At 48.3% G+C, this 127,148-nt stretch overlaps 2 pseudogenes across 2 annotated transcripts; one reads left to right on the top strand and one right to left on the bottom strand.

The window, feature by feature from the left end:
* Positions 1-19,276: 19,276 nt before the first annotated feature.
* Positions 19,277-39,810, bottom strand: LOC306652250 (alpha-1,6-mannosylglycoprotein 6-beta-N-acetylglucosaminyltransferase B-like; annotated as a pseudogene). Its single transcript has 11 exons — positions 39,802-39,810; positions 39,277-39,446; positions 29,213-29,337; positions 27,856-27,989; positions 26,784-26,839; positions 26,100-26,255; positions 25,242-25,387; positions 24,986-25,101; positions 20,891-20,964; positions 20,292-20,548; positions 19,277-19,892 (listed from the first exon to the last, which is right to left on the bottom strand). The product of its transcript is annotated as an alpha-1,6-mannosylglycoprotein 6-beta-N-acetylglucosaminyltransferase B-like (transcript).
* Positions 39,811-40,085: 275 nt separating this feature from the next.
* On the top strand, positions 40,086-98,316 carry LOC306652249 (putative RNA-binding protein 19; annotated as a pseudogene). Its single transcript has 12 exons — positions 40,086-40,152; positions 68,764-68,862; positions 69,741-69,811; positions 70,577-70,622; positions 70,665-70,868; positions 72,340-72,471; positions 72,958-73,072; positions 73,465-73,561; positions 74,509-74,619; positions 75,117-75,317; positions 77,072-77,201; positions 98,171-98,316. The product of its transcript is annotated as a putative RNA-binding protein 19 (transcript).
* The last annotated feature ends 28,832 nt before the right edge of the window (positions 98,317-127,148 follow it).

Genomic DNA, 127,148 nt, shown 5'->3' with positions numbered 1-127,148 from the left:
AGTAAAGGAAAGTTATTTTTCAAAGACTTAAGGGAGCCTTCTTACTACCCAGATCCTCACTAGTGCTCTAAAGGTGGTTCTTCAGGAAGAAGAGAAATGATCCAAGAAGGAAGCTCTGAGAGGTAAAAAAGACTGCTAAGCTTAGGGTTGGCTAAATGAGCAACTGCTCACTAACATGATGTCTATTTTGTGGGATTTTTTAAAAAATGGAATAATACTGGACAGGGAGAGATTCTTACAGTGGGGCTGCCCTATTTGACATTTCAGAATTGTGGAGAAATGGGTTTTCATGGAACTCAATGCTGGTTATTGTGAAGGCAGCTCAGGATGCAAAGACTGAAGAAGCAGTACAGGTGTTTGGGGGCTGTTGCTTTGGGAATTTAATTCCCATGAGAGCGGACAATTTTATGTGGCACTCTAAAACTTAGTAAGGGAAAGGTGCTCATATCTACGTTGTGGATGTTGAGTTATCTGGGCTCTCTGGTCACATGAGGCACATTGTTATACCCCTCTCTAGTGGTCTAGGTGTCCAGTGTAGCTGGAAATAATGTGAGATGGAAATAACACCAGGATATAGTGTCCTCTGGAAGTCACTTCAAGTCTTACACCATTCCTGGACTGTAGGAGCTTCTGGGCAAAGCAGGGAGGGTAGGAGGCTCCCCTCACTCATCCTAACAAGACACACAGGTGATATTGAAAGCAGCAATTGCAGGAGTAGGTGGGGGACTTTCCTAATACTGGACTCTTCTTCTTCTTGGAGGGAAAGTCTACCAATTAGGGCAACCAGAGGCTTGACCATGCAGCCCAGTGGAATAAAATTGGGCATATGAAATGGGGAGAGAAAATCTTCATCCCTTGCCTTTGACATCTTGGCGTCCAGGGCTGCTATGGATGGAATTGTGTTTCAACCACATTCTTACCTTGAAACCCCACTGTCCTCCCACCTTGTGGCTGTATCTGGAGACAGAGTCTGTGAGATATTATTAAGGATAAAAGAGCACCTGAGGGGTGGGCCAAAACCCAGTAGCAACGAGGCTTTATGAGCAGGGAAAGATATCTCTCTCTCACCTACCCTCTCTCTCTCTCCCTCCCTCTGTCTCTCCCCGTCCCTCTCTCCCTCCCTCTCTTTGTCTCCTTCTCTGCCATATGAGGGCACAATGAGAAGGTACCAGTCTGAAAGCCAGAACCATCCCTCACCATGAACCCCACCTTGCTGACTTCCTGATCTTGGACACCCAGTCTCCAGAACTGTCATCTCTATTATTTATTTGTTGTTCCTTTGGTGGTGCTGAGGATGGAACCCAGGGCCTTGTGCATGCTAGGCAAGCACCCTGCCAACTGAGCTGCACCCCAGCCCCAGCCTCCAGAACCATGAGCAGACATATTGCTCTTGTTTAAGCCACCTTCTGTATGTCATTATGTTACTGCAGCCCCAGAAGGCTGATATGAGGATGTTGGTAGCCTCCATTTGCCACTTGATGGAGACTGGATGAAGGTCACACACTGTGCAAGGCTCTCTGTTCTTTTTCCTGGCCTCCATGCTGCAGGCTGGGGCAGCTGATCCTAGGCTCCTACAGGGCATCTGTCGTGGCCCTCCCTTTCTGGTGGTTATCTTGGAAACTCTAGATAATGTACTATATTGCTAGTTCTTTATTTTTCAGTAGTTGCCATTGGCTTCCCTTTGTGGAGAAGGAGAGGGCAGCTCTGTCCCCATTCACCGCCACCTCCCCTGCCTCTCCACAGTGGTGCTGGATCCCTTTTAACTCTAAGGCATAGTGTCTCTCTGTGGCAAGGCTATGTGCACACCCACCCTTTACCCAGCACATTTCTAATCTGATTCCACATTGTCAAAATTCCTCACCTTTATATCTGCTCCTGAGCTCCAAGCCATTCTGTTTTTTCCACAACTTGATTCTAAAAGTTAAAAGGAATAAGTGACATTTATATTTTTATGCCCTGGCAAATATTTTTTTGCCATGGGGCCAAGTACTATACTCAGAATATACACTTTGGGTTCAATGTCTAACAACTGTGGATCAATCATGGGTGATTAATTATAACATCAAGGACAAATAGATTCTCTTTCCTTATATGGAACCAATAGCTTCAAATCATGCAGCATTTAATCTCTTTGCAGTTCAGGTTATAATTTTCTTACATAATTGCTTGCTTTTCCTGGATTCTCTTTTTCTTTTTGCATTACATACTTTAATTGTATCTCCATAGAACTATAAATTCTAAAGGACACATGTTACCCCAGAAAGTCTCCCTCCTAAAATCTTTATTCTTCTTGTTCCAATTTTTACTGGTTGGTATCTAAGCTCAGGATGGCCAACTATCCTAGATTTCCCAGGATGGAAGGGTTTCCCCAAGAAACAAGACTTCCAGGTCTGAACATGACAAGTCCCAGGACAATTGGAATGAGTTGGTCAAGCTAGCCCAGGCCTGAGAGAACCTGTGCAGTGGGAGCTTCTCTTGACTCCTCCTCTAGACTGGATTCCATTTTCTGGCTCTTCCTCTCTTGTTTATTCCCTGGTTTCTATTTGAACATCCTCAAGTGACTTTAAAAGTGTGTTCACGTGCCAATATCAAACCATCCCACTGAACACAACTCTTGTCGATTACACCTCAGTAAAGCTGGGGAACAAATTTAAAGCGGTGCATTGAGGATACACTTTGTCCTCACTTGCTTGAAACACCATTACTCTGCCCTCAGACTTACTGATAAATAGTCAGCTAGTTATAGAATTCCAGGCTCAGAAAATGACTCCCCCATAATTCAGGCCCTTTGTGCTTCCCCAGACCGCAGTGTGGGGTTGGGCTGCTCTCCTTTCTGTTCAGCATCTGCTTCTCTTCTCTCCCCATTTCTCCTCTGTTCCCTCTAGCTATGCATTTTGAGATCATTTATTTTCCAGTCCTTCTAATGAACTTTTAACTGTAGCAAGCCTATCTGTTAATCTCAAGTGCTCCTTGGTTGTTCTCTGATTTCTTTTCCTAATAAAACTGAGTAATTGTTTTTTTTTTTTGTTTTTTGTTCTTTGTTTTTGTGTGTGTATGTGTGTGTGTAATCTCTCTAAATATATTCACTAAAGCATTTAGAGGCTACCTTCAGTCCCATGAACCATTTCTTCTTCCTCTGGGCCAGCATTTTTTTATCTTCCAGATGACTACCCTTTTGCTCGTGATCCCATCCCCAAACTTGGGATCCTTGAAGACTCATTCATGGGTAAGAGTGAAGGCCTGGGTGACAGGGTGTTCTTTTCTCTGCCATTGTGTAAATTAACCTCCAAATCTGCTCCTGTGTCAGGGGGCTAGGGCTAAGGTTAGGGCAGGGTTAGGGCTAGGGCTAGGGTTAGGGTTAGGATTAGGGCTAAGGTTCAGGTTAGGTTTGGGTTTAGGGCAGGGTTAGGGTTAAGGTTAGGGTTAGGCTTTGGACAGGGCTAGTGTTAGGGTTAGGGTAAGGGCTAGGGTAAGGCAGGCTTCATGGTAGAGTGAGCTACCAGGGCCCCTCCCCAGATCCTGATTATGGAGAGGTGTTTGCTCTGGGACATCACCCACTTCCCAGGTGCCATGGTTGTACTTGGTGACTTGCATAGCACTGGACTTTCCCTGGCTGTTAGTCCTTAGCAAGGAGTCTTCAATGGGGTGGTGGTAGGAAGGGTGAGCAGCACTTGTTGGATAAGCAAACATCACACATCTCCTCTGACCTTGGCAACTTGGCTCTTGGGCTCTGTGGTATCTGTTGATTCTAAGTCCAGGGGCTGTGGGGCTTCTGGCTGCCTGGTCTCTGTGTCCCTCCCGGCAATCCCATCACAGTGTCTCGTTGGCTGCCATGTTCTCCACCTCTGTAGCCCAGTACGCCCTCCAATCTGTGGACTCCCTTCCAGGTGTGGGTGACCCCTGACCTTTTAGCTCCCATTTTATGTTGTGTGTTCCTTTGGTGCTTACCCTTTTTCATTTCAGTGAGCTTGGAAGACACTTGGTCTGCTTTCTGCCTATGTAACAGAATACCACAGACTAGGTAGATTATATATAATGGAATCTTATTTGGCTCATGGTTCTGGAGGCTGGGAAGCCCAAGATAGCAGGACTGCATCTGGTTGGAGCCTTCTTGCTGTGTCACAGTGTGGCAGAAGGCATCATATTGCAAGGAGAGAGAGAGAGAGAGAGAGAGAGGAGAGAGAGAGAGAGAGAGATATGAGTGCAGGGTGGGAACTGAAATTATCCTTCTGAAAATATCCTTCAATCAGGAGCCCTCTCTGCTGACAATTAAACTTCTTTTGTGATAATGACAATAATATAATCCTGCCACCACCTAGAGGTCCCCCTTCTCAACACCGTTGGAATGACGACTCAAGTCCTGCATGAGTCTTGGGGGCACGTTCAGAACATAGCCCACTCCTGTGTGCAGCCCTCCTCGTGTAAACCTCACCCAAGATGGATGTGAGGCCTGGCAGGAACTAGAAGCTCTCCTAACACAAACAAAAGGGACAGTCACTGGCCCTGGTGACAGGCCAGCCTCTGTGACTCGCACTTTTTACCACACTTGTTTCTTGGCGTTATTATCCCCACATTAAAACTCAGACACGTAAACATTCAGACACTTGCTCCAAATCGCAGAGCTAGAGAAAAAAGGAGGCAGAACCCATGGGAAGGCCAGTGCGAACCACCCTGTGGCCTCTCGGTGGCCCTTCAGAACTTCCCCCTGTGGAGCACAGTGACCCCAGCCTTCAGAATCAGCAAAGTCCACACCAGGCAGCGGGGAATTGTTCCCTCAGGCCTAGACCTGATTTTCCGGATCCCCAACCATATTTGTGTTACTGGAAAATTGCAAACCCCAGGCATCCTCAGGAGCCTTGCTGACCCAGAGGGGCCATCAGGCTGCTGCAGGGCTATGACCTGCCCTCGTCTCTCCTCCATATTGTTAATGGACCTCAATTAGAGCCCCCTAGAGTGTCCTGCTCTGAATGTTGTGGGAGGAAGGAGCTGAGACCTCCTTCATAGGGCGGTGCCTGGGTGGGCCCTGGACACCTGAGCCTACGACAGAGCTGCTCCTTTTCCCTCACCTGGGTAGCAGGTGACCCCACCCAATGAGTACTTGGAGTTAGAGGGACTACACTGAAGACCTGCCATGGTCAGATACAAGATCCTGAATTTTCCGAAAGTCCTCTCTACTAGGGATTATCATCCCCATTCTTCTGACAAAAAAAACTGAGACTCAGAAGTTAAGTTGAGACCATGCAGTGGCTCAAAACAGAGTGCCCTACAACACCCACCTCCATCACAGCCTGGCACTACAGCCTGGCACCAAAGCCTGAGCTCAGGGCCCAAGGCCTGTAGACTCACCTAGGAAGATCAGCGGCATAGTTGTAAGTTAGTGTGTTAATCAGCGTTTCATCCCTGTAACCAAAGTGCTCAAGAAGAACAACCTAGACAAGGAAAGTTTATTTGGCGCTCACAACTTCAGAGATTCAGTCCATGGTCAGCCAACTCCACTGCTCTGGGCCTGAGGGGAGGGGGAACCTCATGGTGGCAGGGTGTGGTGGCGGACAGCTGCTCAGCCAGTGGCAGACAGGAAGCAGACAGTGAGAGAAGCCAGCACAAAAGAGACACCCAGTGACATGCCTCCTCCTGTCATACCCCCCTCAGCACCCAGTCTGTCCATTCAAATTCATAATCCATCAAATGGATTAATCCACTGCTGTCTGCAGCCCCCATGATCTCACCATTGCCCAAGAGCCCCACCTCTGAGCCTCACTGTATTGGGGTCCACACTTTCAAAACAGGAGCCTTTCTAGGGACATTGAAGTTCCAATCCATAACAGGCAGGATTCTGGGTTGAGATCCTGGCCTGCCTGGCCCCAGGGCACTGCCTGACCCCGTGCTGTGGTCCCTAGCCAGGACCGCAGCCCCTGAGGGGGCTCCATGTGGCCAGCAGGGCTGGATTCAGCATGTGATCATGTCCACAGTGACTTGCAGAGCAGAACCCTTGGGAGTGCAGCCAGATGTCAGATGGGAAGAGCCAGGGAGCCCAGCCAGAGGGCCAGCTCGTTGGAAGGAGGGGAAAGGAACAGCAGGTGACTTCTAACTTTCCAGGGGACTTGTCACCCAAAGGAAGGCCCAAGGGAAAACTTCTGCAAAAGCATCTGGCTCTGTGTGTCCCTCCCCTTTCCCAGAGGAAGTTGGTGCCAGAGGTCAAGGGGGCAGGGAGCAGGGGGTCTTCATTCACAAGGACCCCAAGGAGAGGCCACAAGGAACAGTAGGTTTCCTGGCCAGAAATTACACAGAGGACCTGGAGCCAGAAAGGAACCCTGGTGCAGACCAGGAGCCCAGCACACCGAGCTTATTCAATAACCCTTAAACCCAGGACTGAGGTCACATGGGCTTCACTGTATGTTTGAAGACAGGTAGTCCTGCTTCCAGAAAGTTCCCCCTCAGCAGGCTGGGAGTGTGGCTCAGTGGTAGAGCACTCTCCTTGCATGCCTGAGGCCCTCAGTTCATAATAAATAAATAAATTCCCATTCATACCACCACAGGGAGTCCTTGGGCTTTGGTGATAAATCCTGCCTTAGGACTACAGCTGTTGGGACCTCTCTCCACCTTCCCACCCAGGAGGAGCAGGGCTGGGGACTTGGGTGCTGAGGGGCCTCAGGTACAGTTTCTCATGCATAAAACACAGGGACTTCTGCTCTGCAGCTAATCAAAACCTTCCTGGTTGAAAGACTTCAAATGATGGACCTATTCTGGAGGTCAGCATAGGGACTGCCTGGGATCATAGCGCTCACAGGGGCAGCACAGGGTGGTCAACAGGCAGACTCTGGGCCCAGATTCCTACTTCCAAACCCTGCCTGCCATAGCTAGCTGTGTGGCTCTGAGAAAGCTGCTTAACTTCTCTGTGCCTCATGTTCCTGCTCTGAGTGCGAAGGATTGTCATACTCAGTGAAATGCCTCAGTGAAATGTGTCAAAGGTTGTATTTAACTCGTTAATTCATGAGGGAATCAGCAAGATGGATTCAGAGAACCTAAGAAGGTGGGCAGTCAGGATGCCAAAATGAATTTACAGATGCCAAACTGGCCATTGGGACAATAAGCAGATGCATTCCCATGGAGAAGAATCATCTGTATCATCATCAATTTTCTTCAATTTACAGATGTAAAACAGCTCAAAGAGGATCAGGTGCAGAGACAACCTTGAAGGTGTGACAGACGGGACATGCAAAGAGCATCACAGCCGTCAATCAGGGCTTTCCCAGTGCAGAGTGACTCTACACGCAGGTCCCAGGAGTGCTGAATGCCCCTGTGAACACTAATGTGGAAAGGTTAGGAAGGAGTGCAGAGATGGCAAGGATGGCTGATGCTGGGGGACGAGGGACATGCTGCTGCTGGAGGGAGGAGGCATCGCATCCCTGCTCACGGGATGTCCCACTAGCATGACGGTTCCTGATGCGAGGATCTGTCACCCATGAAAACTCCCCCAACAGGCTCTATATTCAAAAATAACCTACAGGGGTGAAATGGGCAGAATCTCACCAGGCATCATAAGGTACCCAGTGGGAGCAGGTGGGGCCAGGTCTTGGATCCAGTTTGTGTAGGGAAGAGAAGGCCGCCCAGCCCAGCTTGGCAGGTGCTGATTTCCAGAGGGGCCTGAGCCTCTCTCTCGCTGAGCCCACGCCACTGCACCCTGTGGGATGCTACTTTCTTTCTTTATTTCTTTTTTTTCCCCCAATATCAGGTATTGAGCCACTGAGCCACGTCCTCAAGCCCTTTTATTTTTTGAGACAGGGGCTGGCTAAGTTGCTGAGGCTGTCTTTGAACTTGCGATCCTCCCACCTCGGCCTTCCAAGCCACACGATGCTACTTTCACCTTCACTTTCAATCAATCTGCACTTTGCCTGCTGCTTCTGTGTGTCCTGCTCAATTCTTTGTTCAGGATGCCAAGGATGTGGACCCCAAATGGACACCCCAATGATAACAGAAATAAATGGAAAGTGATTGCGTCTGTCAGGCTGGGGTGCTGTAACAAAGTGTCAGAGACTGAGTGGCAGAGGCAATAGAGATATCTCTATCACAGTTCTGGAGGCTGGAAGTTGGAGAGGAGGAGCCAGCATGGTCAGGTCAGCTGAGGCCCACTTGCTGGCTAGCAGATGGCCATCTTTTTGCTGTGCTCTGTCAAAAACAGCATCTCAACAAATTTAGTTGAAAGACCTGATTGGTTTTTACAGCAGTTTGTGAGCCACACAGCACCCCACCTACAGAGCTAGCCAGGTGCTCTGGTGAGCAGGGCAGAGGTGGGAGCTGTGCAGGAGACAAGCAGAGGCAAGGCCATAGCAGGTTGGTGGCTTCAGTCACTTTCCTTCAGGGTTAAGACCAAGGGGACGTCCTTATCTGCTGACCTGACCAAACCGGGCCCTTCTGAGTGGCTGCTGTAGATCCTGAGCCCCTTTTAAATTTCCATTTGGTCATGTGCCACCTGGCTTGAGTGACCCCATTCTGGTTGGATCTGGTCTGTTGGGGTGCAGTGCATGGGTTCAGTCCAAAACCATGGCTGCCCCTCCATCTTCACCCCTGCATGATCCCCACGGAGACTCCCATCATCCAAGAGCCTGGATCCACCCAGAACCCTCTCCTTGGTGCTGAGCATGGGGGTGGAGACCCCTGCCCGGGCTCCCAGGCTAGTGCTCTTGGGATCATCTTGGTGTCCATGCCTGTCACCTTGTGGGCAGCTTCACAGGATGGGGACACAGGTCTCCCCACTCTTGAGACTCCACTCTGCTTCTTTCCTGGAAGGAAGCCACCTCAAGTGTAGCAACTCTGTTCTCCAAGCCCCAGAGCTGCTGCCCCTGCCACCAATTCCATATTCTGATCTCAACACCTTCTTGTCCCCTTTAGCCCTTTAGGGTGGACAAACAAAAATATCTTTTCTTTCTTTCTTTCTTTCTTTCTTTCTTTCTTTCTTTCTTTCTTTCTTTCTTTCTTTCTTTCTTTCTTTCTTTCTCTCTTTCTTTCTTTCTCTCTTTCTTTCTCTCTTGTACTAGGGATTGAACCCAGGGGTGCTTAATCACTGAGCCACATCCCCAGCCCTTTTTGTTTTTTATTTAAAGAAAGGGTCTCCCTGTGTTACTCAGCACCTCAATAAATTGCTGAGTCTAGCTTTGAACTCCCAATCCTCCTGCCTCAGCCTCCCTAACTGCTGGGATTATAGGCATGCATCACAGCATATGGCAAAAAAGATCTTTCTCATAGAGAGGATGCTCATGAATTGCCACATTGGTAAATTATCCTGCCCCAAATGGTCACCAGGACCTAAGAACTTTGCCTCTGTTCAAAGAGGGGTTTTGTGAGTTCAGTCAGGAGGAAGAGATGCTCAGAACTCTGCCAGGGTGGAGACAGGAGTACGATATGAGCTCAGGAGTTCAAGACCAGCCTGGGCAACCTAGCAAGACCCCTCCCACCCCATATCAAGAGGAGGAAGAGGGAGGGGGGAGATCTCTGCCAGGAGAGCTTCCTTTCCCCACCTCCAGGCTTCCTTTCCCCACCTCCCTCTGAGTTGACAGAACACCTGGTAGAGGCTCTTGACCTACAGCAGGCCAGTGCCCCCCAGGGACCATGAGCTACCTGAGGGCAGGGCTGGGCCTTCTCACCTCCCCAGCTCCCAGCATGGCTTACAGGTGGAGCCCGATGCATCCCCTCCTCACCTCCAAACAAGTGAGCACACCCCCGTCCTGGACCCTGAGGACAGCCCTGCCCTTGGAAACTTCCCAGATCAGGGGGCTGGGCTCTGGCCTCCGGAGTCCCTTTCCTCCACCCTACTTTCTGCCCTCCTCCTCCACCATCCCCACCCCTGCTGGCTAGAGAAGTCCCTTGGAGAGTCCTCTCAAATTTTCATTAATTTCAATTGAATAATTAAAACCAGGAAATTAACACTTTCATCCTCAACCTGACCAGCAGAGTGTGTTTCTCATCACTGGGATCCCACTGGAGAATCAACCGTGGGAGGCAGCTCTCCTCTCCCTGGCAGGGAGATCGAGGGCTGGGTCCTGGGCTGGCACCCAAGGGCTGCTCAGGAAGGGGTCGGGAATCACTTTGTAACTGACGGGAGGAACATGGTGGGCGGACAGGAGTGAGGACCTCCCAGGCCAAGTGGGCCATTCAGCTGCAGCCCTTCCCCCTTCTGGGCTACAGCTAACTTTCTTAATTTTATTTAAATCAGATGGAAACTGCAGGGATGGAGGGCCAAGGACTTGGCAGAGGGCTGGCTCCTGCTTTCTTCCCCTCCAGGGGGAAGGCTTCATGGATGGATGCCCAAATCTCCGACCCTGCGAGGGCTCCGTCCTGCCCCTCTGCAGAGAGTGGTCATGGCCTCTAGGCCATGAGACTCCCTCCCAGTTGGTGGCCACAGCTGTGCCAGCATTCTCAAACTTGGAGGTCACTCTGACCTTGGACCCTCCCCTGCCAGTTCCTTCCTGTGATTTCTGGCTGTACCCAGGGCCCCCACTCCCTCCTGCTGCCCTCATACCCCCAGCAAAACTGGGGTCAGAGAGAGGTGGAGGAGCCTGCCTTGGACACAGAACCAACTCTCCCTCTCAAACCCAAGTGCTAAGGATGCCACTTCTAACTGTGTTTGAGCTCAGTGTACCTGAGGCCCCATGTGGTAAATGGCTCTCAGTAAACACGGTTTATTCATTAATTATCATGAATTATTTTCCTGAGCAGCGGCAAGGGCAGGCGGGGCCTCACTCCACCCACCACTCTCATGACACTGTGGGATCCTGGGGTCCTGGGTCCTGAGTGGGCTGTGGTCAGGCTGGCTGGACCTGGCTGCCTGGGGAAGGGCAGAGCCAGCCTTCCAGACTGAGGGAGGACTGTGCTGGGTGCCCCTTACTAGGTGCCACCCACCCTTGGGGGTTGCCTTCACTGGGTAGTGGAGAATCTGCAAATGTGGAAAGAGAAGAGAGTGATGTTTACTGAGTACCGGCCGAGGACTTTGCAGGAGGTGTACAGCTAAACCTGCTTTCTAGAAAACCAATAATCTGCACTCTTTTTTTTTTTTTTTTTTTTAATCTTCTTTTTTTCCTTTTCCTTTTCTGACTGTGCTGGGGATCAAACCCAGGGCCTTTTGCATGCAAGGCAAGCACTCAACCACTGAGCTATGTTCAGCCACCACTTCATTTTAAACTGTTATATAACATTCCATTGACTGGGATCCAGGGGACTTCACATCTCCATGCTTGACTTCTGTGCATTTGGACCATTCCCAAAGTTCCTTACTCTAAACAGCTGTGATGAGAAGCCCAATTGCCCCTTGTATTAGTCAGCGTTCTCTAGAAGAACAGAATCAACAGGAAGTATGATTATGAAAGGTGATTTATTTGATTGGCTCACACGACCAGAAGTTGGATAGTCCACAATGGCTGTCTGATGCTGGAGACCTGGAAGAACCAGCAGCTGCACAGTCCAAGGGGAAGAAACCCCAGAAAACAAGAAGGATCAACAGTGCTACCCTAGTCCAAGATCAAGGCTTCTGAAGTACCCGGAGAATCACTGGCAGAGTTCGCTTTGGAAGAGTGAAGAAGCAAGAGTCTGATATCCTTAGAAGATTAAAGCAGCAATCAAGAACCTGTTCAAGAAGAGCCAAGCTTGCATCTGTGCCTGCTTCCTTGTTCTTCAAGTTTTTATTCCATCCTATTGGGCAGTGCTGTCCACACTTAAGGAGGGCCTCCACTGCAGTTCACTAGCCATATTCCAATCATTCCTAGGCATGCCCTCATGGACACACCCAGAGAACTCTTAATCATTGGCATCTCTTAATCCATCAAGTTGACAATTCAGATTAACCATCACACCCTATCCACATCTTTGCTTACCTAGGATCCATTGCCAAAGCTGGGATCACCTGTGTCTCTAAGGCTCTGGTTCACATTGATTAACTACCCTTTGTTAAAGTGCTGTTTTGCAAATTGTGCTCCAGGGATGGGTATGGAGAGGGATGGTGCTGATCTTCATATAAGCACCTAGAACAAAGCAGAATGTGAACAAGGAGTAAAAAGACCTGAACTCTAGCACCTGCCAGTTTCCAGGCTGTAAATTTGCCCACCGTGGCCTGTTTGAGGACAGAGGCTTACACAGTTCCTACACATCTACCCACTGCCTCTGTAAGTCCCCAGGAACCAGCCCAGCACCCCCATGTGTGTGATGGGGTTTAGTATGTCCCCGAAAGGATGCTGGATGGATAATTTCATGTCAACCTGACTGGAACATGGGTGTGCAGATATTTGGACAATCATGATTCTGGGTGTTTCTGGATCAAATTAACTTTTAAATCGGTGGCCTAGGAAGATTGCCTTCCTGATGTGGGTGAGGCTGGCCTAATCAGGCAGAGCACAGAAAGGCCAACTTTCCTGTGAGTCAGGGTGAGCCCCTCTGCCCAACCACCTGGGGCTGGGTTGTGGGGTTTTTCCTGCCTTTAGACCAGAATGGAAGCATAGGTTCTTCTTGGGTCTGGAACCCACCTGTGTGGGGCTGACACTTTGCTATTGACTCTTTTGGTTTTCAGAGTTAGGCTGAAACTACATCATAGGCTTTTCTGGACTCTGGCCTGCTGACAGCAGATGGGGGACTTTTTTCTTTAAGAGGAATCTCCCCATGTTCACATATACATTGATCCTCTTGTTTCCCTGGAGAACCCCAACGAATGCAGAGCTGGTCCCCCCGCTAAGGACACCCATTTCCGAATTCCCTGAATTTGTGAGTGCATATGTCACATGCATGACAGTCATTTGGTGAGTCTGCTTGGTTGAGCATGCTGTCCCCATATGTGGTCAGTATTTATTCCAGGTGTGCCTGCGAGGGTGTTGGGTGAGACAAACACCTGAACAGGTAGAGGAGAGCAGATGGCCCTCAATCATGTGGCGAACCTCTTCCAAACAGAGGCCCAAAGAGCACAGAAAGGTCTCTTCTGAGCCAGAGAAAATGCCGCCAGCAGGTGGCCCTCAGGCATGACAGTCCACCCCCAGGACCGGACTCACTGCTCTGCAGAGTTGCACCAGCCAGTTCTTTGGAATAAAACCTCTTTCTATATAAATACACTTGCTGTACCTAGTGTCTATATGTACACACACATATTTACATAAATACGTACACACATCTGTTTCCCTGGGGACCCTGATTAAGGCACATGGCCGGGGGAGTCAAGGTAGCAGGTAGAACTGCATCTACTAATCCACTGATCTTAAAATAGTGAGCGTATCCTCGATAATTCTTGTGGGCTCAGGGTAACCTGAAGGTGGAAGAGGGAGGCAGGGGTGGCCGGGAGCAGGGAAGTGAGGACCTGACTCTGAAGATGGAGAATGAACAGAGGGCCCAGGAGTGTCCTGGCCTCTAGAAGGTGGGAAGGGTCAGGAGGCACAGAGTCCCCTGGCTTCTCCAGGACACAGCCCAGCTGATAGCTTAGTAAGACTCACCTGGACTCCAGCCTCCAGAGATAATGTGAGATAATGAATCTGTGTTGTTTTATGTCGCTCAGCTGTGGTCATTCCTGGCAGGTTAAGGGGACTGGAACAGTGGCATTGTCCTCATTAAACTAGATGACAAGACACAATCTCAGAGGAGCCCACTGTGCAGGGTCACAGCTAGCAGTGAGTGTCGGAAATAGTTGAACCCCGGCTGCCCCACTCCACGGCCCAGGTTCTCTGCTCTGTCCCTGGAGGGAAGCCTCTCTTTCACGCAAGCATCCCTGGGAGGGTCAGTGATGTGGCCTGTTCCTGGCTAGGCAAGTGGAAAGCTTTCCTTTATGAAACTCCAGAAAATAAGAAGAACCTCCACAAATGATGGCATCCAGCTTATGGCAGAGCCGAACTTCTGGGAAGGAGGGGAAACCCCAGGGACCCAACAGAGCTGTGCCCCAGAACCGGAGCCTGACAACTGACTGGTGACTGGACAAGCAGGGCCAGCAGGGTCAGGGGACATGAGACCCTGGAGACCGGGGGCTCAGGTGTTGACCCCTCCAGGGAGATAGGAGGTGTGGTTTGGGTTGGAGGTGCAGAAGGAGACCACTGCATGCAGCCAGGTCCTGCAGGACTTGGCCTCCGTGGAAGGACAGAGCAGGAAACCTGGTGCCCAACACAGGCAGCAGGAGGGGGCTGCCCCTGGGACAGAGGCTAGACAGCAGTCCTTGGTCCTTCGGTGTGGTCAGCGGGGTTTCCTAATACAGAGGGAGAGAGGGTGGGTAGACCAGAGGCCATTATTAGGGGACTGGCTGGTGTGATTATGGGGTGGACATGTCCCACAGGACCTCTGCAGGCTGGAGAACCTGGGCTACTGGTGGCGTGGCTCAGTCCAAGTCTGAAGGCCTCAAAACCAGGCAAGGCCACGGTGGAATTGACCAGGCCACAGACCCGAGGGCCTGGTGGCCGCTCGTGTGAACCCTGGAGTCGTGAGGTCCAAGGGCAGGAGGGAGAGGCCGTCCCACCAGGAGGGGAAGGAAATCCTCCCCTTGCTCCTCCAGGCCATGCATGGGAGCCCAAGACAGTCACCAGAGAGGAGGCTCCACCCCATAGGCCTCTGACTCACTGGCCTGCAGCTGGGGGGCTTTGCTGAAGGAATGGATGATGGGCGAGGGGGAGAGGGAACCGAGGGGAGGGGAGGGTACCCGAAGCAGCTCAGGATCCACAGCCTCCAGCCCCCTCCACCCTACCTTCTGAGGACCCAGGATAGGGCTGGGGACAGGGAGGGGTTCTGAGGGAGCAAGGGGGGCCAGGGCAGAGGGGACAGCTCCCAGGCATCGCTTGTGGTCCCAGGGTCCTCCCAGCATGGACCCCAACCCGGGCCTCCACCTGCACTCCAGAGCCTAAGTCCCACCACACCCACCGACCTCCCCAGAGGGAGGGTCTGGGAGGAAGGGGTGGCTGGGATCCACCTGCAGCAGAGTCGAGCAGGAGAGTGTGCTGTGTGCTTCATACTCTATGTCGGGGTGACAGCCGCACCACCTCCAGGACACTGGTCTCCTGGGCCCAGTATTCAAAAACATGCAGAAGTAGGGTCTGGACTAATTTTTGCATCCTGGGAGGGAGGCAATCCAAGGATGGTGGAGGGGAGGGGTTTCTGGGGGGCCCAGTGGGATCTCAAGCATCTGCATCTCTAGGGCCAGCTTTCTTCTTCACTATGGCCTTCATTGAGTAGCCACCGTGCTCAGTCAAGGAAAGATAAACCAGGCTGCTTACTGTGGCAACGTCTGCTTACTGAGGCCTCTGGGTGCCTGCAGCCAGGATGCTCAGCTCTGGCCTGACCTTCAGGGCTGGCAGATCCTCCCTTCTGTGATATCTTTAAATGCAGCGGAATTCTGACCCCTTCTGATTCGCTTCCTGGGGCTGTGTAACCGATGACCATAGACTGTGGCTTCCAACAACAGAGACCATCAAGCTCTCTCACAGTCCTGGAGGTCAGCTCCCCCGGCCTTCCCGGCAGTGGGTGACCACTGTTGGTTCTCGGTGTCCTGGTTTGCTGCTGTCTCCCGCCCATCTGTGCCTCCCTGGTCACACAGAGGTCTTCCCTGTGTGCCTCTGTGTCTCTTTTCTTCTTAGGACACCAGTCTTTGGGTTGAGGGCCCATTCTACTCCAGGATGACCTCACGTGGAATCAATGACCTCTGCAAACACCCTGTTTCCATATGCAGTCACACTCACCGGCACCAGGGGTCAGGACTTGCCTACACACTGGGGGTGCAATTCCACACACAGAGCCTGCTGCACCCTGTAGATGGGGAGGTGAGGTCAGCGTAGGACCTGTCAAGCCCTGGGTTCCATCCCAGCACTGCCAAAAAAAAGGGTGGGGGCCATACTCTGGTTCCTCCTCAGGTTGCGAGACTAGTTTGCCTTTTATTGAAAGGAGGCCAAATGCCTGGACACCCCACTGAAGATACACAAGTGGCAGATAAAGATAGGCGCCCCACTACATGTCCTATCCTCAGGGAAATGCAAGCTAAAGCCACGAGGAGACACCACCTTGTACCAACCAGAATGGCCAAAATTGGAAACACTGGCAACACCAAGTGCTGATGAGAGGGTAGAGCTGCTGGCACTTCCCTCCACGCTGCTGACTGTGCAAAACTGGGTGACCACTCTGGAAGACAGCTTGGTAGTGGACATTTCTTGCAAAACTAAACATACATTAACTGTGTGATCCAGAAATCTCGCTCCTTAGTATCTATCCAAACATCTGTCCACACGAAAATCTGCATAGGATGTTTAGAGCAGCTTTATTCATTACTGCCACAGCTTGAAGGCAACTGAGGTGTCCCTCAGTAGGTGGATGGATTAACACACTGTGGCTCATACAGATGGTGGAATATTATTCACCACGGAAAAGCATTAAACTGTGAAACCACAAAAAGACAGGGAGGAGCCTCAAATGCACATCGCTAAGGGAAGGATACCAGACTGGAAAGGTCACATCTGTGTGCCTCCTACTACATGATGTTCTGGAGAAGGCAAAACTAGAGAGGAGACAGGGGGGTGGATAGGCAAAGCTCAAGCAACTGGGGGCAGGGACACTATAATCGTGGCTATGTGTCATTAAACCTTGGTCCAAACCCATAGCACATGCCATACCAAGATTGACCCTTGTGGAGACGGCGGGCTTCAGGGCATCATGATGTGGCAGTGGAGGTTCCTGGACTGTGATGAATGTACAACTCGGTGAGGGGCATTGATGGAAGGGAGGCCATGGGTGGGTGGGGATGGGTGTGTGGGGGCCCTCCACTGCCCAGCCAGTCCTGCTGCAAACAACACCGCTTAAAAGAACAAAGTCAATTTTAAAAGCCAGGCTCGGTTCCTAGAAGAGACCTCAGCCAGGTTTCAGAACTCCACCCCACTCCTGCTGGACATGACCATGGCCATTAGTTGGCTCAGCTCTTCTGTCCACAGCCTCTGTTGGGCAGTGCTCAGCAGCGAGAGACACAGAAAGATAGGGACTGAGGCTGGGCTCTCCTCGGCCTCTGGGTGGAGCCCGTGCCTTTCAGGCCTCATCTGCACAGGAGTGAACAAGAGGGCTTCTGATGCCCCAGGCAACACTCACGGCCCTGACTTTGATCTCTGAAAGCAGATTTGGTTGTATGAGGTCTCTCAGCTGCATTTTGTACTAAAGTAGAAACTAAAGGCGAGAGTCACTTTGCCTGTGAACTTAATAAAAATGGGTAGTAACTAGTTACTTCCTCTCTGCTGGAAACACCTGCTGGCACCTGCCTGGTCTAGATCTGTGTTTCTAAAGTGCCACTCCTGGGCCAACAGCAGCAGCAGCAGACTTGGGAGTTTGTCAGATTTGAGTCCCCTCCCCAGCTTCCAGACCTGCTGAATCAGAGGGGGTGCCCAGCCATCAGGGCTTTCAAAGGTCAGGGTCAGGTGGCCCCATTTTGAGAACTGCATGCCTAGAGCCTCGGTGCTGTTGACACTTTGGGCTGGGTCAGTCTTTGCACTTGGCTCTCCTGGGCATTGAAGCAGGCTGACCAACATCCTGGACTCTATCCATTAGCTGCCAGTAGCATGACATCCCCCAAGCTGTGACAATCAGAAGTGTCTCTGGGCAGTGCCTACTGCCCTCCAGGGAGCAAAGCGGCCCCTGTTGAGACTCCCTGGCTGGGAAGAGGTCCCGACATGGGTGTCTCCACAGAGGACCATGTGAAGCCTGGCACATGTCTGCACTGGGTGTCGTGTGGCTGCTGCTTCAATGGGTCACCTGCTGCTCGTGGCATGTGTGAAACAGTCCCCAATTCACAGTCGACCGCACCTCCCTGCTTGCAAGCTGCATGACCTTGGTCAAGGTACTTAGATTCTCTGCTTTCCTAACTGAAAAATGGGAATATGATAATATCTACCCCACAGGACAGCCAAGCACACAAGTGACAAATCTTATGTCAAACGCCCAGCCCAGTGCCAAGTGACGTGAGCCTCCATAAACATGAGCTTCTCTGCGATCGCCTGACCAAGGACTTGATCAGTGCCACGGCCTGCTGGATGCCAGCTGAGGACAGCAAGAGGTGGGCATGATGGGGCACAACTCTGCTTGTCAAGCAGCTGCAGTGACGAGGAGGGTCCCTGTGGTCACAATGGGGAGGTGTGTACTGGTCCCTGGTGCTGACCGGCTCCCTCTAGGTAGCCTGAAGCAGGCAGTGCCAGATTTGCAGACCCAGGGCCCCATGTTAACGCAATGACATAGGCAGAGTTTGGGGACCCAGAGATCCACCCCCGCGGAGAAAGCCGTGGGATCCCCGTAAAAGATGAGAAACTTCACAATTCCTCTTTTGTGTCTCACATCCCAATAAAATATTTATTATTTCAAGAAATAAATCTTTAAAAAAAGAGAGAGAAAAGAGTGTCTCTATTGCTTTCCGCCTGGCAGGTCGGGTCCTTGGGAACCACTGAGTTTCTTACAGGCATGGTTTCTACGGCCCCAGGGGCCAGCCTGGCCAGGAGGGGCTCCCAAGGGATCCATTGCCTCCAGCCCCTCCTCCAACTTTCAGGGCCTGGGGGCTACCTCCCTGGATGGGTGACCAGAGGCCAAGGCCTCTCCTGGGCACAAGGGTGGCAGTGTTTCTGAAAGCCTGACCCACGGAATCTGACAGGGCTCTGGCTGTGGGTGGAGGGAGGGGCATCCTGGGCCAGGGCAGGCATGCCACACAGATGGGCACTGGTCTCCATCTTGGTCTGAAGGTGGAGGAAGCTTGAGGGGGGATGCGGATGCAGCATGGACAGGGAGGGGGCCACTGGGAGCTGTGGGCCTGGGTGCTGGGAAAAGGTTGGGTGGGCTCTGGGGTGGTGGGGAAGCCCACACCAAGCCCTGAGGCTGGGGGAGCCAGTGCCTGTGAGGTGCCTGGGCCCAGAGGACACTCCCAGGACAGCTGGGTAGTGCCCTTTGGTGGCTGGGCGGGGACTGAGGCTGTGGCAGTGAATCCACCTGGAACTACAGGTGGCCTGGAACTACAGGCCACCAGGTTTCAGCTCAAGGGGAGGAGATCTGGAACAAGCAGGAGAGGGGGACAAGCCAGCCAGGCTCTGGGTGGTCCTGCATTCCAAGTGGAGAGGGAGGGGAAATCGAGAGGAGGGAGGGGTGGGGAGGGATGGGGCCGAGTGGAGACAGGGCCCCTCAGCCTGGCCTCCCACAATCCTCCTCTCCATCCACCCCCTAAATGACCCGAGAGGGACATGGCTGGCCCTGCATGCTCCATTGTGCTCACAGGAAGAGGTCCTGATAGGTCTCTCCCAGCTCAAGCATGGGCCAAGCCTGCTGTCCACTCCTGGGCTCCTTCAGGGGACCATGGGGCAGCATGGACCCTGCTGCCCACGTCTTGTAAAACAGGCCAAGTCAGAGCCTTGCAGTGGCCAGGGCTCTTTTTCCAACTGGTCCAGATCTCACCTGGCACAAAGCAGGGGGCCTTGGTCCACCTGCTCCTAGGCCCCTGGGACTCTGACCAACCAAATATCTACTCGGCCCGGAATCCCAGGGTGAGAACAAGCCACCCCAGAATGAGTGCCTGCGGCTTGCCTGTGCTGCCCTCCTCTGGACGGTGCTTGGTGCTCCTCTGCTGGTTCCTGGGCCTGGGAAGGAAGCTCCTGCTAGGGAGTCACGCACATGTGCATCTTGAGCTGGGGTCTGCTGGTGCTTTCTCTGCATGGGGAGGTGCCGGCCTGGGGCACCCTCCGCCTCACAGGCAGCCCTGGAACAGGGCCCCCTGGCCCTTGAAGAAGTCAGGACAGGGGCATAGCCACTGGTACTTGGTGCTGGAGCCAGCACAGCTGCAGAGCAGGTGCTCCTTCTGCAGGTAGCACTCCTTGCTGGGCTGGGCCAGCGCCAGGTACAGGTGGTGCATCTCCTGCTTGGTGCTGTCACAGGGCACCTGCAGCCTGCATGGGCGCCACCAGTGTTGGTCACCCCCTGAGGTGGGTGAGGTGGGCTGTCCCTAGCCTGGCACTGCCCACCCCTCTCCCCAGCAACCCCTGACCCCAGACTCGGTAAGAGGTGGTTACAGCTCCTTATCCACCTCTGTCTGGGAGTTTGGAGAAGAGGGGCCAGGGTCCTGCCTGGAGGGATGCGCAGCAGCTTTATGGAGAAGGTGCCCATCCAGACTGGGGCAGGGCCCCTGAGGGGCAAAGTGAGCAGGGTAGGACTGGGAGGCAGCATCCCTGGTAGCAGCTGAGTCCTGCCATGTGTATAGCTGCATGATGCAGACGCCCACCTGGAAGGTCCCTTCTGGATCCTTCCTGACTGGTTGGAAACTCTCAGGAGGGAGGGGGTGCACTTACTGGAGAAAGGCCTCCTGGCTCATGAAGAAGAGGAAGAAGGAGGGCTTGCAGACCAGCCCATGGTTCAGGCAGGCGTCCTTAAAGGCCTTCCCAGTGGTGGCCAGCCAGGCCCACAGCGAGTGTGGTGGGGGCCAAGCCCCGGGGACACTGCTGGCATTCTGGGCCCACTTCAGGTTGGTGGTGTTGGGCAACAGGATGAAGGGGCTCTGTGAGGTGCTGGTCCCTGGGGAGGCTGGACTGGGAGCTGCACAGAAGTCCTGCAGGAGGAGAGGGGTGTCAGGTAGGCAGGGTGGGGTGCGGGCGGCCCTGGGCGGTGCCTGAGGACCCAGGAATGCAGCTTCAGTGGGAACCACTGTTCGGCAATTGCTGAATACCAGGCAGCCTTACATGCACATTTCAATTATTCCTCATAGTAGCCCCACCCCACGGAATCTCAGGTGCCTCCAGGTACTTGGCAGGGAAGGGACGGAGGCTTGGCAGTCAGGGGACCTGCGGGGCTCACAGCAGGAGGTGTCTGCTGCCTGCACAGTGCAGGCTGTTGCCTGGTGGGCATGGGGTGGGACCCCAGGTCCAGGGGCCGAGGACAGAGGGCTGCCTACCTGGTGCTGGATGTAGGTGTGGGACTGCTCCAGCTGCCCCCACAGGTGTACTCGTAGGGCAGGTAGGGCTCCACCTGAGGGATGGTGTGGTGGGGAGGCCTGGTTACAGGACCCCTGCTGGGCATGGGGTGGGATGTGACAACCACCCCATCCAGCTGGCCCTCTTAGGTGAGGTCCCTACACTCTCCAGGAGCCCTGAGGACTCAGGCTCAGCCCTGGACCTTCCCTGTGTCCCAGCCTCAGTTCCCCTTCCCTGCACCCCACCCCAGCCATGCAAGCTTCCTCCTGCCCAGAGCCCAGCGCTCCAACCCTCCTGGGCTCTGGGGTCCAATCCCTCAGCACAGCTTCTCTGGGACGTCACCCACTCCAGAGCATCCTGTGCCCATGCCCTCCTAGTACAGGACCAGGTTCCTTGGAGTCCTCAGCACCCCAGACTTCCTCCCACTGGGACAAGTGCCCCTGCCATGGCTTCCTGTCCATGCTTCCATCTCTCTCAGGAGCCCACGGCCCCTCAAGGGCAGGGACTGCAGCTTGTCCCCCAGTCTAATACTGTGCCTGGCATGCAGTGGGCACTCAGGAAATGGTTATGGGATGGAAAACCTCGACTGTACCCTCCCCAAGACATGGACCTTCACATGGAGGGACACAGCACGTTCCCAGCAGGATGTGACTGGGTGGCATCAGGAAAGCATCAGCCCAGGCCTCACATGGTAACAAGCGCAGCACACAGGAGGACATATGCAGCCTAATGGTCTCAGGGTCATGCAGCAAGCAGCCTGCACTGGGGAAGGTAGGTGGAGTGGCTGGGGTACAAGAGGCGAAGGTTTCCAAGGAACAAGATGTCCCTCCCCAACCCCTTAATGGGCTTCACCCACAGGCCCAGCACAGAGCCACCTTGGAGGAGCCCACGGGTGGCAGACAGCAGTGCCCAGAGGTGGGGCTGACCTAGCGTCAGAGGAGAGTGGCTGTAGCCATTGGCCTCCCCAAGCCCCACACAATGTGGGCATCCTGCCTGGCCCTGTCCAGTCCCCAGTGACGCCATCTTCCTGCCCCAGGGATGAGATCCTTAGCCCTGGTGGTGAAACCAAACAGTCCTGCCCAAGCCCACACCCCTTCTTCCTCACAAGGTGACCTCAGGATGTTCAGCAGAGCTGTGTGGGGCCCCCGCAGAGCTTGCCTCTTAGGGCTGGAGGCCCATTCTGGGCCCTCTGGCCAGGTGACACTCCCAACACTCAAGGGTCACAGGGAGACAGCCCCCACTGCTCCCCTTGAAGCTGGTCCCTGCCGCCTCTGACTCTAGGGACAAAGGCCACCAGCCTGATCTTGTCCCAGTACTGGACACCAGGTGCTGTGTGTATTCTCAGTCCCCAGGCTGTTCCAGATTCCCAGGAAACCCCAGCATCCCTCTGTCCCAGACTCTCTGCAGGCCTGTCCCACCCTGCGCTCCTCCCCAACCCTCTTCAGGGCCTTGAGGCCAGCTGCTGCCCTGACACACAGGGCAGAGTCCAGACAGCCTCTGAGCACTGCCTGGCAGGCTGCCGGGCCCCTGGCAGGGACAAACCCAGGATATAAGGAAAAAGCTCCAGAGAAGAGCCTTTGCCCTCCAAATGTTGCTCCCTGCTCCAGCAGCGACTGCGGTGCCTGAGTTATTCCCCTCTGCGTCTGAAGTGCTCATCATGGGGTGAGTCAAAGGCCCTGCATGCAGGGAGCCCTCCAGCCACCTGCCTGCCATGATTTCCCGCAGGGCAGCAGCCTGCCTGCAAACACCCCCATTAGGTCTAACTGCAGGCCTGGCATCAGTCTCTGTGGGTGACAGGTGCTGGGCCTGCAGTGCCACCTAGAGGGTGATCTCGAGAGGGGCAGGGGGCTATGGCAGCACTGCCATCTCTCACCCCACGGCCTCTATCTGGACTCGATGGAGATGCGGCACAGGCCCATCTGCTGCAGCCCAGGGGCACAGAATCTGCCCTGGCACGAGTGGGCTAGGGGCTGGCCCTTGGGGCTCTGTGCCTTCTGGGCCCCTCCAGCCTCCCCTCCCCTTCCCTGGAGGCCACAGGACCTGCAGAAGCCGCAGTCCACTCCCAGCCAGTTGCTTCAAAATCACTATTCTAGAGCAGACTCTCAGCGTCACCAGGCGCTTGTTAAAAATCCCGACTCCCAGGCCACACCTGGTCCTGTGAGGCAAGAGCCCCAGGGTGGCCAGGTCTACATGCAAGCCCCTCCCCAGTGATCCGTGGGCACAGGAGCGTGTGAGCCCCTCTGGGCTACCAGGAGTTGAACTGTCAGGAAAGCGGGTGGCAGGGCCTGATGGAGGAGGCTGCCAGCAGACGGGCAGGGCCAGGTCCCTAGGGGCCTGCCGCAGATGTGGATTCCTTGGTTCCTGGATCCTTTGTCCTTTGTCACAGCTCACTCTCTCTCTCCCTCTCCCTCTCTTTTATTTTGTGGTGCTGGGGATCAGACCCAGGGCCTCCTGAAAGCTAGGCAAGTTCTTTACCACTGAGCTACATCCTCGGCCTGGTTATTGCTGTTTTTTAATTAACTCAATAGCAAAATTAAACAGATGTTCATGTAAAACAAATCAAAGGAAAGAACAAGGAAAAGGAAGCCCCCCTCAGCCCTCCGAGAGCAGACACCTCCCCAGTTCCCGTGTGTCCCAGCAGAAGCATGCAGGATGGTCTGGGCACATTCATTCCCAGGCTCAGCCCCTCCCCTGCACCCAGCCTTCCATCTGGGGAGGAGACGCACCACCCACAGGCCCATTATGCTTGATGGGCCTTGGAGGTCAGGCCAGACCTCAGGGGATGGGGAAGAGTCCTCATCCTGCCCCTATCCGTGTGCAAGAGGCGGCCAGCAGGGCAGGGGAGAAGGTGCAACGGGGTTGTTTCCAGCATGAAGTGAATCAGTAAACCCACACCAAGCCCCCGCCCCAGGCCTGTCCTTAGCACTGAGTCCCCTTCACAAGGCTACTGCCTTAGTCTGGTGCTTGGGCCCATTTAAACCTATCAACCTGCAATAATCAGTTGTCCAGCCCTCTACTGGGGCATGGCCCCAAGGCCACATTCCTGCCTCCCTTAAAATCTGCAAGGGCCATGGTCAAACACGGAGAGTGGCCCCTGTGGCAGATGTGGGCAGTGCCCCTGTGGCCTCTCCACCCCAGATGCTCCAACTCAGGGCTGTCTCTGGCCCACTGAGCCTGTGCAAGAGACAAGCCAGAAGCCACAGGAGTGGGCAGCCCGCAGCCATGGGAGGGTGGGATCTGGAGGAGAACCACCCCAGGTTCCTGCCTTTCTGAGATGTGACAGAAGCCCCCACTCAGAGGCCCCATGGTGAGGAGCTCCAGGCACACCTGTCCCCTTCCTGGGACCACCTCCCGGAGAAGCCACCTGTGCTGAGGCCCCACCTCAGGGTGGCCCCAGAGGAGCCCAGACTCAGTCTGAGACTTAAGTTTAAGCCTCAGCTGATTCCCAGGAGGTGAGCGGATCTCCCCACTGGACAGAGGGGCAGAGTGCGCCTCCTTGCCAGATTCCAGCTTCACCTGTTAGAGCTGAAGACAGGTGCACCTCAGGACCTGGCGACTTGCCGCTGGGCACTTCCTCTAGAAACATTCATCTCCAGACCAGGAAGGAAGGACCTGGGTGTTTCCATCAGGAATGGAAAGCTGACCTTGTCAGGAAGATCCCCGGAAGATCTGTATGCACATCATCGCTCTAGATAGGCTGCTAAAAGGTCACAGACCCACACCTAAAGCAGGGTCTGAAAACCTCCATGCTTTCATCCGGAAGATGTTGACTCGGCATCCAATTTGTGTCAGGAGTGCTCACAGGGCCTGGCCCTTCAATGTGCTCAATAAGTGACTCTGAAACCATGGCTACCTGGTAAGGTTGTGCAGGTTGTTCACTGCACCAGGGTACGCTCCCTAAAACCTATGCACTGGGTTGGTGAGTGAGGGCCCCTGCTCCACTCTCCAGTCCACATGACTGGACGCAGGGGTATGTTTGACTGGGAGGGAGGTGGACTCCTCTGCCAGCCCAGGCCAAGTCTGGGTACTTTTTCTAATTATAATGAGGCCCACAGTGTGAGCGGTGGCCGTCTCACCTGGGTCTCCATGATGGCCTTGATGGCGGCTTCAGACTCCTCCGAGTTGTTGTCATCCACAGTCCATAAGTGGGGCTTGCAGATGAAGTTCTCTGCGTAGGGGTGCAGGAGAACACCTGGCTGGGGCCGGCAGGTGGTGGCTCTCCCTGTGCCCCTGTTTGTCCCTTTTATCCCATTGCCCAACTCCTCCACCTCCCCCCAGGAACCACAGGGTCCCCTGCCATGCCCTCCTGGGCCAGCTGGGTTGCCCACTCACCTCCCTGGAGGTGGACTTGCCTGGGAAGAACTCATGGTTGAGGGAGCTGGGGAGAAGGTGAAGTGGGACTGCAGGAAGAATCAGCCATGGGCGATGGTCTCCAGAGGGGCCAGGCCCTCATGGGGGAAGCCAAAGCCTTTGAAGAGCTGAGGGGGCTGAGCGGGGAGCCCCACAGCCAGGCAGGGGTGGGGTGGGGCAGCCGGCTCACATTCCTTGGTGCAGGGCTGGGTGGGGCACTGTGGATGGCCTGGTCTTGCTGTCTACGATTCTGGAGGGGCAAGGACAAAGCAAGGATCCCAAGTCCAACAGGCTGCAGACCCGCATCCACAGCCGGCCTCAAAGGACCTCCACTCACTCATCCTAAAACACTAATTCAGCACCTAACCGTGCCAGCCATGCATGCAGGGCTGGCTCCTGGAAGGTGCTTCATAAATGGTACTGAATCCAGGGCTGTTGTGTGAGGTTGTTCAGGTTGTCCACTGCAGAGATATCCTTCCTTGTGCGACTTGCAGAAGCAGCCATGCAGGATGAATGACCCCATGGGACAGCAGCCAGGGCCTCTCAGCCAGCCTACCACCTGCTCAGAGGCTCCGAAAGGTCTGTCTGGCTCCTGTTCCCCTAACCAGGCCGTGGCCCTGCCCAGGCCCCTGACCCTGTAGGCTCTCCCCTGCCTGCTGGACATCCCATGTTGGCCAGTCCCCTGGAGGACTGAACACAGGGCTCAGGCACCAGAGCACGCTGGGGCATGTCCACATGTGGAAGGGGTCACACATGGTGGTGGCTGCCCTGGCAGGTGTGTTGGGTGGCCCCTCAGTGCCTGTGGCCAGGCGGGCAAGGACAGTGTGCTGGGGTAATCACTTTGGTCTTGCACAGCAGCTGCTGGAATTCAGGTTGCAGCAAGGGGCCATGGTTCTTCATGAAGGCAGGGACCTCGGGCGGCCTCTGGCTCTCGTAGTACACGGTGCCATGGATCTCCATGTACTTGTTCAGGATGCCCAGGAACTTCTCCTTCCCCTGGAGGAGGAGGGAGAGGAGGTGGAGCCTCATCCCAGGTCCTCAGCAGTGCCAGCACAGCAGACGCCCTGCCTCGGGGTGACCTCCAGCCAGCTGTGCAGCCATGGGCAAGGCCCCTCTCCTCTCTGGTCCTCGATTTTTCATCAGTGAGCACAGAGCCTGGACTAAACCAGAGGCTTCTGGTTTATTTTTAGCCATGCAATTTTTCTTCCAAAGGAAGCCAACGGGACCACACATTAAATGAATCCAGGTGGATCTGCTTGGCCTCCTCTAACCCTCTAAAGACCCCAAGTACCTCTGAGGAGCTGCAGAGCTCTCAGGAGCTCAGATCACCCCCACTCACCCATCACTTCATCCCTCCATCCACCCACCCTTCCCTCCATCCACCATCCCCTGAGACAGCCTAGAACCTGGCGAAAGAGCAGTTAAGCTCCCAAGGAGACTCCAGATCTGACGGGCTAAAGAGAGACCATACCTTCACTCGCCAGCCCCTCAGGACTTTGCTCTTAATTTAGACCCAGTCCTAACAAGGTTGCCTATCTGGCTTTCCCGCCCAGAGCTCTCAAAGAGCCACAAGTTAGATGCTGTTGGAGGGCAGAGTGAGGACAGTCACAGTTAAAGGTGACAGTAGACAGATTCCCAGCAGGGCCCACACTGAACAGCAGGAGCTCTGCACACCTCAGCATCCTCCAAGGGCGGGGCATGCACCAGGGAGGCAGAACCCACCCCAGCTGTCAGGGAAGGTTAGGTTATTTTCAGTACACGGCATCTCACAGGGCAGTGTGTGCGTGTATTCTAGAGTCCCATTCAAAGCAGAACACTCAGCTCTGGCAGGCCCCGCCCTGCTCAGCTCTGCATGCGGCCTGCTGTTCATTTAAACAGGGTTCATCTAACAGCTAGTTCTGCAGGACAGACCTACCCTATCTCGTCCCCACCAAGAGAAAGTACCTAAGATGTCTTTGAGATTCACAGGGCCACTGACTGCCAGGCACACCTGTCTCCAGTCATTGACCTGCCAGGAACAGCAGGGCCTTGCAGGCAGGTCACCCATGATGAGACTGCCCCCTGGAGGCACTGGGGACTCCTCAGAGCCACCTCCACACAGGACCAGCAGAGAGATCAAGAGGCTGCAGGTGAACCAAGACTGCTTCCTTACGCAGCCCTCTCACCCCGCCCCCTCCCTTCATCTATTTAAACCCAAAGCCCAAGTCAGTGACCCAAGACAGGGCTGAGAGGCGGGCCTCACTCTGCCCTCCCAGCACAGCCTCAGTGGTTAAAGCTCCTCTCCTCTCTGCACCATGACCTTTCAGTCTGGCCCAGGACTCTGGTGACACCCTCGGCTTGGAAAAGCTGGCCTGCTGCTTCGCCACCCATCACAGTTGTCCCTGCAAGTGTCCCTGGAAGGCCACCAAACCCCTCACTCTGTACTGTGTGCTCAGTGTCCTCCTGGCCTTGGGCAGGTCTCCCACAGGCCACCCCTTCCCTGGTCCCTGCCCTCAGGGAGGCTCCTCTCTGCATCCCACTGTGCCCAGGAGGAGAGACAGGGAGGAAGAGGGCGGCCTCCCCCACCTCGAGCTCCACCCCCCACCCCAGCACTCACAGAACATGGTCATGAACTGCTTGGGGTTGAGGTTCCAGTAGCCCCAGTTGGTGTGGCAGCCGAGCAGCGTGGCATACTCCTCGTGGTTGTATGCTGGCTCGGTTCCAAAGGTGTCGATGACCCGGAATCAGCACCTGCCCCCCAGGGATCAGGAGCAGGGGTCATGCTACTGTGTCCTGGGCTGGGGCTGCCTCAGCCAGGAGCCCTGTAACTGGTCAGTGGCTGGGTCAGGGTAGTGCCTTGTGTGGCAGAGCTTGGCCTCCAACACTCTCCCTGTGTGACCTCAGCAAGTGCCTTGACCTCTCTGTGTCACCTCCCAGTCAAGTGGGATCACAACAACCCAACCCCCAGGTCCCCAGTTAGTGTTCAGAAGCTGTTCTCCCTGCTGCCCAGGAGCAGCTGCTTGGAGTGGGGTCCCTCCCTGCTCTCCCCAGGGGCCCACCTGGGTGAGGGTCCTGGGGGGACTGTGTTGGCGGAGTCCATGCCCCCATGCCTCCTCTGCCAGGTGGACTACTTGGGCAGGGCATGATGGTGGGAGGCCTGTCCTCCCTCTGCCACTCAGGGACAGAGGCTCCGAGTCCAGGGGCCTCACCTCTATGGATCTGCACCCCAGGTTCCGAGGCCCCAGAGCATCCCTATATCCACCTGCCCGCAAGTGAGCCCTGAGGTAAAGCAGAACAGCCACCTCACAGGACGCTATCCCCGACCCCATCCTTCCCATAAACCAGAGTCAGGTGCCCAGTGCTGAGGTTGGCACTGTTGCCCAGAGCAGGGCCCGGGCGGGAGGAGGGGCAGGAGGAGGGTGCCGAGTGCCAGTGAATGCACATTAATAATAAAAGCAAGAACGCTGCCTGTCACTTTTTCCCCCTAATGAAATCATGTGGGATAGTCAGTGGGACTGGAGCAAACGTAATAAATAGCAGGGCTCTCTGTGCTACATTAAACTCGCACCCCGCTGGCTGCAGGAAGACAGGGAGCGATGGCACTGGCCTTCCTCCAGACCCAGGGGGTGCAGAGTGGGGGGAGTGTGGGGTACTGTCCCCACCTGGCAGGGCAGAGCCAAGCCCCCACTGGGACGTCCATTTCCTTTCTGCCCTGCCCAGCCCACTGCAGTTCCTCTGTCCCTCCATCCAGGTGACCCCACCCCAGCCCCATGCAGCCCCGGAGGCCATGGAGGACTCCCCACTCTCCAAGGTTTGGTGATCATCCTCGTGAGGGGGCAGAGCTCTTGTGAGATGGGAGCTTTGGGACAGGGAAGGACAGAGGCAGGGCAGCCCTGCAGGGTGAGGGGAGCAGCTTTCTGCCTGGGTCCACAGCCACCCGGCCCCCACTGCCACCACCAGCCCTCTCACCTTACTTCTTGAAGGAGAGTCCCAGGTGCTGCTTCATCTGCACAGGCCTTGGTAGTCAGTGTAGAGGAGGTCGAAAGGCAGGGGCATGGTGAGCAGGCAGTTCCCCCCACCTGGTGGCACCCCTCAGTTACTGAGAGAAGAGCCCTTGAGAGTCTGGGCTTCAAGAAACTCACCTTCCCAATCAGCTCTGGGCCTGGAGGGGCCTCCAGCTCACCCACCCCATTCCTAGCCCAGGATGAGAAAGGAGAGAGGCTATAAAGGGCCATGGGGTTAGTGTAGACTCTTGGACAGGAATTGAATAGGATGCCTGTGTACAGGTTTCTCACAGCACAAGGGAGTCCAGCCAGGGCCAAGGGACACTGAGATCTAGTCCAGGCTGGCTTGACAAACTGTGTACCTGGCCAGGGCCACCTGCTCCTCCCGCAGGGCTGGGACTGCCCAGAGAGGGAGACTTTAATTCACAAAGCACTGGCTATGGACTAGCACACCTACACTGTTTGTCTGGAGCCAAGTGTCCCAAGCCTCCTGCCTCCTACTGTGTAGTCCTACTCTGCTGGCTGGGCTCCTGGTGCTCCAAGGCAAATAGCTTCTGCAGGCACAGAACAGACTCAGAGTCCCCTGGGCTGCCCCTCGCCTGCCAGGTCACTCAGACACTGGTTTTCTTCTGGGACAGGGCTGCCCCTGGTGACCCAGAGGCTGAAGCTTCACCAGACTGGGCAGGTTCCTCTGCTAGCACCTAGAGGCCACCTCATCTCACCCACCTGCTGGGTGTGGCTGCAGCCCCAGGGCTTCTTGTATGATCACAACCTGCTCGGTCACCTCACTGAAGAAGGGCTCCAAGACCCAAATGGAACAGCTGCCCATTTAAGTTCCTCTGCCCCACTCCCCACCCATAAAGTGGCATCTCCTCCAGGAGCCCCTGGGAACCCCAGAGCCTGACTCCTCACCCTGGTTTCTTCCCGTGGCCATTAGATCACAGTCTGGGTCACACGTTCTATAGGCATGTGCTGGACCCCAGAGCCAGGGAGCAGGTCACGTGCTGCAGGGGACCCTCTCTCCCTTCCCCTACCACTAGGCCAGAGAAAGCAGCCCAGGGCCTCAGAACAGGGCCTACTCCAGAGACCCTCCTCCCTGTTGGGTCCCTCTATTAATCCTGCTTAGCAAACCCTTCCTGAATGCATCCTGGGTGCTGGGCCCTGAGGCCCACAGAGACATCCAGGATGACCCCCCTGCCCTGGGAGCACAGGAGCCATGGGAGGAGCATGGCCTGGGGTGCACACACTGAGACTTGAAGAGACTGCCCTGTGAGCAGGCAGGGAGGAGCAGGGAGCAGTCAGGAAGGCCTCCCCAGGAGGGAGCTGCAGGTGAGGCCTCCTCTTCCTCTCTCCACAGCTACGTTGGGCAGGGATCACCTCCTGGCCTGGATGTGCCCCGCCTCTGCCTCCGGGGGATGCCCAGCTCCCTCCTCTTGGATCTGGTTCAGCTGCTGCTGCTGGAAGAGGTCCTGGAGGCTCCCCTTCAGGGGTCCACATGGTGGTGGCCTTAGACCAGGGAGGAGACCCACATTGACAAGGACATGATTCCCTAATGGAAAAAGGCCACCACTGATGGTTCCCTGGGCTACATCTCTGGCTTCCTGGCTCAGACCAGATGGAAAAGGACCAGCCTCAGAGGCTCGGTGCTGTCTGCAGAAGCCGACTGTGCCCTGAGCACACTGTCTTGACAGGACTGTGACAGAAAGACCTGGGGGAAGATCCAGGCATGGGGAAGGGGGCAAATGGGAGGGGCTTCCCAAGGTGCCACACCAGCCAGTGCGCCCCACCCAGACAGAGGCCTACTGCTAAGGTGGACAGAGGAATGGGAACGTGGCCTGCACGCCAACCCCTCCCTTCCTCACACAGCCCCTTTCTAAGGACCCCACCAGAAGCCTCAAAGCAAGCCAGGGCTTCCAGGGCAGCCATGCCTCGGAAGCTTTCTCATTGAAATGCCCAGAAAGCAAAGCAGAAAGAGTTCAAACCCCAGGAAGTGGCTTCCCCCTCTCCAGAGACATGGTGAAATATTGGGTGGTGAGCCCTGCACCCCCCTGAGGACATCTCCGCTGTTTTCCTCCTGCGGGGCTTTGGCTTCTTACCCCAAAGTTCCTCCCATAAAACTGCTGGCTCTTGTCCCAGGGCTCCAGCTAGCCCAGGGCACATCCCTGTCCCTTCCTCCTCACTCCCCCACCCAACCAAGAGCCACAGAGGGACGGCCAAGGCTGATTCCCTGCCCCTTCCTGCCTGGGGAATCAAGTCCAGTGGGGAAAGACAGGAGGGCCTGGGAGTGGCCCCTGCACCAGGGCTCCATGCTCTTTCCCACATTTCTGATGGATTTTAGGCAGTGTGTGTCCTTGTTCCTGGGCTTCCTCTTGTTGACTCTCACCCACCACACCCCTGACCCCAGCCTCAGGTCCCAGGGCCCCTGAGGACAGATGAGTGGGAGCAAATCACTGGGAGAGTCTGTGCTGCTGTCCACATCTCAAGGCATCATCCCCTCCACCCCTGTGGCTGCATCCCACCTGCTCTTGATGCCATCTATCAACGCAGTTCATCTCAGCAACCACCCTAGAGATCAGACCCATTCATGTTTTATGCCCCTTTACAGAGCAGGAAACAGAGAGGTTTAGCAATTTACCCAAGATTGCACAGCCTGGAAGAAGTGCGGCTGGGTTGGGAACCCAGGCAGTCAGATTCCACACTGCTACCTGCAGAGCTCTCCCATCCCCCAGGCCCACTAGATGGACCCCAGCAACACCTAGGCATTTCGAGTCCTGGGCCACCAGCAGAGACACAGCTCCATTCCTGGCTTTGCCACTAACCCAGACAGCCACAGGCCTCTAGGAGTCTCATTTTTTCTACTGGCAAAAGACAAACAAAATGGGTGTATCTCACAGGGCTCTGGACCAAGGGGGACCCTGTGCGTGAGTGACGGCTCCTTGGGCCACTACTGCTTGGAGGCTTCGGCTCTTCCCCCTGGACACCTCACCCTGCGAAGCCTCTCTGAGCACTGCCCCCACCTCCCTCAAGCCAGCATCTTGAGATAGTGTCCCCTGTCTGCCTCCTGCAGGCCTCCTGCCTCTTCCAGAGAGCTCTCTCTACAGTGGGAACTGGGCGCATCTCCCCAGGGCTCTGACCCTCCTGGGGCTCCCACTGGCCCTGGACATCACTCCAGGAGTCTCCTCCCTACCCTGCTGGAGCTCCAGACCCCATCCCTAGGGGCTGAGGTGGCCCCTGCTGGTGGCCATCCTCTACAGGAGTGTGGGGGCCCATCCCATGGGCACCTGGATCCAGAGCCCACGACTCAATCACTCAGCTCTTTCTGGGGTTGACAATGATTTCCTTGTGGCCAGATTCCTTGGATGCTTTCCAGTGTCATTGCTTGACTTTTTTTTGTACCAGGGAGTGAACCCAGGGTGCTTACTCAACCACTGGGCCACACCCTCAGCCATTGTTTTTTATATATATTTTTTTATTTTATCTGGAGACAGGGTCTCACTGAGTTGCTCAGTACCTCACTACTCACTAAGTTGCTGAGGCTGGCCTTGAACTTGTGATTCTCCTGCCTCAGCCTCCTGAGGCCCTCAGATCACAGGCATGTGCCACTGCACCAAGCTACTTGATTGACTTTTAACAAGCATCAGGCAAACCTGCCCACACAGTCCTTCCAAGAAGCCTCTTCTCTGGCATCCATGTCCCAACCCTCTGCTTTTCCTCTTGGCCCCTGCCTCTCAGCCTGGGAGTGCGGGTTTCCAGGCTCTACTGTCTGGCCTCTCTGCCACTTGTTGACACTTAGGCTCAACTTCCAAATTTCCCTCTGCACTCCACACACACCTGAGCCCTGGCCCTGCACCCAGCTGCTGCCACGGGTCACTGGCAACTCACATGCTTGAAGCTGACTCAAGGTCTTCCCCATGGACCCCAAACTCAGTGCTTTCTCTTCTGCCCCCATCCCTGTTGGTTCATTGTCTTTTGCTACAACTGATTACCACAGACCAGGTGATCATAGAAAAAAGAGAGGTTTCTCTAACTCAGTTCTGGAGACTGGAATTTTAAGAGCATGCTGATGGCATCTCTTTGGCACCAGGAAAGGGGCTTCCATCATGATGGGAGGGGGGTGTCATGTGACAGGACAGAGCGAGTGTGCTAAGGGGCCTCTCTTCCTCTGACACAGCCATTCTCCTGGGCCCCTCCCACAGGTTCCAATCCATCCTAATCACCTCCCCCTAAGCTGCTGGGTGGTGAGCATGGTCCCCAGAGGTGGGGCTCTTAGGCCCTGATTAGACCAGGAGGACTCTGACCTCATCAGTGAATTCATCATTTTGGTGGATTAATCCATTGACAGCTGAATGCATTACTGGGAGGGGATGTAGCTGGAGGAAGTTGTCACTGGAGGCATGTCCAGGTCCCTTGCTCCTGACCCTCTGTCCTAGGGCAGCTCCCCTCTGCCACACTCATCTGCTTTGATGTTCCATCTCACCTCAGCCCCCAGCAAAGGCACCCACTAACCAGGGACTGAAACCTCTGAAACCATGAGCCAAAATAAACTTTCTCCCCTTGAAAGTGCTCATGTCAGATATTTTGGCCACCAAGAGGAAAACTGACCCGATGGCTTCCAAATGCCATCAGCGTCCGACTCTGGGGACTAAGTCTGCAACACATGAATTCCAGGGACACACTGACCCCACAGCACCCCTGAGACAGGCAGCACCTCCCAGCAGCTGGCTGGAGTGGCCCACTTCAGTCTGGTCCTGCTCAGCTCCAACCAGCCAGCAGCAGCTGGGCCAGCTCTGCTCCAGCTCATATGTGTTGGAGTCTGTCACAGCTGGAACTGACCAGATTCAAACCCCAAAGCTGCTCCCACTGGTCCATCTGTTCAGAGGAACAAGATGGGGTCCCCACCACTACCATTCCCTGGGGACCCTGCTGGGTACTTCCCATGAATAAACGTGCCAGGCTAGAGATCAGTGCCCAGCCTGGCCCCCACTGGACAACCCAGAATCCCCTTCTCGTCTCCTTGTTTAAACATCCTCCTCTCCAGCTTTCATCATTTGCCAGTTAAGCCAACTAATTTTCTACTAAACCCAATTTCACTCATGAATGAAGAGCCCCATCCTTTTTCCTCATGCCATGTGTGATTAATGATGCCTGAAATTACGCAGATGAAACTGATGAGCACAGCTGATTCTCTGCACCCAGGAAGGGAAGGGTTCACTCTCCAATGACCCTGTGGATCCTGGCATTGGGACCTCAACTTGGGCAGCAGCCGGTGGATGGGGCCCTGGCTGAGTGCCCCCTGCCTGCCCACTGGCTGGGTATGTGGGACGTCCCTATAGAGGGCAACTTCCTGCACACAATCCCCTCACCCTGACACCTTCAGCTCTTCCACTCTTGACTCTCGGTGCTCACTGTAATCACCTGGAGGGCATTAAAAAACTGACCCCACCATCTGTTAAACCATAGAGGCCAAGAGAGGAGCCCCTCAGGGTGTCCTGCTGCAGCCCAGGCTCAGAGGCCTGGCTGTTGATCTTTAGATGTAACCGGGGAATTCCCCTGGGGAAGGTGGCTCTGTTCTTATTTTTAACAATTTTTCCTTGTTTCTCAATTGCACCTGCTAACAGATTCAGAAAGCACCTTCCTAAGGCTATCCAGGAAGGGGGCTGAGCTCTTTGCACCACTCTGCCCTGTCTGAGCAAGATTACTCATTCACACTTACGCCCCACAGAGGACACAGGCCAGGGCATCCCACAGCTTTGGGTAAGTCAGAGAGGTGACCACTCCTTGGAGACTCTGCCTCTGAGAGTTCGGATCAGCAGAAACCTGTCAGGAAGACAGGCTTAGAGAGAAGACACTGGTTCTCTGTGGACTGTGGGGATGGTGAATGTGTATGTGTGTATGGGGTTGTGCGCAGGGTACTGTATGCATGCATGAGAGCAAGCATGTGCACATGCATGCAGTGAGTGTGCATGTAGGCTGCCTGAGCATGTGCCCTGTGTGTAGGGACATGTGTGTGGGTGTGCGTGTGTGCATACATGTTTACACACAGGTGCATTATGAGTTGTGATGAGATAGCAGCAGAGGCATCTTTCAGTCTATGCATCTTCACCAGGGCCTCCCAAGTGTGGTCACCCCATGGTAACTGCCTGGGCCCTGGGATGGGCAATGACAGCCATTCAAGGTTCTACATAGCAGCCAGATGGCTGGCCTGCTCTGGGAAGGTAAAGATTGAGCATGAAGATTGAGAGCAAGAAGCCCCTGCCTCTCAAAGATTCTTGAGCTCCCTGCTTCTCTCCAGCAGGACGATCACCTGGGGGTTTTGCTGGGCCATCAGGAGCATGATCCTCTCCTCCAGGGAGCAGTAACAAAAGCACATTCTCTGGCCCAGACCCTGCAAGATCAGACAGGAGGATTGGCTGAGGGCCTTTGCCAAATACCACTTCCTCTAAGGGCTAGGGCAGTGATCCTGATAGATACTCCCTACCCACCAAGCTGTGGCAGAGGCTGGCACGAGGAGCTCCAGACACCCTCAGGACTCCCTCTTCATCTTAGGGTCTCTGATGACCCACAAGAATTTTGCCTGCTGCTGTGCCTGAGGCAGGGTGGCTCTGGTTAGCCACAGCAACAGCTTCCCTGTTCCCGGGTCCCTTTTTCTCTGCCTCCTCCTCATCCCCACACCATCAGACTTCCTGCAGGAAGCCTCCAGGACAGGGAAATACTTCCTTATCATTCTTGGCAAAAGTTGGCCACCTGACCAGCCTCTGCTCCAAGGACAGCATTGGAGCACCCTCCGAGCTCTCTGCCTGGGGGAGTGGGGGTGGTGCAGGCATGGCAGTGGGTGCTGGTGGGAGGCAGGCATGCACACCTCCACTCTGAAGTGGCTGGTGTCACCTGAAGAGTAGGACCTGTCGATAAGATGCCACAGCACGAAAACCCAAGTCCAGATCCAGAAGCTGTCTGGTTTCAGCACTGGCACTCAGGGACAGCACCCTACATGGCTACTAGCCTGGGGGCACTCACTTCCTGGGGGGAGCCTGCCCAACCTGACACCTCACTGCCCCCACCCAGCACCTCACTTGTTCATCTTCACTGAGCCTGCCAGAGACAAGTGCCTTAACTCCAACGGGTGAATTTCAGGACTCGGGGATAAAATCCTTCAGACCACTAGTTCATTGAGTGCTTCCTCAACACACCGCAGACCCAGCCTCCTCTCTGAATTTGGCACTACTGCTCCATGGGATGTCCTACTTGGGTTCCTGGTAGGTAAGAACTGCAGAGGCTGAGCTTTTGCCCTAGACTGGAGCTCCAGGGCCCTAGTGACCTGAGACTGCTGATGGCACTCTCCCCATCCACAGTCTCCTCCGTGCCACAGAGCATCAGCACTGCAAACTAGAACTGGGGGCCTTTCAGAAGAAAATGACATCTAGAAACAAAAGCCACCAAGATGGAAGGCAGGCTTGGAGAGGAGCCTCATTCCTGCTAGAAAACCACCTGAGAATACATCAATGGGTTCATACAGAAAAGTGGATTCACACATAAAGGACTCTGGAGTATTCTGGGGCCTTCCTTACTTAGACCCTGGGGCAAAGCTACAGATCCCATCCAAAAGCCAAAGAGAAGGAGGAATGGAATCCCACCCAGCACCAAATCCCTACCCATGAAGATAAAGAGTGATAACTTCAAATATGTTAAAATTAAGGACCTCTTCTCCTTGGAGGGGAAAAAAACCATAAGGAAATTACAAAGATATATGCAAATTAGAATTTTTAACACACACAACTCACACGGGATTTATATCTGATATATAAAGAACCCTACAACTCAATAAGGAAAAGAACCCAGTGAACAACGTGAATGGGCCAATAAGAAGCAACAGCAAGCCTAGGACAGGATGCTCATGGATGTCAGGAAATGCAAAGCAAGGCCAGGCAGGACATCGTGATGCATGTACAGTTCACCCAGGAAGTCGGCACCCTAAGTATTGGGGAGAGGCCAACAGGTAGGACGGCCAGTCGACAAAGTCATGGTGGAAACCAGTTTTGCATATTCTTATAAAGTTGGATTTGCACACTCCCTAAACCCCAGAAACTGTGCATCTAAGTCTAGGCCCCAGAGAAACTGAATCAGTAGAATGATGTGTCTCTCAGCTGTATTCAGTTGAAGGATTTGTCCCTCAACAGTTCTACTAAAACACACTGTGAGTTCAGCACCAGCACTCAAGCAGTTGCCAGCCTGGGGATGAGTTCTTCAACTGACCTGAGAAATGCTTACACAGGTACCGCAAGTGATATGGACCTGAATGTTCACCACAGCACACACTGTTCAAACCAATTTTTTTTTCTTTTTTTTTTGAGTTTGGTACTGGGGATTGAACCCAAGGATGCTCAGCCACCGAGTCATATCCTCAGACCTTTTTATTTTTTATTTTTGAGACAGGGCCTCACTAAGTTGCCAAGGTTGGCCTTGAACATGCAATCCTCCTGCCTTAACCTCCAGAGTTGCTGCAATTACATGTGTGGACCCCTATGACTGGCTCAAACAAATTTTTAAAAGTTTTCTAGATGTAGATGAACACAATACCTTTATTTTATTTATTTATATTTATGTGGTGCTGATGATAAAACCCAGTGCCACACACATGCTAGGCAAGTGCTCTACCAATGAGCCATAGCCCTGGCTCTCAAACCAACTTTTAAAGCAAGAAAAAAGTGTTTGCAGATAGCAAACACTGATAAATAATGATGGCACATTCATGCAGAAGAATATTCTACAGAGTGGAAATGAGTGGAAGACAGCCATGTACAGCACGGACAAGTCTGAAGCCACAAAGGAGGAGAGAGGAGGTCTCGGAGGTGGGGACAGTCGACACCATGGTCACCATTGTCACAAAGCCCAAAACCAGACCCAAACCACACCACACATCGTTCACAGACACACACATATGGGAAAAACTCATTTTGAAAAAAAAAAAAAAAAGCAAAGTATGATCACAAAACTCAGGCCATGGGTTTCCACTGGGGGAGGCAGAGAAACAGCCTCATGATCCTCTCCACCTCATGGTGGGTGGCACACCGTGGGAGGTCAGCCTGTTCCTGGTATCATCACAGAGTTTCCACATACTTTCATTTGTACCAAATATCACATGATAAATATAAAAGATAAGGGGGGGGAATCATGTGTATTTCTCCACCGTACAATGCAGTGCACCCAATCTCCACCCACCACCCTTTCTCCCACACTCACAACCCTTTGCTCCACCCTCTCCCAAGCACCAGGAACCTTCACCTCTGACAAATGTCAGAAGTGGGACCCTAAAGAGCCAACAGAGGAGAAAGAGTGGGTATCACCTATCCACCCCAGGACCCTTCAGGTCCTATTGCCCCAGCCTCCACAGTAGGCCCAGGAAGGAATCTGATTCCCGAAGAGAAACTCCCAAGGGTGTGCCCAAACCATCATGGTGGCAGCATCAGGGACCCCATCTTCATGAAGTGCCTCCATCTCTCAAGCCAAACTTTTCTGGGAGGGGGGTACCAGGTATTGAACTCAGGGGTACTTGGCTACTGGGCCAAACCACTAACCCTATTTTATTTAGAGACAGTGTCTCACTGAGTTGCTTAGTGCCTCACTTTTGCTGAGGCTGGCTTTGAACTGACGATCCAATCCTCCTGACTCAGCCTCTGGAGCCACTGTGATTACAGGTTGCACCACCATGGCCGGCCCTCAAGCCAATTTTGTCAGCCCCTAAACACACTGTCCCCCAACATAGGCTCAGAGATGGAGACCAGGACACCATTAGAACTGTACTGTGCAAACACACTTCCTAGGTGTATCCCAAATGTGACTGAGTGTCAGCACAAAGGGGAAGCAGGAGGCAGATGGAGCAGGTCAGTGGGGACCTAGGGATGCCAGTACGACCCAAAGCCAGGAAGCCTCCCAGGATCCGTGGGCCATGGGACCTGTGGGGGAGCAGGGATTTCTGTGATGATTTCCTGGGTCCCTTCCCACCCCATCACAGTGCATTGGCTGTCCCCAGCACTCACCTCTGCAGCTCCTTCAGGGACATGGTGACCCGCAGCCTGTGGCCCAGGATGGAGAGAGCAGCCAGGATGTCCGCCCACTGCACCATCTCCTCTAGAGGCTCGCCCTTCAGCACCCGCAGGCTGGAAATGTCCCCAGACTCCTCCATCAGGAAGCCAATGTGAGCGAGAATCTGGGTCAGCGGGACAATGGGGGGTGGGTGGGGTCAGCATAGAAGAGCAGCAGACCTCTGACCCTCCCACCCCAAGTCAACAGCTGGGAGACCAGTGGACTCTGAGGATCTGCACTGCTGGTCTTCATAGGTGTCAGTGCAAGGCCGAGGGTAGGAGAGCGGCAGTGGTGATGGAGTGGTGGAGGCGGGCCTGGGTGGTCTGAGCACGGAGGCCCTGCTGCAGCATGAACGCTGCCACACAAGCACGGCAAGCCAGCACCAAGGGGGACGAAGCCTAGCTCACCTGTCACCCTGCAGCCGTCAGACCCAGGAAACAGTAGGGAGGCCTGTCACAGTGGCCTGCCCCACGCAGCACCGCGGACATCCGGGACCTCAACCTCCCACTTCTCAACCTTCATTGAGAAAAAGGAAGTGGGGCCGAGATGAATGAAAGGCAGGACACAAGAACTGACCAATAGCGTTTGCAGGTTTTGGACCAATAGCATTGGTACCTTTGCAAACCCTAATTAGCATAACTGTGGACCAATCACAGCAGCCCAAGTCCTATATAAACCCCTTGCTGGTGTTTGCCAAGCTCATTTGGAGGAAGAAGACTTACCCGGAGGTCTGTTGTCGAGGTCTGCACTTGATCGTCAACGAATGCTTATTCTTGTGGTGGATTGCGTTACTCGAATTGAAGAGAGAAGAACTTTGGAAGAAAACGAGGGTGAGTTGCTGGGGTGCCCTGTGTTGCGGCATGTCTGGGGAGTGGAGTGCGTTGGGTTTCACAATATTTCTTTTTGAGCTTCCAGAGGTCAGTATGTGCTGAAGGTTCCTATAGTGATTTTTTACTCTTTTAAGTTTTTAAGTTTATTACTTCATAGCCCAGTATATGGTCATTTCAGTAAGTGTTCCAAACATTTGAAAACAAGGGGGGATTTTTTTTCTATTGTTAGATATGGTGTTTTGCAAAAATAATTCGTTGGCCTTGTTCTTCATCTTCCAATTTATTGGTACAATCTTTTGAATATTAATATTTCCAACTACAATTATGGAATATTCTATTTTTTGCTTTAATTGTGTAAAATTTTTTACCGTATTTGGGAACTATATTTAAATATGTACAGTGGGTATGACTGCTATTTTGCCCTCATGAATTAATACATTATCATGATGATATATTCCTCCAAAACTTTGCTAACACTCATTGTCTTGAGGTCTATTTTATCAGACATTTGGGTATGCTTACATTTATTGCATTCATGATGCATTTTTTCTTTACCTTAGAATTTATTTTCTCTTTATATTTAAAACCTATCACCTGTAGACAGCATATACTTAATAATGTTTTAAACCCATCTTCATAACTTCTGCCATTAAATTTGCTCTTAATTCATTAAACTTTAATAAAATTGCTGTCATTTATATTTTGTCTACCATTATATTAAGTATATCCTACTAAATAGTCTTGTGTTTTGTTTCTTATCAAAACTTTTAAAATTTGTGTTAGAATTACCTTTAATCCTTTCATCTTTGTAAACATGCTTCTTTGAATTTTTCCAATAATATTAGGAATTTAATTCTAGGGTTTAATATTTACTTAAGTTTTCTTAAGTTCATTCACATTTACTATTGAATCCTCTCATGTAAAATGAGTTTTCATGCATACACACATTCTGTCTTTTTCACCTAGTTGTCATATTTTTATGTCTATATTAGGGAAGAATAGGTTTTTATCAGTGGTTATTCCAGTTGTTCTTTATTTTGAAGCATTTTCTTAGTAACTGTGACAACATTTCAGATAAATTCATGTGTATTATAGTTGTTGTAAGGATATCGCAACCAATGTATGAATCAGGTTTTGGTCAGAGTTGTAGATAGAGTTAATGTGAAGATCCTATATCTAGTTTTATGAATTTTCCTGTGTCTTTCATTGCCTGTTTACGAGGAACAGCTTTTTGTTTCCCTAACCACAAAGATTGTTACTCACTAATGGCATGAACATCTTATCACCTATGTCCCAAAAAGTGCATTCAGGGAAGGCAGGCTGCAAAATGAGTACTTCACATAGCTGTCTGCCCAGCTCCTTTGCCTGGGCACTTCTTAACAGAGCCTGTCAGTTGTTAAAACTCCTGTAACTTGAGCTCATAGCTTTTTACATTTTGGCCACATCTGATGGTTGCTTCAAGAGGTTAAGCACCCAAAGGGGTCTGACTCCATTATCATCAGAAGCCAAAAGTCATCAAACCAAATTTTATTAAGGATTAATCATTATGTTCTTGTCTTCCATTCTTAGGCTTACCATTTTATATTCTGACTTGAGATGCTTGTACTGGGAATCTACAAAATTACATTTTTTCTTTGCCATTTAACCCTCTAAAAAGTTCAGTTATTGGGGAGTAGAAGAGGAAGATTTGATCATGTACAGGAGAGATGAAGAGAGTTGATTCTTTGATACTGCAAAATTATTTTGTTTGAGCATTTCATATAAAATTGATTTTTATTTCTAATTTATACCTTTTATGGGCAATCACAGAATTGACCAAAGCATTTAATAGTGTCTATTTATATGGAATATTTAGCATTATGTCATTTATGTTGTATATAATTGCATAATATATGTGATGTAACATATTAAAATTTCATATACTTTATATTAATGTAGACATTTGTTGAATTTGTTTTATTCTCTTCCCCCTTGAAAGTGTGTAGGAAAAAAAGAGAGTTAAATAAAAGTCTATGGAGATTAAACCTTGATTCTTATGTAGACACATGAAAGGATTGAAAAAGTAAATGCTTGAAATTATAATATACAAGTAGGGGCTAAAATGGAAAACTGAACTGCTGTATGCTCTCTATGTTAATCAGAGTTCTGTAAAGGAGGTACACATAAAATTAATATGGATATCAGTCTCCACATAATTCTTAAAGCTTACTAATATGTGAGCTCCAACTGCTAGTTATGTGAAAAATTAGTAATCAAATATTTGTAATTATTTTCACTCAAAAATAGACACACATATTCTCATCAATTGCTTGGTTGTACTTCAAAAATACACTTAAGGGGGAGGGTAAAACTATTTTTTGTAATTTAAAAAAATTATCCAAAATCAACCTAAAATCAGTGTTAGTGTAAAATAATGCTTTTCCTTGCAGTTTTCATCTCTGACTGAATATTTTGAAAAGATGATGAAAGAAATGTTATTATACTAACATAGATGCAGATACGTGAATATTATTTTTAAAGTCCCAATACATTATGAAATTGACTGTTAAATCTTTGTATTTAAGTGCAGTATTTTCTAACCAAACAGAGAAACCATAGCTTGTATTGGTTAGATGACTGAGTCAAGTATAAATGTCATTTAGGAATGCTAACATTATAACCATTTTTACTAGAATAAAAAATCTCTCGCAGCTTGCATTCATCATTTTTGAACTTCTGCCAAATGTAGTTGGTAGTGGAAATTCATCAAGGCTGTTCACTATTTTTAGGATGAAGGTTTGCCACTGAAAATATTATGGTTGTAATAATAAAGAACATATTTTCATAATATGTAGGATTTATATAATCAAATTTAAAAAAAGATTTACCTTTTTCATAATTAAAAAATACAAACATATTTCTCCTTTGGTTCCTTTCACGCTTAGGCATATGCTATATTTTTAATTAATTGTTTAATTATAATCCTATAGCAGCTCTGAAATGTGTTGAAGATTGCTAGATAATGGCAAAAAGAAAGTGCAGATAAAGGTTTCTGTAATTGATAAAGGCTAAACAATGAACATTTTCAGATTTTGCCTACTGGGCTGGTAGCTAACTATCTTGGTTGGAGCTGTCCTCTAATTTATATCTGTACCATTCATTTTGTGGAAGAGCAACTAAAATGCAAGATTTACTTGAATATGACCTGCCATGTAAATGCAGATTCAGTTACAGGATAAGCATCTGTCTGTATATATGCATTATTACATAAAATTTTCAGCACTGTTGATACTGACAAAATCCTTAGGCTTACACTTTTAAGTCTGGCAGTTAACAATTCATCACAGCTCCATCTCAACAAAAAAAAGCTTGAGCAAACTGAAAAATCAAGATCAATGATTTGGGGTTGAGAATATAGTTCACTGTTAAGAGTGTTTGCCTGGCATGTGCAATATCCTGGTTTCCATCCCACACACTAAAAATAAATAATATTAATAAAGTGTCTAATAACTCTTCACACTTCTGAAAAATCAAGAATGTCTTAGATCCAGAAGAAAAGGGAAGTCACAGGGCCAACTACAGCCCCCCAAATTGGAGAAATAGGTGAACATGAGGAATCACAGCCTACCAGAGCATAAAACCACAATGTGAAAACTTCATGGAAAGTAATGCCTAGGTAGGGAAAATCTAAGCTTTTTTCTTTTGTCTTTTTTTTTTAATTAAGCTTTAATTGATGTATTTCTGGAGGCTTAATGTGTGTATGTCTGAGAAGTAAAAATTTTAAGAGTCATAGTCATGGGAGATGGACATGTTTCTTGTACATTTTACCTTCAGGAACTCTGTTTTCTGTAGAGAAAATTTGAAAAAATCCTCTCATGCCCTGGCAGGCAATTTATCATTAAGTTATGCACTCAGTCTTGCTCTTTTGCCTTTGATCCCGTGTAGGCTATACCTATTAATTTTTATATGGCTTAAATTTGTATCTATAAATTATTTCTTAGCCATCTTTGTGACTTGGACAGATTATTTTATCTCTTCAACTTCATTGTCTTTGTTGTAGAATGAGGAAAATATTACCTGTCTTGTAGTAGTGTTGTAAGATTCAATGACTAATAAATGATAAATCCCTTAATAGAATGCTCTGTGTGTTGGCTTATTATCGTAAGCAAAGACCTTGTCTCCTTCTACACAGTATTTGCAGCTTCTCATTTATGTAATTTAATTTTCTAAACAGTTTAACTCTCAGTTTAATCTAACAGAACTTTGTATTAAGGAATAATAAATACCATCATGTATTTCTTTCTTTCCTTTTCTTTTTCAGTACTCAGGATTGAATCCAGGGCTTGCACAGGTTAACCAAGGCCTTACCACTGATTTATACCCTACCCCTAAAATTTTAAAACTGAGAATGTCCTTTTTCTTGTTAAAATACCATATATGTTTACTAAATTGAACTTTATGCCTTTTTTCCCCCTGTGATAGGACTTTCTGTTAATTATAGGTAAGTGATTTAGTGACAGCTGTTAGATTAATTTTCAGATATATTCAGATTATTACTATTTGCTAGGTTATATATACATATATATATATATATATATATTTATTTATTTATTTATTTTTACGAGGGATTGAACTCAGGAGCAATCCATCACTGAGCCACATATCCAGCCCTTAGTCACTTTAAGACAGTGTTTCTCCCAAGTTACTTAGGGCCTTGCTAAATCCTGAGGCTAGCTTTGAAGTTTCCATTCTCCCATCTCAGCCTCCTCAGCTGCTGGGATTCCAGGTGTTTGACACCCCACCTGGCTTTCTAGATTTCTTAAGCCAGATTTTTTGATCATTTAGGGAATCCCTTTTCAACAATTACATCAGTAAAAGAAATACAGTATTCATTGGATCTTTTTGGTTTTTGAGATTTTTATTACATAATTTTATTCACATAACTTACATAATTGTTCTATTTTGTTATTTTTTATCTATTACTATGTCTTGTTTTTTGTGATTTTTGCATTTAGTTCATGATATAGAAATTTAACATTTAATAATGGAGAATTTTCACTTTCAGATTATTGAGAAAATTCCACTTCTAATTTTCTGTTGCCTTATAACTTGAAAATGTGTCATAATTGTCCCATTTTGTACTGCTCTCCCTTGTAAAATTGATACAAAGTATTGACATTTTCCACCAAGAATCAGTAGGCATTTTCCCCCTCACTGATAGAAACATAGATGACAGGAGCAAGCTTTTCCTTCTGGACTCCTGAAGCTCAGACTGCTGGTACTTTCACCCTACTCTGCCTGAGTCAGGAGGTGTGTCTTCTGTGGGAGAAAATGAGGCCAAAGAGGAAAGAAGAGCATTAGGTGAGGAGATGAGAAGATGGCACTGAGCCTGTGAGGCCTTCTGTTCTTTGTTTCTATGCATGACCTCCAAATCCTGTGAGACAATAATTTCTGATTTGGTTAGCTTGACTTGGGTTTCTTTCACTTAAATTTTGAAATTTCTGACTAAAAATTCAGTATTAATCTGAATAATACTGTTCCTACATTGGACTTTCTAAGTATTTAAAGATAATTTGGATTTTAATCTCAGGGTAAATATTTATTATACATAAGTAAACTCAACTTATATATAAACTAATATTCAGAATCCATAGTGTGGAAATAATAAAGTATCTCATTTATTAATGACCCTTACTTAGAAGTAAAATTATTTTTGGTATAGAATATACCAGTATTCCTTCCTCTATAAACTTTTACAGTGTAGGAGTTTCCTTTAAAGAGAAGGGCAGAGATAAATTGAGAGTACTCATAATTTCATTAATTAGGCATAAATATTTTTTAGGTACTTGGACTTGAACCAAGGTGGGCTCTGAACTACATCCCTAGTCCTTATTATTTAATTTTCAGACAGGATGTTACTAAGTTGCCAAGGCTGGTCTTGAACTTGTTCTTTTCCTGCCTCAGCCTCCCCAGTTGCTGGGATCAGAGGTGTGCTGTATTGTGAATGTCTTATTATTATTTTTAATCAAAGTAGCTATGGTAACCACATTGAAGTGGCAGAAAGGGGTTAAGAAAACTTGGGTGAAAATAGAACACAAGAGGTCTGAGTTACATGTTTGCTAGATGTTGGTAAACATTAGTGATGGTCTTAGGTTCCATAGATTGTCCCATTCTGGATTAAATGCTAGACTCCTGCAAAAGGAACTGGTGACAGAGGTGAAGAAATATCTTAGTTTTCTTGAGGTTGAGGTTCATGATAATGTAGATAATTATATATTATGCTCAGCCTTCTTGTATTGCTTTTTAATAAGCTGCTGGTATTATGTTGACTCACACAATCTGGTTCTTCTGTTACTTAACACTAATTACTTAAGGGTAACACATGAGATGGGAATTGGAAATGAGTATAGTAATAGCCCCTTAACCCAGAGTTGATATCTGTTCTAAGATTCCCAGTGGATCCCTGGAAATACAAGTAGTACCAAATTCTTGTATATAAAAACTATGCTTTCTATTTATCTCTCAAAAACATTATTAAGTAGGCACTTTAAGAGGTTACCAATCTAGTTTAATTGTGAGAAAGAATAGTGTAATATACTGTAGTAAAAACTATCTGAATGTCTTGTCTTTTAAAATATCTTAATTCCTCGTTGCACCAAAGTAATGCCAGACTGTGGGTGACTGAATAACAAAATCATGGAAATCATAGGTAGGGAGACTACAGTGCTTAAAACTTTCAGGATCATTTCAGAATTCTTTGAATATGATTAATGAATAGGGGTTGTGATGAATATTAACAATATTAAATATCCCAGTCCCAAAATAAACTTGACCCTTGACATCAGAATGTGGTAACCCAAGTATTTGAGGTATCTATGCCACAGTCTTCCAGTTTTTTACTGTTTGTCCCTATGTAAATTGAAACTTTAATGTTAAATATGGTTCCTGGAACTCCACTGAAATGATCTTAGTTATACAGACCTTCATTGTCATTCCTAACGCATACATTCCAAGTTTAGATTTATAGTAAAGTGGTCTGTATCCCAAAATATGACTCCACTGGTTACTAAAGGAATAACTTTGATGTCATTAATTTCTTATAGGTCTTCTAACTAAGAAAAAGGGAAAATATTTGTCTTACCTGAGAATGCATGTGTATTTTTGATTACTTTGCTGCCAAATCTTAAATAAAACTTTAGAGAGGTATGCTTTTCACAAATTTTACCTTTATTCTTGGATGTCATATATTGGAATCATACAGGATACTATTTTGTGCATGTTTTCTTTCAGTTAGAATGATACTTTGAGATTCATCTATGTTATTCAAAGGACTAGTGTTTTGTTTAATTGCTAAATAGGATTTAATTATGTGGATGTTTCACATTTCTGTATCTGTCTTCTAGCTGATGGATACTTAGTCTGTTTCACAATAGCTAGATTGTGGAACCAATCTAGATGCCTTCAATTGATGAATGGATAAAGTTTTTGTTCTGGCAAATTTCCTATGAACATTTGCATACAGCTCTTTGTATGGACATGTATTTTTATTTTCTTAGGAGTAGAAAGTGCAGGGTTGTATGAAAAGTGTATGTTTGTAACTTTAAACCACCTGTTTTGCATTCTCACTAATAACTTCTGAATAATTTCATGTACTCTGCATCTTGTCAACACTTAGCATTATTAGCCTTTTTTAACTTTAGTGGTGGATCTGTCATGATATAGCATCATGGTTTTAATTTGTAATTTCCAAAGACTAATGATGATCATCTTTTTATGTGCTTTTTCATTTATTTTGGTCAAATGTCTGTTCAGCTCTGTTACCCATTAAAAAATTAGGTTTTGTGTTCATTAAATTCCAGGAGTTTTTTTAATATAATTTATTTATTTTGATTCATTGTAAACAAATGGGGTACAAATTGTTTTTCTGGTTGTATATGAAATAGTCATACCATTTATGTAATCATACATGTACATAGGGTAATGACGCTTACCTCATTCTGTCATTTTTTTCTCCCCCCAGCACTCTCACCCCTCTGTTTCCTCTATATAATCCATCCTTCCTCATTCTTGCCTCCCTCCAACCCCCCATTATGTATCATCATTCCCTCATTAGAGAGATAATTTGTTCTTTGTTTTATTGGGATTGGGTTATCTCACTTAGTATGATATTCTCCACTTCTTTACCGCTCAGTGATATTCCATCGTATATATACACCACAGTTTCTTTATCCATTCATCAATTGAAGGCATCTAGATTGGTTCCACAATCTAGCTATTGTGAATTGAGCAACTATGAACATTGATCTTGCTGCTTCACTGTAGCATGCTGATTTCAAGTCCTTTGGGTATAAGCCAAGGAGTGGGATAGTTGGGTCAAATGGTGGTTCCATTCCAAGTTTTCTAAGAAAACTCCACATTGCTTTCCAGAGTGGCTGCACCTATTTGCAGTCCACCAGCAATGTATGAGTGTGCCTTTTCCCCACATTCTCACCAACACCTATTGTTGCTTGTATTTTTGATAATTGACATTCTAATTTGGGTGAAATGAAATCTTAGAATAGTTTTGATTTGCATTTTTCTTATTACTAGAGATGTTGAACTTTTTTTATATATCTGTTGATTGCTTGTAGATATTCTATGAAGTGTCTGCTCATTTCCTTAGCCCATTTATTGATTGGGTTATTTTTATTCTTGGTGAAAGAAGTTTTTTTGAGTTCTTTACAGACTCTGGAGTTTAGAGGTCTATCTGAAGTGTGTGTGACAAAGATTTTCTCCCACTCTGTAGACTCTCTTCACAAGGTTTATCATTTCCTTTAATGAGAGAAAGTTTTTAGTGTGAATTTATCCCCATTATTGATTCCTGCTTTTATTTCTTGTGCTTTGGAAGTCATGTTAAGGAAGTCTGGTCTTAATCTGACATGATGAAGATTTGGCCCTACTTTTTCTTCTATGAGGTGTAGGGTCTGTAGTCTAATTCTGAGGTCCTTGATTCATTTTGAGTTGAGTTTTGTGCAGGGTGAGGGATAGGAATTTAGTTTGATTTTGCTGCACATGAATTTCCAGTTTTCCCAGTACCATTTATTGAAGAGGCTATGTTGTCTCCATTGTATGTTTTTGGCACCTCTGTCTAGTATAAGAAAACTGTATTTATTTGGGTTTGTCTACATGTCCTCTATTCTGTTCCATTGGTCTACCTGTCTAGTTTGGTGCCAATACCATGCCATTTTTGTTACTGTTGCTCTGTAGTATAGTTGAAGGTCTGATATTGTGATGCCACTTGCTTTTTTTTTCTGCCATGGATTGTTTTTAGCTATTCTGGGTCTTTTAATTTCCATGTATTCCAAGTTACTGTTTTGTTTTGTTTTTTTAATCCACCCCTCTCTTTGTATCTTATTTGAGGATTCATTTCTAAAGTCAGTAATATTTTCTTTATTTTTCTTCAGGAAGTTTTTGTTTTGTATTTTAGCTTTAGGTTTTACACCGTGGTCTTTGAAATGCTTTGAGTTAAAGTTTGTTGAATGAGTTAGGTAAGGATTGAGGTTTTGTTTTTCTGTCTTTTTTTGGTGCATATGGGTGATTGAACTCAGGGTAGATTAACCACATCCCCAGTCCTCCCCAGCCCTTTTGGGACATGCTGACCTTGACCCTATGATCCTCTTGTCTCCGTTTCCCCAGTAGCTGGTTCTATAGATGTGTGCCACTGCGCCTGGCTTGCTCTTTGTTTTCTATTTATCGTATACTTTTTGTTTTCCTTTCATTGATTTGAATAAGTATTTTTAAGTATTTCATTTTATTACAATAGTATATTTGCTGTATTTTATAGAAAAAGTAACAAGTTTTTATTGTTTTGTTAGCAAAATAGAAACATAGAAGATTCCTGTCCTGGAGGCTGTGATACTCTGTTTTCTTTTTTAAATTTATTTTTATTGTAAACAAATGGGATACATGTTGTTTGTTTGTACATGGAGTAATGGCATGCGATTTTTGTAATCATACATTTACATAGGGTATTGCTGTTTGATTCATTATGTTAATTTTCCTTCCCCTGCTCCTCCCACCCCTCTTTTCCCTCTATACAGTCCCTCCTTTCTCCATTCTTGTCCCCCTTCCACCCCCGTTTTCATTTTTTTTTTATATTTTCTTTTTTCTTTTTTTTTTTTTTTTGGCGCTGTGTTTCTAACCAGTCATAGAGTGCCTGATTAAAATGGAAGTACATCCCCAGCCCTGTTTTATTTTTTCTATGACTACTAGAGAGTTTATAGTAGGCACAATCTTCTTTAAAGTACAATTAATCTGCTTGATGTATTAAATAAGAACTCTGTGGTAGCAGATCTCTAATTTTCCACCTTCTGTCCATTTTGGTATCTTTCTGCATTTTATTTTTAGGAATGTTGTAAAACCCATACATTATAGTCAGCTTTTCTACTGCTCTGATCAAAAGAGCTGACAGAAACAATTTTAAGGAGGAAAAGTTTATTTTCAGGCTTAAGGTTTCAGAGGTCTCAGTCCACAGATGGTCAAGTCCCTTGCCCTTGGCTTGAGTGAGGCAGAATATCATGCAGAAGTGTGTGACAGAGAAAAGCAACTGGGGATGTGGCATCAGAAATCATGGAGAGCTCCTCTCTACCACAGACAAATATACAAAGCCCACAGGTATGCCCTCAGTAACCGACCTCCTCCAACCACCTGCCTATAGTTACCATCCAGGTAATTCCTATCAGGGAATTAATGTTCTGACTAGGATAATGATCTCATTATCCAATCATTTCACTTCTAAACCTTCTTGCATCATCTCACAGGTGATTTTGTGGGGGACACCTAATATCTAAATCATTAACCACAGTTCATTGTTATTTTTATCTGCTTTAAATAGACATTTATCCCTTAAAGAGTAAAAGATGAATTTATCCAAATTGAAGACTTGTTTTTATAAAAATTTGTTAGAGTGGGTTTGGAGAGGGATAAAAAATGTCTGCGTCCACTCTGGTGCTTAAGTTCATAGTGTCCAAGTACTTGCATGTTAACTAAAGATTGATTTTTTGTCCATTGAATCTCACACATTGCTTTTCCAGCTAAATTAACTATGAAAGATGAAAGGGTGTCCCACAAATTTCAGCTGCCACTGACTTCCAAAACCAGTTAGAGTTTCTGAGTGGGTTTCTGCTCTGGTCAGATTCTCAGATTTCCCCATTCTGATTGGAGTCTGGAAAGCACTTCAAAAGCACAAGGCTTGAACTGTCATAGGGCTCAGGTAATTTGTTTTCTCTGGGGAAACACAGTTCCATTTCATTGACCAACATTTACAAATGGTTATAACATGCATTTTGCCAATTTTTTAGGTGTTTAAGTTGGGGGGGTCTCCCTCAAACAAGTTAGTCTATCATGGCCAGACTCTAATTTTCTGTAAATACAGGATTCCATGTGATAAGAGCCATTCCAATCTATTTTATAAATGAATAGATCACATTTTTAGGCAGCCTTCTAGCAGCAGTTGTCCTGGTATAGCCAACATTCATTTTCTAATTATTCATTACTAGATATTAAGTAAAGTAAGAAATGGTAGCTTTCTTAATAGTATTGTAAGTAGTGCCTGTACCTACTATTTTACTGGTTGCTTTTTAATGCCTACAGTCAATTACCAGAAACCTCTCACTGGCCCCTGTTCCTATAGTAGTTGTAGCTTTAATATATAATCTCAGCATTCAATTTTGGATTATTGTGTTCTTGTTCTACAATACTCCAGCACATATAGTAAAAGATTTTGTATTAGTTCTAACCACTTGGTATTCATAATATGGAAATAATTTAAGAACCTGAGGCTCTTAAAAATTTGCTTTACTGAGAGAAAGCTTTTTAGTTTGAATCTATCCCAGAGAAACAACATGTATCCCAGTTATTGATTCTTGCATTTATTTCTTGTGCTATGGGAGTACTGTTGAGGAAGTCTGGTCCTAAGCTGACATGTTGAAGATCTGGACCTACTTTTTCTTCTATAATCTGCAGGGTCTCTGGTCTGATTCCAAGCTCCTTAATCCATTTTGAGTTTAGTTTCGTGCATGGTGAGAGATAGGGGTTTAGTTTCATTCTGTTGCATATGGATTTCCAATTCTCCCAGCACCATTTGTTGAAGAGGCTATCTTTTCTCCATTGAATATTTTTGGCACCTTTGTCTAGTATGAGAAAATTGCATTTATTTGGGTTTGTGTCCATGCCCTCTATTCTGTACCATTGATCTACCTTTCTATTTTGGTACCAATACCATGCTGTTTTGGTTACTATTGCTTTGTAGTAGAGTTGAAGATCTGGTATTGCGATACCCCCTGTTTCACTCTTCCTGCTAAGGATTGCTTTAGCTATTCTGGGTTTCTTATTCTTCCAGATGAATTTCATAATTGCTTGCTCTATTTCTGTAAGGTACACAATTGGGATTTTAATTGGAATTGCATTAAATCTGTATAGCACTTTTGGTAGTATGGCCATTTTGACAATATTAATTCTTCCTATCCAAGAACATGGGAAATCTTTCCATCTTCTAAGGTTTTCTTTAATTTCTTTTTTTAGTGTACTGTAGTTCTCATTGTAGAGGTCTTTCACCTATTTTGTGAGATTGATTCCCAAGTATTTTATTTTTTTGAGGCTATTGTGAACGGGGTTGTTTTCCTGATTATTCTTTCCAAAGATTCATCACTTATGTATAAAAATGCATTAGATTTATGTGCATTGATCTTATATCCCACTACTTTACTGAATTCACCTATGAGTTCTAAAAGTTTTCTGGTGGAATTTCCTGGTTCCTCTAAATATATAATCATATCATTAGCAAATAGGGATAGTTTGAGTTCTTCTTTTCCTCTTAGTATCCCTTTAATTTCTTTGGTCTAATTGCTCTGGCTAGAGTTTCAAGGATGATATTGAATAGAAGTGGTGAAAGAGGGCATCCCTGCCTTGTTCCAGTTTTTAGGGGGAATGCTTTCAGTTTTTCACCATTTAGAATGATATTAGCCATGGGCTTAGCATGAATGGCATTTACAATGTTAAGGAATGTTCCCACTCTCCCTAGTGTTTTGAGCATGAAGGGGTGATTCTATCAGATCATAATGGATTGAAGTTAAAAAATTTTAAATAGTAGCAATGCTAATGGAGGTGAAGTAGTACTCCATTGTGTTTGATTTGCCTGACTCTAGTGAGTAGTTATGTTGATCATCTTTTGTGGTACATATTTGCCTTTTGTATGTATTTGTTACAATGTCTGCTGAAGTGTATTCTAGTTTTTCCAGGCTACCATAACAAAATACTGCAGACTGGGTGGCTTAAGCATTCACTTTATTTTCTCATAGTTCTGGAGTTTGAAAAGTCTAAAATGAACATTCAGACAGTGTTCAGTTTTTGGTGAGGGCTCTCTTTTTGGAGAGTGAGCCTCTGGTGTCTCTCAAAAACTCAATAATCCTGTTGAATCATGACAACTGAAGATCCTATTTAATCTTCATTGCCACTGTAAAGATCTCACTTCCAAGTACATTGTCACATTAGAAAATAGGGCTTGAAGAGTGGAAATTTGAGGGGACACAAAGTTCATAAAAAATACTCTACCCACATTTGAGTTCTATTTGTTGTTTTGCAGAGGTATAAAAATTTTAAAATGTATTCTGGATTCCAATCATTTATCAGGTATATGCTTTATGCACATTTTCTCCTATGGATTGCCTTCATATTCTTTGATAGTGCTCTTTGAGACACAAAGATTTTCACTTTGATGTAGAATAGTGTATTTTTTGTCCTTTAGTCACTTAACATCCATGCCAACCAGCAAACCAGTGTAGCAGTATCACAGTACTTATGTTCAAGTAACCCCTAACCCATAACCTAACATTACTTCATGAAGGCTATCATTTACCTCTCTTCTCATCACATACATATTGTGTCAGCTCATATCATGACAGGAAAGATAAGTACAGTACAAGAAGATATTTTAAGAGATGTAACCACATTCACATACCTCTTGTAACAGAATTTTACTTTTATTACAACATTTGTGTCTTTGGTTTTCATATTCAAGAAATAATTGCTAACTGCATTGTCATGAAGCATTCCCCTGTTTCCTTATGAGAATTTTAGAATTTTAGCTCTTATGCTTTTATCCATTTTGATTTAATATTTTGATTATATTTAGTATAAGGGAAGGATCCAATTGTATTTAGGCACATACAGTTTTCCCAAACTATCAAAAAGATTGTCCTTCCCCTACTGAATATACTTAGTATCTTTGTTAAAAATAGTATGATCATAGAGTAGTCACTTTTATCCATGAATAGGATGTTCTAAGACCCGTGGATGCCTAGAACTGTGGATAGTACTAAACACTGTACATACACCATTTTTACCTATTTTGTGCAAAATTTCTATGATAATTTCTAAAATAGCCACAGTAAGAGATTACTGATAATAATAAAAAGTAACAATGACATGATAAAATGGAACAGTTAATAACAATATACTGTATAAATGTTATGTGAATGTGGTTTTCTCTTTCTCAAAATGTCCTCTTAATTCCTTCCTGTCATAATACAGTACTTGTGATGAGAAGAAGTGAGGTGAGTGACAGTCTTTGTTTCAGGCTATGATGTGATACTGGAATAGTTGATTGGATGGTTGATATGGCTACTAAATAACTAGAGGACAGGAAATTTAAATTATGGACAAAGGGATTCATGTCCTTACACAGATGATATTTTATTATAATACAAGAGCATGCAGTTTAAACCTTGTGAATTGTTGCTGTAATTTTAATACTGATATTTAATATTTTTGTGCCATGTTTGACCTCAGGTAACTGAACCACAGAAAGTGAAACTTGGCAAGGAGGACTACTATGTAAGTGATTATTTCTCGACCTTATGTTTCATTCCATTAATTTATATGTCTCCACTGCATTCTGTGGCTTTTTTTCTTTGGTTTGGTTTTACTTTTTTGTGCTGCTGGGGAGGGAACCTAGAGTCCTTCCTCATGCTAGTCAGCTGGTCTACCAGTGAACTTTAATATTGCTCCAATGACTATAACTTTGTATATTTGGAATCAAGAAGCATGAGTTCTCTAAAATTCTTCTTGATCTTCAAAGTTGTTCCGACCATAGGATCCTTTGAAATTCTGTGTGAAATTTAGGAGGAAATTGTCTATTTCTCCAAAAAAGAAAAGTCATTGAAATTTCAATAGTTATTATATTGAATTTGTAGATCAGTTTGGGTAGTATCAACATCTTCCATTAATATCTCTCGATTTATATATTTGTGTATTCACTTTTGGGTGGCATTTCGTAGTAAGAACTGTATTAGTCTTTTGCTGCTTCAGTTAATTTCATACTTAAATGTTTGTTCTTTTTTGATGCCATTGTTCTTGAAATTGTTTTCTTAATTTCCATTGTGTGTGTATGTGTGTGTGGTGCTATATCCCCAGCTCTCCCTTTTATATTTTGGATCATGAACAGAATTGCTAGATTTTATGGATTTTATATAACTTGTTTATCCATACTGATGTTTATCATTAATTTGGTTGTCTTAGGTAAAAGACTAAACAATTTTCCCTCTTCCTTTTTAATTTTTAAGTTTTATTTATTTTTTTGCCATGCTAGGAGTCAGGCACAGAGTTTTCAGCATGCTATACTGCATCTATATCCCTAGTCTTCCTTTAGTTTGTTGTTGTTTTTGAAAGCTGATGTTACTTTGTGTCTCCTCTGTTTGGTCCAGATATGGAGGTGGCAGGTATTGTGATCCCTGATAATTGAAAATGTACCTCAAAGTGATAAGTTCGATTTTTAAGAAAGGGAACAAAAGAGTAAGGATATAAAAATACTTTTTGTTTTTAATATAAGAAATAATTTTTAGTATATTAAGATTTGTGCAGTTACCACCACTAATTTTAGAGCACTATAAATACCCTATCCTTGATACTCTATTGTACCACCTCTCTATCTTCTAATTGAGGTTCAGTTTCTATAGATTTTGTTTGTATGGATTTTTCTGTTTTGAATAATTCACATAAATGGAATTATATGGTTTGTGACCTTTTATGTGCTTTTTTTCACTTAATACAATAGTGGTTTTTTAGATTATTTCCTTTTTACTTTTACAGACTTCATTTTGATTTATTGTTCACAAATGGAGTACAACTTTTCATTTCTGTGGTTGTACATAATGTAGATCCATACAATTCTTGTAATTATATATGTACATAACATAGTGACATTTCTCATTCCACTCTTTATACCCCAACAACCTCCCCCCTCTAATTTCCCTCTACATAATCCAAAGTTTCTTCATTCTTCTCTTCCTCCCAACCCCCCACCATTATGTATCAGCATCCACTTAAGTGAAAACTTTCGACCTTTGGTTTTTTGGATTGGTTTATTTCACTTAGCTCGATAGTCTCCAGTTCCATCCATTTACCTGCAAATACCATGATTTTATTCTTCTTTACAGCTGACCAATATTCCATTATGTATATTTACCAGTTTCTATATTCATTCACATACTAAAGGGTATCTAGGTTTCTTCCACAATCTAGCTATTGTGATTTGAGCTGCTTTAAACATTGATGTGACTGTGCTACTGTAGTATGCTGATTTGAATTCTTTTGGGTATAAAACGAGGAGTGCACTTATTCTTCCTTTCCACTCATAAAATTATCTGTAGAACATTGGTATTTTTCTTGTATATACTCTGCCCTTCACTTATCTCCAAGGCTCTTACCTTCTTTTATCTGGATTCCGCTTGAAACCAATATGCTTCTTCAGGCATACTTGTCCCCCTTGTCAGTTACATAATTTGATGGGTGAATTAATTTTCCATTCTCTCTTCTGTGACAAAAACTGAAAAATTTCCTTCTGATCACTCTAGTATCTCCTTTATTATTTCAAATCATTATCTCATCCATTTTTGTCACATTTCTGACAAATTTCATTTTTTAAACTAGAGTTCATTCTAAAAAGTCCAGGTTGTCATCCAGCTGGGCTTTCAGACTGGGAGGCATTTTGAAGTTTTGCCAAGTTTGATTTTAAACATTAACATATTTGTCAAAATGTCCTAATGCAAGTTGTCTATTGCTTTCTTGGTATAGTTAGAATTCATTCTTTTAATCAATCTTTATCTACACTACAGACGTACTAATACCATTTTTTAAATTTGCAAATATTCTCTTGAGTGAGATTGTGAAATAGTTGTAGAGTGATTTGGAAAACTTCATTCCAGGTAACTCCACTTAGATTTTCTATATTCGTTCCTAATATCTTCTATAAAATTGCATATGACCCTGGATCTGATCCCTAGCACTGGGAAAAAAAAAAAAAAAAAAACTACTCTAAACTCTAAATTTCTATGTGACCAACTGTTTTATATTCCACATGTGAATGAGATCATATGATAGGTACATTCCTCTGCCTGGATTATTTCATTTCCCATAATGCTCTAAACAAAATTCCTCAAAGAGTCAAAGTTATCTGCACAGGAAAAAAGATTAACAGAATGAAAGATAACATATAACATAGCAAAAAAAATTGTAAATTATACATTTAATAAGGAATTAATATATTAAAACATCAAACAACCCAATAGCAAAAAACAAAAGAAGAGCGGGAAGGGAATCATATATCTTAGTAGACATTTCTTGAAAGAAGACATACATATAAGCGGGGCACAGTGTCACATGCCTGTAATCCCAGTGGCTCAGGAGAGTGAGGCAGAAGGATTGCAAATTCAAAGCCAGCCTCAGCAACTTCTCAAGGCCTTAAGTAAGTTAAGAGTCCCTGCCTCTAAATAAAATATAAAATGTGGGAGATGTGGCCCAAAATTTCAATCCCCAGATCCAGAAGCAAAAGAAAAAATGATGTACAAATAATCAAAAGATGAAATAATGTTCAACATCAGAATCATCATGGAACTGCAAATAAAAACCACAATTTAGAACCGCCATCATGAAAACATGTAAATTCCTAAAAAAAATTAAATATAGAAGTATCACATGATCCAGAAATCCCACTACTGGATATATGTCTAAATCAGTATGTCAAAGATATAGTCCATGGAGGAAGGAGGGACTATATAGAGGGAAAAGAGGGGTGGGAGGGGTGAGGGGAAGGAAATAATAACAGAATGAATCAAACACCATTACCCCATGTAAGTGTATGATAACACAAATGGTACACCTCTACTTCATGTACAGAGAAACAAGCTGTACACCATTTTTCCACAATAAAAAAAGAGATAGTCCATGTTCATCACAGCATATTCAAAATAGCCAAGAAGTGGAAACACCTATCTATCAACCAATGAATGGATAAAAAAAATGTGATATATATAAACAATGGAATACTATTCAGGAATACAAAGAAGGAAGTTCTGTCATTTGTAACAACATGGATAATGTTACTGAGGATCCTTGAATGTTATCTTCAGGATCACTTTTATCTTGCTGCTTTCAAGGGTATCTCTTTATCTTTGTCTTTCAACAACTGGGTTATAATGTGTTTTGTTGTTCTGTATGTGTTTTTCTACCCACAGTTTGTTGAGATTCTTGGATTTGTAGATTCAAACATCTCATCACTGAGCTGGGGCTATAGCTCAATGGTATAGCGCTTGCCTTGTATGCATAAGGCACTGGGTTCATTCCTCAGCACCACCTAAAAATAAATAAATAAATAAATTTATTATGTCCATCTACAACTAAATTTTTTTTTAAATTTCATCACATTTGAGATATTTTCAGCCTTTTTTCTTCAAATAATAACTGACACTTTTCTTTTTTATTCTTCTGGCACTTTGATCATGTGTGTATTTTCCTACTTAACAGTGGGTTACAAGTTCCTTAGTCTTCATTCAGTTTTCTTTATTCTCTTTTTATTCTTTAGATATGATAACTGCAAATGTTTTTTTTTTTATTCAAGTTTGGTGGTTCTTTTGTTTTTCTACTCAAAATTTCTGTTGAACCCTTGCAGTTAGTGACTTCTTCAGTTCAGTAATTGTTTTTTTCATTTTCAGATATTCTGTTTGTTTTTTATAATTGGTATGTTTTGTTTATTTTCTCATTTTATTTGTATGATTTCCTGATTAAATGTTATTCTGTCTATATTTGTTTTAATGTTTTCTTTTTAATATTTTCACTTATGAAAAGATATTTAAGATAGTTGCTTTAACTTTTATGTTCAAAAATTATGATATTTGCATTTCTCCAGGAACAGTTTCTAGGAATTTTCTTCCTTAGAATCACCCATAATTCCTATTTCATTTATATCTTACGATTTTGTGTGTGTGAGTTTTGTTACTGAAAATCAGGCTATTGAAAAAAACAGGAATTTCTCTGTCTTTGCAGACTTGATCTGTGCTATAATAGGCTTTGACTCATTAACTCAGAATCAGCCTGTTTAATGGCATTCTATTTTCTAAGCAAACATCATGGTACAACTAGTGTGTGACTTTTTTCTCAATACACAATGCTTTTTAATATTGTAATTTCATTACACCTTTCCTGTTATGATTTAGATATGAGGTATACCCCCCCAATCTCATATGTGAGACCATTAAAGAAAGTTTAGAGGTGACGTGATTGGATGATGAGAATCTTTTTTTTTTTTTTTTTTAAATTTGAGTCATTTATTTTTATCCTGATTCATGTGTCTGTGTCAGCAGGGGCTGCTCCTTTTATTTATTTATTTATTTTTTGTTCTTTTTTTTTTTATTGTAAACAAATGGGATACATGTTGTTTCTCTGTTTGTACATGGCGTAAAGGCATACCATTTGTGTAATCATAAATTTACATAGAGTAATGTTGTTTGATTCATTCTGTTATTTTTTCCCTTCCCCCCACCCCTCCCACCCCTCTTCACCCTCTATACAGTACTTCCTTCCTCCATACTTGCCCCCCTCCCTAACCCTAACTCTAACCCTAACACTAACCCTTCCCTCCCCCCCCATTATGTGTCATCCTCCACTTATTAATGATATCATTCGTCCTTTGGCTTTTTGAGATTGGCTTATCTCACTTAGCATGATATTCTCCAATTTCATCCATTTGCCTGCAAATGCCATAATTTTATCATTCTTTATGGCTGAGTAATATTCCACTGTATATATATACCACAGTTTCTTTATCCACTCATCAATTGAAGGGCATCTAGGTTGGTTCCACAGTCTGGCTATTGTGAATTGAGCAGCTATGAACATTGATGTGGCTGTATGAATCTTAACCTAATTGGTGTATTAATATAGTGATATGGATTAACTGGGCTGTAACTCTAGGCAGGTAGGCTTCTGAGGGATGTACCTTTGGGTTTATCTTTTGTTTCTGTTGAGCACAGAGTGCTCACGCTGTCTCCCCCACCCCCCCGGTGCATGTGTTCTGACCTGCTTTCCTACATCATACTTTTCCACCATTATGTTCTGCCTCACCTCAGACCCAGAGCAATGGAGTTGGCCATCTATGGACTGAGACCTCTGAAGCCATGAGCCAAATAAACTTTTGCTCCTGTAAAATTGTTCTAATTGGGTCTTTTCATCAGAGAAGCAAAAAAATAAATAAATAAACAACTGAGTAAAACATTACCCAAGTTTCTCTCCAGACTTCCATTGTACATTTTCAAGTATAAAGTTTGCTTCAGGTAACTACTAGTCTTTACTCCTCCTGTAGTTTTCAGTAACAGTGACCTTTGCTTCTCTCATGTGAGACATGAGACAGCAACCTGTGCTTTGGGCAGCTCCTAGACATGTTAAAATGTTGTAAACCAACTATGATCTGCTGCCTCTCATTTGCACAAAAGAACTGGTCTCTGCACTGCTGTCTCCTGTCGAAGACTGTGCAGTGCCTGGGAATGGATGAACAAAAATACACTTAAAAGACATGACATTTATTATTATATTTAATGTGGTATTTTTTTTAAATTTGATGTTTATTTGGTTGCTACTGACCTTTGAGTATATTTCACAGCTTCTATGAAGTTACTGTAGCCAGTTTATGGATGTTTAAAAAGAATGTTTTCATAGAGGAACAAAGACTTGGCCCTTTCTACTATGTTGTTTTGCTGAAACCACTGAAGATCTTTTCTTTTTAATTCTGTATAATATCCCCTTTTATAAATGTACCACAGTTTGTACATACACCTTTTAAGGGAAATCTTGATTGCTTCCAAGTTTTGACAGTTATGAATAGCACTGTTATAATTTTTAATCTTTGCCCAGGTTGTTGTGTGAACATAAGTTTTCAATTCATTTTGGTAACTATCCAGGAGCATGATTGCTGGGTTATATGGTGATAGCATACTCGTTTTGTATGTACTTGCCAATCCTCCAGACTATACCATTTTGTAGTTTTACCAGTGATGAAGTAAATTCCTTTTGATCCACATCCTCACCAGGATTTGTTGTTGTCAATGTTTTGTATTCTTGTCGTCCTAGTAGGTATGTACTATATGGTCATTTTAAATTGTCCTTCCATAATGCCATGTGATATTGAACATCTCTTGATATGCTTAGTTGCCATCTGTGCAGCTTTAGTGATGCATGTGTCCAGATCATTAGAACATTTTTAAATTGTCTTATTGTTAAGTTTTAAGACTGATTTGTATGTTTTGGATATCAGACCGTCATATTTTATATGTTCTACACGTAGATGTTCAGCTGTTTCAGCAGTATTTGTTGAAAGGTCTGCTTTTGCTCCTTTGCTTTGCCCTTGGTCTTTGACAAAACTCATTTGCTATATGTATGTAAGATGACAAAAGAGAGGGAGAATTCCCACAGTTGTGGAGGCTGGCAAGTACATTCATAGGTGCCTGGTGGATCTGTGTCACTAATATCCTGCCTGGACTGAGTCATTACAGGGTTTCTTTGACTTTAAGCATGAGGCATGGTAGTAACAAAAGGTACCCTAAGAGGCTCCTGTATTCCACACATACATGTTTTCACCTCTATTGTGGAATAGCACTCACTTTATCCTTAGTATCATAATTGATCACCCCTACCAGCATAGTAACTTCCTTTTTTGTCTTTTGATTGAGAGCCATGAGAAACCTAAAGACACTGAAAGGCACTCTTATCTTCCATTTCATTAGAATCACTGCTTTGTCTCCTGGTGAAAGCATTCCTCCTTTTATGAATAGGTCTTGTAGGTCAGCAAAGCACAAGAACATAGTGAGGGGAAGCAAATATTTTGCTAGTGGATAGCCAGGAGTAATAGGAATTGGGACCTCTATCATTTGCTATTATAAATTCCTGGAATCATAAATTTTGACTATGGAGTGCTGATTCAGAGAAAATACAGCCTCATGTGAAATACCACACCCCAAAAATGCAAGGTATAGCCATCTGGCTGCCAGTTTAGCTGAGCCTTCATAACACCATTACATATTTTGTTAAACCAGATGCACTAGGATGATTGGGAACATGATAAGAACAAAGAATATTAATGATCATGAGCCCACTGCTGCACTTTTAATTTGAATGACTTCCTGGATTGAAAGCAATGCATTGGGAAATAACCATCATAGAGGTTAAGTCAATTTCTAAGCTCATAAGTGGTAGTTTTGGAAACCAACTTGTTTTTCTTCAGACATTTCTATTTCTGCCCATATTTTACTTTATACATCCCATATGGCTCTTTTAAGAATACATTTGGAGATATTATTCTTTGGCTAAAAACACATAAGTCCAATTCTAACAAAAAGTAATATTTTATTTAAGACAAATCATTTCAGAATACAATGAAACATAAAATTATTTATATTGTGCTGAAATGTACAAGTTTGTCAAAAAGGGGAAAATGATCATTAATCATGAGGCCAGAATGTTAAACACCAAGGTGTTCAGTTCATTATACTGGATGGTGATTTTATTGCATAATCACCATGTTTCTTCAAGTAATAGTCAATTCTCAAATAGCAATGTCTTTGGCCAGATGGGAAACTTCTGTGGCAATTTACTTAACATTTAAAAATAGGTAGTGTCTTGTTTGTAATGCTTAGAGCCTGAGTTATATTCAGAATCTCTTTTTACTCAAGAGATGTATACATCTATTCACTTAAACAGATGCATGTGTCTGAACAGCTTCTGATTTCAAAGTTATTTCCTTTACTTATTTATAAAAATTCTGAACACATTCCCTGATGCTACCCTGGCATCATTATAAAACTAAAAATAAAAAAAGAAACATCTCCCAGATGCCACTGACTCTGAACAGATTCACCACAGAAAGAAGGCACATAATTCTGGTACTGTGCACATAATTCAGTGAATCTTGTACAGCATACTACCTATCAGAAAAATAATTGGAATTAAATAGTTTTTAAAAATCTTCCATGAGGACTACCACCAATTAAAATGTGAGCTGTGATTATTTTTAATAACAAAAATCTAAATTAGTATTTCAATGGTAAAAATAATTCAAATTTCTCCAGATTCCTTTTGTCTTTGTGCAGTGTCTCTATTTCAACTGCAACTACTCAAAGTATAGAAGCTGAACTGTGTAGGGTTTATGTTTGTTACTAGAAATGGCCTGATGCATCAGACACAGGGTTCACTTTAATGTAATCTAAACTTTCTTATTCTAGCTAAATGATGAAAATATAGCTGATAAAACATGATTTAAGTAAATAATGAAGATTTTGCATCAAAGACAAGTAATGAACATTTATTTTTGTTTTTATAAGTATATCAACATAAAACTTATGGCAAAGGAAATTTTGCTGTTCTTTTATACATTACAGATTGATGTATGATGTGTAACTCCATTCAGAAATGTGAACTGCCTTATAAAAAGCTAAAAAAATTAAATCAGAATGATCAAAAAATAGTTCTATACATCTATACACAGATGTTTTAAATCCTATAAAATGTATATTCTTCATAATTGGAAGGAAATTTAGTTATGGTTTTTCTTCAATCAGGAGAAAAAGGGAAATTATTTAATCCTTTTTGTCTGAATAAAATGTGGGCTGCTCAGGTAATCAGAAAAGTTAAAAATAAAAAAAAGGCAAACCCTGCCTTTGTTGTGTGATTACTGGAAGAAAATAAGGCAGCATCTGTGTAAAAGACACAGATGAGCTATTTATATGAACATTTCTACTACTGCCCCCGAATAAGAACTAAGAATGTTATGTAAAATTCAACCCATTGTTTGGCTAAAATGAAGTATTACAATGTATCATACTGCAAGTAGTCATTACCTCTGGAAATTCTTCCCTTTTTGATAAAATTAATTATAGCATCATTACATTTATTTTAAAGGACTACATTTTATGTGTCTGACAAAATTCAGGTGACTCGCGAGGAACCAGTTATTCTTTTTGTTTAATAAAAATATTGTAAATTTATTTCACTCTTATTTTTATATCTTGAATTTTATTAAAAAAATCATTGAGACATTTAATATATAACTCACCCTTAAGGTCCTGTATTTGATAAATTAGTAAATTTTGCATTTTATGGGCTTCACTCACCCCTCTTATTTCTCTAAAATTTTCTTTTAGTTTTTTCAATTATGGTTTGAAAAGGTCTTCAAGTACTACACATAATGAGAGCTAACATATATTGAGCAATATTCCTGACAGAGACTATGCTAACAATGTAAAGTGATATTTCATAGTGGTTATTTGCTTTTTCCTGAAAATTAGTGACAAGGATCCCCTTTTCATGTATTCATTGGACATGTTTATGTCTTCTTTTGGCAAATGTCTGTTCAGCTCCTTATCCCATTTTTAAGTCAGGTATTTGTTTTTCTACTACTGAGTTGTAAATCTAGAGGGTGCTATCTCATTGTTACCCCCAAATTTCATTGCTAGTGCCAATTTGAGGAGCATTATTGCCGTTTCCTTCTATGGGTTTTACAGTTTGGGCTCTTACATTTAGGAATACTTTTATCCATTTCAAATTGATTTTCATGTATAATATGATACATAGGTCCAATTTCTTTCTTTTGAATGTAGATATCCAGGTTTTCCCAACATCTTTGATGGAATAGACAACCCTCTTTCTGTTGTATTCTGGCTGAATATTAGTTGGGATTATGTGTTTTGGTTTGATTCTGGGGTATTTATTCTGTTCTAATCGTCTATGTGTCTTATGTTGGTGATAGTACTATATAATATTTTTTAGACTATTATAATCAATAGTGTAATTTTTAAATCAGGAAGTATAGTGCATCCATCTTGTTTATCTTTCTCAGAATGTTTTGGTCATTCAGAGTCTTAAGTGGTTTCATAAACATTTTAGGATCTTTTGTTCTATATCTGTGAAAATTTCACTAACTATTTTTATACATATTACATTGCATCTATGTATTGCTTTGGGTGGGATGAATATTTCAACAATGAACTGCTTAGATAAGAAGAATAGAGGTTTATAATGTTTTAATACACAATGTATAAAATACAGTAGGTTAGATATAAAATATGCCATAGAAACAAAGCAATATGCACACATATTTGGAGACACTCCTGCATGTTTTGCCATGTAGCACAGGTTTGGAATACAGTTTTCAGTTGTACCTGTATTTCCTGTTTCCCTTACTCATATTTAAAGAGAAAGATTTTGCTTTAAAACCAAGGGGTTTTTCTGTTCCTTGGCAACCCATTTTTCCTAATATAAATTGTTAAAACTCATTAATTAATTGTGCTGAGCCCTTGAATCACAAATATTAGTTAACTTATTAAGTTCTGCCAGATATACTGCTATATTAGCAGGACTGACAAGCATTTATAAAGAATTCCCCAAGAAGATAATCAGGTACTCTAAGCTATATTGGACACTAAGATTTTGGAATTATTTTCAGATAATAAAGTTTTTTTTAAACTTTGGAGTAGTTTAGACAGATATTTTGCAAAGATAGTGAAAAAAATTCCATATAACCCACACTATGTTCTCTATTTTAAACAAATCATGCTAGTACAACACTTTTGGCTCCACAAACAAATCAGCATTGACACAGTAGAAACTTCATTAAGATTTTCTTAGTTCTTAAATATTCTTTTGATGTTCCAGTATCCTATTCAGGATACCATTTGGTATGGCTTAGTCTACTTCTTAGTGCTATAACAGGACATCTGAGAATGAGTGATTTATAAAGAAAAGTGATTTATTCAGTTCACAGTCCTGGAGGCTGACAATATAAGAACAGGTGACAATAACTGCTCAGCTTCAAAGATATCATGATGAAAGGGGAATCAAGAAAAAGCCAGGGAAGTCAAACTTACTTTAAAACAACTCACTCCATGGTAAAAACTTCAGTGCTAGAAGAGAAACAACCCTTTCATGAAGCTCTATCCCCATGATCAATACCTGGCTCCACCTCCCAATACCACCACATGCTGGAATTATATTTTGATGGGGATAAATCATCTCCAAACAATGTCAACATATTTTATTATTGTATATCCTTAGGTATCTCTTTTCTTTGGAAGTTCATCAGATTTTTTTTTCTTTTTTTTTTTTTTTTAAGACTGAATATTTTAGAAATACTGGTCAGGAATTCCACAGAATGGTCCTTTGACTGGAGGTTTTCTGCAATTAGATTGGGATTATGACTTTTGAGAATACCACAAACTTGAAATGTTGTTTTCACTGTAGCATGTTGAGGGTACATGCTATGACTGCTGAGTTTTAATTGCTGTTGTAACCTTAGCCGTGTGCCTGGAGTAGTGTTTATTAGAGTCCCTGGAAATTTAATTTGATTCCTTTGTTCTCTATGGTAACTTAGAAGTGTGTAGCTATGCTGAAGTCACAATTAAGTAATAACAAAATATTTACTATTGTGAAGCAAATTAATATGCTCATTATCTTCCATTATCACACATTTTGTGTTTGTGTGAAAAGAGCAACTAAAATGAGTAAATTTAGCAGGAATAACAAACACAGTACAGTTTTATTACCTATAGTCCTCATGTTGTATGTCTTTAGTGGACTGAGACCTCTGAAACCATCAGTGCCAAATAAACATTTCTTCCTCCTTGATGTATTCTTGTCAGGTCTTTGGATCATAGCAGTGGAAATATGACTAAACAAACACACACATATTTACATAATAAGTTTATATTAGATAATAACTCAAAAATAATGATCATAATAATGAAAAATTTTAAATGACAATAACATGAACAATTTACAAAGAAAATATATGAATCACAGATACAAAAAATGTACTCTATTATTCTGTGCAAATATACAAATTAAAACTATAATGTCATCACTTATCTAGGTCATGGAGAAGCTAGAGCACTCAAATACTACTAGTGTGAATGAGAAGGGATACAACTATTTTGGAAATGTTGGCAGTTTTCTTACATATTACAAAGAAGTCTACTATATCATTTAGCTGAGATATTTTCCTTATAAGAAAAAAAAAATCAGAGCTTATGTGTATGCAACACTTTGTACAGGAATATTCACAGCAATTTTATTTATAATTATAATAAAAAACTAGAATCTATCCAAATATTCCCAGAAGTGAATTATATATAACAGATTGTCAATCAGTAAGAACAGGAAAGCAAAGCTCCATTTCTAACAGAGGCGTGTATCCGTGATTCTCAGAAGGGAATGATCCACTTCCATGGGACACCTGGCGATGTCCAGAGGAACTCTTGGTTGTCACCTCTGAAGGGGCTACTTCTGGCATCTAGTGGGCAGAGACCCAGTGTGCTGCCAGATGCCCTGCTGCACACAGGACAGCCCCCACAACGAAGAATCATCAAGCCCAAAATGTCACCAGTGCCTGGGTTAACTCACAGGGCACATTAAAATGGGGGAACATGAGGTGTCATATGAAAAACACAGTGACAGGGAAGAACCCAGGGTGCTGTGGCAAGTGGAAAAAACCAGGTGTGGAACAGCAGGTGGATTCATCCCCAGAGACACCTGACCACATGTGGTGCAGGTGCTGGCTGTCCCACCAGGCACTGAGAACAAGGCTGGGCTTCTGGAGAGAATCTGATAATCAGGAAATTGGCGGCAGCAGTGTGAAAACCATACTTTGCTGGACTTCTTCATCTGTTTGGAATGCTTTTTAGTTTCATCTGGTGGCTGGTATCACAGGCTCTCAGGGCGGGGGCCTCTGAGTACCCAGTGCCCAGATTAAAACTGGTTTCACTGGTTTTATTTTGCAGAAGGAGCCAGGAAGGGAGAGTTGGACCTTGGAATTAGGAGTCAGTTTTGTTTTCTGATTTGCACTTTTTAGCATTTTCCGTGATTTCACACCCTGCCTGTTCATGTATTTTTTGAAATATGTGCTTACATCATACACACATCCAGAGAAGGGAATGGTTAAGAACATGGGGGGTCTCCTTACAACGTGAAGTATCATGGACAGATATCTATGCTGTAGAGTGAAGTGAGAAAAGCTAGATTTGACCCCAAGTATAAAAGAAAAAAAAAAAAAAACTCAAAAAAGGTCAGAAACGATGCCTTAAAATAGCAGTGATGATGTTGCTATTCTATAGTTGTTACACATTTCTTCTCTGATCTCTATTTTCCAATTCTTCTATTTTACAATGGAGGAAACGCGAGTATAACTGAAAGCAGAACCATAATCGCCCTATTATCTTTTCTGATTCAGTACTTTGCCCCTCCTCTCTTTATTGGGCCCACTTTTCTTGTTGGACTGATCAGGGACAAACCTCTCCTTGCAGAAGAATGTCATGGAATTTCTGGCATCCCTGAAGCCAGTGGCCATTCAGATAGTGAGGAACATGCATGGGAACAAGACAGGTGAGGCCTGGGAGCTGGGCCTAGTCAGGGAGGCTGGCACAGGGTTGGGCATGTCTCCTCTCCTGGTGGTGGTTCTCACTGTACCCTGGTCAGGACACGGCTCTGATGGCCTCTTTCCTGCCTCTGGCAGCCAGGTGGACAGTGTTAGAATCCTCACCTGTCTCCTCTTGTCCAGCCTCCACTCTTCTGGCAGGTTCCCCTGTCTGTTTAGATGGAGGCCAGCAGTCCTGGGTTTGCTGGGCTGAGTTTCTGCTGGTGGAAGATGGTGGGGTAGACAGGGTGCTGCTCTAAGGCTCCACGGGCACAGGTTCCATGAGGCTGAGGCTGTGGAGGCCTCCCATAAGCAGGAAAGACCCCCCACGTGCTGGTGCTGAGTCACGGCCTCTGTTGCTCCCCAGGAGTGGTGCTGGCAGGCGGTGCTTTACTCTGAGCATATGTGGTGCTGCCCCCGGGTGTCTGCTCTGTACAGTGAGCCTCTGCCCCTGGCCTTGGAGCCCTGGATCTGGCTACCCAGAGGCAGGGGGCATGGCTGGAGGGAAGTTGGTGCTGGGAGGATAGTCTCAGAGTCCAGCCCTCCAGTGTTAGGCCGGATCACGGGGCCATCATGAGCATTTCTCCTTTGCAGAACATGGTCAGGGAAGGGATGAGGCCGAGAGGGAGGTAGAAAGGCCCTTGTTTCTGACAATTGGCTTCTGGCGCCTTCACCCACCAAGCCAGGCTGGTGCAGAGGGCTCCTCAAAAGGGAGTTTGGTCTAGTGGGGAGGGAGGTGGGTGTGCTTTGGAGGCTTCCAGCCTCTGCCCTGAGCTGTGTGCAGCAGCCCTAGTGACTCCCAGCATCTGCAGGGCCTGCAGTTAACCTTTGTCCTGGTCCCCCTCAGGGTACGTCTTTGTGGATTTCAGCAGCAAAGAGGAAGTGAAGAAAGCCCTGAAGTGCGACAGGGCGTACATGGTAAGGGGGCGTTGGCAGAGCCCCTTGGGCTTCTCGTTCCTTCATGGGCTCTTTCATGTACAATTGTGCTGAGCTCTTCCTCCCACCTGACACTGCAGGCTCTGAGGGTACAGCAGCAAACAGAGGGACTGTGGAGAGGCAGGCAGCACTGGAGCCCATGAGCAGGCACATGGCCCTGGGCAGTACGGGCGGTCATGGCAGTGATGAGGGCTGGGGTTGGAGGAGGGAGGTCTCCAGTGCGCCAACTGTTGGGCCTCCTGGAGTGAGGAGCATGCTCTGGCCTCTGGGCAGGGTTGATGGAGGTGCAGCAAGGGCACCTTCCCCAAACTGGGACGTGGCCCTCCACCATCTCTGGCATGGATGGCGATTGGACCCAGCCTTGGACTCCTGGAGATGCATTGTGTCAGGGTAGACAGGGGTCCCCAGGAGTCCTGCTGGCAGGTCAATGGAATGTATCTATCAAGCTCTTGCAGTGTGAGTGGAGGCAGGCCATCCCTGTGGCCTCCTTAGGCATGCAGGGTGGTTTTTGCAACCTGCTCACCAGCAGGTGATTGTTCAGGGTCAGGCTGTCATGAGACCTTTCACAAGGCAGAGCCACCAGCAGTACCAGAGTGGGCTCAGAATTCAGAGGACATGTCACTTGGCCTACGACAGCAGGCTCCAAGTGCTGAGGCCACATGGCAGGCTGGGCTAGGTCCCAGGGGTCAGGCTGCTACCCCTCTGCAGAGCCTGGTGCCGGGCCCCCGGGCCCATTGCCTTTCCCAGGTGGAGCATCTGGCAGCCTGCAGCCAGGAACTGGGTCCCCAGCCAGGTGTGTCAAGTCCCAGGCTCCTTGGACCCTCTCCTCCTACAGGTGGACTCTACATCAAGGTGTTCAGGGAGAAGGACGTGCCCATAGCCAAGGGGACCCTGCAGAACAGTGTGCAGCCCTGGCAAGGCTGGATGCATGGGAAAAATGAAGAGGAGGAGGACCTGGCTGACTACGGGAGGCTCTTTCTGTGCAATCTGCCCTACACCAGCACCGAGGAGGACCTGGAGGTGCTCTTCTCCCCCTATGGTAGGTCTCTGCTCCTGACCGTGCATGTAGGCCCTTGCTGCGTCTGGCTCCCACTTGGCTGGGTCGGCCCAGTCTGCCTCCCACTCGCTCTTGACCTCGGGCAGTGGCTCCAGCTGGTCTCCTCATCTGAAAACAGAGCTCTCTGTCCCCACTGCAGATCTAGTGGCATCTTCTGCTTTGTGAACTTGAACTTGGATTCCTTTTTTTTTTTTTTTTTTTTTAATGGTGCTGGGGAGTGAACCCAGAGTCACTCTGCCACCAAGCTACATCCCCAGTTTTTTTTATTTTTTATTTTTTAATTTGACAGTGTCTTGGTAAGTCCATGAGGCTGGCCTTGATCCTCCTGCCTCAGCCTCCCAAGTTGCTGGGACCACAGGCATAGCCAGCATGCCCTGCAGAAATTGATTCCTTAGCTCTCACCATCCAAATGCAGAGCAGGAGCGATGGAGGCATTTTCCTGAGATTCTTTGGCTTCTGGTGTTAGAATTCAGCAGCCTCCCAGCCTGTCCCACCCACCATGCTCCTGCCTGAGAATGCTTTTCTTTCTTAAGTCTTCCCAAGTAAACCGAGCTTCTGAGAAGAGGCAACAGCCAGGGCCATCTTTGGTTTTGCTGTCGTTGCTTCTTGGGCTGGGAACTTGCAGGCCGGTAGTTCAGCTTGGTCACAAGGGCCATTTGTCAAGGGGAGGAAGGTGGGCTCGCAGTGCAGGTGGATCTGTGCTCTGGAGATGCTGCTGGCACTCTTGTCTCCCAGGAGGCTGGCCTGGGTGTGGAGGATCAGCGAGGCTGTGTGAGTGTGGCTCGGGCCAAGGACGGCTCAGAGGTCCCAAGTGGAACCTGCTTGCAGGCCAGGTGATGGGACCTGAAGTTCTGTCCACACTGTCCTGCTCCCCAGGTCCTCACATGTGCTGGTGTCCTGGCCACATGGCAGCACTGGGTGGATGGGAGGGCTTGACCTTAGACTGCAGGTATCCATTTGGGATGTGGCCACACCTGGTGTTCAGAGTGGAACCACTGCAGACAGTGTCCTCTGAGAGGGACGGTGTCATGAACACTTAGTGGCACTAACTGCAACAGGCCCTGGGTAGTGACCGCACACTAGCTCTTGGACCCTCGAGGCCACTGTCTCTGGGGTGACCGTTGTGCCATTCATAGGCGAGAGGAGGCAGCCTGTGTGGGCAAGGCCACTGCCCAGGACAGGCTGTGCGCAGCAGGCCATGGAGCCAGGTGCAGCCTGGCATGTTCCTCCTTGCTTCTCTTAGTGTGGGGGGCGATAGGACTGGGAAATGACACCCTTGACCTGGAGGTGGACCTCATGGCTGGCAGTCACCGTCTTTCCCTCAGGCTGAGTGGACTTGGCCAGTGCACGGCAGCTGTGCTGTGTTTGTATGGCTAGCACTTAGTGCCCGGCTCTTTCCCCCAAGCTTGGTCCCGGCTCTAACCCAGGTGACTTGATGCTCTCCTGTCCTCAGGTCCCCTGTCAGAGCTCCACTATCCCATCAACAGCCTGACCAAGGAACCCCAAGGGCTTTGCCTTTATCACCTTCATGTTCCCCGAGCATGTGGTGAAGGCCTACGTGGCAGTGGATGGGCAGGTGTTCCAGGTGAGGTTGCTCATGGGCCTGCCAGGATCGCCGAGCCTGGTGATGGAGGAGGGATGGCTCTGTGGAATGCAGGGAGCTCTGCTCTTCAGGGTCACCTTGCCATGTGCCCAGGCCACCTCCCCTCCGGTGCAACTTCATTCACAGCGTATGGACCTTGTGGGCTCCAGGCCAGACCTGGCCCACCCACGGTCACTCATGTTCTCCCTGTGCACAGCCGGGGGCAAAGTGTCAGGGGCTGTGGTGTATCACAGAAGGGCACCTTTCCCTAGGCATGTCAGGAAAGGTTGGCCGTGTCAGGGACCCCAGCGCCAACTGGACCGAGAGTAATCGTGTGTCTGCTCTGTCTGCTGTCCCTGTCCTCCTGCAGGTCTGGCCCTGGGTCCAACTCGTTTAGGACAGGAGGCCCCACTAGACAGGAGGCTCCACTGGAGAGCAGGGCTGGAGGGTGGGAGGGCAGCTTGCCCACTTCCTCCCCTGTCCCTGCAGGGCAGGATGCTGCATGTGCTGCCTCCACCATCAGGTAGGAAACCAGTGAGGATGCTGACACCCCTGGCTCATCCTACAAGAAAAAGGTGTCCAAGGACAAAGTCAGAAACTCCAGGTCCTTGCCAGCCCTGCCCAGGCTCCACCGCCCTTTCCCCCTTTCCAGGCCACATGGTCCTTTTTGCTCTCTAGCTTGAGGTTCATCCTCACCTCCGAGCCAGCTTCCCCAGTGCAGATGGGGAGAGCGGTGCCGAGCTCACTTATGCTCTGAGGTATCAAGTCCACTATGAGTGGACGGTTGCAACCTGCTGGGCCCTGGCACAGGTCAGCTGCTGGCACTGCCAGAGGTTGGATCTGTCAGCCCCACTGCCTGCGGGTGGGGAGCCCACCCAGGACGGGCAAGCTGGTGGGAGGACTAGGAAGGCGGGGAGGCTTATCACAGGCTATGTGTCTGTGAGAGAGCGCCTGTGGGTCCCAGCTTGGTCTGTCCTGCTCTGCCCCCACCCGCAGATTCCACAACTGGAACATGCTGTTCATGGGGCCCAACACCAGGGCTGATGCCATCACATAGAAATACAGTGCCACCAAGAGCCAAGTGTTGGATCACGTGAGTGGCCCGTGACTTGCGAGCTTTGTGTCTGCAGACCGTCTTGAAATTTGTCCAGGGCTGGACCCCTGTGGAGTTCTTTCTGGGCAAAACCAGGAGCGCATTTCAGCCATGTGGCAAGGGACGTCCCTTGATTCTGCCCATTGGCCGCTTTCTCCACGGTCCTCTGCCCTTCCTCAAGACACTAGAGGCCAACCTGTCTGTGGAGGTGGACAGCAAGCCCATGTGTAACTGAATGGTCTGGTGGCCATGTTTTTAAAAGAAGCAGAAAAATTAATTCTAATAAATGTCATCTTCAGCTAACGCGTCTGAGGGATCCTCACTTCGCTGTGCCCAGCATAGTCACAGGGTGTTTCTTCCCCCTCGTTCCCACCCAGGCCACTGAATTCCATGCATAGCTGGACATGGGTTTGAACGAGCCACGCCTCAGGTGCCCAGTGGCTCATGGCTGCCATGCTGGGCAGTTCAGGTTGGCGTGAGTTGGAGGGAGGGATAAGGGACAGTCGCAGTGGCTCTGGTGCTGCGAGTGCCCTGAGCACCGCGAGTACCAGGGCTTCGCAGTGCTGGCACAGAGTCCTGCCTTCTAGAGCCTTCTGGTGCCTTCTGGAGCCTCCTAGTGGAGACAGGTGGAGAGAGGAGAGCCTGGGCTTGTAGGGGAGGTGACAGAGCAAGGACTGCTTGGAGTGAGGGGTTGGGGTCAGGTTGAGCCCTGCAGAAGCCCCCAGGGGTTGCAGGAGGAGCTGCAGACATGCCCACTATGGAGAAGGGAAGAGCCCAAGTGAGTGCAGAGACACATGGCTGGAGAGGGCAGCAGAGGGAGGTAGGCAGGTGTGGCTGGGTGAGAGCCACTGCTGAACCCACTTCCACTGGGTCTGCTCAGCTTTTGGCTAGAGAGAGCAGATCAGGTCCACCTGATGGCTGTGGGCCTCCTTTCCCCTCTTTCTCAGGTGACCAAGTGCAGTGTGGCTGTCCATGTGCCCCTTGGGGAGACCCAGCTGGTGCAAGAGGTGTGGCACTTCCTTCTCCACAATGGGGTCAGCCTTCACTCCTTCAGCCAGGTGGGTCCCCACTGCCCTCCCTGTGGACTCTGATGGCCCCTAATGATGGCTGCTGCAGAGCTGGGGACGGGGCTCCAGGGAGGCTGGGGGTGTGTCGACAGGCCCTGTGGTGACTGGAACCAAAATCTGAGGGCTCACTGCTCAGCTGCCCCCAAAGGGACAGGCTGCTCCTGGGGCTTCTCCATCCATGCCTGTGGCAGCAGGTGGCCTGAAGTTCCACACTGAGATGCCAGTCTGATCAGTGGAACAGTAGCTGGGGTACCTGGGAGGTCCAGCAGGCTGGTCATTCACTGTCAGGGTCTGCACGATTCAGTGGGAGGGCTGGGGGCTTACTTCTCAGCAGAGCTGCCCAACTGTGGAGCCAGCACATGGCCTGCTGGAGAGGGTGGCACCTCCTGGGTCTGCTTCCCAGGCACCTGGCCCCTGGCGCTCCAGACAGTGCTGGTGTCAGACTGGACCCCTGCTGCCATCCCTCACAAGTCCTGTCTGCTCCATAGGCCACAGCAGAGTGAAGCAAGACCATGATACTGGCCAAGAACCTTCCCACAGGCACCCTGGCAGCTGAGTTGCGGGAGACCTTCGGCCACTTCGGGAGCCTGGGCCAAGTGCTGCTGCCCAAGGGTGGTGTCACTGCCATCTTGGTGTTCCTGGAGCCCCTGGATGTGCACAGGGCCTTCCAAAACTTGGCCTACTCCAAGGTAGGGCTGCCACAGGGGAGAGGGAGCTGGCATGTGGGAGGGCCCTCAGCCTGAGCTCCACCCTTCCACAGTGCACCTGCAGAAAGCACCCTGCTCTGCCCCCTGCCCCTTCCCTGCTTTCCCTGGCTTCCTTTCCTGCCTTAACCTGAGCCTTCACTCTCTGCCTCTCTGCTGTCCTGTACCTGTGATAAGCTGAAAGTCAGTTCCCTACACAGGACTGTTTAAGAATATCTATAGCCATGACATGTTGGCTTAGACCAACAGAAAGTTACCCGTGGCAGAGCATGCAGGCAGGTGTCCAAGTCCAGGGCGTGGCCAGCGCCTCTGAGGGCTCAGAGAAGGACCTGCCCTTGTCTCTGCCACCATTGGGCTCCTGGTGTCCCTCGGCTCCCTGAACCACTACCATCCCACTCCTGTCTGTGCCCCATCTTTGGGCCTTCTTGGTCCCAAATCTCCTCGTGGGTTTGCAGCCCACCCAGATAACACAGGACATCCCACCTCGGGATCTTGGTGACAGTGGCATGGGACGTCTACTTAGATTCTGGGGTGGAGGCATAGCCGTCTCTTGGGGAGACACCTTTTAACCCACCACGAGTACTTTGTCCAGCACCTTAATGCTTTGCAGACCACTGTCCCCCAATGATCCTCAGGGCAGACATTGCAGGTGTGGAGGTCATTTCTCCACAGCTGCCCCCACATGGTCATCCCCAGCTCGGGCCCTGCCCACTGTGCTGCCAGGAACTCAGTGTGCTCCAGACACACAAGACAGGTGCCAGAGCCAGCACCACAGACACCCTTCTTCCTTCCTCCTGCTGCTGTGGGAAGGAATCCTCACCAGGTGAAGGGTGGTGAATGGCCTGCCCAGGCAAGGCCATGTCCCTCTTCTGCACATAAGGAAACTGAGGCCCAGTGACCCAAAGTCACCCAGCTCAGAAGTGGCACAGCTCCACAGCCTACTCCCGAGCACGAGTTTTCATTTATCTTTTTTTTGTTTACTGGGGATTGAATCCAGGGACATTTAATCAGTTAGCCACATCCCCAGCCCTTTTTTATATTTTATCTCAGACAGGGTCTCGCTGAGCTGTTTAGGGCCTTCCGGAGTTGCTGAGGCTGGCTTTCAACTTGAGATCCTCCTGCCTCAGCCTCCAGAGCTGCTGGGATTACACACATGCCCCACAGCACCTGACTGCTTGTGTGTGTGGTTTTTTTTTTCTGATTGTAATTAACTTGTGAGCCTCACATTGTGAAATTTGAAACAATTCCCAGAGGTCCCAGGTTGACAAGTCTCCTTCCACCCTGCCCTGCAGCTCACAGTGTCTTCTACTGTAGCAGCCATTAGCAACATCTGTGTCTCCTTAGTTAAGAAACCACCTCTGCACGTGTGTGTGGAACAAGAGCGCTTCTCTGGGTGACCACACTGACTTCCTGCTGGAGCCTCCCCTTGCTACCAGTTCTTCAGCTTGTCACACTCCCCCTTTCATCCTCTGACTAGAGAAAATGCAGGGGGCACCTTGACTCCACCCCGGTCCAAGGCAGCAGAGGCCTGGGCTCTCCTTTGCAAGCTGAGGTGCAGCCCAGGGGCTGGAGTGTTTTCTCTTGGGGCTCCAGGCCGCATTTCTCTTTCTGGCTCCTCTGCCCTGGGGAGCACCCATCTCCTCTGACCCTCAGACTCTTCATCTGTATGTGGGACTGAGTCTTTCTTCAGCCACGTCCCAAGATGGAGTCCCACAAGGTTGGCACCTTTGCCTCTGCAGTTCCACCATGTCCCACTGTATCTCAAGTGGGCTCCAGTTGGCATCTTCTCTGGCACAGCCCCACAGAGGAAAGAGCGCCAAGAGGCACCAGCGATATCTGCAGAAAAGAATGTGGTGGATCCAGAAATGGGTAAGAATGGTCTATGTGGGAGGAGAGCAGGGCAGCACGGAAGTGTTCATCAGGCCACTGGTTTAACACTTTGTTCATTTGCACACCAACGGACTTCAGTCTCTTAATTGTATAGGTGTGTAAAACATTTCTGAAAAATAGAGCATCAGATCCGGGCACAGTGGCACACACCTGCAGTCCCAGGGGCTTGGGAGGCTGAGGCAGGAGGATTGTGAGTTCAAAGCCAGCCTCAGCAACATAGTGAGGCACTAAGCAAATCAGTGAGACCCTGTTTCTAAAATATAAAATAGGGCTGGGGGTGTGGCTCCGTGGTTAGGCACCCCTGGTTCAATCCCTGGTACCAAAAAGAGCATTGTGAGCGCAGTGTAAGGTAGCAGCTGCGGGTAAGGGAAGAAGACCTAGATTTCTTAATACTCAGAATAGTGGAGAAGGACCCTGCTCCGTAGGTGGGGAGAGCTGTTGGCAGGGAGGAGAGCCCTGTTTGCATGTGGCTCAGTGCCCCCTGGTGTCCAGAAACTGCACAGGCAGGAAAGGGAAGAGCAGTGGTGGGCCACCCTGGCCTGGGTGGTCCCAGCCCCCTGGCTGACCCACACAGTGGGTTTGTGAGCAGGGTAAGCGTTCCTTGTCAGGACTGTTGTGCAGACTGCAGGACCTGGCACGTCCCTGGACCTCACCCCTCTCAGGATGCCCGAGAACTGATACCTGCCCCATACCTACAGCTGCCCCAGGAGACGGGCAGCTCCCAGGGACCCACAACCACACCTTGTAGTCAGACACCTTCAGGAGCCTCCTGTGGACTGGGTTGTTTGACCCAGGTGTTAAGATTCCACCCGTCGGCCCACCACACACAGGGTTACCAATTGCTCAGTTTACTAAAATGAGAATTTTCCTTTTAAATACAGATAAGCCCCTTATCTACCATCTCCATTGTCCTCATATATTTACAAAAAAAAGTGTTTTATGGCAAAAAAAAAAAAAAAAAAAAAAAAAAAAGGGCTGGGGAGCCTCTGATTGCCCCTGTAAGATTTGAATCCGTGGCCTTGCCGGGTTGGGGCCTTCCTGCATGCCTACGGCTCACTTAAGTGTGCCTGTGAGTCATCAGGACTGGCCATCTGTAAGGGCATTTGGGACCCACTGGCCTGGAAGCCACACCCATCCCTTTACTCTCTGCCTGTTCCTTCGCTCTGCGGATGGAGTGCACCCCATCTGCTAGGTGGATGGTGAAAGGCGTGAACCTTTCCAGTCTGTTCTTGGAGCCACCCAGGTCGGCTTTGTGGTGCGGTCTTTTCCACCCTCCTTGTACTCCAGGACAACTTCCCTTGTGGGGTCCTCCTGGGTCCCTAAGCAGCCATCACCCTGCAGCTGCCAGCCACCATGGCTTTCTGGCTTTCAATTCCGCTGCTGCACATGATCCCGGGTGATGATTTCTGACCCAATTGAACCCTCCTTTCAAGCACACACACTGGCGGGGTCAGGAGGCTTGCAGAGAGCTCTGGTCTGGCTTCTTCCTCCCTGCTTTGGGCTCAGTCAGGGGAAAGGTGCATGGGACACCATGCCTCCTGGTGCGTCCGTCTCCCATCTGGCTGGGCTGATTTCATTTGAACTTGATGGTACCCTGTCAAGCAGGCACCTCGTCTACCTCACTGTCCATGCAACCTGCGGAGTGCCAGGCCCTGGGAGTGCAGAGAGGGTGTTTCCCCAAGGCAGAGAGGGGTCCACTGCTTGCCTGCTGGCACCAAGCTCTCCATGTCCTCACACTGAGGTGCTGCTTCTGGGGAGCAGACCATGCATGCTGGTGATGGTGGCCAGGGTCCCTGTCCCATGCCCTCTTGGGCTGGGCAAGCTGCCTCCCTTCAGGCCATTGCTGGCCCTGAACAGTGAGGGTGGCACCCACGCACCCCCCTGAGGATGGGGGGAGATGCCATGCTGACCACTGTTACCCCCACACAGCCCGAGTGCACGTCTGTTACTCTGTCCCTGCTGTCCAGGGTGACCACAATGGACATGGCCCAGATTTCCCAGGAGTACCTGGGCTGCTCACAGCCATGTCCGAGGAGGGCCTGGGGTGCAGGCCTGCTCTGGGGCATGAGCAGTGTCTTCTCAGCACCAGTGTCTGGACCCTGTTAAAATGCTCTTTGGTCCCCAGGCTCAGGTTAGTGTTGAGGGTCCTGACAGGCCTGCTGCTTGGAGGGACTGGTGTCTACCCACTGGCTGACAAGAGGCCTCAGAGCTGGGATCTGTCCAGCCCTGCTGGGCTCATCGCAGCCTGTGGTAGCTGATCTCCTTTTCTGACCACGTTGCCTGCACAGCCCCCAGTCTCTGTTCCCGAGCTGTGCCCTCTCCCCTGCACCACCCCACCCACCCTCTGCACATTGTTCCAGATGCTTCCTCAGGATGACAAGAAGTGGGGGACCCAGCAGCCCCAGGCCCACAACCAAGATCCTTACCTCCAGATAAGGAACTCTGGATTGGGGGGGTGTCCTGGAAAGCTGTTTGCAACTGATACGTCTGCTGGCAGCCACAGCACGGAGCCTAGAGGAGTGGCGCGGCAATTATAATAAAGCTGTGTGGTGCTGCATGACTGGATTTGATTGTGGGGCTGTGGTGGAAGCCCCTTCTTGCCTCCTGCCTGCAGCCCAGTGGCTCCTGCTCCTGCTCCCACAGCCGGCCCCTCCGCTGCTTCCTCCTGCCGGGGCCTGGCAATTCTGTTGGTGAACATCTGCTTGAGTTTTGCAGTCATTTATTTTTTCTTTCCCATCGTCCTTTGTCTCCCCATTGAGGCCAGCAGCAAAGTACTTCTTAAGAAGAACTTTGGCTGGTGGCCTCAGCCCTGGGCCACATCTGGACCCCCCTGGATCTGAATGCGGGTTGCAGTTGGGTTTGGCGTGGTGGCTTCGGGGTGCTGGTAGGTGCTGGGGTGCCTGGGTCAGGCTGGGTCCTGTCCTCAGGGCCAGCAGGGACACAGTCACCTGAACACAGATGTCTGGCCTGGAACCTGCAGGAGGAGGGCTGGGCTTCCCCAAAGCCACCTTCCTTCAGAGGGGATAATGGGCTTCCCTGGGTGCCAGCCCAGCCAGCTGGACATGCAGGGTCTGGGGGCAGTGTTGGTGGTGCAGTGTCACTTCTTGGGTTTCAGATAGGCCCAGGGGCTGTCACAGAGCCTCGATGTTCATCTCCCAGTCATCCTGCAGGCAGCTCTGGCCACAGTCCCCACTCACATATGGACAAGAGTAAGCCCCGGGGTTAGTGGCCTCTGGAGGTCACAGACTTGAAGGGCATGGGGATGTGCCCCACAGTTGTGAGTCCTGAGGCCTGAGACCTTGCCTGTCCGCACTGCTCCCTTTGAGTACTCAGCTTGTTGGCCATCTGCAGGTGTTTCTGGAGTGTCCTCTCTGGACTAGTGCTGGGGGTGCAGGGATGACTGCGTCAGGCTTTGTCCTGTCCTCAGTGAACTCCCCTTTAGTTGGGGACCCAGAGGCAACCAGTAAGGAAGGTGGTTTCAGAACAGGCTAGGGGTTCTGGAAAGAGGACACCAGGATATGATGGCCTTTTTTACTAGTGTGGTCAGGAAGAGCTGTCTGAGGGCAGGATATTTGGACTGACACTGGGCAAGCAGAAACCAGGCCTGGGAAGACAGGAGGGGAGCTGGTTGGGCCAGGAGGTAGCAAGTGCAAAGGGGTCAGCATGGCTCTGGCAGGCTTGAGCTTCAGTGAAGAGGCCAGTGAGGTCAGTGATGAGGTCAAAGGAGCTGGCAAACTGGGAGCAATCACTAAGAGGCCACTGGAAGGCCAGCCACTCTGTTGTCCAATGGCAGGTGATAGTAAAAAGGCTTGTGGATGAGTAGTGAATCTTGTTTTTCTTAACAGCTCAACACAGTGCAGGAGAGAGAGAGAGAGAGTGTGTGTGTGTGTCTGTCTGTGTGGTTTTACTCCAGGCTGCAGGAGGGATGCGGAGGCAGGGTGGCTCTGTCACCAGCCCAGGCTGTGTGGGTAGTACACAGCAGAGCCTGGTGGTACAGGCCCACAGCCTTGTGTTCCCACATGCATGTCCCATGGCTCTGCCCCTCCTGACTGCTGTCTCCAGGCCCCTCCTCTCCAGGCCCTGTGGTCAGCAGATCTCTAAAGACTGCCATGCCCTCTTCTTGTATCATTACAGGATCCGGGCACTCCAGGGGCAGGGATGTCATCATGGGCCTGAAGGGTTAGGGTGTGGACGTCTCTGGAACTAGCCAGCCTGTGCTGTTGGGGAAAGGCCTGGCACAGGGGAACACGGCTTTCATCTCCAGCCAGCTGTTTTTCCCAGTGCCCCTTCCTGGGTTGGGCTGAGAGCAGCTGAACTGCTCAGGGAGGGACCTTTCCTGAGCACAGTTACTGAGGTGCCCACTGACCCAGCCTGCTCAGCTCAGCTCGGCTCTCACTAAAACCAAACACCACACCCCATGTGGTGCCTGTGATCATCTGACCAGGCTTCTGGGCCGGGGTTGGGTGGAGTCGACTCCACCTTGCTGAGGGCCCTGGGCTCCCCAGGGTGTCCCTGGGAGACTCCCACCCCTGGAACCCTGGCAGGCCCCTGGGACAGTGCAGGGAAGGTGATCTGTCTTTGCCAGAGGTCTCTGAGCAAGAGAGAGGTGTCTGCTTGATGGTCAGTTAACCAGCTCCTGCCTGGCACAAAAGCCGTTGAGTTAGGTTGCCAAGATTGAAAAACTGGTTTTTCTGGTGTAAAGTTGGGTTTTATGCTTCTTTTCAAAACTCTGAACTTCTGGCCATACCGAGTTGGCCTCCCTAGGGGGCAGAAGCTGGTGATTGCTGAGGAGAGGCTACCCCTTGCACTGGCCATGAACCTTCTGGGGCACCATTGTCTCCATGCCTCTCTCCTCTGTAAGTTTCTGTCAGTCTTCTGGGAACCTGTCTTGCCTTCCTGAAACTACTTGGCATTTTAACGTTGGGATTCCTAAGGTCACCTGTTTGTGTGTGTGATGTGATCTCTGTGGTTGTGGATGATGCCAGGTAGCCAAGGCACCCAGCTGATGTCCTGGAAAATGGCAGGAGATTTACTGCCATTTCTTTCCTTGGCCTTTAACCTCTGAGATGCAGGATGACCAGGAGTCCCAAAGGGTCTTCCTGCTGACAGTCTTGATTTTTACTTTGATTGAAGTTCTCCTCCAGGACCTGGAGTCTCAGCTGCTGTGTCCTTAGTAGGCTGTTTTCTCCTCTCCTTTGAAAGTGGGCTTCTGAGTACTGATGGCCACATCTGGAGTCCCTTGCTGGGTCTGTTGGTTGTTTCTTGGGTGGGGAGGAGCCTGCATGGAGATTTCCTCCTTGTGGTCTGGGACCCAGGAAGCTGGAGGACTGGAGGTGTCCTCTGGGCCCTGGGAGGGATCCAGCTCGGTCACTAGCCATTTCTGTAAGGCTTGAAAGGCTTGTTCAGTGGCTAAACAGTTGACAACTAATCAGAACTGGAAAGCTTCAAGCCACAAGCAAGAGGCAGGGAACAGGGCCCCAGAGCTTGGTGTGACAGTGCAGGGAAGGTCTGAGCACCCAGAAGCCCCCTTAGGCCCTGCACAGGTGTGAGTTTTTGGAGGAAAGCATGCTGGGGAGAAGCCCGTGGGCTCCTCTTGGGCTGTGGGAACTCGGGAGCTTCTGTAAGCCTGGGGAGCAGAGCTGGAGTCTGGGGCAGGGTGGCCACCTGCTGAGCACCAAGGTGGGATAGGGTGTGAGTAATCCCCACCCTGGGGCTGTAGGATAGCTGTTGAGCCTTTCCTGGGAAAGGGGCTTGTCCCCAGGCCTGGCTCTCAGGACTTTTTGAAACTGGGGATGTTGAGCCAAAATGAGTGCATTTCCCTAAAGTAGGGTTTCTCCAACAGTCCTGAGGCTGAGGCATCCACCACCCTCACTGGGGAGACACCCACACTGGGCCCTGGTCAACCACCTGTGGCCCTGCCCCTTCTGTCCAGTGTACCAGTGGGCACCACCACTAACTGGCAAGGCCATGATTTCCCTCCCTCTCCTGGGAACCTGTTCCTTCAGAGGGGGTGAGGTGCAGGGGCAGTGGTGACAGGTACTGGTGCAGCTGCCCAGGTCTGCTGCTATGGAAGTGGCTGTGGCCTCTGCCCTCTGTTCTCACAACTGCGTGCACATGTGTACTTTCCCTGCCTGAGCAGACTGATGAAACCACACACCACCCTCCTCATCTTCACTTTCCGCTCCCAGGGTCCATCAGCGCCCTTCAGCGTTCCTCAGCACATTGTTTAAGTGGTGACCTACCATCCCAGGCTCCGGTGGCCTTGCTGGTCTATCTGTGACTCTGGTGAGTTTTCCCAGTTTCCACTATTAGGAAATACTATGACTTCCTCGTGTATAGACAGAATCACTTTGACACACATGCATGTGCAAGGGGTATTTGATATCCATATTCAAGGGGTTTTAGAATACTCCGTTTTCCCATTCTGTAATTTTTGCAAAACTTTAAGATGCATTTCAGTTTGAAAGTTCACTAAGTGCTGTTTTTTTAGGAAGAATAACATTTTCCTTAGGTTCAGGTTCAAGAACATATTTTCCATAATTTATTTTGAGGTTAATATGAGTGTAGCCTAGTCCTATCTGGGGCTTGTAGGTTTGGATCTCTGTCATACTCTCTTTAAAACAGCAGGATCTGGGTGCAGTGGCACATGTCTGGAATCCCAGCAGCTCGGGAGGCTGAGGCAGGAGGATCTTGAGTTCAAAGCCAGCCTCAGCAAAAGGGAGGCGCTAAGCAATTCAGTGAGACCTGGTCTCTAAATAAAATACAAAATAGGGCTGGGGATGTGGCTTAGTGGGTAAGTGCCCCTGGGTTCAATCCCTAGTACAAAAAAAGAAGTAAAATACCACAGGGGCACATGGTGGGACTTTGTCTCTCTCCCTGGCTCTCTTGCTGCTGACACCTGTGGTCCCTCCTGACTGTGCCACAGAGGCAGTGCCCCTTGGTACAGCGCTCTGTGCTTTAGGCCCTGGCTTTGTGGGTAGATGTTACTTAATGGAGTGGTTTGTTTTTGATGGGGTTAGTGGTTGACAGAACTCAGAAGGTGAGAAGCCAGCAGGGGAAGGAGCAGAGGCCCCCACAGCGAAGGGCAGAAGAAGAGGAGCAGGAGGAGGAGGAAGACAAGAGCCTTCCAGGATGCACTCTGTTTATTAAAAATCTCAACTTCAGCACCAGAGGAGACACTGAGGGATGTGAGTATCCACCAGGAATGGGGGATGCTCCAGACTGCGATGCAGGCAGCGTGTTTGCTCTGGGTCTGGCATGGCTCAGGTGGTGGACAGTCCACCCTGCCACACACCACCCCTGCTGTCAGAAGGGGGGGGTGGTGGTCAGAGTTCCAAGCATGCTTGAAAAGAGTTTGCAAACTGCTTCTGTGGTGAGCGGCCCAGAAGTCGATGCCACCACTATGCGTGGCCTGATGGAGCCTGCAGGAGACTCATCAGTGAGGTGTCCCCACATGGCACATTGTATGGTGTGAGTCTGCACCTGTGGGAGGAGAGCAGGAGGGGCAGGGTAGAGAGCTCCAGGCAGGGGTTTGGCAGATGACCAGTGAGCATGGCAGCCCATGGGCTGCAGGGCCAGGATGGGCGAGGGGCCCCTCCCAGAGTATGGGGACTGCGAGCTCCCCACCTCCCCAAATGGGACTGCCCAGAAGAGGTGTTGCTTTCAGTGAATCGAGCATGGCACAGAACAGATGCTCATGAGATTTCCTGCTTAATGGATGAGTGACACAGCTCACAGCTGTGAACTAAGGGAGATGACCAGAGGATTGAAATCCTCTGATTCCCCTTTCAAAAGGTTCCTTGAGCTCTAAAATTCTATAGAGGGTTGAAGAGAAGAGGAAGTGTCCACTGACCCTGACTCTGTGCCATGAGTGTCCCTAGGTAGGAGGACAGCCACAGCAATGAAGAAGCCCAGACCCAAGCAGGCAGCATGGCCAGGGGCCCCAGAGGGCCTGGTGAAGCACTGATACCAATGTGACTTAGTTTTAGAGGTGCACCCTAGCAGTGTCTCCAAGGCAGGTGACTCAACCTGTCAGGCCAGCTCTGGTCCTGTGTTGTCCTTGTCAGTTCTGGCATGGTGTGGGACATAACTTTTGGATCAGTGTCTCCTGGAGTTTAACAAACGGCAGCTCAAGGGTGTCCTCAGAATTGAATGCCCTGGAGCTGGAAGGTTCAGCCAGGACCATCTAGTTCAACTGGTAGATGGAGCTTCAGAGAGATTGCCTCACTGTCCTGGGCTCTCACAGCCCATTAGAGCACTGTTGGGAAGCACACCCAGATCACAGGACCCCTGTCCCAGCACCTGAACGTGGAGCCATGATCAGGGGTCAGTCCTCCCGGGCCTGGATCCTGGCCTCCCTCCTTTCTAATGGGCAAGCCCTGCAGCCTTTCTGTGCCTCGGTTTCTCTGGCTGTCATAGAGGCATGAGTGCAACTTTCCTATTTGGTTGTTCTGAAGGTTTGACTAGGATGACTGAGATCATCCAGGTAGAGGGTCACACGTCTGAAGCACAAGTCTGCCGCTGGTGTGTGTGAGGGTCTCCGCTCCTCCTGCTACCCATCGCTCACTTGGTGGACATTACTGAGCCCCTGCCTGTCTTTGGTACTGAAGACAGGGCCAGAGCCAGAGCCACATGGAGTGTGCCTTAACTGGGCTCTAAAGGGAGACAGGGGAAGAGAGGGGAAATGTAGAGTGTGACTTAGAGTTTTGTAGAATTATTTTGGCTTTAAGCACAGAGGGCAGTGAGGTGGTCGGGCCTGGGGTCAGTAGATTCCATGCCCCTGAACTGATACTGGCTTCTGGGGTCTGTAGCAGACCTCTCAGCTATTCCAAAGCCTAGATCTTCCCTCTGTAAGTGGAGGAAGAAAGCAGCCCAGCTGCCATTTCAAGAGGCCTGGGGGACTGGCAAGGTTACTTGGAACAGGTCATTGCTCACCACCTCCGAATGACCCAGGATCTCCATGGGCAGACATGGGAGGACAGTTCTGCAGGCTGCAAAGTGGCTCAGAGCCTGACTCAGCCGCCTAGGCCCAGGTCCAGCATGTCTGGCTTTGTGACACCAACTGCTAGCTCCCTGTCCCTCGGCTGCCCATCTGAGGGCGTATCTGGGTCACTAGGTGGGTGGATGGTGTGGGACCTGGCACAGGCCCGTGCACAGTGAGCAGCCTCCTGGGGTCAGCTCTGTGTGCCTCCTACTTCCTGTGCCTGTAGGTGGACCCATGGTGACTGGAGAGGAGCCCTGCACAGGTGGTGGATGCTCCCATTAGTCGGGGGCTGCATGATCCTCTCTTCTCCAGGTGTTTTCCAAAGTGGGTGTCATGAGTAGCTGCTCCATCTCCAAGAAGAGCAAAACAGGTAACCCATGGAAATCTTGACTGGAAGGAAGTGGTTCCAGAAGGAATCGTACCTGCAGGTGGAGAGGGCAGCCAGGCTTGTCTGAAATAGCCCCTCCTCTCTCCTGGAGACTCCTGCTGCACAGTCAAAGACACCCACACATCCTGGGATGTCCAGAGCCTCACAGGCTGTCACGTGGTCCTGGAGCTATGCACATAGTGGGCAGGCAGTGTATCATCAGCACCCGAGGGCTTCCTCCTCCCCACTCCTTCCAGACACAGCAAGAAGGACTGATTGTGAACTTTCCCGCTTCAGTTCCAAGGGAAATGACCCATACGTAGAACTTCTAGATCATTCCACCAGGTCATTAATCTGCAACTCCCTGGCCATTAGGTAGTGGGCAGGCAGAGACCACCTGGCCTCTCCCTTCAGCCCTGTGTCTTGTTCTGATGCTCCTGGCCTCCCCTCATTCATTCCCTGATTCCCAGCAGAACATGAGCAAGGACACATCCTTTGTCCTTTATCACAGCCACATACCCAGTGCAGCAGCCCTTAGATTCACGGACATGGTGGGGTGCAGCACAAGTTAATAGTGACCACTGCTCATTCACTCCCTAACTGGCCTGGACCACCAAGTAGTGAGCACCAGAGATGTGGTCCCTGTCCCCAGGTACCTGCGGTAGCTGGGGGACATGTAAGCTGGTTGGTTCAGCACAGGACCAGGAGGACTGTGGCAGGTTCTTCAAGTCAGAGTGGGCCTAGAGGCAGGGAGGCTGAGCAGCCTGGTGGCAGAGGCCAAGGCAGGAGGTGTCCTGGAAAGGGAGGCAGTTTTCAGCTTAGGAAGTGGTTTTTATGCCCTGTAGGGGTTTGGACTGCAGCCTGGTTGGAACCACCGAGGGTTTTAAGCAGATGCTTCTGTGCATGCATGAAGTTAGATGTCCCTTGCCTCTGTCTGCTCTGGCAGCAGGTAAACCAGGCTGCAGGGACACTGCCACTCCGGGAACCTGCCCTTGCCCCTGAGAGCACCTTGCCACCCATTGTTGAAGTTGGAAGCAGCTCTTGGGGTGTCCACTCTCCTTTCTGGAGCCTGCCATCCAGCCAGGCATTGGGGAGAGCTATCTGAGGTGGTATCTGGTCAGCTAGGTGCAGCAGGATGAAGCCACGCTCGGCCTGGGACTGGTGTGAAGGATGGTTGGGTGCAGGTGGGTTTGCAGCAGCAGGTCATACTGCTAACCCTTGAGGGGCACAAGGAGAGATGGTGGGTAGATCTCGTGCAGAACTGGCACATGGGGGGCCAGCAGTGCTGGGTTCTTGGCACCAGCATGTGCCCCCCTCCCTCAATTCCAGGTCAGCATTTCCTGTGGGCTGAGCCCATGGGCACAGAGGCCAGGAGCATGTGCTGCTCTTGGCAAAGACCAGCCTCCCAGGCAGTATTGCCCTGCCGTGTCGGAGGCTGGGTGAGCTCCTCTTTCTCAGGAGTATGTTTGATACTCAGGTACAGATGCCACTAGCCCACTGCCCACAGCCTTCTGCCCCCAAACAACAGCTCTCTGCTCAGAGAGCAAACTGACAGTCACCATGGGACAGGACTGCCTGTCCCCTGCATTTCCAAGCCATGTTTGGGCTGTTCACAAGGTTCCCTAGTGCACCTGGCCCTGGGTCCTTCAGCCTCTGAAAAGAAACACCCTTGCAGAGCTCTGAAGGGGAGGCAGAGATGCACTTAGAGACTTTGTGCTTAGGGGTGCTCCATGGGACTCCCCAGCATTATCCCTCTACATTGACACACACACACACACACACACACACACACACACACACACACAGTCAGGAAGCAGCACCCCTGGAGAGGCTGCTGTTGCTCTTGCCCTCTGACCTCCTGTTGCCTTAGAGTGGGGAACCAGTCAGAGCCAGGGCACCTTCACTTCCCTGTCAGAACTTTAGACCTGAAATCCAGGAGCCAGATCCAAGGGTCAGAAATGCATACAGTAGGCAGCCCTGGGTGCTTGCGATGCCACATGGAGGCAGGGCCGTCCAGGTAGAAGCTCCTTCTGGAGAACAGTGGTCATGTCAGTTCCCCCTCCCTCATTATGGTGGGATCCTATTAGGAATTTATTTATCACATCAGTCATTTGTTAATTAATAGTGGCATTGAATTCACTGGGACAACTAGTCATAAACGGCAAGCCTGGAGCTGAGGCCATGTGGGGGCTGGAAAGGGAACTGGAAAGGATCCAAAGCCGAGTCCTGGCTCACTCTGTGCTCCCTCTCATGGTGGGTCCCCTGTTCCAGGAGTGCTGCTTTCTGTGGGGTTTGAATTTGTGGAGTACCTGAAGCCAGAGCAAGCCCAGAAAGCCCTCAAGCAGCTGCAGGTAAGCAGGCTGTGAGGCAGGGCTCATGCTGGGGGCCCATCACCTCTGACTGGGGGCAACCCCTGATCTCTAATCCTGCTGGGCCCATCCTTCACCAGTTTTCCAGGGGACAATGCCCAAGCAATGAAGACCCCTCAGCCCTCCATAGCCTCTTTCATTCACTTACTCCACCCACACACTTAAGTTGTGGGCCTAGTTTGTGACAGCACTGTGGTAGGCCTTGGGAGACCCTATCTCTTTCTGGTGGGGAGATGGGCACTGGAGCCATGAATTAATACAAGACAAGATCATGCTGAATGCTCAGTCACATGACTTCAGAAGTGGGGCTGCCTTAGGCTGGTGGGCAAAGGGGAACCCCTGAGGTGAAGATGACTGAGGTGACACCTGCCCACACGAAGTCCCCTGCACAGAGACCTCAAGGTAAAGCTGTCCAGGAGCAGGGGATGGCATATGCAAAAGGCCTGTGTCAGGGACTTGAGGGAGTTGGAGGAATAAGCCCCGAGGGCAGCTGGCACAGCAGTGTGTGGCAGGCATCAGGATAGGTGGAGGTGTTTAGGACTGGATTTGCAGGTCACTTAAGAGACTGGATGTCAGCCTGAAGACCAGGCGAGACTGTCGGAGGGCTGGGATCACATGGGGAAGTGTCTCATTTGTGCTTCAGGACAGTTTCCAGCCCCTGTGTGGAGATGAGATGGGAGGAGGGTGGACAGGAAACCCTCAGTGGCCAGAGAACAGTATCGTGGGCCAGGGATGGGCAGCAAACATGGTGGGAGGTGCTGGAGAGTATTTGAATGTAGATTGAATGTCCTGTGCAGATGGAGGAGACAGCCTTCTTGCTGAGTCCTAAGTCCAGGGATAAATGGGACCCTTAGCAGGAGGAGGGAGCCATCACCACAGGAAGCACATGTCCAGGGATCTGTACCACTCACGGGGAGCTGACCTCACTGTCAGTGACCACATCTCCCTTACTGAGGCCCATGTGCCAGGTCCTGCCAGTGCAGGGAAGAGGGAAGAGCACTTCCTTGTCTTTGGTTAGACACCGGAACTCCCCACTGTGTCACCAGCACTGTGTGCTGTCAGCTCAGACATGGCTTCTCAGACCCTGTGGTCATCTTCCTCTTGCACTCAGGTCATGGTTAAATTCAACTCCTGAGCGCACTGCTCAGCCCTAGCTGTGTGCACCTGTGTGCCCATGGCCACCGAGGATTGCTTATGCAGACCCACCTGCCTGTATTTTCTGGGAGGTTGGAGGGACTTTTGAGGTATTTCACTCAGATGCCAGCTTCACTCCCAAGGGCCACTGCTTTAGGTGCAGGGCACTGGGATGGGGATTTTGCGAGCTGCAGACTAGATAACAAGCTCTCTGCAAGCCACACCAGAAGGGCCCCTGAACCTTCAGATGCTTTTAAACAGTGACCAAGACTGTGCCCTTGAATGCTGTAAAATTAAAGGCTGCCACAGGGTTCAGGCAGAATTTGGAGGCTAGGTCTCTGTGACCACTGGTTGCTGCCTGGCTCTCACCCTGACTTATTGGGGAATGCCCTTCTGTGCCTGCTGTCCCATCCCCTCAGCATGGCCTCTGTGAGTTCGAACTCTGTGAGCACAGCCTCTGTGAGCTCAGCCTCTGAGTAAGGACTCTGTGAGATTGGCCTCTGTAAGTATGGCCTCTGTGAGCAAGGTCTCTGTGAGCATGGTCTCTGTGAGAACAGCCTCTGTGAGCATGGCCTCTGTGAGCTTGGAATCTGTGAACTTGGAATCTGTGATAACATTCTCTCTGAGCAAGGCCTCTGTGAGCTCAGCCACTGTGAGGTCAGCCTCTGTGAAAATGGCCTCTGTGAGTAAGTCATCTGTGAACTCAGCCTCTGACCTAAGCCTCTGTGAGTTCAGCCACTGTGAGCTAGGCCTCTGTGAGCTCAACCTATGAGAACGGCCTCTATGTGCATGGCCTCTGTGGACAAGGCCTCTGTGGCAAAGTCCTCTGTGAGAAGGGCCTTTGTGAGTTCAGCCTCTGTGAGTATGGCTTCTGTGAGCTCAGACTCTGTGAGAATGGCCTTTGTGAGCAGGGCCACTGTCAGCAAGGCATCTGTGAGCTCTGCCTCTGTGAGGAAGGTCTCTGTGAGAAAGGGCTCTGTGAGCACAGCCTCTAAGAGCAAGGCCTTTGTAAGCAAAGCCACTCTGATCATGGCCTCTGTGATCACAGCCTCTGTGAGAACGGCCTAAGTGGGCAAGCCCTCTGTGAGGAAGGCCTCTGTGAGCTCACCCTCTCTGAGCTCTGCCTCTATGAGCAAGACCTCTGTGATCATAGCCTGTGTGAGAAAGCCCACTGTGAGCTCAGCCTCTGTGTGCATGGCCTCGGTGATCACAGCCTCTGTGAGCAAGGCCTCTGTGAGTTCGTCCTCTGTGAGCATGGTTACTGTCAGCTCAGCCACTGTGACCCTGGCCTCTATGAGCAAGGCCTCTGTGAGCTCATGCTCTTCGAGGATGGCCTCTTTGAGCTCGAGGCATCTATGAAAATGGCCTCTATGAGCACAGCCTCTGTGAGCAAAGTCTCTGTGACTACAGCCTCAGTTAGCATGGCCTCTGTGAGCTGAGCCACAGTGAGGTCAGTCTTTGTGAGCTCGGCCTCTGTGAGCTCAGTCTCTGAAAATGGCCTCTATGAGCATGGCATCTGTGAGCAAGGCTTCTGTGGCAAAGTCCTCTGTGAGCACGGCCTGTGTGAGAAAGCCCTCTGTGAGTCCAGCATCTGTGAGCAAGTTCTCTGTGAGCTTGGCCTCTGTGAGCAATGCCTCTGAGAACACAGCCTGTGTGAGAAAGCCCTCTGTGAGTTCAGCATCTGTGAGCAAGTTCTCTGTGAGCTTGGCCTCTGTGAGCAATGCCTCTGAGAACACAGACTGTGTGAGAAAGCCCTCTGTGAGTTCGGCCTCTGTGATCATGGTCCCTGTGAGGTCAGAATCTGTGAGCTGGTCCTCTGTGACTATGACCTCTTTGAGCTCAGCCTCTGTGAGCACCACCTAAGTGAGCAAGCACTCTGTGCTAGGCTTCTGTGATTACAGACTCTGTGAGCAGGGCCTGTGTGAGCAAGGCCTCTGTGAGCTCCGACTCAGTGAGCAAGCCCTCTGTGAACCCAGCCTATGTGAGCTCTGCCTCTGTGAGAATGGTATCTTTGAGCTCGGCCTCTGTGAGCACTGCCTATGTGAGCAAGCCCTCTGTTCCTCGGCCTCTCTGAGCTAGGCTTCTTGGAACACGGGCACTGTGAGATTAAAATCTGTGGGCAAGGCCTCTGTGAGCATGGTCTGTGTGAGAAATCCCTCTGTGACCTCGGCCTCTATGAATACGGCCTCTCTGTTCATGGCCTCTGTGAGCAAGGTCTCTGTTAGACAGCCTCTGTGAGCATGTCCTTTGTGAGCAAGGCCTCTGTGACCATGGCCACTGTGAGCTCGGACTCTGAGCAAGCCCTCTGTGAGGAAGGCCTCTGTGACCACATACTCTGTGAGAATGCCCTGTATGCGCATGGCCACTGTGATTATGGACTCAGTGAGCGAGGCCTCTGTTAGCTTGGCCTCTTTGAGCAAGGTGTCTGTGAAAAAGGCCTGTGCAAGCACAGCCTCTGTGAGCAAGGCCTCTGTGAGCAAGGCCTCTGTCACAGGCCTCTGTGAGTATGGCCTCTGTGAGCATGGCCTGTGTGAGAACAGCCTCTGTGAGCAAGCCTTCTGTGTACTAGGCCTCTGTGAACTCGGCCTCTATGAGCTCGGACTCTGTGGGCAAGACCTCTGTGAACTCGGCTCCTGTGGGCAAGGCCTATGTGAGCAAGGTCTGTGTGAAAAATGCCTATGCGAGCACAGCTTCTGTGAGCAAGGCCTGTATGAGACTGGCCTCTGAGAAAGGCCTCTGTGATTTTGGCCTCTGTGAGAATGGCCTTTGTGAGCAAGGCCTCTTTGAGCTTGGCCTCTGTGAGAACGGCCTCTATGAACATGGCCACTGAGAACATGGACTCTGAGCAAGGTCTCTGTGAGTACAGCCTCTGTGAGAATGGCCTATGTGAGCAAGCCCTCTGTAAGGAAGGCCTCTGTGAACAAGGCCTCTGTGAGCAGGCTGTGTATGACAAAGGCCTCTGTGAGAACAGTCTTTGTGAGCAAGGCCTCTGTGAGCTCAGCTTCTGTGAGAACAGCCTCTATGCACAGGGCCACTGTGAGCAAGGACTCTGTGATCATGGTCTCTGTGAGCACGGCCTCTAAGAACAAGGCCTGAAGGAGCCTGGCCTCTGTGAGCCAGGCGTATGTGAGTGTGGCCACTGTGAACACGGACTCTGTGAGCAAGGTCTCTGTGAGAAATGCCTCTGTGATAACAGTCTCTGTAAGCAAGCACTCTGTGAGGAAGGCCTCTGAGAGCAAGGTATCTTTGAGCAAGGTCTCTGTGTACAGAGCCTCTGTCAGCAAGGCCTCTATGAGCACAGCCTCTGTAAACAAGCCCTCTTTGAGGAAGCTGTCTGTGAACAAAGCCTCTGTGAGAATGGTCTCTATGAGAATGGTCGTTGTGAGCATGGCCTCTGTGAGTACTGCTTCTCCGAGCATGGTCTGTGTGAGAACGGCCCCTGTGAGTGTGTCCTTTGTGAGTATGGACCCTGTGAGCTCGGCCTCTGTGAGCCCAACCTATGTGAGCAAGCGGTCTGTGTGCTAGGCCACTGTGAGCATGGCCTCTGTGAGCTCAGACTCTGTGAGCAAGACCTCTGTGAGTTCTGCCTCTGTGCAGTCTACATTTGTGAGCAAGGCCTCTGTGAGGCCGGCCTGTTTGAGACAGCTCTCTTTGACCTCGGCCTCTGTGAGAAAAGCCTCTCTGCACACAGCCACTGTGTGCACAGACTCTATGAGCAATGTCTCTGTGAGCATGGCCTCTGTGAGCAAGCCCTCTGTTAGCTCGGCCTCTGTTAGCAAGGTTTTTGTGTGAAAGGCCTCTGAGAGCACAGCCTCTGTGAACAAGTCCTCTATGAGCAATGCCTCTGTGAGCACAGCTTCTGTGAGCTTGGACTCTGTAAGCAGGGACTCTGCAAGCAAGGTCTCCATGACCAAGTTGTCCGTGAGCAAGGCCTCTGTGAGCCTGGCTTCTGTGAGAACAGCCTCTATGTGCACAGCCTCTGTTAGCATGCCCTCTGTGAGGAAGGCGTCTGTGAGTACAGCCTCTCTGAAAAAGGCGTCTTTGAGCACGGCCTCTGTAATCAAGCCCTCATTGTGGAAGGCCTGTGTGAGCACAGCTTCTATGAGAACAGCCTCTGAGAATGGCCTTTGTGAAAACTGCCTCTGTGATCATGGCCTCTGTAAGCTTGAACTCTGTGAGCAAGACCTCTGTGAGCAAGACCTCTGTGAGTTTGGCCTCTGTGAGAATGGCCTCTATGTGCATGGCCACTGTGAGCATGAACTCCGTGAGCAAGGTCTCAGTGAGTATGGCCTCTGTGAGTAAGCCCTCTGTGAGGACAGCATCTGTGAGCAAGGCCTCTGTGAGCAAGGTGTCTGTGAAAAAGACCTCTGCGAGCACAGCCTCTGAGCATGGCCTGTTTGAGAATGACCTCTGTGAGTTCATCCTCTGGGAGCTCAGACTCTGTGAGCGAGGTCTCTGCAAGCAGAGCCTCTGTGAGCAAGGCCTCTGTGAGTTTGATTTCTGTGAGAATGGCCTTTGTGAGCAAGGCTTCTGTGATCACGGCCTGTGAAAATGTCCTCTTTGACCTTGGCCTCTGTGATCTCGGTCTCTGTGAGCAAGGCCTCTGTGAGAATGGTCTCTATGTCCTTGGCCATTGTGAGCACAAACTCTATTAGCAAGGCCTCTGTCGACACAGCCTCTCTGTGTACGGCCTCTGTGAGCATGGTCTGTGTGAGAATGGCCTCTGTGAGTTCATCCTCTGTGAACAGGGCCCCTGTGAGCCTCTGTGAGCTCGGCCTCTGAGCATTCCTCTAAGAAAGCCCTCTGTGAGCTTGGCCCCTGTAAGCAAGGTCTCTGTAATCATGGCCTTTGTGAGCAACCCCTCTGTTATCTAGGCCTCTGTGTGCAAGCCCTCTGTGAGCCCAGCCTATGTGAACACAGCCTCTGTGAACACCACCTGTGAGACAGTCCTCTGTGAGCTCAGCCTCTGTGAGCACAAACTCTTTGAGCAAGGCCTCTGTGAGCACGGTCTCTGAGAAAGCCCTCTGTGAGCTTGGCCTCTGGGAGCAAGATCTCTGTGATCACAGCCTCTTTGAGCAAGCCCTCTGTGAGCACTGCCTCTGTGAGCACAGCCCCTGTGAGATTGGCCTCTGTGAGCCCAGCCTCTGTGAGCTCATACTTTGTGAGTACCACCTCTCTGATCTTGGCCTGTGTGAGCACCGCCTATGTGAACAAGGTCTTTGACAGCACAGCCTCTGTGAGATCGCCCTCTGTGAGCAAGGCCTCCATGGGCTCTTTTTCCTTCATAATGAAGAGAAGCATAGATGACACAGCAAATGTGTGTTGTGGGTTGGGAAACCAGTCACAGGTTGACCAGGGTTCCCTGCTGGCTGTGGAGGCCAACCTGTTTCCAGGACCTTTTGCCTTGGAACTCCTGAGCTGAGTGGCCATCACACTGCCCCTGCTCACTTGCTTTCATCTCGTGCTGCAGGATGGGAAGGGAAACTCTTTAACCACCAGAAGGGGAGGGAGCCTGGATGACATTCAACTTCCTTCTGAGCAAGAGTAGTGTAGAGAAGCATCACAGTGAGCGCCTGTCAGCACCAGGACACAGCCACACTTCTCTGTACCATAGGAGGAATGTGCCTTGCTGACTGAATGTCATAGAAATCAAAGTGCAGTTCAAGGCACTGGATTCAGCTGCACCCTGCCACTCCTGTGACTTGGAGAACACAGCGTAGAGCCAGCAAGGAAAGGGTGTCCATACCAGGCAGGCCTCAGAGTGTTGTCTGGGCCTGGATCTGTGTTTGTATAACTGTTTCTAGAATTGTATAGTCAGAGTGGAGTGAGGTGTTTGGGGAGGCCTTCAGCTTATGCAGTGTAGATTCTCCTGCAAGAAAAAAGAATAAAGTATTCACATAAAATAATCCTTGAAAAAGCTTCACAAGAGAGGCCTGTGGTTTCAGCTCCATGGCCCTGGATGTGCCACCCTGTGGAGCCTCTGTGCTGTGTTGAGCAGCAGCAGACTCCCTTGGCTTCTTTCTCGCCTAGCTCAGTGAGCCCTGCAGGACTCAGGCTGCCTGTGGCCACTCTTGGCCCATGTGATTCCCCAGGCAGGACTCAGCTTTGAGCCCTCAGCCGCCACAACCCACTCAGTTTGCAAGAAGGAGTTGTCTCCTTTCCGGGAGAAGATTTGAGGCTATAAGCCACTTTCTGGACAAGGTGCACACTGATGGACCATGGGAGGCAGATGGCGGGAAGAGACAGGAGCAGGCCACACCTGTGCAGGTGCACAGGTACCCGGCTCCCAGAATCACTCATATTTAATCCACTTGCAGGAAGCATTTTCCCATGTGGGGATGCAAGGTCCTTATAGAACTTTAGAGAAGGCAGGAAGCAAACCAAAGAAAGCAGATGGTAGGTATCAGGTGGGCGTGGTAGGGAGAGTGACCAGGGGACATGGGTGGCCAGCTGAAAATGTCCAATATGCCCCGGTCTCACCCTGCTCTGTCCCTGAGTGGGCATGCTGTCCAGGTGCTCCCCTGGAGCATAGATTCAGGGACCTAAGCCCATAGAACTACACTAGGATGCTGGGGCCCTGGGACCATGTCTGGAGGGCCTCAGTTGATGGAGGCATGAAGCAGTGCAAGGCCGATCCCTGGTGCTGGTCCTGGACAATCCTTAGTGACTGCTGGCTGCCCTTGCCAGGGGTGCTTCCCTCTCTGCTGGACACCAGCCCCTGCCAGGACCTGGACCTATGGCAGGACTAATCTGGCCCCAGATGGGGCCAGGTGGGAAATGGGAGCTCAGAAGGTCAGGTGAAGAAGAGAGAAGGAGGATTGGCCAGCCCTCCTGCCCAGAGAAGACGAGCCCTGCCAAGAACACAGAGCCCCGAAACTGCTGGGCATGGAGGCAGAGAGCATGCCCAACACTGGTGCAGGGAGTGGGTGTCACCAGGGATCTTGGGGAGCGCCTGCCCTGGGCCCAGCTGTGGCTGGCATGTCTGTCCCCCAGAGTCCTGAGATGTGCCCTCTGTATGGGTGAAAGGAGAGGTTGGGCCTCTGGAAAAGTCTGAGTTTGTGCTGAGACCAGAAATGACAGATGCACAGTGATGGCCTGGGGAGGTGTCCTGCCAGATCCCAGTGGTGCCGGGGAAATCAACACTGACCTCACTGCTGGGGAGCAATAGCCACATGGTCACTCTCACCTGTGAGCATGTGAGCTCTCTACCAGGGAAGGTGGATAGACCTGTGTTCACCCACACTGGGATATGCCAGGGATCTTGGTGCAGGACCTCAGCCTCAGCTCAGCAGAAGCCATCTGGGCACTGCCTTGGGCTCCAGCTGGCTCAGTAGAGGGGCCCAGCAAACTGTGGCAGGTGCTCTGCCCCTCCCTGAAGCTCCTGCCTGCCCACAGACACTAGGACTCCTGTGGCCCCAATGCCCAGATGCCTCACGTCTGCATGGGCTCCCCCTCGGTACCTATGCATCTTAACACTAGTCAGCCGCCATCAAAGCACATCCCACCTGACACTTGCTTACTACCATCTGTGGGCTGCTTTGCTAGGCAGGATCTCAAGCATCATTATGAGAAGTGAGTTTTAGCAGATACAGGCGAACAGACAGGTGGAGGCCAAGGTGCCCAGCACCATGCCTGCAAGATCAGCTTGGATGGGAAAGCTTCCTCTGCACTTGACTCTCAAGCCGAGCCACCTCTCAGACTGTCCCTGTTCTGGATGCTTCTGTGCAGCCTCCATTATGACTATGTTAGACATGACTTCTTCACTTGGAAGAGGAAGTGCAGGGTGGCTCAATAACAAAGTTCATTTATACAAGATGACATGGAGATCACAATGTCTGTGAATTCGAGTCCTGCTTTTTTCACTTAGGATTATGCCATGAGCATGTCCCCATGTCATTAGATGCTTTACTACAGGGACTTTGGATTTATACAGAGGCCCTTTAGGTAAATGTAGTCACTACTTTTAAAATGACTCATTTAAAACCACTGTCTCGATGAACACTCCATTGTTTTCCCCAGGTTTGGTTTTAAAACTTACAATTCACATTCTTGGTGGTCCAATTCTTAGTGTGTGTCTGTTTGATTGTTTCCTCAGGAGAAAAGTCAGGAGTTAGAATTGCTGGTCCAAAGGAGGTAAAGGTCTAAGATATGCCTGATACATGGAAGATCTGCTCTTCTGAGATTTCACACAAAAGGACATACTCATCAGAAAGGTACGGAAATAATGCTTAATTCCTAGCAACAGCTAACAACCTGAGTGTTTTATTTTGTTTTGTTTTGGAAAATCTGCCTTTTTTTTTTACCATTTAAAGAATGACACCTGGTTTAGGTTGTGTTCTCTTGTAGACAGTGAGGATGAACCGTTCTCATATGGTGACAGGGTGCTTATTAGTCTTTTCTGAATTGCCTATTTGTATCCATAATACTTTCTTTCATGGAGATAACCTTTTTTCTATTGATTTGCAAGTACTCTTTACATATTGAGAAAATTAACAGCCTTTGGATACTGCATGTTTTAAGTATTTTCCCCAACTTATTATTCTCTCCTATTTTTTAACATGAAAATGGTATGAAATTTTTAGGTTGCCAAATCCATCAAATTTTACCTTAGTGTGTCTACGTTGATATCATGTTTACAGAAATCCATCTCCACACCAGATACGTATGTATAAAATATTCTCTCCTTAGTTTCTTATGATTTTGCTGTTGTAGTAATTCATCTGGAGTCTGTATAGATATGTGGTGTTCTACATGTCCAATGTATTCATCTGTTTACAGTTGAGCAGTTATTCTGGTTCAGTCTGTCTCCACTGATTTAAGGTGCAAGTGGCCTTACACTAAAGGGCTGCACAGTCTGGTTTTATCTTTGCCTGCTCTGTTGAACTCTGCCTTGTCTCTGGCACTGACTCAGGCTTCCTGTTTCCTTACCCTGGTGAACTTCCACATCTCACTTCATATACATTAGTGAAGTTCACAAAACTATGCAGGAAGATTTTTTTTGTGTGTGTGGGAATTTTATCTGGTTTGCTAGTCAATTTGGGGCGAACTGACATCCTTACAGTATATGTTGAATTGTTCATCTAGGAAAAGAAAGTGCTTTTATTTGGTTTGTTTCCTCAGTAAATATATTGCTGGATAAAGGGTATTTTTCCTCATGTTTATTGACTTTTATTTTTATGTCATGTGGTTATTCTGAACAGCTTTCTAATTATTGCTGATGTATAGAAATACATTATATTCATAATAGTATTATTTTGCTGCTGACTGTCTACCTTGGCACCACAGTTCACATTTCTTGGCTCTTTGTGATTTGCTGTTTGAGTCAGGGGCAGAGGAGAAAACCTTCCTGTTGCCAATAACAACAGTGGCTCTTCTTTCCAACTCGTGGGTTCCAGATGAGGGTGGGTGACAGGAATGAGGGTCACATGCTGACTTTGCTCTTTGCAAGGTGCCCACAAAGCTAGGGAAGCACTGACCACTGATTCTCCATCTGGGGCACAGGTCCCTTGTGAAGTTTGGTGGTTTTGGGTACCAGGATTGAAGCAGGGAGTAGTATACCACTGAGCCACATCCCTGGCCCTTTGATTTTGAGGCAGAGTCTCCCTGAACTTGCAGTCCTCTTGCCTAATCCTCCCATGTTGCTGGGATTGCAGGCATGTGCCACCACACCCAGCCCTGTTAAAGCTTTAAATACATATTTGGTTTCTGTCCATCTCCACTGGACTTTCCAGCCATGGCTCACTAGTACTCCTCGACGTTCTTCTGGTCTTTCTCTATCTCTAAATGCATATGTATTTTCACTCTAGGACTTGAAATGTGTAAATTTGAAGTCTAGTTTCTCTGGTGGCCATACTTGGTGTTTCTAAGATCTGAGCTCTGCTGGAGTTCTCTGCCAACATCAGGACTAGCTCTCACTGTGCAAGATCAGGGAGGACCGTCCTCCCTCACTGGAAATGCTCTAGAACATATCAAGTGAGGTCTGGGGCTTTACAGCAGTAAAGAACCAGTAGGGGTTCCTCAGCGTGGGGGAAGCTTTTCAGTCAGTGGTGAAACTGCGTGTATGGTTGCACACCTGTGCCAGGAGCACCCCTGCTGTGTTCCTCACTCAGGTCCCGTGGGTTCATGGTTGCACTCTGTGACTGTTTAGAAAGGCCTTGCTGTCTTTCTGAGTGATTCGTGTCTGGCACAGGGTCCTGCACTAAAGGCTGCACCCACACACACTCTGAGGGATCTGGGTCCACATGTCTCAGGCTTTGGTTCGTGTGCCTCAGTGACCGTCTGGGAACCTCCATTTCAGCTGATGTGCAGTTTACCCTGAATGCTCCAGCACCTGCCAGGGAGACTCGCCACACTGCGTGAGTCTCACAGGCTTCTGGTCACTGTGGGAGCTCTCTGCACTTTCTGCTCTTGATGCGTCTAACAGAGCTTCTCTCTGAATTGCCCTGGCCTTCAGCAAGCCCCAGGAAGGGATCCCAGATCTGCAGTGAGCTTTTCTACTGCCAGTGGGCTCTGCTTGCTTCCATGGAGACCTCAGTCCCCAGCTAGCTTTGTGGTTTCTCTGAATCCTCCCGTGTCCCATCTTCCTGTTCCCTGCCAGTCCTTACCCAGGTGTCTTCTGGGTAGTCTTCCTCTTTACCCCGTCTCCTCTCTTGGTTCCCTGCAGCCTGAGTTCTGAGCATTCTCACTGAAGACATGAACGAAATGCCTTCCGTTTTCTTCAGCCTTCCACAGAGGGTGCTGTTCCTCTGAACCCTGTTCTTCATGCTTGATGAGACCTGGCCCTTTGCCTGTGTGGCTGTGTAGCTCTGCCACCTGTGCTGGGTTCTCCTCTCATTGCAGATCCTGGTCAGGAAAGGTAGCCAGTGGTGCCCTTGCCAACAGCCATGGGGTCTGTGGCCAGGTTTTACACATTTTCCCTGGCAGGTGTCCAGCTGGCTGGATCTGTGTCAGGTGTGAGGCTAGCCTGCTGCTCTCTTAACTACATTCCTGGATACATTGGAAAGCCATCTGTCCCTCTTCCCTTCCCTAAAACAATGTGGGAACCGCTCAGCCACTGGAGCCTGAGCTCTGCCCACCACCTTCTACTGCTGGCCAATGCACCCTTGGGTCAGGGAGCCCAGGAGGGGTGCAGAAAGTGACCAGGAGAACCTGCTTCTGAGAGGGTTCCAGGGCAGCAGGTGGAAGGTGGCAGGAGAGGGCTCTTGAGGGTCTTCCCGGGGCACTGCTGGCCTTCCTGACCTCAGTGCTCTGCTGCATACCAGACCCCATCGTTATTCATCATGGGCCAGTCCATCCTGAGTTCTTCCTCCTTGCCTTGGTCAGCAGTGACCCCCAAGGTCAGGAGGAGCCAGGCACTTCCCAGCCCACATTACTTCCTCAGCCCTCACAGCGATCCTGTCATCCAAAGATGGGGTGTCTCCTGTGGTCCACAGCCTAACCACTTTTCTGTTTTTCTCTCCTTTACTAATTATTCTGCAGGCAGAAGTTTTCAGCTGGTACAAGAGAATAAACTCTCTAAAATAAGGTGGCCATGTGCCTCTGGAATGCCCCTTTATTTTAGCAGAGAAAACGGCAACAGCAATCATGGCCTTGCTGGCTCAGGGCAGAGGGGCAGCTCTGACCCCATGCTGGGTCTCTTCCGTGTCTCTATGGCCATGTAGCTGTTTCTTGTATTCCTCTTGCCCATCCAAGGTCCCATCCTGGGCCTGGTCATCTTGATCCTCAGAGGCAGCCTGTTTTTCAAAGGGAGTTTGTTCCTGGCCCACTATGATCTCCTGTGCTCTGCTGGCCCACCTGCCCCAGGCCAGCTTCCTCCTGGCCATGGGCAGCTGTGGTCCACAGCTCTGCCCTGGCCTCAGGGCATGACTCAGCCCCTGGCTGCACTGGCACACCCACCGACAGCCCTCCTTGGGCCAGGCCCTGCAGCCTCCATTCAGCCTGCCTTTCCCCTGGACCTTGCTCCCAGCTGCTCAGGACTCAGCCTGAGCACTCAAACTTTGCCTCAGGCTACAACAAGCCAAGCCAAGATGAGCTCCCTGAGGCAGAGGCCAGCAGAGGAGGGAAAGGCAATGTGTTTTTGGCACCTTTGTGAACAATCATTTACAAACCTGGGGATTGAATGTTGGATCCTTTTCTGACTCACTGAGAAATGTGTGTTGGTACTGAAGCTGCTGCATACTGAATTTGGAGCAACTGAGCCTCAGACACATCAGTGACTTGACTAAGTTGGAAGCAAAGAGAATACTTGGACAGGAGGTCATCAACTTTAAGTCAAATGCTCTTCTCTATTATATTCTACTCCTGCCCCCTGGCCTCCGCACAGCCCCATCTCTGGATGCTAGGAACTCCAGAGGAAACAGAATAGTCTTAGAATTGAAAAGATGATTGGATGCTAATATTTCAGACACATATGGCTTTGAACTTTGCAGCTATTGGTGTATTCATAGATACACAATTATAAAATAATTTTACAGTAAATGAAAGTTTGTGCACCTAGAATGGATTTAAAACCTGCTGGATGTATTGGAGAATGTAACAAACTGGCTGCAGTGCCTATACTCAAGTACCCATATTTGGAGTTATCGAAAATTCCTGAATAAACAATTGAATGGCACTTTGCGTCAGCGCACATGGGGTCTAATAACACTCTAAAGTTTCAAAGGAAAAGCATAGGATGTTAAATCATCTCTGAGTTCAAATTCTGATTCTGCTACTTATTCTCTGTGTTATCCTTCCTCCCTGAAATTCAGATTTGTTTTTATAAAGAAAGTGAGACTCTTGCAAGTAAATATCAGATATGAAATATGAAACATGATTGCCTGCCTATTGGGAAAACAAATTTTTTCTAAAAGTGTACTATGTCCTCCTGCAATCAGTGAATTTTCTTTTTGTAACTGTGACCCCTAAATGACGACTTCAATTTCCATGTTATTTTCAGTCAAAATATACAACATAACTGGCAAAAACAACTGAGCCACATCTGCACTGTGTCATATCCCCAGCCCTTTTTACATTTTATTTTGCAAAAGAGTCTCCAAAGATTGCTGAGGTTGGTTTTGAACTTGCAATCCTCCTGCAGCATCCTCCCCAACTGCTGGGATTATAGGTATGTGCCACTATGCCTGGCTGTTTTCTTGGTTTTTTTTCTTTCATTTAAAAAAATTCTTTCTATATAGATATACAAGACAGTAGAATGCATTTTGACATGTTGTACACAAATGGAGCATAATTTCTCATTCCTCTGGCTGTATATGGTGATGAGTCCCACCAATAGTGTAATCATACATGTATATTGGTAATAATGTATTCTCATTCTATTGTCTTTCCCACCCCCACTGCCCCACTCCTCACCTCACTCCCCTCTGCACAATCCAAAGTTCCTCCATTCTTTCCTACCCCCTCTACAGACCAGTACCGGCTTATCAGAGAAAACATTTGGCCTTTGGTTTTTGGGATTGGCTTATTTCAATTAGCATGATATTCTCTAGTTCCATGCATTTACCTGCACAAGTCATAACTTCATTCCTCCTTAAGGCTGAGTAATATTCCATTGTGTATATGTACAAAATTTCTTTATCCATTCATCTGCTGATGGGCACCTAAGTTGGTACTATAGTTTAGCTATTGTGAATTGAGCTGCTGTAAACATTGATGTGACTGCATTACTGTTAGTATGCTCATTTTAAGTCATTTGGTTATAGCCTGAAGAGTGGGATAGCTGGGTAATTCCTTTACAAGTTTTCTGAGGAATGTCCATACTGCTTTCCAGAGTGGTTGCATTAATTTGGAGTCCCACCAGACATATATGAGTGTACCTTTTCCCCCCACATCCTCGTGAACGTTTATTATTGCTTGCATTATAATTGCCATTCTGACTAGAGTCAAAGAAAATCTCAGTGTTATTTGAGATTTGCATTCCCAATTTTCTAATAATATTGGATATTATTTCATATGTTTTTGAACATTTATATTTCTTCTTTTCAGAACAGTCTGCTTAGCTCATTTGCTCACTTGTTAACTGTGTTATTCATATAGTTTTTTTTTTTTTGTTGCTGTTCATCTTTTTTTTTTTTTTTTGGTGTCCTTGTATTATTCTGGATATTAATCCTTTGTTAGAGGAAGAGCCAGCAAAGATTTTCTCCCTTTCTTGAAGTTCTCTGTTCACACTCTTAAATACTTGCCTTTGCTTACAGATTTTTAATTTGATGCCATCCCATATATTAACTCTTGGCATTATTTCCTGAGCTTAGGGGACCCATTGAAAAAAAAATTCCTGTGCTTATATAGCAAAATATGTTGACCCTGTTGTCTTATAGAATTTGCATAGTTTTTGTTTAGTTTCCTAGGGTCTTTAATTCATTCTGAGTTGACTTTTTTGCAGGTTGAGAAATGAGAATCTAGTTTTATTCTTTTCTATAGGGAAAACAGCTATACCAGCACTATTTGTTAAAAAGTCTTATCTTTTCTCCAGTGCATGTTTTTGGCAATTTTTTTCAAGGATCGATGACTGTGGATGTGTAGGATTTGTTTCTGTGTCTTGTAGTCTATACCATCGCTCTATGTCTGCTTTTAAACCAGTACTATGTAGTTTTTGTTACTATTGCTCTGTAGTATAATTTGAAGTCAGGTATTGTGATCCCTCCAGCATTACTTTTTGGGCTCAGGGTTTCTTTGGCTATTCTGTTTTTTTTTTTTTTTTTTTTTTTTTTTTTTTAATTCCCCAAATGAACTTTAGGACAGTTCTTTCTAATTCTATGAAGGAAGTTATTGGTATTTTGATGGCGATTGCTCTGAATCTGTATATTCTTTTGGTAGTGTGGCAATTTGACAAACATTCTTCCGATTTCAGCTCATGTGTATGTCTTTCTATCTTCTGAGGTCTTCTTCAATTCTTCTTCAATGTCCTATAGTTTTCATTGTGGATGCCTTTCATCTCCTGGTTAGATTTATTCTTGGGTATTTCTTTTTTGTAGGCTATTATGAATGAAAGTGTTTCCTAGTGTCTTTGTCCAGCAGATTCCTATTATTGATATATAGGTAAGTATTGATTTCTATCTTGATTTTGCAACCTGCAAACTTTGTTGAATTTATAGCTTTAGTAGTCTTCTGGTGGAGCTTTGAGTCTTCTAGGTATAGGATCATATCATTTACAAATACTGATAATTTGACTATTCTTTCCTATTTTTATCTTTTTCTTCTCCTTCCCTTGCCTAATTACTCTGGCTAGAATTTCCAGCACTATATTGATTAGAGGTGGTGAGACTAGACATCATTGTATGTTTCTAGGTTTTGAAAGAAGTATTTTCAGTTTTTCCCCATTCACTCTGATTCATTTGGGTTTTTCACACTAGCCTTTAGGATATTGAGGTAAATTCCTTCTCTTCCTAGTTTCTTCAGTGTTTTTGTCATGAATGGGTGCTGGATTGTTTTGATTGTTTCCTCTGCATCTATTGAGATGACTACATGATTTTGTCCTAAATTCTATTTAGGCAGTGACTTACATTTATTGATTTACATATGTTAAACTATCCTTGCATCACTGGGCTAAGACCAATTTGATCATTATATCAAATCCTCTTAATATTTTGTTGAACATGATTTGCTAATATTTTATTAAGAACTTTTACATCTAACTTCATCAGAGATATTGAATATTGGTCTCTAACTTCCTTTCTGTCATGTGTCCTTATCTGTTTTGGTATGAGTGTGATGCTGGCTTCTTAGAATGAATTTGGAAATATTCCATTGCTTTCTATTTTATGGAATAGTTTGAGGAACACTGGCATTAGTTGTTCTCTGAAGATCTGGTGGAACTCTGCCTATGATCCATCTGGTCCTGGGCTTGTCTTTGTTGGATGGCTTTTTATTACTGCTTTTTATTTCATCTTTATTTATTGGCCTATTTAGGTTTTCTCTGTACTCCTGAATCAAAAATGGCAGTATTTGTATATTTGTCTAAAAATGTATCAATTTTGTCTAGATTTTCCAGTTTATTGGATTGTGAGTTTCAAAATCATCTCTAATGATCCTCTGAATTTCTGTGATGTCTGTGGGGATATTTCCTTTTTCATCTTGGTTTGGTCAGCTTTTTTTCTGTTGTGACCCAAAGATCTGACAAGAACTATTAGAGGAGGAAAAGTTTACGTTGGGCTGACAGTTTCAGAGGTCTCAATCATAGATGGTGATATCCTTTTCTGGGGTTCTGAGATGAGGCAGAACATCATGGTGAAAGTGTGTTCTGGAAGAAAGCTATTCAAGTCATAGTGATCAGGAAACAGAGAGAGGCCTGTGCTAATGAGGGCAAACTATAATCCCCAAAGGCACATCTCAAGGGACCAGCTTCTCCAGCCATACCTTACTTTTCCACAGATACCATCCCATTAATTACTATCAGAGAATTAATATACTGATTAAGTTAAACCTCTTATTATCCAATCATTTCATCTCAAAGTCTCTTACATTTTACCACACATGAGCTTTTTTAAGACATCTCATATCTAAACCGTAACACGTGTCTAATTTTATTAAACTGGATCTTCTCGCTTTGTTTTGTTTAGTTTGGCTAAGAGTTTGAATATCTTTTTTTCCCAACTCTTTGTTATATTGATCCTTTGTCCTTTTTTATTCTCTAATTCATTGATTTCAAGCTCTGAACTTAGTTATTTCCTCCCTTCTGCTGATTTTGGAATTGATTTGTTCTTACATATTGAGGGTTTGAAATACCTCAGTAGGTTGTTTATTTGGGATATTTATCATTTTCTTATGCAGTCACTCATAGGTATAATCCTTACTCTGAAAACCACTATAATAATGTTTCAGATTTTCTGATGTTTTATCAATATTCACTTTTACTTAGCTTTTTTACCACTGTAATCAAAATGCCCAATAAGAGCAATTTAGAGGAGGAAAAGTTCATTTGGTACTCATGTTTTCAGAGGTCTCAGTGCATAGATAGCTGATTCCATTGCTGTGGGACCATGGGGAGGCAGCTCATTGTAGGGGAAGGACCCAGCAGAGGAAATCCACTCAGTCTGTGATGGGATCAGAAAGCAAAAGAGAGGGAGATAAAGGGGTTTAGGAAGAACAAATTTCCAGACCATGACCCTAGTGACTTATTCCTGTAGCCACACTACACCTGCCAATAGTCACTACACCATCCATTCAAAGTAGAACAGATTAGGTTCAGCTGTCATAATTAATCATCTCATCGCTGAATATTCCTATATTAACTGGAGTTTTGAGTGGACATCTCATATACAAATCAGAATAATAAACTATAAATTGATGAGACAGATGAGTTGAAATAATTCAGTATTATATACTGGCGTCCGTAATGTAGACTCGTAATTCAGGTAATATCTGTTTTAGGTAATTAGGTACACCAACATTTGGGGAATAAAAATTTGCTAGAAATATATGCTATTATTTGACTACTCCATTTACTAGTTTGATATTACTTTTTTTGTCTGTTCTAAGTCTTTTGCTTGAAATCTGCTTTTTTTAAAAAAATATGAGATTATCTTACTCCTCGGTTATTGGGGATTTCATTATATGCTATATAAATTTCAATTTCTTTCACTTTCAGCCTTTGAAAGTAAATTGCCTTGGCCATTATATATCTTATTTTAAATCTATTCTGCAATCCTTGCATTTAAAGGTAATGTTATTACTGAGAGATGTTGATTAGTTCTTGTCACCTTATTTCTGATGATTAATTTGGTGCTATTTCTCATTTGCCCATGAGTCTTCAAATGTGAACTCATGATTTGTTTTACAAGTTGTTCTACATATAGTATTTATTAAAATATTTTCTGTAGAGTCAACTTACAAGTCATTAATTCTTTTAGTTTCTGCTTATTTTATTTCTTATTTGATTCTAAATGATAACCTTGTTGGATATAGTAATCTGGATTGACAGTTTTCTTTTTTTTACTATATTTTTGGATGTCGATAGACCTTCAATTCATTTATTTTTTATGTGGTGCTGAGAATCAAACCCAGTGCCTCACATATGCCAGGCAAGCACTTTTTTTACCACTGAGCAACAACCCCAGCCCTCAGTTATTTTCTTCAGGGCTTGAAACAGATGATTCTAAATCTTTCTGTGCTGAGAAATCAGAAGTAATTCTTATTGACTCCCCTGTAAATGTGAGAGGATTTATTTTTTCTTGAGGCTTTTAAAATTCTATCCTTGCTGTATACATTATTCATTTCAATTCCAATATATGGTGAAGAGGTTCTTTTTTGATCTTGTCTATTTGGAGTTCTGAGTTCCTCCCATATTTAGATGTCCATCTCACTCTTAAGGTTTCAAAGATGTCCTGTCAGTATTACGCTGAAGAAGAATTACAGGCTATTAGCTTCTATCTCACAATATTCTTCAATTCCAATGATTTGTAAATTTAATGTTGACCACCCGAGTTCTTGTATGCTTTGGTCTAATTACTTATTTTCTTTTTTTTATACTACTATATGGATATTCTAGACCAGCCACTTTGTCTTCCAGATATGTCATTCTGTCTTTAGTAGGTCTACTCTATTAGAGAGACTTTTGAGTGAACATTTTATTTGATTTATTGAGCCCTTCATTACTATGTTCTGCTAAGTTTTATTGTTCAATATATCTCTTTTTCATATACTTTATTCATAGCCTGTATTAACTTCTTTAATCATTCAGTTATTTTTCTGTGTTCGCTCAGAATTCATTGATCATTTTTATGATCATGCTTGTGAACTTTTATCTGGTATTTTATACACTACAGTACCTTTGTAATCAGTTTGGTGGTGGAATTAATGAAATTTGGATGGTGTTGCATTACCTTGTTTTTTCTTATTTTCTTATATTTCTTTGTTGAGTTTTTTGCATCTATTTTTGTATGAATTTCTCTTCATACCATTTTAAGACACAGCCTTCTCTTTCCAAATATCCTAGATTGTTCTAGATTGAGAACTCTCATAGTGTGGTATCTATGGACTTTGTGTTAATTCCCCACTTTAATGTAGGAGTAGGTGTCCGTTAGTGGGACTGGAGGCCCTTCCTCTAGTCATACTACTCAGGGCTTTCTGTTAGGTTTTTGTTTGTTTGTATGTTTGTTTGCTTTGGTTCTTTTCTATTCTTTGTTTTTAAATATTGCAGAAGGGGGTGCTATGGAATAGTAGTTTACTTTAGATTATGTAAAAGATTCCATCATATAAAGTTACATTTTCAAGGGAAAAAAATCAATGAGTGGATTGGGTACCCATGGCCTTTGATATCCAAAAGAGCTTGGTTTTCTGTCCCATGTAGTTAAGAGCAGAGTAAGCACAAGATCCCCTGTGCCAGTGGAGGCCCAGTGTGCCACAGTGCTCTGGAGAGACTCGGTGGCCTCAGCCATTCAGGAAGCAACTTAAAAGGGGGCTGGAGAGCTAAGGAGGGTGGATAAAGATTCAAAATGCTGAACAAGAGGCACAGAGCAAAACCCGAGGTTCTTCCCCTTAAGACTCTTCGGAGGGGAGCAGGCCGCAGGCTGAGGCTCTTTTCTTCCTGAGTTGAATTGTCAGCCAAAGGTGGGAAATGCGGCTCAAGCACCTCTAACACAGCACTGCCAGAGGGCCCCTGTCACAGGACCTGGCCCCTGTGTAAGCCACTGCCTTCCAGGGTGAGCCCAGGCAGCACCTGCCAGGTGCTCTGGGTGCCCTGGACAGTGCAGTGCTAGCTGGGAGCAAGGCCGGCCAGGGGCCACCTCCCAGCCCATGGTTTGGCAATTGGTTATTGTTGTTTAAAGTAGGTAGAACTAGCCAGACATTGGCTCTCCTGTGCTCCACACATTCCAAACTGCTCCAGGCAGAGCAGACTACACTCTGATGCTAGGGACACCCACCTCATGCTGGAGCCACCACCAGCCACGGTCCTTCCCTTGGCTTTATCACAGGAGGGCAGGAGCGAGGTCAGAATTTGAAACTAGTTCCCAATGCTCAGATGGCATTTTTCCCGTCCGGTCATACCACCCTAACAGAGGAACATATGGGGGGTTCCATCGACATAGGGTGATTTTGTGTATATGATGGTGTTGATGACCCCTATTTAATAGATTCCCTTGTGCACTTATGTCTGTTACTGGTCTCCTGAACATCACTGAATGCTGGGATCACCCCAGGGATCCCCAGGTGAGGCATTGGTGTGAAGCCAGAGTCCTCATCCTCAGGGCTAAGGGGCCCTGCAAATTCGAGTTCTCTTCTGTTCCACATGAATCCAGCTGCCTAACTCACATGTTCCATGCTCACCATTTATTGCTTTTGCTCTTTCATTAATAATTCAATGTTTAGGAAAAAAAAAAAAAACACAACCTCTTCAAAGAAGAAAAAAATTCCATTCAAAGCTAAATAGGCTACTCTTTTTTGTCAGAGTTAAATGTTTTTGTATTTTGAAATGCCAGTTCTGTCACGCAGGCTTAATTAAAGATATTGGGTTTAGGAACCTGCCCTGTTGGCTCAACTGCCAGCCTTTACTATTTGCAAGAATCATGCTCTGACTGGTGACCTTGTGCACCAGGATCTAAGCCAGAACAGCCTCTGGTCCCAGCTAAGGCCCCAGGGCAGAGTCCCAGGTGGACCTGGAAGTGGTCCTGCCCTGCCCTGACCTCTCAGGGGTGTGTTTCCATTTCAGTCCCAGAGGGAAGCTGCTTTCCAGGCACCACAAAGGTGCAAGTGCTCAGAAGAGTTGTGGAACTGGCCGGCCCTGCCAGACTCTCTGACTGGCTTCCATGCCCATGCCTGCCACAGGGTCATCCCTGCCCTGACCCTCCACCTGATCTTTGATGTGGACAGCTAGCTGGAAACCCAGCTCTGTGTCTGGGGCTCTCACCAATTGGTATAATCTGCTGTCATAGGCTGTCAAACAAATGCTTGACTTCACACACCTACCTCAGGGGCCCAGTCAAAACACCAGAAGGGAAGCAAAGAGTGGAGAGGAGTGAAAGAACAGTTCTGAGGCAAAAAGGGCCAGAAGGAAGGCCCTCTGCAGTCCTCCTGGAGTGCAGTGAGATTGAGGGAAGTCCTCCAGGGAATGGAGCCCAGCGGCCTTTCCCAGAACCACAGCCCCCAGCTCTGACTGCCTGTCCAGAGCATGAGCCAGAGAGTGGGCCAGCGCTGTGGGAGAGGGTGCGAGGTGACTCTATATGACCAGGGGGATGTGGTGAAGTAAGGAGGACTGGCCAGCTGCCCCACAACACCAGGTCTGGAAGCAATTTCCTTCTCCTGGCAGAAGAATTGTGGCCTCCAGGATGGAGAAACGAAGGTGTTATTGGCCTTCAAACAGCACGATCCTAGGCCACCCCAGCTTCATGACTTAGGCTGCTGGAGGGTGACAAAGCACCTGGCAGCATTTACAGGATGCTAGTGTCTAGAAGCCACTATTTCTTATCCTCCTAGAACTACACTAAAAGCTGAAAAACAGATGCATGTTATGTGAACCCGGATTATTTTTAAGACATTTCCTTTCCATGTTTTCTTTTACCATGATGTGGGAAGTTTTTTCCTCGTGTTTTTTACTTCCAGACTTCCTGCTTAAAATCTCGGTCAGGCTCAGAGCACTGTCTCCTGAAGGTGTGTGGCCCCCACCCTGTGGGACACAAGGGCTTGGAAACTGCAGCAGTTCCCGTGCATTAGCATATTTTGGCTGAGGTATTTTACACTGACCTGTATAATAAGAGTCACATTAGCAACACAACAAATCAAATGCTTGTTAATTTCTCTGACTTTCCCACACAGCGGGCGGTGTCATCATGTCACCATATTTTAATTAATATGATAAGAAACACTTGCAAGACAACAGCCTGATTTTTCCCCCTGTGTGCATGAGGGTCCAAGTGCTGCTTGTACACACGTGCATGTGTGTGCATGCACACATGTGTGCATCTAAACACACATGTGCAGGTGGACAAATAAAGAAGAAACCGAGATGTTCACAAGAGCTTTTTGCCACAAATTATAGTCACAAAAACACACGTGGACCCACACAATCCTGTTTTCAAATAACATTTTCTTTACACAATTTTTTTCTCATCTGGATCAAAGACCACCATGCACAAATGCATCATAAAAACCGCAAGACCATAAACTAAAATGTGCTCATTTTCATGCTGGATGGCTGTATGTTTAAGGTTTTAGCATTTAGAGAGAGGCTCGGATGCAGCTGACTTCAGAGAGGCTTAATTTTAATTCTTCTCACCTCCAGGAGAATAGCAGCAAACATTTCCGACTCACTGTTGCAATGCCTCCTCGCACCAGGCTCTGCCTGTGCCTGCTCCAGGGTAAGTCAAAAGTGCCATCTATTTGCAAAAGCAGGAAATGCAGCTGGACCTGGAGTGGGAAACCCCATGGCACTGCCAGGACTGAGTTGGTTCAAAACAGCCCAGACACTCTCCAGGGAAAACAGGCAGTGTCCCCTTTCACATCAGTGAGATGTGAAGCTCTGTCTGGTGGGGAGGACTTTCTAACCAGTGACCAGTGCATCAAATGACATGGCAGAAACTAAGGTGATAACCAGATGCAAGTAGTGGAAGCCCTGAAGCTGTTTCTGGAGAGAAAACCTCCAGCAAGAAAACCAGCAGCCAAAATTAGAGCACTCTCTTTCTGATTTGGACTATTCTAGAAAGAAGGGGACCTCTTTCTCCTGGGAGCAGAAAGCAGAGACCCTTACAGAAGGCTGAAATGCTTCCAAGTCTCCACATTGCTGGTTAGCATTATCCTTCTTCTGCAAAACACAAGATTTCCCGCGATGGCTCCCAAGTTCTCAGGGTCTACCCACAAGTGAAGCCCAGAAGCTAGAAGCCTCCACCATCCAGGAAAAGGGGCCGGGCCTCTGTTCACTGGGGAGCACAGGACACACTCGGCCCACTGCCAAGGCAGTGCCAACTCCAGCCCTGAACCACACGGAATGTCAGCCCTCTGCTGATGCTTCCATCTGAGCTGTGGGCACAGACACACAAGCTTTATTGCCTCCAGCTACTTGTGCAAAAAGCAGCTCTGATTTTACACTGGTAGTAGTTCCCAGGTGCAGCTGGAAGCAGAGGCACTCAGCCTCCCTCCTCTTTGTTTATATAAACAGAGTAGACCAGTGGACCGCACAGGGGGCCACTGGGAAGCCACACCAGGGCCACCTCTGTCTAGCCAGACTCCCTGAGGGAAGTCCATACAACAAACACACCCCCTGTGGGCTCCTACTAGGCCTTCAGGATCAGTCAGTGTGGGGACTGGACCCCAACCCCCTGACACATGCACTGAGGAATCTTTGCCTCCTCTAATGGAACCTTTCTGAAGGATGTCCTGGGGTCCTCCTTTGCTGTGGGCCCAGCCACACACACCACATTCAACACCCCAGCTCAGGTGGTCCTGAGCACCCTGATTCCAAAGGCCCAAATGCCTCACAAGAGCTCATTCTGTGCACCAGGCACCTCTCCACACAACTCAGATGAGGTGCTGGGCACTGACCCTGGAGGAACACATGGACTGCAGTCCACTGCCCTGCCTGGGCCTTTCTATGGTAATACCACTGCTGCCCGCTTCAGCAGGGTGGCCCCTTTTTTAACCCCTCTCTCCACCACCTATAAAGCAGCTTTGGAACTGGGCCACCCACAGAGAGATGCCAGTAGGCTGGGTGATTTTGGCATTTCCCCCAGAGAAATACCAGCCCAGGTAGATTACCAAGGATCCTGCCAAGGACCAGGACTTCAATTACTTATTTAAGTAGGAGCTAGAGTCCCAGAAGCAAAGGGTCCTTGTGTGGTGTGTGGACATGGCCAGAAGGAAGCTGGACATTGGGATACCACAAGATCTTCTCAGAATATAATCCACCGGGCTGGGGAGATAGCTCAGCTGGTAGAGTGCTTGCCTCGCAAGCAAAAGGCCCTGAGTTCGATCCCCAGTACTGCAAAAAAAAAAAAAAAAAAAAGAATATAATCCACCAGCAAAGGAAGAGGCAGCCTGAATTGAGCCACCAGATCACCAATCTAAAAATTAGAACAATGCATGTTATTATGACCAGATAGAGCAGAGGGGTCCCTAGGGGAACTCTGAGCTAAAGAAGAGCCATGTGCAACTGAGGTAGGCAGAGAAGTGACTGATAGGGAGGGAGGGTAGAAGAGGGGAGGGGATGGGAGAGGGAGATCAGAATTAAGGGGGGGAGGGAGGGGGAGAAGAAGAAAAGAGAGAAGTGTGGGAAGGACTGGGAGGAAGGAGAGAGGGGATCTACTCTAACTACACAGCCAGGCAAAGAATGTGGTCCATCCACGCAATGGACAGAGAATATGACACATAGATGAAGTTGTTTGGGTTTGAATCTGTAAAGCACCTATCTATTCACCAATCACCCCGCAAGGAATCCCACACACACACTGAGCCCACATGCACTGGCTTGCATGCACATGCACACACACACACAAACACACCACAGAGTAAGGTTGAATCTCCGCAAACTGTAGGCTGTGGTGCTGGCATTAGCTGGGCATCTGCTATGGGGACACCAGGAGCTCTCAGGCAGCTCCTGTGCTTCCCTGGGAGTGGAGGTGAGGAAACCACATGCATCACTGGGAAGGCAGATTGCCTTGGGAAGGCACCCTGCATAATAATATTTTAAAGTTAAAGTCAGGCCCCTGTGGTGGGAAGACACACCTGTGTCTGTGCACCCTAGGAAGAAGCAGTCAGTGACAAGCATAAGTTCCCAGGGATGGCTATGTGCATCTGATTTTAATATTTCAAATGTGGAAAGTACCTATCTTAGCAATGAAGTGTGTTAGTAAACAAATATTCCAAAATCAAAGTGGGGATCCTAGCATCACCCTAGCCAGCAATGCTCTCAGGACTGGGGAGAAGTCAAAGTAGTGCCAACTGCCCTGTGACATCCTAGCAATCAATGTCTATGCATCAGGAAGGTAATTCCAAAAACTAAAATTCAATTATTAAAAATCTCTCATTCCATGAAGAAAATTTCAAGGTCCATCCCAACTTGGTGATCATGGTCATGTTGGTCTTCCCGAGGGGCCAGGGGGTCATCAGTTTGCCATAGATATGCAGAGGTCAGAGGGGCAGCAGGTGTCAACAAGGCACACTGAGGGCTGCCTGCACACTGCAGAGGCCAGAAGGAACAGAGGGTGAAGGATGGGGAGGTGGTCACTGTGCAAGAGGCCACCCCAGATCTAGGACCCCCTCATAACTCCCCAGGATTAAAGAACAAGAAGAGAGGGGAAAGCAGGAAGGATCTGAACCCTCTCCTGGTGAAACAAGGTCAGGCTGTGCCCATGGCACAGACTGTGTGCCCAGAGGTGCCCTGCCCACAAGAACCTGCAGGCTGCAGACCCAGCTGGAGAGCAGGGGAAGGGTGCTCTTGGTCTGGTTTTTGTTTGTTTTGTTGTTTGGTTAAATTTCTTCAAAATTGTACTTGTAATGCGGTGATCGCCTGGCCGTGAAGCAAGCTCTTTGTTGTTTAGCTGACCTATTTGGCTGTTGCCAAAATCAAACAGGAATTGATTTTGATGATCTGACAGACAACGAAGGGGAACACAGCTGCAGCTGAACAAAAAGAGCTTTGGGGCTGGTGGTGGGTTGATTTCGTACCTGGGCAGGTGTCTGTGGTAGTAATGAGAGAAGAGAAATAAAGCCACACTCCTTGCACACGTGGCTCTGGCATGTGGCATGTTCTGCAAGGGCCATGGGGTCCTCAGCTTCAGCCAAGTTATGTCATTTAAGTCCTCCTGATCCCAAGTTGTGCACAAAGTGCCCAGCGAAGATCCAACAAAAGAGGTAGGAGGAGGAAGGGAGGGAAGGCAGAGTTCCTCACATCTAATCCACACACCATCCCCACCCAAGGGGTACACCATGGCCAGAGGGAACCCTCAGCCACGAACGTCCTCCTGCTCATTAACAGAACTAGCCTCATGCATCACAGCTCAGTCCATCCCACGGGCACCAGAGAAGGACTCCAACCACACACAGGGTGCACCTTGCTTCTGCTGATTTGCATGATCACTTTGGTACTGGATGGGTCATTAACCTCATGTGCTAAGTCTGCTTCAAACAGGAGGTGTGTTACTATCTCAGAGGCTAGGGAAATGCACGCCTTCCTCATGCTGCCCTGCCAGCAGTCTGTGGAAGAAAGATGGCAGCCGTGCCCGCAAGCTGGAGATGGCATCCATTGGCCATGTGGAAAAGGAAAGCTGGGTACATCCATGCCCACCACTGACACCTGCATGTGATCAGCAGCTTCATTTCACCCAAATTGTCGCAGGGGTACCTGTTACACGGGCTCTCATAAATTTCTCTTTTCTGAAAAAATACAGCCAAATAGTCAGAAAAAATATGTAGCAGCCTGTAAAACCAGTTCTCAAAAGTGGTTTGCAAAGTGTAAGTGGTGACTGGAAATAAAGTTGCTACTCATTACTAGACCACAGTGGCAGCAGCAGGAAACACAGGGCACCCCAGCTCCCATGGGCTCCTGGAGAGGACCCTGGACAGGAGGAGAGGCCTCTCTAAGTCTACACTCCACTGATCAATCTGTCTCAGACAGGAAGCAAGGTGCACACCCTGATTATCTAGGAACTGCAGAGAATTCTAGTGAGAAGAGCCCTCCCACTGGCCTTGAGCTCCTGCATCTGCTGTGGCCACCAACCAGCCACTACCTTGTGGCTGCGTCCACCTCTGGCACCTTGCACATTCTGGCTCTGTGAGAGCAGATGTTGGTGTGAGGGGTAGAGCCAGTGTGACATGTCCTTGGGTAGGTCACACTCAGTTTCCTCGTCTATGAAATGGAGCTGGTACAAAAGTTTTATTCCCCTTGTGAGAATAATATGAGATGATGCTGTAAAAATAGAAATAGTACAAAAATGGAAAAAGGACAGATGGATGGGTAGGAAGATGAGGAATGAGATAGAATGGATGGATGAATGCTCAGATGAATAGATGGATTTTTATTATTTTTGATAATAACATTATTTTCAATAATAAGAACAAATAATTAAGAGTTCGATGGAATCTTGTTCAAGATTTCAAAGACAGCCTATGAGAGCCTGTCACCCTTGAACCACATACAGGAAGAATCATTATAACTAGTGAGATACCGAGAAATACTGTCTCCTCTCCATTCTTCTTCTATTATCCAGCTATCCAAACACACATGCACTCACCCATCCATCCATCCATTTGTGCTTATACTTGTGCATTCATCCATGTGATCATCTATCCCTCCATCCACCCATTCATCCATACACCCAGTCATCTATTCTTCAGATCATACATTCATTCACCTATCTACCCATCCATCCATCCACCTATCCATTCATCTGATCATCCATCCATCCATTTGTTGTCTATTCATTCATCCATCTGATCATCCATCTGATTATACCTCATTCACCAATCTACACATCCATCTCCTCACCTATCCATCCAACCACCATCCACTCACCCATTCATCTGATCATCCATCCATCCTTCTGATTACTCATCCTCCCACCTCTCATCTCCCACCCACTCATCCATCCAGTTGGGTTTTTTTGCTCATTTTTTGTTTGTTTTTTGTACTGGGGATTGAACCCAGGGGTGCTTTACCACTGAGAAAATCTAATACAGCTGAAACTCAGCCTGAGGTTGGACCATGCCTCAGGCCAGTCACTGGGATCTTTTCACTCACAGGAAGGAGCCAGAAGGCACAGATGGGGAGGAAAGGCCTCTGTCCAGCCTGTATTTACCTGTCCCCTGCCTTCTGTTCTCCTCATTACGGTTGGTCTAGCCATCACCACGGCTTGTGGTCAGAGGCTCCCCTGATCCAAGGCCTTCTCCCTCCTGCCTCCTGTGGGGGATGACTGACCTTGAAAGACCTGTGAACTCAGGTCCCCCAGCTCCTCAGCACTGCCTGTGAGGGAGGAGTGAGGAGCTCGAGGGTCCTGGTGCCAGGCTATGACTCTTGTACCTGTTTGGTGTCACTTTGGCTTCCTCTGTCTGGAGCCACATTCCAGACCAGGTGGGCTATTGGTGAGACATATACACGCAGGTGTGCCCTTGGCAGGGGACAGAGGCCTCCTCTCCTCCTACTGGGAGGGGAAGAGGGCATGTGCCATCTCCAGGCCTGAGTCCCTCTTGGGGATGTGGGCTCTCTGTGCAGGAAGACATGGCCCGGCAAGTCTAGCGGGCAGGGAGGAAGAGAGAGCTGGCCTGGCCAGCACACAGAGCTGCTGCAGTGGCAGAGCTGCTCTGGGGGCCAGCCTGGACCAGCCCAGCCCCTGGCATCTGTGGTTTACAGACTGAGTATGAGACCTGGTTCAGCCAGCCAGCCTGAGATGGTCCCACCCTCTTAGAAGACACATGGGTTAGTTATCATTCAGAAAAGCACATCTCACAGCCTGCAAGTCCACAGCTGCCATCTGCACACCCATCACCTCCAGTGGGTGCCACATTGAGACCATGCCACCTGTGACCTAACACACCCCATACCAGTGCCCAGCAGAGAAGCACTTCTGCCCACAGCTGGCCCACATGCTCAAGGATGCTTTCTCTAGCCCCTTCCCGCATGCAGCAGTGCTTGATGATATTTGCTCAGCAAGAACCTCCATTCCTCCCTCTCCGTTCCCAGAGGAACTCATGCCACGGGCTCCCCACCCTACAGAGGTGAGGCCACTGTAGCCCCCAATGTTTCTAAAGGGTTCTGCATGCTTCTCCCAGTTCCTTCTAATAGTCACCCTACCAGGAATCCAATCAGAGAAGCCTGAACACACTCTCCATGTTGGTTTTCGACACCAGCCTCATTCCGTTCCTCAAGCTCCCAGTTGTTGCCATCTGGGGCTACAAAGCTGCCCCTGGCTGGCAGAGGGCTGTCTCCTTGTCCACATCTCAGTTCAAATGTCACCTTTTCAGGAAGCCCCTGTGACCTCCAAATCCAAGGACACCCCTCAGAACTTCCCTCAGCACGGCTGTCCAAGCCATCTGCTTGATTTCTGTTGACCACAGCCACCCTCCATATCCCTGAGTCCATGTCCACAGACCACATATGTTGAGGGAAGAAGCTGTGTGTACTGGCACAGGCTTGGTCTTGCCATCATTACCTGGACGATAAAGGGTAACTATTTGCATTAACTGCACATCATACATGATCTAGGGTTTACCTAAACATAGAGGAGAAGGAATGTGGGTTCTATGCAAATGCCACACGGTCTCAGAAGGAACTTCAGCACCCACAGAATTTGGTATCTTGGAGGTGGCCTGAGGTGCTGAGGCACAACTGTATTTTGTTTTTCAAATGCATTTCATATCTGCCCTACCTACACACACACCCAGGGTTTACACCTCGTGACAAGCACAGTGTCTCTGACCTGGTCCACCACCCGGAAGCACTGGCACAGGTGACTGAGAGTTCAAGAATGTCAACCAAGGGGGAGGTGGGGCACTGGCCAAGCCACCCACCCTGGCTTGAAAGGGCTGGGCTTGTTTTAGTTCCTACTCCAGGCACACCTGGGCCCAGCCCCAACAGGGCCTGGTGCACTGTGGGCCCTCAGTGGTTATGTGCTGGGGAAGAAGACCCACTGGGCATAAGCAGAGGCCCTGTCTGTCATCCTCAGCCTGAAACAGATGGCATGACCAACCTGCCTGCCCCTCTGCCCTTCTCTCAGACCCTCAGGTGGAGCCAGCCTTGGACCTCAGCCTCACAGCAGACTGTGTCCTGGGCTCCTCAGTTCTCTCTCCTGACTCTGTCAGGACAGGCCCAATCCCATTTCACACACTGGAATGTACCCCAAAGGGACAGGGAGGGACAGGAGGGACAGGGAAGGAGGCCACAGGGACCCCACTGAAGTCCTCAGGAGGCCCACACCAACCCTGGACACAGATGGTACCTGCACCTGCAAGGAACCTCTGCCTCCTTTCTGCTGCCCTGGCTCTGAGCAGCAAGCGTCCCCTGGCAGGTGGCTCAGGAGCAGGGCCAAACTCAGCAGCCTCTTGCTTTCCCAATCCCCCAGGCTGATGGGAGGCTGGGAATGCTGCAACTATGGTTTGGCCAGTGAGAAGTCACAGGTGGTGTACCAAGGCCAGAATTTCTGAGTGAAGGCCACTGGGGCTCGTGATGCAATTGTACTTGTACATCACCTGGCCACTCACCAGAAGGGGGACGTTGGGCCTCATCCCAGACCTGCTCTCTGAACCAGACAGGTTTTTATGTTGACCAACATAACTAGTCTCTGATACAGTTGCTGGAAGGGCCAAGGGCACCTCGGGGCTAGACAGCAGCCAGGGGCACTGGGGACACTGACCTGCAGACTGTCCTCTGTGCTAAAATGCTTGGTGCTTCATGTGCAGACACAGACACAGGCTCCCCAGTGCACATGGGCCATGCTGGCAGCTGAGTCTGTCAGCCTGAACTTGGGTGGAGCCAGCTGGATCACAGAATCCACCTGAAGGTGATGCATGGGTCGGCATGCGGGTGGCCCACCGAACATGAGGTTCCAACATCTGAATCAGTCTTCATTACACTGCTTTTTAAAAATCATTACTCTGACTTGACCATTCCCCACGTCCCAATTCATGATGTGGAACCTCCCCTGATCTCCCTGATCACATGTGTTTGCACAGGCACCCCACGTGGTCCCTGGAGCTGGCTTCACCGCATCTTAAGTTGCCTAATTACCCAGCCATCTGTGTGGCACAGAGGGAGCTCTGGTGAGCAAGACCCAGCCTGAGTTGCAGTGCCACCTGCCTGTGTTTCCTGAGGCAGCCAGGCTGGGCTGCATGGTTCCCAAGTGTCTGCTGCCTGCACCTAGCACCCGTTTCCCAGAGCCAAGCCCATGAAATAAAGGACACTGTTCTAAGAAGGTGATGTCAGAAACAGTCACTGCCAAATGCCCATCTGCCAAGCCAACTCTCCTTACATCAGGCAGCTGACAGAGGGCTGCCCCATGAGGGGACAGGGCACAGGGCCAAAGGGTCATGCAGAGTCCCAGGAGGAGGCCTGCTGTGGAAGGCACTGTACCCACCTGCTCCTTGAGACACCCCAGAAGGCCAATGCTGCCTGCCACACATCCTTGCACCCACTCTTTCCTCCCAATTACAGGCTGGGGCTTTGCCTCCCCAAGACCCAGGAGAAGCAGCTGAGGAAATGGTTCCACAGGGCGTGGTAGGCCAGATGGCCACCCTGGGGACAGGCAGCCCACTGCACACAACCCAGGATCATCCTGCTGCTGGGAGAACTGGAGGCCTGAGGGTCCCAGGGCCAGAGCCACCCCAGGGACTTGAGGACTCCCAGTGGATAAAGACTGTGGGCAGGGCTCACCCTCTGCAGCTCCAGGGCAAGGGCCAGAGTGAAGGGAGGGGAGAGAATCCCACCTCAACAGTGCTCCAGCAGGTGTAGCCTCCAAGCGCCTCCTGCTGAAACCAGGAAACACCTGGGATGGGAGAAGGGCTCGTACATGTGCCCTGTCACCAGCCTGCACACCCACAGGCAGGACCCCTGGGACCCTCCTCCTCATCTGCACTGCAAGCAACAGGGAGGAGGAAGGAGGGGGCCAAGGGAGGAGCTCCCAGCATATGCTGCTCTCGCCATCCCTACGCATGAGGGAAAAGTCTGGAACAGCAGGGCGAGTGTCATCTCCATGTAGATGTGCATGGGAAGAAAGAGCCATGTTCTCAGGTAAGCCCCAGGGCAGCTCTGCACTGCATTCTCCTGGACTCTGAAGATGCTGTCATGGAACCCTCCTCTTACAGAAGACAACTCCAGGGTCCTGGCAGGGGAGGGGAGTGGAGTGTCTCCCAGCCGGGGTCAGGTTGCCCTCCTGCTTCCCTCTGGTCTCCACCACATGCCAGGATGAAGTTCCATCCATGCCACAGGCTGGGACCGTCAGAGTCCTGAGGGCCCAAGGCCTCCTTCCAAGGTAGAGTGGAGAATACCCACCTCCCAGTCCACGTGGGCAGAGAGACAGGCGTGGAGACCTTCCTCAAGAGCCCAGAGGCCAATGGAGGGCACAGGATAGTGCTTGTGTGGGAAAAACATGTCCCCACGGGGCCAGCACAGTGGAGGTGACTGTGGCTCCAGGGAACTGATCAGCGTCAGCAGGGGGATGGGAGGAGCCCAGCCCGAGCAGGATGGAGAGCTGGCCAGTTCCTGAAAGAGCAGGGCAGCAGGGGCAGCAGCAGCTGGAGCCACACCTGAACAGCGAACAGGACAAGACTACACTGACCTTAGGAGCCACATGCTGCAGACAAAGCTGCAGTCTTGACAGATAGTCTGGGTAAACTTTTAATAAGGGAAAGTGACCAGAGGCCAGAAGGTGACCAGAGGCCAGAGGATTTTTAAAATGTTATTAAGACATGTTGGACCTCATTGAAGGAAAAATTATTCAAACATCTTGTAAAAGCAGTTCCAATTAAGAGTTCTAAAATATGTCATATCTGATTTGACCAGATGTATGATGGCTACTTCACCCCAGTGTCATTGGAAGTGCATTATCTGGCTGTTGTTCCAACATACAATCTGAGTTCCTCCAAGAAAAGCAGAAGAGGAGGAGGGAAATCCTGCAGTGACTTCTTATCAGATGCAGCTACCCTGGGGGCCACATCCGGGTCTCCTTTGCGCTCTGCAGTTCGATGGAAGACTGTCTTCCCGGTCTGACGGGTGCACCTTTCTGACTCCATCTCTAGCAAGAGCCTCCCAGCTCCTGGGTTTTCCTCCCAGCTGGGTTGAACAATGAGATTTTTTCCATCATTATTTCAAATGTTTTTCACAAGCTAGATTTTAAAAGGGAAAATTCCCCACCATATTTTCGGTCTGATTATCAGATGATGATGGACACTAGATTGCTAAGTGTCACTTGAGGAGACCCAAGCTCTTGTGTATAAAAGTTACTGCAGTTACCAGGCACGGCAGAACTACTATTGATCCCCACTCACACTGGGCGATAACTGAGCATTTTCCACCTCTTTAAAGTGCTGTTAACCAGAAATACCCATCAGAGGAAAGCAGTAGATTTTCCTTTAAACACAGCTCAATACAATAAACAGCACATGCTGAAAGTTCAGAGTTCTCCAATTTCAGTCAAACAAGTAACTACCTGGCACAAAAACACAGACCTTCTGGCCACTAAATGGTTCATTATGGAGCAAGTGCAGAGGAGGTCATCAGCTCTGTGACCCTAGCCACCCCACAGTTGCACTAAGGAAAGTGTCCTTCACTTCATTTTCTTCCAGGGGTTTTAAACAGGGAGGGGGTGGAGGCTGGAGGTCACCACCCACCAGAGGTGTGTTTCTCTGAGCCTCTGGCCAAGCCTCCAGCTCTGGCATAGAAGATGCTGCTTGCATGGGATTGGAGACCTGCAGGCATGACCCCTCTGCTGGGGTAGGTGTTGGGTTGTGTCCTAGGATGCTGCTCTGGGGCTGCTCCCTCCTGGTGTCTGCCTGGTCAGTGACAAACAGGGGCTCTTCTCTTGCTGGGCCCAGCTTTTGTTGTGGGTCCAGGAAAATCTCAGAACATAAAACTAGGGAAATTGACAAATAAGTAAATCAGCCCGGCACCTCGAAGCTAATCTCCAGTGCCATCAGCAGTTAGCCTAAGGGTGAGTGCGGAGGCCTGGGCTCAGGTCAAGTGACCTAGAAGTCAATGGAAAGCGGTCTGCATTATTTGTTTCACCATATTTCCCCCATTGTGGGTAGTTTCAGGCTTTATTGTTCAAAAAGCCCAGAATTTCTTCAAACAAAGGTCATCGTTCCACAGCCAGGATCTGCCTTGAGCCTGGACTCAGCTCCCTCACCAACCCCCAGGCATCAACAAGTGGGAGCTGTGGTCAGGGACACACAGACCCCCAAACCCCCAGGACAAAGGGGGAAGGAGGGAGGGGATGGCAGCTGAGAGTGGAGGATGGTGCAGAGGGGAGGGCAAAGCAGGCCTGGAGCCAGTCTTCATCAGCCCTCCATGCACCTGGCCCTCTCGACATTGATCCCACATGGATTTGTCTGTTGGTGTCACAAAAGGTTCATCCTTGCCATCCAGTTGCTGCAGCTGAGCAGCAAAGCTGAGCAGGTAATGCAGGTTTCCTCTGTGAAGTCACCGTGAGGTGGGGCCTAGGTGGGGCCCAGGTGGGGGGCATGGAACTTGAGGGTCTCACCCTCAGCATGGGATCTGGGAGACCCTCTGGGAACCTTGCCCCACTGGGAAGAACAAGTGGAGTGAGACAGCTGAGGAAGGCCAGGCATGGCACAGTAGAAGGCATGGCAAGAGGTGGGGAGAGCCAGGCCCCGGGCAGGGACTGGAGGGGACACTCAGCAGTAGCACAGGGGCCAAGGGCAGGAAGCAGCCTGGGTGCCAGACCATGGATGTGTGATGATGTGGTCTGGTGACAGTGGGATGTTATTCGGCCTTAAAAGGAAGGACACCTGGCAGAGGCGCTTTCCACCCCCACCAGTTTCCTGCTCACTGTGGCCTTCGGAGGCCTGGCATGCTACTGGCCCTTCTTACAGGCCAGCAAATGCAGTTCCAGGCACTTGAGGACAAACACTGTGCCCCAGCCAGAAGGAGGTGGGGCTGGGTTTGCATCAAGTGCACAGCCTGGGAAAGCCCATGACACCTTCAGTGAGAGGCCCTCCATGGCCAGCACACCAGCTCCAGGACAGGGGTGTGGGGATATCACGGGCGGGCAGCCTGGCGCTTGGACTGGCAAAGGAGCCAAGAGATTCAGGAGCTTGCCATCCAATTGGGGCATATCCCACTGCTGCAGCTCCAGCTTGATTGCCTCTTGGGGAGAGACATGCTGTAGGAAACAAGTCCAAGAGAAGAGGAGGAAAAGATGGTGACACTAGCTTCTGTGTACTAGATTGATTAAGTTGGCAAAATGGTCAAGTGTCAGCAATCCCCCCTCATGAATGACCTAATGGGTGGTAACCAGTCGTGCTTGATTCAACTTGTAGTTCAAATCCATTTCTCCCACCAAATATACTTTCATCCTCATAAACTCTGGCAACATGGACACCTTTTTAAGCATTTCCATTCACAATCATGATGTGGAGCCAGGGAGGTGAACAGGCTAAACACTGCCCCTTGGGGCAGATGGAGACCTTGTTCTCTAGAGTTTGGGGGACGTTCAGGTGGATGGTCCAACAATGCAGTGACATCGTGGTTCTGTGACTGGGCTCCACACAGTGCCCTCAGGGACAAAGGATGCCCTCGAGCGTGCCAAGGACAGGGCACTGGATCCATGCATGTGTCTGGTATTGGGGACCCACCAGGGCAGCTTGGCCTTTACACGTTCCTATGCAGGACACCATGGAACTGGTCTTCAGGAGGGACACATGCCCTGCTGTGGTTCCCTGTGTCATGCATGTGATGGTGTAGATGTGAGGTGTCCCCAAGAGCTCATGTGTGAGACAAGGCAAGATGGTTCAGAGGTAGCTTATGAGCTGTGACCTCCTCAGTGCATTGATGCTCTGCTGTGGACTGACTGGGTGGTAACTGCAGGTTGGGAGTGTGCAGCTAGAGGAAGTAGATCATGGGGCTGTGAACTGAGGGTTTATATTTTGTCCCTGGTGAGTGGCGCACTCTCTCTCTCTTTGCTCCCTGGTTCTATAATCGGATCTTCTTTCCTCCAGCATTCCCTCCTGCCATGATTTCTGCCTCACTTCAGGCCCAGAGCAATGGAGTCAGCAATCTATGGACTGAGCCCTCTGAAAGTGTGAGCCAAAATAAACTTCCTCCTCTAATTGTTCTTGTGGAGAGCATTGATCACAGCCACACAATCCTGACTAAAATAGCACCTCAGTGATGCAAGCATGCCTACCATTAAAAAGGAAATTAGTGAATGATAACTGTGAGCTTAGCATGTTCTTTAAAACTAACACCTCCTGTACTTCCAAAAAATCTTGAACTTCTGTGGATGCATTGGAGAGCAATTTGAAGAACTCTGCCTTGCTGTGAAGAAGCTGGGGAGGGGAGTGTAGCTCCCATGGGCCACACAGGAATCCAGGGACTCACAGAGGGTAGGCAGGGAGCTCACAGGACTGGCTTGCCCCAGGCACCACCCACCAGGCAGGCCTGGTTCTAAGGCTCCCCAGTGCAGCCAGGAAGGAGGCCAGCAGCCACTGGGAGCTCACAGAAGACTGCCTTCAAGTACAGGGCCACAGAGACACAGGTGGTAACAGCATGTCTGGGGAGGAAATTAGTTTACAAAACAGGGTTCTGGGAGTGACTGAGGACACCTGAATGGAGGCTCTGACCCTGATGTCTCCCAGGGAGGCTGCAGCCAGCTGTCCTGGGTGGATGCTTCCTCTAAGCATGAGAACAGAGACCTCACAGCACATGGGGAATCAGGTGGGGTTCCCAAGGTCAAGTTCACTAACCCACACAGATCTGCATCTACCAGGGCAGATCCATCTAAATGGCTTCCATGTCAGCAGCCCTCTGAGAGTCCTACTCTCCTACTCTGGCCTCTTGGGTGCCTCCTCAGCTTCTTGCCACTAGGAGTCCTGGCAGTCCTGAGGGCCACCTCAAGTCCTGCACCTTCCATTTAGCATACTTGGGTCAGGATCATGGAAGGCCAGAACCAGTGGGGAAATCAGAATGCTTCCCATTGCTGACCCTCCTCCCAGGTCACCGAGGCTGTCACTGCTCATACCAAGGGCAGGGCACTGGGCAGAGCCTCACCCAGGTCACAGAATCTGCACAAATCCCTTAGGGGAGGAAATGAGCATTATCCCCATTTTCCAAATGAGGAAACATGGCCCAGGGGTGAAGGAGGGTTGCCTGGAGAGACAGATCCCAGGCATCCCAGTCTGTTCCAAAATCAGTGCTCTCAACCACCCTTGTCTCCACACTGGACTAGTGCAAGATCTGCACCCAGGGCCCAGGCTTCCCTCTCTGTCCCTCCCCAGCAGGTCTCAGAACATCAGGCTTCATCTCCCCACTGGCTGCTAGTTCCACCATCAGCCACACAGCGGTGACCCCACGCTGTCAGCCAAGTGCTTTGCTAACTTGTGTTGTTAAATATTTAATTGTTGCATAGCTGACTCTGTAGATATCACCTGTTTGTTAGAAATCATCTGGCGGGCAAGGAGAAAGAGTGACTTCTATCCCACAGCAG

This window comes from Sciurus vulgaris, assembly GCF_902686455.1.
Source record: "Sciurus vulgaris genome assembly, contig: HiC_scaffold_155_arrow_ctg1, whole genome shotgun sequence".
Lineage (NCBI taxonomy): Eukaryota > Metazoa > Chordata > Mammalia > Rodentia > Sciuridae > Sciurus > Sciurus vulgaris.
This window is presented reverse-complemented; position numbering and strand designations above follow the sequence as displayed.